The sequence below is a fragment of the Cupressus sempervirens genome, chromosome 10 (genome assembly GCF_028749045.1).
Source record: "Cupressus sempervirens isolate cs-2001-9-10 chromosome 10, ASM2874904v1, whole genome shotgun sequence".
Lineage (NCBI taxonomy): Eukaryota > Viridiplantae > Streptophyta > Pinopsida > Cupressales > Cupressaceae > Cupressus > Cupressus sempervirens.
Genome location: NC_143127.1, coordinates 383,674,492 through 383,796,387, shown reverse-complemented (window position 1 = coordinate 383,796,387; position 121,896 = coordinate 383,674,492). Strand labels below are relative to the sequence as shown.

General features: G+C 36.4%; 2 protein-coding genes across 6 annotated transcripts; both read left to right on the top strand.

Moving 5' to 3' along the window:
- Positions 1-19,201: 19,201 nt before the first annotated feature.
- On the top strand, positions 19,202-101,301 carry LOC149534273 (uncharacterized). 5 transcript variants are annotated; one of them, XM_089803161.1, is made up of 7 exons: positions 19,208-19,775; positions 19,905-20,036; positions 20,379-20,496; positions 55,898-55,998; positions 56,251-56,786; positions 100,236-100,682; positions 100,980-101,301. In XM_089803161.1, the coding sequence occupies exons 4-7, from the start codon at positions 55,945-55,947 to the stop codon at positions 101,131-101,133; spliced, it is 1,191 nt and encodes a 396-aa protein (XP_089659287.1). In that variant the 5' UTR covers positions 19,208-19,775; positions 19,905-20,036; positions 20,379-20,496; positions 55,898-55,944; the 3' UTR covers positions 101,134-101,301. The 5 variants fall into 5 exon arrangements, with proteins under 5 accessions (XP_089659288.1, XP_089659287.1, XP_089659286.1 ...); XM_089803160.1 differs by having other exon boundaries at positions 20,379-20,509; XM_089803162.1 differs by lacking the exon at positions 20,379-20,496 and having other exon boundaries at positions 19,202-19,775; positions 100,236-100,711; positions 100,980-101,117.
- On the top strand, positions 64,491-67,505 carry LOC149534274 (uncharacterized). The gene is made up of 5 exons (XM_089803158.1): positions 64,491-65,871; positions 66,000-66,296; positions 66,408-66,532; positions 66,627-66,903; positions 67,011-67,505. Exons 1-5 carry the CDS (start codon positions 64,732-64,734, stop codon positions 67,395-67,397), a joined length of 2,226 nt encoding a protein of 741 aa, XP_089659284.1. The 5' UTR covers positions 64,491-64,731; the 3' UTR covers positions 67,398-67,505.
- Positions 101,302-121,896: the final 20,595 nt, after the last annotated feature.

Sequence of the window (121,896 nt, the reverse complement as noted above, 5' to 3'; positions counted from 1 at the left end):
GGCTAGAGGCTAAGGTGCTGAATTTGGACAATAAGGCTAACAACATTGAGAGCACCCTCAAGAGCATAGCTAATCTGAGCTATAAAATCCTTAAATCCTACAATGAGCATGTTAAAATTTTCATCAACAAGTTGGAGGGAAGTCCAAGGGAGAAGGCCATGTTTACTATCACCGAGGATCAAGGTGTTGCTACTAATAGCAAGGAAGGGATTGGGAGGAGGACCAAATCCATCACGAGGAGATTGGAAGTGGGGGCCTCTTCGGACATTAGGCATATCAAGGAAGTTGCAGAGAAGATGGACCAACTGGAGGAGTAGGCAATGGAGTTGATAAAGAAAATGGGTTAAACCCCATATGGTGTCCTTTCTCTAGTGTTTTAGTGTTTTTTGTTAGTGGTTAGTGGTCGATGTGTTGTCCTTTTGAAGTTGCCCTTTGTTCGGTTGTTTCCTTTGTTCTTTTTTGCTTTGTTTTGTATTTTGGGCTCAATGTTCTATTTATGAAAACTATATGTACAGGATTTCAGGGACCCTTCAAAACTCGTTTTATTAATAAAAAACACTCCTAGTGTTTTAATTTGTACTTTCAAGCCAATATAAAATGGAATTAGATAATATAGAACCTTTCTTTGAATTTCCAAAGTCTCTTTTGAAAGGTGAAATAATAAGGCTCTTTGGATAGCAAATTATAAAAATAAATTAGTATACAAAACAATTGTCTTTTTGTTCTCAAGTTTGGGTGCAATGTTAATCAACATTCACACAATCTAGCAGTTTTTTTAACTTATAATTGTAATGTAGAAAATTAATTATAGAATAAGAAAATGTATCCAATTCTAGCTAAATCAGAGTGGAGAAGATGAATAAGATTTGAATTGGATTAAGGAGAATACACACAAATCATTAAATTGAATAAGATAAAAGTATACAATTTAAATTAAATTAGACTATGGCACACAATTTATAATTATCTTAGTGAACACATCACTCAAATATTTCATAGAATCTTTTATATACTATGCATAATAAAGCACAAGATACTCTTGAACAATAATCTCAACAATCAGTAGGCGTAATTTTATTGTTGGATTTTTAGGCTAAATTATATTTTTAAAAATTAGTAATGAAAAATTGCATTTGATTTATTCAAGAAATATAACCTGATTGATTAAAAAGAAAGACAACTTGAACATAAATTATTTTTTTAATAGAATTTTATTTAATCAAAAAATTTCAAATGGATTTGGTGAGGAAGATTGCATAAGAAGATAGATCAAGAAGATCACCTCAAAATGGCATCCTATAATATGAGATGAGATTCTTTTGGAAGTCCTATTTTATTAAAAAAAAATGTTGAAACAATACAACAATATATGCTGAAATCCAGTTCATTCAAACTCATAGATAATAAATCACATGGCCAAATATGTCACCTTTGTTACCATGAATGTTGATGATATTTCTTTGGGGCAATATCATAGCAATGCTAGATATGATTCAGAGCTTATGTGTTGCATTCATAACATTGTTTTTCATTGATGTCAACATACACCTTATTCTATGAAGAATTTCAAAGTTACATGAAGAATTGTTTGTCACAGTCAACAATCAACAAGCTATGTTGTGTGCACTTGAAGGTAGATTTAGGAGCCTATCTTAATGCTATGTCTATGATCATGAAAATAGATATGTAGTTATGAGATGTTTTTTGAAGGTTTCTTTTAGATAGTTTATGGAAAGTGGTTACTCTTAAATTGATTAAATCTTTTAGCAGAGATGTAGTCTGGTTGGCGAGCTTAGAGAAAGGCATGACACATGTTGAAGATGCTATGTTCCAGATGGTGCAAACAAATGTTCATTATGTGAGGTTTGATGAATATTATTTGGAAGATGTTTCCTATGAGCTAACTACTGCAAAGATCATTGTAAAATGAGTATAATTATAATGTAACCTATAAATCAAATATCTTAAGAATTTAATATATTATTATTATAAATTGAGAAAGCCTCAAGGCTAACTCAATATTCATTTCAGGACTTGGTATAAAGGAAAGATCATTTCCCTATGGTAAACTATCATATGCAGGCATATGCATTGTGAACTGTGTGGCTATGATCAATAGGATCGATGTGTAAACATGAATGAGAATTCAACTAATGTAAGAGCAAAGATTGATGTGGATTGGTGTATTGCAAGCTTCAAAGGAATTGTATTGGCAAAGGAGTTGTTGGTTAGTCAGTTCAAAAATCTTGGATATGCTTATCTAGAAGATTGTCTAGAGAAAACTACTTTTGAGGCTATTTGGACAGTGGCTTAAATTGTTCTCCTTTCTACTCCTAATGGGGTTGGCACAACTCCTAATAGGGTTGAGATCTCCTAACAAGGATTCAAAGTCTCCTAATATGGACTCATATGTACTAATTGTATTTCATTGGCTCCTAACAAAGTCTATCCTTTCACAGTGAACTTTTATATTTGTACATCATTTTGTGGGGAGCATCCCTATAGGGGTTTTCTCTCTAATCAAGGGTTTCTCTAAATAACATATATGATGTTATTGTGCATGGTTATCTTTATGTAGTTATTGTATGTATTGTTTACATGTTTCATAATTAATAAAGATATTGAGAGTTGTTTTAAGCATATACTAATTCACCCCACCCCTCCGCCCTCTCAGTTATCTTGATGGACTTTACTTTCTAACAACCTCAATATGGGAGGTTTGCTTCATATGAGGAAAACCCCACTAAAGAAAAAATTAGTGTCATCTCAATATGTTATACCAAGTGCCATATGCAAGGATGAAGAACACAAATGTCAAAATAGTAAATATAAAAATATATTAAATATGAACATTATGAATGCAAGGCTTAGTCAACTTTTTTCAATGAATACTTGCACATTGATATTTCACAAGTCAATACAAGAGTATTTATACATGATTTTGGATGGAAATTCCAAGGATTAAAAATAATGTTGTGTTTGTCTTTTTCTTTGAATTTCTTTTAAAAATGCTTTATTTTATGCTTTAAGAAATTTTGTTCCTACTTTATGTGATCAATATATTAGTGTATAGTAAGAAAAATTGTCTTATGACTTCAAAAATATGAGCTTTTAATGAAAATTTGTATCTTCCTATGAAATGGTATCTTGAATGCTTTGTGATACATCAATTATCACTTCTATTGCATGATAAGACAACTTGAAGAGTATAATAGTTGAAATGCAGCACATGTTACCAAATTTTTAATTGGTGAAATATCACTATCAACGCTAAATTTTTGTTGTTATTCAACATAAGTAAAAACTAAATATTTAAAGAAGTAAAACTTGTATGAGTAAAATATTTTTTAATTTTTTTGAACATGTTTTCAATTATGGGTAAAATGCATTTTTTGGGGGATACTTTCACAAGTAAAGAGATGCAACATACAACTAGAAAATATTGGAAAAAAGGTAAAAGAGAAATGTTATTATGAAAGAAATAGATTGTCACATGCCAAAAGAAACTGACAATACATATGCAATTGTAATCTGATTGCCAACAAAATAAGAAAGGGAGACCAACTATATCACTCCTAGACAATTTCTAGCACTTTGAGCACCCATTATTTTGGTGTTGGGAGGAAGATACACGTTTATGGTGACCTCTTTTCCTTCTTTAGACAGTCTTTCCCAAAGATTATCCTCTAAATACTCAAATCAATGAGGGAAGTGGGGAGGTGTCCTTTTTTGCTTGAAAGGTGTCTTAATTGAAACATGACTTATTATATATAACTCATTGAGTGTCTCAATATTTATTGTGATCCTTGAAGCCAAATCCTCCCCACCAATGCTAATAGCAGGAATTTTTCCACCAAGTCATGTTGCCTTTCAATAGTGTTGAGAAAAATAAAATCAAAAGCTAGGAGTTTGATAGAAAAATAATATATCCTTTTTCAGTAAAGGGGGAGGCCCTCAACACTATGTTGGTTAATGGTAGCAAGCTCTAGCATAATTTAATTGTAGTAAGGACTATGAACTATAGAAAAATAGCATTAAACCTTCAATCCTAGAGAATAAACCAAGTACATGTCAATGACGATTGAATGAAAGAGAAGTTACATGTTGTAATTTGGAAATCTAGCTCCAAATTGATCCAAAATATTGTCCATTGTCCTCCCTTTGACTATGTGAGTGAATGAGAAGTGTTGGTTTATACATTTTAGGCATGATTTTCTATTTTTGAACTCATTTATCCACTTTTATCTCTTGAGGAATATATTTTTCCATCTAAAATTATATAAACATTTTATAAAATTGATTATGATCTAGAACCCTTCTTGGATGTGACTAGTAATGTTGGAGTTACTTTTCATTTTTTCTTTAAGTTGTCAACTAAACAATTGAGTACCTAAGGATGTTATAAAGAAATGGGATGCACGTTTCTTTGACTTGTTGGTCAACGCCTCCATGGAGACTCATGACATGGATTGATCCTCATAGTATAGGTTAAATAAGGTGTTTGTATTAGGCATTGCCAATTTGAGCTTTCGACACAATGACAAATAATTCCAAGAATTGATATTAGAGCATTGGGTAACATGCTCAAGTCCCCATTAGTGGGTGTTGAAGGCTCAATGGGTGTTGAGGGGAATATTGTCAACACCTATATCATTTCTTAATTTCCTCTATGGATCTAGTTAAATTTGGCATTTGTACTAGCTATTAATAGTTTGATCTTTTGGCACAACAACATTGATTCCAACATGTTTTTCTTGTTTGTTAGTTAAAAGCTTAATATGGACAACCACTTGAGCATGCCTACATAAGATACTTTTCCTTCTATTTTTCATGTGACACTTTGACATGGTGGTCTTCTAGGTCTTGCTAGAAGCATTATAGCACTTCTTGGTTTGTTCATTGACATTTTGACACTTCAATAATTTGTGTACCATTAAGATCACTTTTGTCATGTTTTTGTATATCATTTTGAAAATTGAAGTACATAAGTAAATACTAATATAGTGTAATTTTAATTTCACTTCTAATTTACAATTCAACTAACACTAAAGTGATCTTAAATACCCACCTACCAAAAGATCAAGAGCTATTTTTTCATTCTATTTATTTTGTAAGAATTTCTCTTTAGGTGAAAAAGGCTGCTCATGTATTAATAAATCTAATCTTCATCAATATTTACAAGTGCAAATACATTATTAATTAAGTGGTTTTGATTCAAACTGAAATTGAACCTTCCAATTTTGCAAGTACACACATGGAGGTTACTTTTGAGTTGTCTTGACCTTCTATTATGATATTCTCTTACATTGTCATGCTTTAAATGTTATGTCACTTTTTCCCTAAGAGAAAAATAAAATTATGAAATATCCCTTTAGAATTAAGAGGGAGATAAAAATAAAAGATATTATGATCCTTTAATTAAAAGAGAGACTAAAAATATATATTTTTAACAACCCTTTATGAAAGGACATTAATAATATTTATTAAACAATTATTAGAAATAAATTCTTGAAAAAGTGTGATGGTTTAGAAAGCACTACTTGATTTTTTATATGAATCATTTACGTGAGAATTGAGAAGGAGCATGGAGGTCATGCTTGGGATAAGTAGAATGTGTCTTGGTAGGCTACAAGTACGTGGAGGAGCACCCAATGTGAGTCCTACTTTAGGTACAATGCACACTCAAGAATGACATAGCCAAGCCTATTGTGCATGTTGAGAAAATACAGTAGAGCATGTTTTATGCATGTTGAGTAACCTATGGATCATGGCATACAAATATTGATGTAATACTCATGAGCATCTATTTAATTTTGAATGAGAATTGGTACCTCTTTAATATGTTCTAACTATGTTGAGTAAGCTATGAAACATGTTCTATATATGTTGAGATAATTCTCAAGAGCATCTATATAGTTTTGAACTAGTTATTAAGGCCACTAGAACCTTCACATAATTATATTTCCATTCCAAGTTCTTAAGATTCAAGTATATATTCAAAAATATTGATTGAAAAAGATAACGAAAATATCTTATATATGATTTATTGGTTGAATTATGTAATCATGTTATTCAATTATTGTATTAATCATTTAACTTAGGACTCTTATCCAATTATTACATTTTATAGTTCACATTAATTATTTACATATGTTTTAAAATCATTATAATAAATGATCTCATCTCTAATATTTAATCTCTTAAATATATTATTTATATTTTACTTACAATTGGAGAAAATTAACATTTATATTATTTTAGAGATTTTAAAATATTGCTTGCTAATGTGGCATGCTCAAAATGCTTGATTGTTTGAGTATGACCTACATTAGTGCCTCCTATAGGGGCATTGGGCGTTGGGGCTTCTTAAGGGGAAGACAATCCAATGCTCTCTACAATAATTCCTTTAAATCAAATGGATTTGTTCACCACAACAACTTTGAATGTTCTATGATGATCACAAACTCTCTAGGATATTTTTGTGACTACAATTTTGAGTGTTGCAACTACAATTAATATTCAAGACAATACTGGGGGTATGGATTTGTGGGATCAGTGTCTTATGGGCACCCCTCCTAGATAGATACTATGATTTTAGGTTCTTTTCATTGGTGGGTAGAGTAAAGAGACTTTCATTGTTAGTACTAGAGGGGGAGGGTTTCCCTTTTGTGGGGTTATTAAGGATGGGTTCACCCCCACCTCAAAATAAAACTTAAATTTTTTTAAAAATGTGTTGTTAGTAGATGAATTTGTGCCCATGTTGTTCAATGTGTTGCTACTATTGTTCCAAAAGTGAACCTTGACCCATTGCCTATGTTAAGAACTCCCTTGTTGCGGTGTGTTGTCTAGATATGGTGAAAAATGTGGACGTCTCCTAGATTTGCAATGTTGGATAAGAAGCTCTTGGAAACCCTTAATCTCTGACAACAATAATTTTTCTTTTGTGGAAAGGGGTTATTTATTATTATTTTTTCTCTGTCTAAAGATAGCAATATAGTGTTAAGCAAGTTATGGTTTTACGAGAATCACTCTCTATTGTCCAAACCCTAAATAATCTCCTCCAACCCCCTTACTAACCTTTCAATGTATACCTTGTGTGGGTTAATTGCCCCATTTTAAAATCCATTTTTAAAAAAATTATTTATTTGAGGCCATCAAAAACTCTACTTGGCCTTTTATTGAAAGTGGGCGAGGCTGCAGTGTCCTTCAGATGTTGTATTTTTGCTCCCATTTTGGTTCACATGGATATCTCCACACCGCTTCCAGTGAATATGGTGCTTATGGATGAGGACATGCCTTGAACTAAAACATTAGATTATGAGGGATTCTCCTTTTGGTGTTGGTGATTCTATTATTGTCCTATGTTACAAATATGCTTTTACTTGGTGGAAGGATGCAAATAATGATCATTTGACTATTTGGGCTTCCGCTTCTACCTCTAAGAACTCCTCATAGGCTAGTGACGAGGATAAAGTTGCTACTACAAATTTGGGTAATGCTCATGTTGTAAATTAGGGAGATGGTCTCATTGAAAATATAGGTGATGCCCCTACTATATTTTAGCCATAAGAATACCACTATTACTCCTTGTGTGGATCCCTATGACCATGAGGAACATTCTTTGCCTTCTACCCCTATTCTGCTCCAAGTTGGAATTGACAATGTATAACATGCTCAACAATGTGACCATTGTGTTGAATTCATTATTTTCTCCCATGAGTGGTCGGGAGCTTAAGGACAAAATCACTTGGATAGATGTTTGACAACACTAAAAAAATTATTCCTTAAATTCACATTCTTCTCCACATTGGGTGAATGAGTTTCCCCCCACCTCCCTACTACACTTGAGGAGTGTTATTAGCCTTAATGCCAATGTGCGCTTTATTCATCATATTTTATTTTTGACATTGTCTTATTGTTTATGTATTGTTAATAAACCATTGATGGCCTCTACTTGTAAAGTCAACACCCATTTTTATGTGAAATTGTACCTTTTGACGCCTTCAAGCTTTGATTATGTAAGGGTCAATCCCATTATTAGGAAGTTCATTTCAATAAAGGAATTATTGCAAAAAACTAACATTACATTTGGTATGCGAACCAAATTTTTGTAAGCTTTGTTTATAAATCACTTTTGGCTATTTTCCCATCAAATTGTATTAAGACCCATGATCAACTCCTTATTTGTTTCCCTCCTATCATATAAGTTTAATTGTAAAATTGATTGATAACATTCCTACTAATTATTAAAAAGGTAAAAAGACATTGATAACTATATATTCATTAAAATCTAACAAAATAATTTTATAACTATTTTCAAATTTTTAGTTTATGTATCCTTCTCAATAATCTAACATTTTACAAGTAATTTTTCCATACATTTTTAAGAATCATTTTTTACCCTCATTCTATACTACAACCCACCCTATATATTTCTTTCTCATAAATAACTCTTTCCACATTCATCATCTAAAAATATTCATAACTATTCCTCTTAAATGGGTGTGTTCCTCTTTTTGAAAGATATAAATGATCCATTTGATCTTAAACTTATCTTTAATTAAGATTTTAATGAAAAAAGGCAGCTAATAGGAAGTGCTTTAGAAAGTATATCCCCTTAATAAAAAATGGAAAAGAACATAAGTAATTATATGATTCCCTCAAGAGATGTCCACTTTCTTACTAACCCATATTTATTTATTTATGTTGGTTATTAATTTTTTTAGTATGAAACTAAAACCATACTTTCTCTTCAACTTATGCAATGCTTTATTTCAAGATAGTAAGCTTTTAATGGTCTATTTTGTGAAATGGAAAGCATAGTTAAAGTAAAATAAAAGTTTGCAATATGTGTTTCTATATTCACAGAGTAATGACGACTTAATGAATGGTGTAATTCTGCATATTTGATTTTCAATGGTATGAGATTTGAATTGTTACAATGGAATAATGATTTATCATTAATAAATCTAATTTCTTAAGGGTTTGTTTGGCAATGGGAATACAAGTGGAATAGGCATATGTAAATTTTTAAAATTTTGAATTCTTCATTTGGATGCACCAAATCAGAATTGGAATACAAAGTAAAATAGGAAAATGTATTCCAATTTTGGCCCAAAAATGGGGTTTTGCAATTCCACCCAAATAGGTGTTATTGGAATACGTATTCCTATTCCACTTTTATTTATTTTAGAAAACATAAATTTTGGGGTCCACGAATTCCCCATCAAATATTGGCTGAACCAAACAGAGAATAGGAATACGTAGCCCCATTTTCTATTCCAGAATAAGTATTCTAGACTAGCTATTCCTATTCCTATAGCCAAACGGACCCTAATATTTAAATATATGTTATTACATTCCTTTTGGTATGAGTATTAATATTAACTATTTGATTCAAATTAATTCTCTCTGAACATTTATCAGATTACACTCATATGGAGGATGGTAGCAAATAAATATCATTTATAACCTTCACTTATAGATCAAAGAAGAATTGTTTTTGGTTTAGTCACTAAAAGAACAATATCTGATAGGTATAAACATATCAATATAGATGTATCAATGGGTACTCTGATTGAAACCAAGATTTAATAGATATTATAAACATCTTTTAAAACGTTACATTCTTGGTCTTCTAGAATGAAATTCCACTTATGGGCACATAAGATTGACTGACAAACGCACAAACTTGCTAGACCATTTGATCTTACTTTTTTTCTTTTTCTTATTGTGATTCATGGTAAGGAACACACACAAACTATACTAGACAATATACTCTCTCTCTCTCTCTCTCTCTCTCTCTCTCATGATAGTAGGATAGAATCATGATGGATATCATCCTTTGTAACTCTTTTTCCTTTCCTATGTGATCTTCTATGCTTTTGTAAAAGTCTTCCAAACATGAAATTAGTGGGTAAAACATTCCCTTAGCTAAGGTCTCTTTCACTAGTTGATTTGGATTTTAGTTCTAACCCTTTTTTGAGGCTTTGATTTTGTTGTTTTGCCTTTTTTATTTGCTTTTTATTTGTTTTCATGCTCTTATGCATGTGAATCGAGTTAGGATCCTAGATAGGGCTTATGTCCTTAAGCTTAGCGATGTTCTATATTATTGTGGCTTGTCTCTTCATCTCCTTTTGTTCTTCATTCATCGAGAGTAAATTTTGCCTTATACTCTCACTAAAGTCTAAGTGTATTATCTTATAATGAAAGTACTTCTTTTTGAGATGTTATATCCCTCCTTAGTGTGGTTTTGGTCTGTTTTTCTTCTTCTAATCTTGCTCAATTTTTTAGGTCATCTATTGTTTATATACATGACCCTTTAGGTGTTATTTTATTACCTTTTTTGTCATATCTTCTGACACTTTCAATTTTTCTTGAATCTTTTTGCATTTCCTAAGACTTCAAGGTCCCATTTCCATGGGGCATCCTCACACTATGAATAAACCAGTAATGTAAACCATAAGAAATATCCCAAATAGATATTTATCCAGTTCCTTCTTGAATACAATATTCAGAACTCAAACATAGGCAGATGTATTACAAAACAACAATATAAACCAATAAATTCTCTCTTATATATAAACTCGTCCTTTCTCAAAATAATATTCAAGATTCAAGCATATGAAAATGCATTACAAACCAATAGTATAAAACCACTAAACTCTCATACAACTCCTTAAAACGTGTTATTGCATTAGACAACAACAATACAATAACCAACAATCAGAATTCAATCTTAAACATAGTTTTACATTCAAACTGGAACACTAAGAGAAGAACCTATAAGCGTAAACGAGACACCTGAAGTGACATCTCCATGAACAATGGGTTTGCATCCATTTTTTGCCAGCATTAGGGGCTATGTTCTCACACTAGTTGAAAGTTGAAGCTTTCTTGAATAACTCTCGCAAGAGAGAATTGAAATTTGAATTATAAATCAAGCATGCCAAATGAAAGAGTCTCTTCTCCTTTTATCCTTACAGTTATGACTCTTTGACTCCCCCCCTTGGCTTTTTGTCTTATCTCTCCTTGTCCTTTTTGCTCACTTTATAATATTAAATTGACCTTTTATATTTTGAGTCCATGCTCTCCAAGTCAATTTTAATATTATATAATATCTCTTTAACTTTTCTAATGTCCCAAAAAGGGGACATTACAAGCTCAACTTGCCAAAGTTTGATAACCAATGGCAATGGTTCCTGTTGGGTGGATATTTTGCAACCGACAGTTTTGGGTAAAAATTCAGTCACAAAATAGGATGACCAACCACAACGTGTGAGACAGAGTCTCTCCTACCTTAAAGGGAAGGCTCCCCCTTCTCATTGTTCCTTGGATCAACTCAAGGTAAGCAAGAAATTGAGAGATTTATAAACTGGGTGTTACTATTATCCTTTCTTCTTAACTTTCAAGAAAGGATCCACTTATTCGTAAGGCGAATAATGGGCAAGGTGAATCTCTAATTACACTTCTATCACGAGTTGAAAATAGTGATATTGATAAATTTTAACTAACTCAAAGGCTAGCCAAAACATACCAGTTTGGCTCTAAGTCCTGTTGTACTTCTATGTGGTAAAATGTTTACAATTAGGGCACAAAGACTCTTAAAAGTAATAACAATCTAACTATTTTGTGAATTAAGATGAAAATAAAAGCTACAGACAAAGCTTCTAGCTATGGATTCTCACAGTTGTTCCTGGGCAAAGCTCGGGATTCAATTGTTTCTTAACTCTTTTCTATCAATCACAAGATACAATATCAATGACAAAAAATAGTATGAATCAAAGGTAACTTGAATGAATTATAGACAAAGCTTACAATTCACACAAATAACAATCTCACTTAATCAAAGTTAAGTCTCAAATGCTCCTTTGTATTCACTTTCTCTCAAAATAGTGCTACACAAACAAAGTTCTGCTGGCACAATTTCTCCAGAGCTCTCTTTTATAAAGATAATGATGATTTTACAATGAGGGGGGCACTCCTTTATATAGGCAAAGAAGTTGAGAAAAAGGGGGAGGAAAAAGTGGGAGCAACTCAACCAACTTTGACCAAGTCTAACTATAGAAACTGAAGGCTTACATGCAACTGCACATGCAACTCGCATTACATCTTTTACATACACATGTAACTTGCATTACATGTAATTACATTTTTTTATGTAATGCATCTTCTCCAACTACAAACATGAAAGAAGAAGAAAGAAGACGGAAGAGAAAAGAACAATTCTGAAAGGCCTTGTACTTGATGATGCAATCCTAGATGATAACAAGATTGGGAGTTCTTGTATCTTGTACTGCTGCATTCACGTTGATAAGCATAGTGTTGCATCTTTTGACAACCTCTAGCTCTCTTTGATGAATTGTCCATTATCATGTGGAAACTTTATGTGATCCATCTTTTCTCGCTCAAGTTGTCGTGAATTCTCCTTTGTAGATCAGCACAAACTGGAGTCTTTGACACTTTGAAAACCTTCTTGACTATGTTTGGATGTACACTCAGAACAACAAGCACCTTTAACTCTTTTTTTGTTTTTTGAAGTAAAGTGCTTGGCGCATGGGAATGCGTGTAAATGGAGATTTCCGATTTTCAAAAATGACTTGAATGTTTTCAAAGCTTTATTGAATGAAGCATGCATATATGTAAATGCAATATGTAACAGAAGGTGAAAAAATGAGGCGTAAATGCGAATGTGTATACTTTACATGCATATACGGATGGAGGGTAACATGTAAAATATGTTATGAGGTGGAAACATGTATGAAAACATGTATTTATTCATGTAAGTGCAAATGTGTATATGAAGATGGAAATGAAACAATGGAGGTGAGATAATGAATTATATAGTCACTTTTGGAGGAAGAAAGAAGTCAAAATTCACGGAAAGTGAAAATAACATCTTTTTTGTCTTTTCAAAATATGACTTTTGATCAAAATCGGACCTTTTAGATGCAATTACACGTAAAGCATTTCGTGTAATCGTGTCGTGCGAATGAAAGCGAAAAATGAGATGGATGAAAATGGAAACGGAAAATGGGATTACATGCATGTGCGGATGGCGAATGAAGTGAAAAACATGTAATCGCATTTGTCGAATTAAATGTGAGATGTAATGACATGGAAACAGAATGTGAAATGAAATGATAATGCTTTCGCATCTAGTGAAGGAAAAACAAGTTTTTGGGAAAAAACTTGCGACTTCTCCAAAATGGAGAAAAATCAGCAACAAGCACACAAAAACAAAACAAGAGAAAAACATACCTTTGAAAATAACTCAAACATGCCAAGATGTAATGCATTCCCAAAGATAAAATTTGAATTTGGAACTTGGGGAAGAACCAAAGACATCAAAATGAAGAAAAATTTCATATTTAAAGCAAAAATGCACATTCTAAGGCAAAGATTTTCACAAATGGCATCCATCCAACGATTTCAAGCATCAAATCAGCAAGGATAAGCATGAATTAAAACATAAGAAAGAAGAAGTCCACTTACTTGATGAATATGTGCCAAAAATGAAGGAAAAGATGCTCTTTCTTTAAAATTTTCTTCAAAAATGATGAGAATTTGTCAAATCTCCAAAATTTGAATGATAGAGAGTAGCAAACAAGGAGATTATTATGCAAGATCACAAAACGTGCCCTAAATTAGCTCCTCATTGCCACGTTTTAAAGATTTGAAAGTTCTTGAGCCGTTTTTATCAAAACAAGCAAAAAATGTGATCTTCAAAGTAGAGTTTTTTGATGATTTAACACCAAAATAATGATCCTCACCAATGTAATCACCTAAAAAGGTAAAAACGACTTGATCTCATGTAAAAACGTGATCAAACTTGGCAGATTTATGGATTTTTATGAAAAAACGTGCCCTAGCTTGAAGTTTCAAACATGTTTTTGGGTGCAATAATTTGATTTTTGATGAGGGCAAAATGATCACCTCTCCAAAACATGATGAATGCAATTGATTTCATTCAAATCCATGAAGAGAATCAAAAGTTATGATCAAAATAGGAGGTTTTTGGAGCAAGAACATGTTTTCTTCACATAATAGGACATTTTTGTGTTCATTGCATATTTTAAAACATGTAATAAGGTAAAATAGGACCTTTTTGATGCAATTGCATGCTTTAAACTATGTATTTGGTTATAATCTCACTTTTTGAAGCCCATTACATAATTTAAAATGTGCAAGTCTCCAAAATCTCACTTTTTGGAGTCACTTACATATTTTAAAAACATATCTCACCTTTTTCATGCACAAGCATGAAAACTCAACTTTTCATGTCATTGCATCAAAAAGGTCCACTTTAAGAAGCTTTTGATGTAATGACTTGAAAAAGGTCCACAAAATGAATTTTTATATGCATTAGCATGAAAAGTTTCCACTTTTCATAATTTTTTTTACATGCATATGCATATAAAATGTCCACTTTTAGACTTTTAAGTTATGCATTTCACTTATTTTTATAAAAATGTCAACAATATGGGTCAAAAATAATATTTATGCATTATATTAATCAATATAAGTTATAAACATTAAGTTAAAGTGACATTTATATAAGTATTTGATTTAAAAATAAAAAATTTAAAAAATAACTATATAGTTCTATAGTCACTTTAAGTGAAAAATTAAAAAGTAACTCAACTTAAAATTATAACATAAAGTGCACTATAGTCACTTTAAGTTATAAATTTAAATGAAAAGTAACTTCAAAACATAACAAAAAGCTAGAGGACTATCGTCTGAAACGGCGACCGCGGGATGAGGAAGCATCAGCTGAGGCCTCCGAAGGCACTCTGGCAACGGTACAAGGAGCATTGCCCCAGTGGTTTAACAATTCTTGTAAGTGGGCAACCTCCAGTGCAACTTTATTAGCTTGCGCCTGTATTTGCATAATGACATTGTTACAAATGCATGCCTTAGTGTACATTGCAATGTTAACATCCAAAAAACTGTGAGTGAATAAAACTGCATTCCTATCTTTCCATAGAGAAAATAAAATTTCCATCCTGAAGGTATGCCAAATCTGGGAAAACTTTTGAGGAAATCTGGGGGAATCACCCAGAAGGATCATGTGCCATGAAAAAGGTTTGGGCCTGAAAGGCTTGAAAAAATCATGGATCCAATGCCAATAATTCTGAGCACGTTTGCAAAACCAAAAAATATGCAAAAAGGACTCAGGTTGGCCACAAAAGGGGCATCTGGGATCAGGAACCCCAATGTGCTTGAGCCGAGGCCCCAGGGGAAGACCTTGGAAAGCAAGGCACCAAGCAAAGTGAGCAATTTTAGGTTCTGTAATGGCACTCCAAATGGTGTCGAACCGTTTTCTCCATTGAGAAAGTGAAGACTGCAAATGCCACCATTGATTAAGCGTGTCTACCATTGGAAGGTGGGGCGAAAGCCATCTATATCCCATATTGGGCTTATAATTGGTAAATGGAGTGGCAGGAAACCACTTCCAATCATACCACCAAGGTCGAACAGACTGAATCCCCACTTTATGAAGTAAGTGCACAGGGATGGAAGACAACAAAAGCTCATAAGTCTGACGATCAGCGCGAACAAGGCGGTATTGAACTTGCATATCTTCCCAAGACCTGAAATTCATGGTGACTCTTGAAAAAATATCCTTAGTAGTGCAAATGCCTCGTTTATAGAAACGTAGAGCACTGGCACCTTGAGTCTTGGCAAGAGGAATACCCTGGAAGGCAAACAGGGGAGAAAAATGTTATATTTTCAAAAAGTGAATGTCAAAATGAAAATATAACATCATATTTTTAATTCGTGCTGTTGCACCTAAAATGTCCACTTTTGAGGCACTAAAATGACCATATCTCTTGACTGACAACTTCGATTGACCTCTAGGTTAGACCGAATCGAAGGGAAAAACGAAAGGCATAAGATGAGTGAATTCAAAGGACCAAAAATAAGCAAACACAAACTCAAAAGCAAAGAACGGACTTTGAAGGCTTCAAAAATCAAGCAAAGGCTTGACAAAAAGAAAAACAAAAACGACTTGAAGAAGGCCTTCAGTAAAACAATTTGATATTCGAATTGAAATGGTTCAATCGATCAACATTAAGCAATTGAATATCAAATTCAAGCTTAGAGAGACACGAAACTAGCTTGGAAAAGTTTCGTGCTGTTACCAACATTTTGTGGTGACAAAATGCAGGACAACAATTCCCAGCCCTAAAATATCTTATATCAACTTATAAATCAATAGCAAGCACACACAACATTTATAACAGAAACACATAAAAAATTTCTATGTCTACAAACAAGATTTTAATGCTTCAATTTGTAATGGTGATCCTTAGATGAAATCTAGCTAAGGGGTTTCTTTCCCCATAATTAGTAATCCTGAGATAAATTTCATGCTTGATTTTCTTTAGAAGAATTCAAGGTTAATTCCAACAATGCATGAATACAATTTCACAAGTTCTCTCTTTAAAATGAGCCCTCAACCTCCTTAAATAACTTTTTGGAGAGAAATATTTCATTTAAAAATATAATAATTTTCTCACACAAAAACTTAGTTAAAAGAATAATATTACTTTTCATGAGAAAGAATCGTTAAGTCAAATTGTTCACACTAAATCAAACTCAACTTTTCAAGCACTACATTGCCTTTTTAATATTTCCCTATTAAACTAAGTTGTCTTTTAATGTTTTTTGAAAAGTAGACAACTTAATTGAATTAGTTAAATAATATCTTAATTGATATCCAAGTTGTAAAAAACCCTTAAACTAGTATAGATATCTTAAATAAATCTCTCTAAAGAAATGTTGATAGATATCCACTACAAAATAATTATAATTTAATTTACTACATCTAAAATTATTTATATTTTCTTTATCTCCATGTATTTATTTATTTATACTAATTTAAGCTTTTTATTTTAATTTCTTAGAAAATGGATGATTTATATCTCCAAATATTATAATTTAAACAAATATTTTATGTGGTATTTATTAAATTGTTTTGAAAAGTATATTCTATTTATAATAAGATTTAAACTTTTGACATGTAGATGGTTGTCAAATTTAGCCTAGAAGAATAAAAGCTAACATTAACACACTCACACCATCCCACTCCCCCATTTTGCCATCGTAGAATGCCTGTCAGCATTAATTACATCAAAATTAAGAGACTTTAGGTGATACGAGCCAACTACATGACTTATTAAGATTAAATGATCTCTCCAAAAAAAATGGAGTTTTTATTGGTATCATAACAACTTTTGAAAGTGTTATGACAATCCATAGCATTAACCAAGCTCATAACCAATAACCAGTGTAATAGCTAATCAATCTAGATTATTCTCAAAATTGTGAAGTTCTCCCAACATATATTTTATACTTGTAAACAAAATAAAAACATTTGACCACATACTTGAAAGTAATTATTACTAAAATTAAAGATATTTAAGAATAGTGAAAAAAATTCTAAACTATATAAAATAAGCTTTTCATAAAATTTCAATTAATATTACAACTAATTAATCAATTACGACCATTAATATACTTTTCTCCACTTAACTAAAATAATATGGCCAATAGGGGAAGATACTAGTAGTGGTTATAATTAACTTCACACATTTAACTAAGATACTAAATGATGGTGAAATTTTACAATTTTTTATTGTTGTTTTCATTATGTGACTTAACCGGTTAAAGCTAAAGTTTCAACTCTCCACTAATAACAAAAGAGTCAAATGGTCCAAAAATAGTGTTTACCCATACTTGACCTCCATTGTACCAATAACTATTCATTCAATGATCAATAGTGGTTCACAAAATGTCCCATAGTAATTCACAAATGTCTATTAGTAATTCACATATCTCTAATATATCTCTAATAGTAGTTCATAAATCACTACTAGTGATATACAAATAAGGCAATCATACATTAAAAAGTTAAAAATAAATAAACCACTTACATCCAATTCAATTATGGATATCAACTAAACAAGTGTTACTTAGTGGCTTAGTACTTGCCTTTAATAATATTAGTTAATTCTTTTTTTTGATATGTATGAAATATATTAATGTTTACTTTTATAAAAAAAAATATTTGTAATTAAAATTGAATGGAATAGTACTCAAGGAAGATTTCTAATAAATTATTACCAAAAAAAAAGTATTTTTTAATCTTAATATATTTATTTATAATTAATGATAATGTTTATAATGATTCTAGAAAAGAATGAAAGGTCAAGTTATTTTCTATCTTAAAATCTATATACAATAATTAAAGTCTTAAAATATAATTTTAACTTACTTTGAATAAATAGATAAAAACATGATTTAAAACATAAAACATGTGGGAAAAATTAGGGACAAGAGAAAGGAATTTAAATATTTAATTAAAAATCATCTCATAAACTCATCAATTCTCATATAAGACTCTAACTCATCCATCCAATTAAAAGTTAAAAAATTGATATATATAAATGACATAGTTAAAAAATTGACATATATTTTCAACAAACATAATAGAAAAATATCAAATGAAATAAATTTTAATTAGTAGAATATAATTGATTTAATAGCTGGTTAACGACGGTAATCCAAAAAGCCACTGTTACACCCAATTCAATCATGGATAGCTTTTGTTTGCAGTAAACATCATCCAGATCTCGATAAAGTTCGATTTGATTTTTTACCATTTTATGCTCTGTTCTTATCGTATGATCTTTTATCATTAAACAACATCGTACAAAAATGTAGATTTCAAATCTGATCCGCGATGGACGATGCCAAATTAGCTGCTGAAAATGTGCAGCACTATCAGTACTAAGCCTATCTCAACCAAAGCAGGACCAATTGCCCGCCAAGTTTCACCGTATAAATATCCACTCATTCATAGAGCATTAAAAAAGGGGAAAATACAAATCATAATTGCCCGAACAAGGCATGTAACCCACATTTCCCATTCGTCATTATCTGTAACAACATCCCTCGTTGGGTTATATGCCTCCTGAAATTCCAATAACAGAGCACTTCAGTTAAGATGGCGACATCTGTTAGGGTCTCCATCAACTATAGTCTTGGTGGTCGCTTAGTTGGCTTTTGTATAGTGATGCGTGTCGGCTTAAAGATATTGACATTAATATTTTATCGTTGAATAGGTATTTCTGTTCATAAATTGCTATCCGTTAACTTTTGATTCTACTTTAGTAGCACATTCTAAACAATTAAGGTTTTACTTCGATTAATGTGGATGTGAAGCGAGAAGATAAATATGGATAAGAAACGAGAAGATTAATGATTCGTAAGAAGAGCGGATCCATTGTAAACAATAAACAATATTGTACAAATTGTTTTGTGAATTTACCTCTCTTTCGGTCTCAGAAAGAACCCACAAAGACTCGCGTGCCCCGAACTGGAGAATGAATCCCGACTATTTTTGTCCTTGGGTTCCGTAAACTGCTTGAATGCATGACGCCATTTAACATTGTCATTTCACTTCATTCCATCAATCGGCAATTTCTGCTGTCTTGATGCTACGAGCTTTTGTGTCTGATCATTGAGTTCCACCATTTTTGGTAGGCCAGTGTCTGTTCCGCATACTGGATGCACTACCTAATGTAAAAGATACTGGTTGATGAAAAAAAAACGAAGCATTGTCAAACAGATTTAACTTGTTATCTAAATGTGCATCCTTCAGGAAATTTCAGACATAGATGTCTTAAGTCAATGTGTGTTAAGGCCTCACGCAACAAATACTGGGTCATGACGCTTTGAAGTTGAGTGGGGCAGAAATTTATTCGGTATTGTTCTTTCTCATGTCTTTTTCTGTGATTTCAATGAAGCTGAACTCCGTTTAAAGGGAAGAGACTAGTCGAAACCAGGCTTTAATATCTCGGATGTTGTTAACTGTGATTCTATTGGTTTTGTAGACCAACTAGGTTGGGTGCTTCCTCGGATTGCAGTCCTGATAAGATACTGTTTCTGTGATCTGGGATGATTTTGTGTTGAGTTTGTTGGCTTACACGCGCTGACCCATTCAGAAGAAGAGGTTTCCTTTAAAGGTATTGTACGACATGATTTAAATACCAAACTATCAGTTTTACTGTTGATAACTTGATTGTCAAGCTCCGAACTATGATATCTTTTGAGTCATGAAATCATAAGTTGCGTGGCTTAATAGTTGTGGATATACGTTTTTAATCTAAAATCTAAGTTGGGGCCTCTATGCAGATACTCAAGTTCCTTCTTATTTCCTTACACACTTGCAGCTTTATAGTTGTGGATATGGATCTTTTATCAAAGATAAATTTGGGGTTTTGCCATGGTACTCATTTTCCTTGATATTATCCACATTTACTGGTTCTTAGTTGTTCAAATGTGTACCTACTTTCTCTCTTATTCAGACACTCAGCTTCTTGATTGGGGATATGGGTCCTTAGCTAAAAGCCACACTGCGCTGAGTGGTCTTCAGCAAGTTGTAACCACACATGAACCCGAATGGTTAGCACCAGACAATGACAAGTATGGTACTGAGGTACCCAACTTCCTAGTTGCATATTTTCACACTCGCACTCCTTGATATTTTTTAACACATTCATTCCCACATGCAATTTCCATGTTATTTATTCTCTCACCTACATAAATTTGATAAACTTGCTACAACATTGAGAGAGAAATATTGATGAGAAGGCAACTCAAAGCTTGATATTTTTTACATATGGCTTATTAATGAAAAGACCAAACCAGGGTCTTAGCAAGGTACCTGCTTATTATCGCATCAACGGGATGCAATAGATTTGGTATGATATAGACATACCAAGTATTGTTGTGAATTGAATTCAAATCTTATGGAGATAGGTCTTGATTAAGTAAATAAATCTGAGTCTGAAATTGTTGATCGTGAATCCAACTGGATAAATGCATGGGTTTTCCCTGCATTATATCAAACATTTTTAATTTATTCATCTGCAACATCTGCGTTGGTGGTTCGTTGGAGAGAGGGTTGCTGCAGAGAGTTGCACGGCCTTCACATTTCAGATCAAATATCTCCTAATGCCACTGTTGTGTATATCTTCTCTAGTTGTAACTGTCCATCAGAATTTGAATGTTGTTTATGTTGAGAAACCTTTAATAATTTTTGGTTGGCCTCAGTGTTATTTGTTATTAACTTATTAGTATCGTATAGTAGAACTGTTCTTTAAATTATAAGAGAAAATTCCTTAAGAGCTAGCTAAACCAATTAATCAAACTTACAAGTATGCACACCGTACAAGATTTCATGTTTTTTTTTTTTTTTTGTATTAAATGTAGATATCTAATTGACTATGATTTTGCTTTGGATGGGAGCACTAGATTGTCAACAATCAAAACCTATAGTGGGATAATTGGATGAATGGAAGATATACTAATTCAGGCACAAATGAAGATAACTTCGTACTTGCTCAAACAGAGACTTCTGTTGGCTGCAATATCTTAAGGAAAAACACATATGCATGCTTACTTTTTCCTAAAAAAGAGGCATCTACATCAATAGGAGACAGTTAAGCAAGTAAACATCACATGAGTCTATATAATAAATTGCCAATTTATACACAAAGTTATTACTTAACGGAAAGTAAACATCAAAAGAAAATTTGGCAAAGTTATGAAATTCAAGGAACTTGATTTTAAAATCACAGCCACCACAATACAATAGTTTTACTTGAAACATCAATTAATGTAGCATGAACTTCATATCGACTAACCTTACCAATTATATGCTCAAAGCACTCATGCTCTCAAGAATAACCTTTTAGGGATAAAAAAGTGATTTTATATTCTCCATAAAGTTATGCCCTTTAAGCAACCCTATCCCTATTCCATATTTGCGGTAAAGAGGATATAACAACCACTCTCAAAGCAAATGTAGATAGCTAAAATGTTGACAAACACTCCTCACGTGCCAATTCTGATGGCCAAATACTTGACCTTCAGCCTTAGCGAAAACTTCATTAAGTCTTCCATTTGGGCACCATGATGAACATGCTGATGACTTTGAAAGGCACATTACATGATCATTCCTCAGGGTTTGGATAGAATCTGTAGCACAAACATCTTTTGTCATTGCGCAATAGGATACTAAATACATCAATTATATTCATTTGATGAAAACATCTAATCACCACGACCTCCAAAGACACTTGTAATGCCTATTTTGAAACTGATATAGATGTTGCTTGGAGAAGTAAAAATCCTTGTCATAAAGATTTACACTTTTGACTGGCATATCTGCGACCATAGGTGGAAAATAATCTTATTTGAGCTGCACGGAACACTTTTTAGTGGGCACTCAACAGGACCTATTTGTACTGTTTTTCTCTTTTAAAACTAAAGATAAGTCAAAGGTGCACTGTTATGCCTAAAAATCCCTTCCTTGCTGCTGGAACATTTCTCTTAACTAGCTCCACTCAGTTTGAGTGGAGTTTTCTATAGCAATTTCTAACCGAAAGTGTGCTGCCTTATGTTTTTATTATTTAACTCCCTTCATGCTAGATGCTAGTCACCAACTGGTTTGCTATATTATAGTAGCCTTGTGAGAACATTTCCATGTCAGTCCAACCAAGAAGTGCATCTATTTTGGACTTCTCACAAACTGCTGACAAGTTTTCTGTAATGTGCCCATTTTTGGACCAACACCACTAGAGCACCAAGACACCTTGTGAGCAAGGAGTGGCAATCCTTGATGTCTAATAGTAGATTGGAAATAATAGATTAATATTTCAGGATAGAAGAATAATGGAGGAAACTGTAAAGTATTATAAATAAGATGGTTTCCTAAGTCATTTACCAAGACTAACCCAGTTTAACATAAGAATATAATGAGAGTTATTATTTAATTTGGGTGTCAACATCAATATCCAGAGCAACTATGAGGGTAGTACGGTTGGAGATGAATTACCCGATAGATCAATAAGATTACCTACATGTTATGAGAACTGCAATCAGCATATCGAGTATCATTAAGTCAGCAACAAGTCTCAGATGATGAAGAACAGGGAATCGACAAAAGAGATCACTTGGTTAAGGATAATGATCAAACATTAGTGAAAAGCAAATCATAATGACAAACATCACATAGACCATCATTTATATCAGATAACCATAACTAGTATATCAATGCAACTTATCGGATAGATATCGGCTGTGGAAGAATGGCATATATGGTATACATGATCCTGGCTATAGAAGAATGATGTCAGGGATGATAAAATTTCCATAGGAAGATCAGTGACATTTGGTTTATTCAATCAAGATCACAAGAGATTAAAAAGCGACAGAGGGAATGATAATAAGGTCTATTGCTTACAAGGAAGAGTATCATCATCGAGATAAGAGGCATGGTGAAATTGAGTGACTAGCAACACTAATTATGATTTGAGAATCGGTAGTCATCTGTTATAAGATTGATCAGCTGAAGACCTACAATCATAAGTAAATCAATTATCAAATAATTGATTGAGTAAGAATTCACTTATTAATTCATAAGACCAATTAAGTCTTAATTAAAACTATTAAGTGAAGATGCATGATACAGACAAATGCTGTGGTTAAGACTGAAATGGGGTGGATGAAATGATGCAATTAGTCTTTACAATGAAGAAGTGCAAATTGCTCATGAACGTGACTTTTTGCTCTCAAAACAACACAAATCTTTGATCTTGAGAGATATTTAAGAAGGATCAAATCCAATCGTCAAGTTGAATACCTCTTATATTTAATCCAGCTGGATTTGCTCATGTCAAGCCATTTCCTTCTCAGCATTAATCAATTGCAAGCACATATCATATTAGATACGACACCTTGTGGTTGTGGGAAAGAAAGTATATCAGACACTGCATCCTAATTGTTGCAAGATTCTTAGTCATTATCTGAGACAGCAACTATATCTCTATTAAGCGATATTGATATCAGACATTGCAAGTATTGAAGGATGATCTCTGAGACAGCAATATTGTTGTTGTAAGTGATATATCAGTCATCATTGCATATAGTTAAAAGATCAGAACAAAAAATAACAACTGGATCTCCATAGGCGATATTGTCTTACCAGTCATTGCATACAATCAAGGAATCATTAGAAACAATAATCTGATCATCATAAGCAATTATAGTCTAAGTTCATAATCACATTCTGCATTGATACATCAGACAACACTAATATTCTTGTCTTTAGAAATAAAGATCAGTTTGCGTAATCCTTATTATTATATCAGATATAGCAGTGATCAATATTTATATGTTATGTTGGAATAATAATATCATTTTTCATACTATCGATTGCATCATTTTCACATTCATAGGTAGTAATTCCTAGAAGTAATTAAGGACTTGAAGGAAGAAAGTCTCTAGTGATTTGGATTGCAAGGTAATTGTTCATATTTCCTGACTTAGCCTAAAAGGGGCCATTACATTTTCCTTTTGGCATTGTCACCTTAAAACGGCAGGAATTCTCACTTGAACCTCTCTTAATTCAACATATACTGATCGCTAATCATGTTGCCACTGTTTGGCAAGATCCTTGGACTGGCGGTACACCTAATTTTAGTTTTTTCACATAATTTTAATAGGGCGTGAATCACTTATAGATTTGCCATTTTATGTCTTGTTTTTCTCCACTCACTGCAACCTCTTGAACAGAGCTTAAGCTTGTCTTTGCCAGCATGAAGTGACTTTAAGGCAAAGTTTAAATATGCATTTGCTACTACTTAAGGCAATGTCATGTTTCTGTAATGGCTCTGACACCTATAATTGGCTTATTCCCCTCACTGACTTGCTATCTTTTAACTTAGGCATGGTTTTACGACTAATTTGTCACTTCGTAACTACACTTCCTACAATTATTGCCAAGGCTATCTGCACCATGCATGGTCATTCAAACACTTGCTGCTTTTCTCTTCTCTTGCCATATCAGCTGATTTTTTTCTCCTTTTAAATCATTATTTCCTTCTTTCGACTGCTGGGATCACCATTAGTCATAAACCTTTTCATCTTGCACTAAATCCGTTTGATGTCGGGCAATCTACTTGAATGGTTAGTTAAAAACTGGATCATGACCAGACTACTTTGCAACTTGATGAGGGAAAGAACTCAACAAAGATAATCTGATTAATGACAACAAATCACGCAAAAGAAATACAAGAACCAGGTTTCACACGAGTACAAACTTTATGCTTTTGGGTGTGACCCAAGTTACTATTGCCTTGTCCCTATAGGGCAGTCCATAACTCTGTTGAACATGTACAGAGGTTGCAGGGTTCTTTCTGAAGCCATCCCATAAAAACCGAACTTGTGAATGTGTTAATAGAGTTAATGTATAGGATAAAAAGCACACGGAACAATCTTGTAAACAATAGAGGCATGTTATTCCTATGAAGTAAAAATTAATAATAATCACTGATTGATTGATTGAGTGGTGGATGATGAAGATGATCTTATCAACAATAAGAAGAATGCATATCGCAAGGATGGTATTCTTAATGATAAGAACAACATGAGGATCAGGAACAATATATTCCTATGATGATAACTGGAGTAAAGTGGATCAATAGAGTATTAGTTAATTTTGATCAAAATTGATGAGTGCCTTTGGATAATATGTTGGATGATATGATGGGACTTCATGGATTAGGTTTGATTGCATTTGGATGGATGGCTTCGGGATGTTTGGATTGGAGGGATGGGGGGAGGATAAATGTATCGAATAGGATGAGTTTGCATGGAGAACTAGGGAGAAAGGAATATGGTGGACAAGATGGTTGGGATAGTGGAATGTATGGGAACCAATGACAAGGGAGAACCAAGGCTTAGTACAAGGATGGAAGAATGGAGGGATTGCTTACATAGGAGATAGGGGGGTTGAGTGGATGGATGAGGAGGGTGAGAATTGGAGTTAAATGGTGATAATAGATAGGAGGAAATTTGAGATGGAGGATAAGAGCATATTGGATTATTCTAGGGAGGATATGAGGATGGAGGACTAGAATGAAGGGTTAGGAGGATGTAGCTCTGAGGGCTATACTATAGGGGAATAAGATGCCCAATGCTAGTTTTAAATTAGTTGCAAAGTGAAGATGGTAAATAATTCATGGGATGGATAGATGATGTGAAAGGGGGGTGTGCAATGTTTGTGTTGTCCAAAGCATGCATGGATATTTTACGGTTTACCAATAGTCCTCATCAAGATCAAAAGGTGCAATGGGAGGATGATTTAGATTGCATGGCATAATAGGGTGGATGTAGATGGGAGGAAGGAGATGCGGTGCAGGATATGGGATGAGGGAGATGGGATGGAGTGGATGGAATTTTCCCCCGGGTGTGGAGTGCTTGAGGATGTTTTCACCATGGTACTTTCCAAAGGCAACAAAAGAAGTGGTTTTCTTCATTGGACAGGTTGTTTGTCTTTACTTTTGTGATTTCTCTTTTCATGTACTTTTATTTTTTGGATTTTATGGATGGAGAAGGATGAGGATAAGGATGTGGATAAGTGAGGTTGAAAGATAGGTGATGGCGAGATGAAGGATTCAAACATCTATTTCTATGGATGGTATACCTTGAAGAGTTGTTGTTATAGACCATGGCAATAGGAGGTATGCTTGTAGTGCTAATAGAATGATGGAAAAGAGGATGACATGGGTGGGAAGATGGGAGGAACAAAGGTGTTATGCAAAAGATTGGAGTAAAGGATTTTGTGGAGAGTGGATGTTGGATAAAGGGTTGGGCATTGAAGGACTTTGGGATGATACAATAAGATAATTTTATTACAAAATATGAGTAGATGTGAGTGTTTTCAAGACCAACATTGTTACACACCTAAAGAGGTGATGAATGTAATAACCCTCCTCAAATCTGCTCTCAAAGATGCTGATTGAAGGCTCAGAGAATTTTGTCAAACAATTCACATGCAAGAGACATATGACTGATATACTATTTCAGCTTGCTTTAAATGACTTTTTTCCACTTTGCATCAATGAGAATCTAGTGATAGAGGATTACAATGAACTACACAATGACCTAACATGAGTGTGCTCCTAATTTTGATAATATTCAGTGCATATATTATGATCTAAGCATGAGAAAAGAACACCTACAGCCAATTGGCATTTTTGCAAACAGTTGGTATGCAAACTATCTAGCTGATAAATAATGAGATTGAATTGCTTAAATGACACCAGCAACTATTATCTTTTTTATTGCAATCAAATTTCTAATACAATGCTTATGAAATATGGCCAAGACTTTAGCATTTACATGGATTACCAAAATGACAATGCTGGTATAATGCACACTTACAGCTGAAACTTATAATACCCTAAAAAAAACAATACTAACAAGGGAACCTGGTTGTAGATGGCTGTAATAATTTTCCTTCAATGCTGCCCCTTCTGCTTTACTTTTTCGAATTGCTTTTTCGGTTCCGCTTTTTCCGCTTGCTTTTTCGATTTCGCTTTTTCCCCCTGCTTTTTCAGTTCCGCTTTTTCCGCTTGCTTTTTCGATTCCGCTTTTTCCGTTTGCTTTTTCGGTTCCACTTTTTCGGACGGCTTTTTCGTTTTTGCTTTTTCGGATTGCTACCCTGTTGAATCTCAAGACCATATCTTTTAATGGCGTCAAGATTTTCAACTTGAAGGAATTTTGTCCTTCAAACTATTGAGACATAACATCCAGAAAATTCTCCAATTTCTTTGATATTTCCAACCATGCCTAAAAGAAGCTCTTCCATTTCTTTTATAGTGTTCTCACAAGGGCTCAATCCTTCGTTTTCTCAATGTGGGATAAAACATCACTCCCTTTTATGTAACTTATGTCTCCAATGTGTTATAAATAAAGGGGACTCTTTTAATTTAAATATTTCCCACAAACTATAGTCTATGCATTAATAAAGTTAAATATTTAAATTTAACTTTATAAATAGCTTTATCAATGCAAAACAAATCTTATCAATTATAAACAAGTCTTCTTGCCGATTTTAAACAATTACCATCGACATACCGTTGCCACTGGATGTCCACCCATGCCCAAGATGACTTACTATAAATAGTAAGTATGCCCAAAGTTGCCTCAAAACCCCTCAGAAAGAGCTGCAACTGAAACTATCTAGGCCAAATGGCCTCTAAGCCCCTTTAATGTCCTGGTTAGCCTACGGGACTGTGGGGAAATAGGCTAACGACAACATTATGCTATGAATGCTAAAAAGGGGACATTACAGTCCGCCCTTCCCAAAATTGTTTGTCCCCAAGCAATGGTCGAACAACAACCCAATCAATCCACCTGGATCCCAAATGTAGTCATGAACTATACTGCTGTCAGTCAATATAGGCTCATGCAACAACCTCTGAAAATTAACCAAGAGGAATCCATAATCAAATTGACAATTACAGCTCAACCAAACTCCAAAATCACAATTGCCACAGTCAGAAACCCACAAGACACAAACTCTTAGAACATCAAAACCCAAGTAAAGTGGACAAATCAAGCTGCCAACACAGTAAATACCATCAACGCATCCCACTGGCCTATACAGAATGTATAATCCAACTCTGCAACAATGGTGAACACTCCCGAATGAAACTACACCAAGTATGGAGAATCCACACGCTGCACAACTCCTGCAGTCAACACAACTCTGCAGATCACCGGCCACTGTCTCATAACCATAACTCCCATGCACCGTTGATGGTGAAAAGACATTACAAGATAAACAGCAAGAAATGGAACCCAAACCAAATTTGCCTGCCATCAACTCCTCAACACAAGGATCAAATGCTAACTGATGCACATACCCTACAGTATAATGCTGATAAAAAGAACCAACCTCAGTCAACAGCTCACCATGAACAAGTGATACAACCCACTGTGACTGATCACTAGTTAAGTCAGGAGATGCCATAGCCAAAGGCGTAGAATCAATAACAACAATCGCTGAAGCATCACTCCCAAACTCCTGCTCTAAGTCATGTATTATCAAACTGTCAACTGCAGAACCTATCGCCATGTCATGCCCATCACAACTCTCATCCCGAGGCGTCAAACCGTCCCATAACTGATGACAAGCACTAGGAACCAAAGTACATCTCTGTATCATCATCTCATCAACATGGTCATCAAAGGTAAATTGATGAGTATACCTCACAGTGTAATGCCGATAGAATGCGCCAATCTTAGTCAGTGGCTCAGATTGCAATCGATCATTAACCATGTTGGAACAGACTACTACCTCCGAAGACATCACCATGGGAGTAGTATTACTAGCACGAACCATGCCAACTGCCGGCTCACCAATATCACACATGATCTTTGATACAACATCTCTAGTCTCCATGCCATCAGTACTAGAGGCCACCACCATGTCAGGCATACCACAACAATTTGCTGCAGCACCCAACTCAACTGATCTTGACTCTAGTGGGAACGAACCCGATATGCCAATGTTAGTATCAAGGATGGATGCATTCCCATCTCCACTGTCTTTGATAATCTCGACCATGGACATCCTCGGATCACCAGACACCATAGCTTGTGACTGTACAGAATCTGGTAAAGACTGCAGTCGCTCTAACTCCACGGTCACCTTAGCCAAATGAAATTGTGACTCCTCGAAAGCCAACTGTGTACTCTCAAGAATTTCAGAAGTCACCTCGAGCTGCTGAGTAAGCTCACTCACCTCATTTTCCTTGGCCAATAATGCTTCGTATGCTGTACTCCCCGACTCCATAAGATAATCTCTGTCGGCTACCAACTGCATATAATTCTGTCTCAGAATCCGAATAGCCTCCCATAAAGAGTGGATCTCTGTCAAGGAAAGATAATTGCCTCCTTGCTCATCACTAGTAGGAGAACCCCATCCATAAATTGCTAACAACTGGCGAGCAACATCAAAATGTTCGCACGCAATAGCAATGTCTCGCTTGCCAACTCTCAGCTGACTAGACACATGATTGTGCCGATTGGTTGAACTCCTATACTCTATCCCTGGTACACTGTCCAAAGGAGTAACCTTAGAATAGCTATCATCTGTAATACTTAGATCCTGGGACTCTCCTGTAAACTCTGTCATATCTGATAAATATCAACATGTGACCTGACTGTAAAAGAAAACTGAGTCCCTGCTATATGCGCTAACTCCCGAACTAAGCTCACCTCAAGACAAAGCTCGTCCACATGTCTCTCAGAATCCTGGAGAGCCAACTGAATACACACCAAGGAATTCCGAGTATCCTCCAGCTCATGAGAAAGCTGGTCAACCTCCTCCTCCTCCTCCTTCTTCAATGCATCTAAATTAGATCCCTGCAAGATTAAGGAGATGATCGCGATCTGAAAGTAGGTGTGTGTAACTTACCTTCATTGCCTCCATGCCTTCCTTGATCTGTTGTAAGTTGTCACAAGAAGAACCTGTTGTGACTCCTTTCTGTCTCTCCTGTAGTTGAATCATCCAAATGTGATTCTCAATCAGTCCATGTATCCTGTCATGATGAGATAAAGCCGTGACAATATCCTTGTCCTCTGTCTTCAACTGGCTTGCCAAACCAAGTGAAGAGCTATTAGCCTCTATCTCATGTGAAGAAGCATCCAACTGTGCTTGATACTCATTTTCTACAAAGTCCTGAATGCTCACTTTCTGATCAACTGTACTATCCTCAAACATGACAGTATCCTCAACTGCTGTAACTTCATCTAGCCCAATTGTACTAGAATCACTATTTGTGTCAATCACGCAATCCAGTGTGCCTATGATATCACCTTCTGATGCAACTGGCTCAACCTGCACAACATCTGAAACCCCTTCTGCCTGTGAAGATGATGCAGATAAACCATTACCTGAAGATGTGCTAATGTCTCCCTGTATTGAATCAGCATGTCTGTTAAACTCCTCATACAAGTTTCTGCCTGTCATAGGGAAGGTACAATCCTTAGGCCTATCAAAACATTCAATCAGTCTCTCCGTAAACTCCACATATGAGGTAATGTGTGCATGACCCATAGTGACCATACCATGATGCCACCACTCGTGTGCTAACCCATCTAGGTGAATTGCTGCATACTTAATAGCTTCTTCCTCAGGCATAGGGTTCATTTGAAAGTATGTGTCAAGCTTTTGAACCCAAGCTCTTGCTATAGACTTCCCCGAGCCATCATAATATGGTAACTGAAGTTTCCCTACTTTCTTTTGTAGCTCATAGCTTTGGTTCTTGTCATGTCCACGTGGCATATGCTTCATCCGCACATCTATATACTCCCTAAAGGTGATTGCAGCAATAAAATCTGGACCTCCGGCTTCCCAATCTCTCCTCAGCTGGTCCTGTATATCAGTGATCTGGGGCTCTAGTACGGGCTGCTTTGGAGCTCTAGGAGGAAATATGGGAATCATGGGCCGCAAACTCTGGCCTAGTTTGCTGGGGTGCATGACCGAAATTGTTCCCAACTTGTTCGCCTCCATTATGTGCCCCATCCTGATTATTACCATTCTGATTATTTCCTCCACCCACATTAGCATTCAACCCCATTTGACAAGCCATCATTTGCATCATAAGCTCAAATCTCTGACTCTATTCCTGTGCTCTTTGCTCTGCTGATTGCTGTCCCTGTGCTAAGGTGTCTAATAATTGTAAGAATCTTTCCTTTCCCTAATCTGGATCGGCATTCATTTTGTCAAACATTTTTCTCTCTATCTGGCTATTCCAAATTCCTTATAAGACCTCCACAGAATGGCAGGACTTATAGCTCTGATACCACTGTAATAACCCCAATAGGTTATAACTTCTTCAAACACCAAAAATCTTTATACTTCAGTTGTTTGACATTTCGTCAAACACTTTGCAAGTAAGCTCTGATACCACTGTAATAACCCTCCTCGAATTTGCTCTCAAAGATGCTGATTGAAGGCTCAAAGAATTTTGTCAAACAATTCACATGCAAGAGACATATGACTGATATAGTATTTCAGCTTGCTTTAAATGACTTTTTTCCAATTTGCATCAATGAGAATCTAGTGATAGAAGATTACAATGAACTACACAATGACCTAACATGAGTGCGCTCCTAATTTTGACAATATTCAGTGCATATATTATGATCTAAGCATGAGAAAAGAACACCTACAGCCAACTGGCATTTTTGCAAACAGTTGGTATGCAAACTATCTAGCTGATAAATAATGAGATTGAATTGCTTAAATGACACCAGCAACTATTATCTTTTTGATTGCAATCAAATTTCTAATACAATGCTCATGAAATATGGCCAAGACTTTGGCATTTACATGGATTACCAAAATGATAATGCTGGTATAATGCACACTTACAACTGAAACTTATAATACCCTAAAAAAAACAATACTAACAAGGGAACCTGGTTGTAGATGGCTGTAATAATTTTCCTTCAATGCTGCCCCTTCTGCTTTACTTTTTCGAACTGCTTTTTCGGCCTGCTTTTTCGGTTCCGCTTTTTCCGCTTGCTTTTTCGATTCCGCTTTTTCCCCCTGCTTTTTCAGTTCCGCTTTTTCCGCTTGCTTTTTTGATTCCACTTTTTCCGCCTGCTTTTTCGGTTCCGCTTTTTCGTTTTTGCTTTTTTGGATTGCTACCCTGTTGAATCTCAAGACCATATCTTTCAATGGCGTCAAGATTTTCAGCTTGAAGGGATTTCGTCCTTCAAACTATTGAGACATAACCTTCAGAAAATTCTCCAATTTCTTTGATATTTCCAACCATGCTTAAAAGAAGCTCTTCCATTTCTTTTATAGTGTTCTCACAAGGGCTCAATCCTTCGTTTTCTCAATGTGGGATAAAACATCACTCCCTTTTATGTAACTTATGTCTCCAATGTGTTATAAAATAAAGGGGATTCTTTTAATTTAAATATTTTTCACAAACTATAGTCTATGCATTAATAAAGTTAAATATTTAAATTTAACTTTATAAAATAGCTTTATCAATGCAAAGCAAATCTTATCAATGATAAACAAGTCTTCTTGCTGATTTTAAACAATTACTATCGACATACCGTTGCCACTAGATGTCCACCCATGCCCAAGATGACTTACTATAAATAGTAAGTATGCCCAAAGTTGCCTCAAAACCCCTCAGAAAGAGCTGCAACTGAAACTATCTAGGCCAAATGGCCTCTAAGCCCCTTTAATGTCCTGGTTAGCCTACGGGACTATGGGGAAATAGGCTAACGACAACATCATGCTATGAATGCTAAAAAGGGGACATTACAATGAATTCATGGAGTAAAATTGTATTTTGATTTTTGAGATTTAGATGGAGGCATGGAGTTGGATTTTGGGTGATTAAGGAAGCCAAAGTGTGCAAACGCTTCCAAATGCTAAATCTAATAGGAGAGATGCTGAAATTTATGACAAATCCTAGAGCTATTACAAACTATATAAACATATATAGAAAATAGATTAACCAAATAAATACATAACACTAGATATGCATGGGAAAACCCTTTCAGGAAAAAATCCACCACTCAAAAACCAAACCCAGTTGTATTCTCAGCAACAAAACAACTGCAATACAATCTCTAGAGCCAAAGCTCTCTAAGAGTAATCAGTTGTGATACCCAGAATAATTCCACAGCATAACAACACTCTCTAGAACATTTCTCTCTCTTTGTCACACTTCTCTTCAGCAGCATATTGTATTTATATAGTTTTCATGCAAAAGGAAATAGTTTCTAAAGCGTCTACAATCAATGTATTTACAATTTATTTTAGAAACATCCTTTGTGCACAACTCTTGCATAAAAAACAAATCGATAGAAAATGCCAAAAAGATAAACTTTCTGTTTTTTAACTCCAAGTCTATCCTTGTGGAAGATTTGGTTTCATTTAGCATCTTTCAAAAAATGCATAAATAAAAAAACAATAAAACATGCTAAGGTTGAGTGACCTTATCCCAACAAAGGGCTCAAAATGGATTGCAAAGATGATGGAAGGCTTAAGATAGTGGATTTTAGGACATAAGCTCTTAAAATAGATTTGAAAGATGGAAGCTACTTAGATTGTGGAATTGAGGTCTTAGGAGTGGAGGAAACCTCTTGAGTAGCATATTTGGGTAGTATTTTGGGATGCATTACTTCTTTTGTTTTCTTTGGGATTTAGATGGTTTTTGTTTTTGTTGTTTGCTTCATGTGCCTTTGTAGCCTCTTTGATTTATTTTTCTTTTGGTTCAGATTTTTTTTCTTGTTTTAGCATGTCATTGTGAGGGGACATGGTGATCGTTGGATGTGTGTGGATTATTCGGCTTTAGTCTTTTTTACTCATACATTCAAATTGCTTCCAACAGAAATGTTATGGCTGCATGAAGATGAATGATGTGAATATCTTGTGGATGGGGTGATGAGAGTGAAAATGTTGGAAGAGGTTCAAAGATGTGTGCCTTTGCTGACCTTGATGGGCAATTGCATAGTATATTTTCTTTTAAATATTTTTCTTCTTTATCTATCACCATGGTATTATTAAACTGCAACACACGTAGTGGTATTGTACTCATTGATTTTCAATACTTATGTTTGACTTCATCATGGTTTGTGTGATCCACATGGTACACCTGAGAGAACAAATAATTCCCTTCCATTCTGACATGATGTTGCTAGAGGTAGTCTTGGACTCAAAGGTGCTATTACTATAACAATCAATGTATGTAGATTGCACCTAACCCTCATCAATCCATTGGAGGTTGATTTCAATATTTGTTTTGAGCTTATACAAGTCGTATTTTGTAGCGTCGGCTACATTGCTAGACCAGAATCCTCCTAAGTGATGAGTCAATAAATATCTAAACATTATCAACAACATATGGTTGCTGCCATCTCATATGTGCAAGGGTCATAGTTGTAATATTTCCATTGAGCATCGATTGTGTAGTAAGAATTCTTAGTTGATTCTTGAAATATTATCATTTTGTATTTTGTTATTGTTTAGAAGGAAAATGGAAGAGATGGATTTGTTAATATAAACGAGATAAGATGGGTTCATTAGTTAAACATCTTCACCCTAAGCCATTCAATACAGAGAACTAGGAGCCTCCAAACATAACTCTTATAATTTGAGTTAGATTAGCAAAATCCAAACAGGCTGGAAGGATGCCAATACTAAACCAAATTATATTAAGGAAGTATGCAAACAAGTCTTCTTTTATGCAATGTTTATTAACCTTAGATTTGAAATGTGATTAAAGTGAATTGATTATCTTGCCTAAGATTGAATGGTTCAAATGCAAGAAACACATCTACAACCCTAATAAAGGAAGAAAACAGATCTAAGATACAAGGGGAAGAGAGAGAAACTGACACACCTCAAAGAGTAGAACAAAACACCTTTTTGCTTAGAAAACTGCTGACTGGAGACTGCGACACTAAAATTGACTGCAGATCTAGAATCAAGACAGAAAACCCAAACAACCTTAAAAAGTGCAGGTTGTTAGAATTCCAGTCTCATTCGGATTGAAGTTTCAGATTATTACTACAGTTATAATCTATTACTGCAGTCACCCAATACAATACATCACCATTAATCACATATTCTGATCTGAACATTAAACATTACAGGTTGACTGTCATAACTATAGATATACAATCATTCGAGAATGAGATAAAAGTGCAGTGATCTTTCTCTATAAAGATCCAATTTCCTTTAACATGGTATTAGAGCCTCATTAGAGGAAAATAATTGGAAACAAATCGATATAAGATTTTATCATATCAGTCAGAATAAAATAAAGCTAAGATGGTGAATGGGATCAAGGTTGAAGATAGATTAAAAGGGGCTGGAAACTTCTCTTCATGGAAAATACGGATTACAGACTTACTTGAAGAACTTGAGTTAGAGTCCTTCATAGAAAAAAGATCTGAAGATGCCTGAAGAAGAACCTGAAAGGACATCTTGGAACAAATGAAATGGAAAAGCCAAGAAAATCATAATTGATGCTGTTAGAGATCATATTCTCCCTTCAATAGCAAGATTGGAAACAACTTAAGAAGTATTTAAAACTATAAAAGATATATTTAAAATAAACAATGCAAGCAGAATACTTACATTAAAGCAACAACTCATGAACATAAAAATAAACAAAGGAGAGGCGATAATGACTTATTTCTTAAGAATTTCTGAAATAAAGGATCAACTTGCCACAATTGGAAACACTGTAGATGACTCAGAACTTTCACTAATTGCCCCAAGAGAACTATCGATATCATGGGAATCCTTCATTCAATGTGTAAGTCGCCCTTCTCTTCCAAAATTTGATCAACTAAAGAATGAATGTACTCAAGAGGAGCCACGGCTAATATCAAGAGGAATATGCACAAACAAGGAAGAAGAGATATAAGCACTACATACAAACTCTAGAAACAAAGGAAAGAAGAGGAAGTTCAAACCAAAAAGAGGAAATAACTCTCAAAATCACAAGGAAAGAGATCTATCCAAAGTACGGTGCTATTGATGTGATAAGTTTAGTCACATTCAAAGATTTTGTCCAGGAAGGATGGAAAATCAAGCTACCCTAGCTGAGTCTCATGAAGTGAAAAATCCTCTATTCTACTTAGCCTTGTCAAGTGAATTAAATACAAGTAATAATACTTGGATAATAGATAGTGGAGCTTCAAGACATATAATTGGGTTTTGAAATTAGTTTGAAACATTCAGAGAGTATTGCACAGAAGAAGTCATGAGTGGAGATAATTCTACTTATCCAGTAGAAGGAATTGGGACTTGCTCCTTACAAATAAAAATGGGAGAAACTCTTCAATTAAAAGATGTGCTATTTGTACCAAGGATAAAAACAAACCTAATCTCCATTTTAGGTCTAGCCAATCAAGGATATCATGTCACCTTCAATGAGGATAAAGTGTTACTATAGCCTAAAAACTCTAACAAAAAACACAATTAGTATAGGATCAAGAGATGGAAGCCTATACAAATTAAGCATTAAGGCAAAACAACAAGCACCAAATCATGAAGTCCATAAATCAAATGAACTTTGGCATAGAAGATTAGGGCACCTTGGCTTTAGTGCCCTTCCTACCATAGGGAAAATCACTACAGGCATACCTAATCTCAAATTTGATCACATTAGTATTTGTAAAGGGTGTGCCGTGGGATAAATTAAAAAGGGATATTTTCCTTTAAGTAAACACAAGTCTAGAATTGTACTAGAACTTGTTAACACCGATTTGTGTGGACCCATGTCAACACCTTCACTAGGGGGATTGTTATAGTATGTGACTTTCATTGATGATTACTCTAGAAAAACATGGATATACTTTCTTAAACTTAAAGAATATAATGAAGTTTTACAAAAATTCAAAGGATTTAAAGCCGTAGTGGAAAATCACATTGGAAAGAAAATAAAAACATTAAGGTCAAATAATGGAGGTGAGTACACATCTGACATCTTCAAAGAATTTTATATTTTTGGTGGGATTAAGAGGGAGACTACAGTACCTTATAATCCTCAACAAAATGGGGTTGTAGAAAGAAAAAATGGAACTATCATAGAAGCAACAAAAGCTATGATTCATGATCAAAATCTTCGTATGTCTTTTTGGGCTAAAACAACAAGTACAACAATATACATTCAAAATAGAAGCCCTCATGTAACATTAGAAAATGTAACTCCCGAAGAAGCCTTCACAAGGAAAAAACTAGATCCTAGTCATCTGAGAATTTTCAGTTGCCTAGTCTACATTCACATTTCAAAAGAGAAAAGGTCTAAATTAGAACCTTTTAGAAGGAAAGGCATATTCATTGGCTACAGCGAAACAACTAAAGGATACAGAGTATATATTCTAGGACACAAGTCTTTTGAAATCAGTAGGGATATTAAGTTTGATGAAGATATCGTTTTCAAAACATCTGTAAACAAAGAAGATGAGGTAATTGAGAATCAGAGGAAGTTCATCATAGAAGATGATCATAATACTGAAAATTAGAGGGAGAACACTATAGAAGATAATTCAACTGGAAATCTAAGAGAGTTTTTCCAAAGAGCGAGACACATCTGCATCTAATATTGAGAATGATGAAGTTTTAAATCACAAGAAAAGACCACTATGGGCCAGAAAAATGATTGAAGAGAACAATGTAGAACCAGATGAGATTTCTAGAGAAAATAAGAAAACAAGAAATAAAAAATGCTATGTTGCCTTAATAATAGAACTCACAAAAACAAAACCTACTAGTGTTGAGGAGGCTTTAAAATGTCAAGCATGGAAAGATGCAATGGTAGAGGAATATCAATCCATTCTAAAAAATGATGTCTGTAATATTGTCCCTAGACCTAAAGACAAATTAGTTGTATCTTCAAAATGGCTATTTAAAATCAAGTGTGCACTTGACAGAAGCATTGAAAAACACAAAGCCAGATTTGTTGCAAGGGGTTTTTATCAAAAGGCCGAAATTGATTATGAAGAAGTATTTTCTCTAGTTGTACATTACACCTCTGTAAGAATGATAATTGCCATTGTTGCATCCAAAGGATGGAAAATACATCAGATGGATGTAAAGACAACTTTCTTGAACGGTATCATTGAAGAGGAAGTATATATAGAACAACTTAAAGGGTTCACCACACATGACAGGAAGCTTTACGTATGCAAACTAAAGAAAGCTCTCTATGGCCTTAAGCAAGCTCTCAGGGCTTGGTATGAGAGGATAGACAACTATCTCTCCAAGTGAGGATATTCTAAAAATGAAGTTGATCCTAACATATATTTCAAAATATCTAATGACGACATGTTAATTCTTGTTCTTTATGTTGATGACTTATTGATAACAAGTGCATACCACCTTATAGCTAAATGCAAACAAAACCTCATAGCTGAATTTGATATGAAGGATCTTGGACTCCTACATTATTTCCTAGGTCTAGAAGTGTGGCAGAAAGAGAACTATATTTTCCTAAATCAAGGAAAATACCCTACTGATATATTGACCAGATTCGAGATGATAGACTGTAAGCCTCTTTCAACTCCAATGGAAAGTAACCTTTATAAGCTTAAAAGTGAAGCTGCAAATTCAGAGCTTGTAGACCCTACTCTACCATCAAATTGTTGGATCTCTTATGTACCTAGTAAATACAAGACCAGATATCTGCTATGCTACGAATGTGTTAAGTCATTTCACGTGTGAACCCAAGAAGATTCACCTAATGGTTGCTAAACATATTTTAAGATATCTACAAGGAACAATTGGACTTGGACTGAAGTATACGAATACAAAGTTACAACTTCAAGGGTACTCTGATTCAAACTGGGCAGGCTATTCTAATGATTGTAAGAGTACTACAGGTTGTTGTTTTAGTCTTGGATCAGCCATGATATCCTAGTTCAGTAAAAAACAGTCAGCAGTTGCTTAGAGCTCCACTCAAGCTGAATATATGGTTGCTTCAATGGGAGTACGTGAAGTAGTATGGCGAAGCAAACTTCTATATGGACTATTTGGAAAATCACTAAAGCCCACCATAATCCATTGTGACAATCAAAGCTGTATTAAATTATCAGTTAATCCAGTTTTCCATAATAGGTCCAAACACATAGAAATTCCTTACCACTATATAAGGGACATGGTTGACAGAGATGTTATCAAGTTGATTTACATTAGCACTGAAGAACAAAATGCAGACATTTTTACTAAGCCTCTTGCAAAGTTGAAAATTGAATACTTCAGGAACAAACTTGGTATGAATAAACTATAACTTGATCTCGTATTATGTAATTTATTCATGAATATTTATATAAAATCAATATTGCAATATTGTGGATGTGTTGTAGCATGAAGGATGATGATCTTTTATGCAGATATGGTCACTGTTGTAAGGTGACGATCTTATCAATAGCTTGACCAATTATCATGTGTCACTGGATTGGATGAAACACTTGATGACAGATGTATCAAGATTGACTACATTAAGTTGAAGTCCTAGATTGTATTGGATATCTTGATATTACTGTTATCACTGGATCTAGCTCCAAACTAGTCTAAAATTGTGATAACGATTGTATCATAATTGTGGTGGATTGAAGACTTCATTATCTTCATCATCTAAAATTGATTTTGGTTCATTCCTAAGTTGAATGATTTCAATCCTCTTTCTTCTAAGAGGGAGTGTTAGAATTATAGTCTCATTCAAATCGAAGTTTCAGATCATTACTACAGATATATATGAAATTGAGAAATAATAATATATATATATATTATTCACTAAACATGCATATATATGGATGAGTTAATTCTGATGGAATCGCATTATTTTGAATGTGTAGACTAATCGGTAGTTATAGATCGGCGCCTTAAATAATACAAAGTCAAGCACATGGAGGGCCATGACTCTCCGTATACAAGTTGACCTATAGGTCCTCAGGTTCAAGTTGACCTATATCGATATATGTTCTAACGAACGTCCATGTTCCTCGAGGGTTAAAACATAGTCGACTTGACAACTCCTAGAATCTTTTGACCATAGGTTTTTGAAGCCGAATTGACAATTCTAATAACCTGTTCTTACACAAAGAAAATGATTTTTGTTGGTGGGGAGGGGCCCTTCTTGGTGAAGCCCCTGTTTAGGAATTAATCTTATCGTGTAAAAAAGTAAGACAAATGCAACAATTCACCTTACTTGATGAAACCTTTGTTAGTAAGAGTTTTGTTATGCTTGATGTTGTTTATGTTGAATCTTCAATAGGGATGTAAAAAATCTCCACAAATGCAATAGATCTAATCAATACCAAATCTTGGAGCCATGGATGTAGATATGCACAAAGGAAGAAGAAGATGAATGCCACATAGCTTCAAAGACATCAATGCTATCAATTTTTTAATATTCTGAAAGTAATCTTCAAAACTTCAATTGTCTCACTCTTGAACCATCTCACTCTTTTCTCCAAGGGTCTAATTAATACTCTTAAATGTATCTCCCTCTTAGTCTATGCTTCTCCTTTCAACTAGGAGGTGTATGAATTGCAATTGCACTTGCAATGATTTCCTCTTCTCTTTTAGTTATCTTCTTTCTCCAAACTTTTGAAGTTCTCCCCTTTTGATTATTTTGCCTTGAAGTCCATAAGGATTCCTTATTTTCTTTGTTTTTGTCAAGTTTCTTTCTCCATACAAACATAGGTCCTTTTTGTTTGATATTTATATAATTTCTTTTGTATCTTTAGTATGTTTCATGTACCCATATCTGTCATGTTTCTCTAAGTGTCCATAATGATTTTTCATTCTCCATCCATGAAAGCTTTCATATTGGGTTCTGCATTCTCTTTCTTTCTGACCAAAATATTTGCATGAGTGACAAAATCCATTGAACTTGTGCCGAAATTCAGATGTATGCACGAGTCTTGGAGGAGAAGGTTTTCTGATACTTTTCTTCTTATCTTTTGAAGATGTGTTTCACTTTTGATCCTTCATTCCATCTTTATCTTTGATAGGGTTTATCAACACTTAAAAATATCTTTCAAGTTCTTCCTCTTCCTTAGATGAATCTTCCATACTACTATGTTCTTTGATGAAGCCTTTGAATTTACAATCATGACTCTTCGAACCTCTTTCAAATTCTACCCCTATCTTGCTGGAAGATGGTCTTTGATTGATATTAGTTATAATTTCAGAACTCTTTTCAAACTTGAGAGTAGTATTTAGTTTGACAGTGATTTTCTCTAAATCACTTTTCAACACGATGACATCTTCCTCTAGTTTGGCATATTCCGCTTCTTTTGCATTTAACTTCCTCATCATCTAATCCTGAAATTGTTTGGCTTCTTTTAATTGTTCTTTCAAAGTCTCGATTACTTTGCTTGAATCCTTTTGGGCTTCATATAATTCTTGAATTTGTGTTTTGTGTTTTCCATTTTTCTTCTTAAGCTTTCTATTTTGTTTGTAAGCATAATGAAGTTCTTCCATGATATCAACATCCTCTTCCTCACTGGTAGGCCTCTTCTTCATCTTCTGTAGATGTAGTGGATCCTTTCTTGAGTTTCCTATCATCTGGGACTTCTTTAGTATCTTAGTCATCATATTCTTCTATCATCTCTTTTCCATCATTCACAAGATTATCTTGATTTTCCGCATCATCATTTTCTATTGTCATGTGTATTCCAAGTGCCACCTCATCACATATACTTGCCTCAATATTATTAGAAGTATTTGATTCTATAATATCAATACAATCGTCACTACATATAGAGTCAACTCCTTTTCAAAGAATTCATTATCGATCACTTCATCTTTATTAGTTGGTGCATTGTTATCAATACTCTTCTTTGAATTTCCTTTTCTCTTATTTCCTTTCCTTTTTCCTATGTGTGCTCAATAGATTTACCTTCAAGCTGTTAGGCTTTATAAAAGGAACCTACTTTGACATTGCTTATTGAAATCATCGCTGCCGTTACACCCAAAGCTCGAGCTTTCAATGAACGTCACAACAGCCAAAGACAAAGATCCATAGGAGGCGGTCAAGCACGTGTCGCAAATTCATCAGCCTATGCTGAACGCTACCTTCACCTAGAGGGGACAGAGGCACCAATTGCTCAATAGTATGGCCAGCCCAAAAACCAAGAACAATGAGCAATATCGTGTTCAATCAGTAAATTGGAAATAGCTTCATAAATCTACTTCTAGAAGGCTGAAAAAGATGATCATACTAACACCGTTGATGCACAAATGTGACTCCTATATGAAATTACAAAGTTATTCTCTAGATTATATCTCTCAATAAGTTGAGAATGTTGCTTGCAAGGGTTTTTGCCCTTAGAAACTAAACAAGAGCAGTCTTCCTCCGTTAGAAATAACAATAACCATTATGAAACTTAGCATGAGTGAATGAACTTCGAAAATGTCTTATATAGACTTCCTCTAGAGGTTTGAATCATTTCTCCACACAGACTTTATTTAACAAAAACCACTCTTTTAATTCTTCAATGCCCCATTAATATAAAAGAATCATATATTTAAAATGTCATATTTCACTTTATAGCTGTCCCCTTACAGTCATTTATTAAATAATTTAAGATAATGATAAATTGCAGTCTTTAATTTAATTTTTTAAATTAAATTACTTTATCATTATTTTTTAAAAACCCTTGGACCATATAAAATGCTAAGATATTCATCAAAATTGAAGCCACCGACAATACTTAAAAAAAATCTTGCCAATTGGCCCTATCAGTGCTCAAAATTGACTTACAAAAAATAGAAACTATTGGAAGACCAACCCAAAATCACTTGAGAAAAGGGCATTTTGCTCATAAACAAGGTGAGAGCTCAATTAAGCATCAAATACTATCTGATTGCTGGATAAAATGCTCCCAAGGTTTCCTAACCCTAACTCATTACCCTAGGGGAACCAATTGAATAGGCTAAAGATCCTCCAACTCAATTGACTAGGAAGGGACATTGCACCCTATCATCCGGATACACCACTTGGTCTCCATCACATACACTAGTATATTCCATTTCTCCCACTAGCTCATCAACCCTACAGATCTTTGACTAGGATCAAAATAGGTTGTTACTTGGGTGGGTAATTTCTACTTTGAAAAGGATAGGAGTGCAAATAGGCTAGCTAAACTCAGAATAGTTTCTCAATGCACAACCCTAAGACCTCAGTTGCTGAATCGTGGAACTTATCCGGGCATTTCCAGGTACCAAACATACTGAAATCTGATTCTAAAACAAACCTCCCGTGGATACACATCTGGGATTTGTGCTTTTAAATGCTGAAATGTTTAGTGGTTCTAGTTTGATCTTTTTGATATTTTTAAGACCTAGACTGCTGATTAGCAAACTCTGAACTTATTATCATGAGATTCTGGCTGGAACTTTTTGATACAGAAAGCTGAATTTGAATTAGTATGATATGTTTCAAAATTTGAAATTTGTAATGGTTTTGTTTAGCATATGTATAGTTATATGACATTCTACACTCAATTCTATTTTTAAGCTACACATAGACATGCATATACATATACATATATACATACAGACATACACACACATATACATATATACCTGTTGACAGTCTGGATTCGGTAACTTAGCCTAAGATAATCGACACATGCTGCCAAGTGCTCATATCAGGCTGGGAGCTTTTCCTTCTGCTTGTATACCAATTAAAATTCCTTTCAAAGGGCCACTACTTCATCCCAAGGATTCCTAGCCTTGCTTGCCTTGTTGTCCTCTTGGAAAGAAAGACTCTCCATCTCTAACAAAACCTTTGAACTAATAGAGGAGGAATCCAATAACTATTTAAGAATGTAATTCCACACTTTAAAGTTCGCCTCTCTTGCCTACAACTTAAAGAAAAAATATTTTCCAATGGAGGCAGTCTAAGATTCTCATGCGTTGGCTTGTGCATATTGCCTAAGACGTTTTTAATAACTTTGAGTGAGGGGAAATCTAGAATGAATAAAGTATTCTCCAACTTTCTTATTTTTCACTCAACCTACAACAATTATTTTCATTAGTATTTCAAAATATACCTTGATTTCAGCATGGCTTGCATCTTTCAAGTGAATTTTCTTTCTAGGGAAGGTTTTTTTTCTCCTATACAAATCAGAATTCTAGACATTGGTGTGGGATGCCTAGAGTTTTGAGGCAATTGTAAATATCTGTTCTTATTATTTGAGGCAGCTTGATTTGGTGTTATAATTCTTTCTATATTTTATGACTTTGAAAAAATAGATGCTGTAGTTTTCAAGGTATTCAAAATCTCCATTACAGGTATTCTTTTTAATTTGAAGCAGCTTGATTTGGTGTTATAATTCTTTCTATATACTATTACTATTTGAAAAAATAGATGCTAGAGTTTTCAAGGTATTCAAAATCACCATTATAGCTACTGTTTGGTGCAAAGTTAATAGAAAATAAAATGTTTTTAGGTTTCAAGCATCCAAGAAGATTGTTTACTGTATAGGGTAAACGGATATTTATCGCATTAAGAGACTAGAATGTAACACAAAATAAGATACTTTACTCATATAAGCAAATCTGCAATCACGATTATAATGATGCTTCATAATTCCATTCAATCAATGTACATATACTTCCCAAAGGGGTGACTCAACCGTCACGCAACCTTTCGGATACTAACTAATCTCGTCGGCTATAACATAGTTTTTACTGACAACATTATCCTGCCCAAAAGGAAAGTCGTCCCTGAATGTCAAAATAGAGACAACTAAACTACTAAGTACATCAAATCCACCTTGGCTTGCATCTGAAGCTCTAATGCTCTCTTCATCATCTTAGCAATGTTCTGGAGCTCTACCCCTTTTCATCTGACTCCCTCTTCGCGTCCCCCAACTGAGATACAAATGTTTCCTTCTCCGATTCCCTCTCAGCAATGAGTGTTTCTCGCTCCTCCCAAGTTGCCTGCTGTGTGGCCAAACTGGCTTCTACTGTGGCTAATCTGGTAGTTTTCTCCTCCTGAGGCCTCGCTATGCTACCTGATCCACCTCACTCCTGCGTAGAGCATAGTCCACCTCCCAATATACTTGTACTATCTCTCGCATTAGATGCTCAACTCTGCTCTCCACTACAGGCTCCTTAGTAGTCCACTCCCGCTGCATCTTTGGGGTCTCTATGTTTGGCCATCCCTATGCCTCGAAACACACTGAGAAGGCCACTGGAAAACCAACCCGCATTAATGACAAAACCTGCTCTAACTCCCACACCATTGCCTCCAAAGCATGTCTTTGTGCTGAAACTACTACTCGGTGACCTCGAGTCACCACGTCCGCTAAGTTCGTCTTGACATCCTCCTCCCTTATAGCTGTTGAGGGGTCAGATGGTGTGGAGTGCTCCACGGCCATCGCTGCCTCTATTCCTTTTAACATCCTCTCCGCAGTACTCCTTGTCAGAGGTGGGGGTGGTGGCTCAACTGCAATAGTAGGATGACTCTCCTCTGGTGGGGCTGGGGGATCCATTGCCTGAGGTACTTTTCTCATAGGTGAGATAGTAGTAGATGTCAGTGTTACTAGTCTAATGTTGAATCTCCTACCTAAGTACCTACTCAAGTCTTGTTCTGTGCCGCAGTTGCCTCACTGGTGGCCAATAATGCATTGTCTATCGTGACCACCGCATCCGATCCCACTACCTTTAGTCTAACCTATGGTGTCTGTGAACTCTGAGGAACCTCCTATGCTGGTAACTCCACCTCCTTTGGAAAGGTTGTCGTCGGTGATGAGTGGGATTCTATCTCAACTATGGCCATAGCCTTCGGAATGGTCAGGGTCACTGTAATTGGCTGAGCCGCTACTGTGACAGGGGTCATCACTATTGGCTGCCTGAGCTGTCCAAATCCTGGAATGTGTGCACTGTGCGTACCCACAGGAACCAAATGTGTTGTCGCTGAAAATATAGGTCGCGGAAATAGCAATGGCGTTGCTGTAATAACTTCCACCTCTTCGTCATCCTCTTCCTCTCTATTGGTCCCACTCTCATCAGAAGATGTCTCCTGTCGACCACTATCCATATCTCCTGCATCCTATTTGGGTCGCTTTTGCTCATCTGTGGCCTTCTGCCCACCAAATGTGTCTAAGTGTTTCCACTACATAATAGGGGGCTCACCTAGCATGAGTGACCCAGGCTTGACCTCCAGCCTGTCAAGAGGAATCATCCGCATTGTTGCCTTCATGAATAACCCAATCGCGTAGTGAGGCATGTAGAATGTCTTATGCTGAAGTGTCATGAATTCATACATGCTTTCTGCTAGTAGTGCGGCCCAATTGTACACTCTCCCTTTCAGGATCCCGTTCATCGATACTACCTGTGGAAATGCGATATTAGAGGCGTGACTTGATCCTGTGAGCTGACTCTTCACCAAGTTCAATGAGGTAATGCCAATGCCCTTCCTGGATGTTGGACTTCTTTAGTACTCTGCCCTTTGAAGTTTCCATCAAAGCTTTTTTTTTTCTTGCTTGTGACAGGTCACGATATACCAGTTGTATCAGCTACACCTTCACTTCTCGATTTAACTTCTTTGGTTTGTTATCAATTTTCTTGCCTCCTTGTGCATGACTAGGTATTCCAAACACCTGCATGAAATCCAATGCCCTGAATGAGATTACCAAGTCATGCTTGAGATAGGTAAACAAACTGGTTCTGCAGAACCGATTCTAGGTCTCTATCATTGTACACAGAAAGCCTTCGTAATCCCGAATGCAAAACACTAACATTTGTATCGCTCATTCCACTTGCACCTTTTGGATGCTATTCTTCACTAGATGGTCCTCATGTGTGTCTTGCCGCCATTTCCTACATTCGCCTCCATTCAGGCCTTCGAAAGAAATATTCTATGGTGTGAGGTGCATTGGTGCAGCCGTTGGCTATGCTGTTTGTTTGCCCTTTTTTTATTTGTGCTTGTACTTGTGCCTCCTGCAACATGAACACGTGAGGGCAAAGTCTTCACACTTTTGTTCATGTTCGTGTTGGTTACTGAATCTTCGTCTAACTTCTTTCAAGCTCTCTTCCTTGCTAACTGCATAACGGTCAGCTCTTTTGTCTTTTTGTGTGGAGAAAAAAACGGTTAGAGTAGTCACTTGCACTTCTTTGTACAACTTATTCTGAAAGGCTCTTGCTACTATCCATTCAACATCCATACGACTCCTGAGAGATAGCCCAGCCCCACTGAGGTTTATTGCTATTGCACTGTGTCTATTGCCTCTCCAAGTCTGTATCTTCTCCCTTCAATGCTTTTCTACAACTACAATTAGGTGTGTTCATGCTCCCTCTGGCTGTACGGAGTTTTGGTTTTATCTCCTTACACTAATGGTGCTCGGTGATGTCTTCTCCTTCCCACTGTACAATGTTACCTTATAATCCCGTCAAGAGAAGTAAATTTTTTTTAAATGAAGTGGGAATTTGTATGGTCCGTACGGTGTTTGGAAACAACTTCCACTTTCCCTTAACTCATGGTTGTACGGTCTTCACTCGTGGTCGTATAGTATACCACCTTTTGTTGGCTGTATTATCCTCTCCTTGGTTGTATAGTTGTACGATGCCCATCTTGTATGTCCTCTGTATGGTATGCTGTGGTATAGTGGTCTGTTCACATTTTCCTCTCTTTGGAAGATAGGCCATATGGTCTTGTTCTTTTCCCTTCGGTGGCAAGTCTATACGTTATCAATCTTCTACTTTTCTTTATGGATTTGTAGTTGTACGATATCTCCCTATCTTCTTAGCTTGGCCATATGGTGATAGTGTTCTCTCTGTCTATGTTGTCACACTCTTATGTATACCATACAGTATGTCTAAATGGTTTTGTTCTCCCTGTCCATCCATACGGTAGTTTGTGTATCCTTTTTTGGTGGCTGTGGCCTTACAGTTGCACTTCTTTTCTCCTGTTAAGGCCTTGGACGGTACGGTTACAAGCCTTCCCTCTGCCCAGACCGTACGGCTTACTCTGTCCCTTTAGATTTTGTCTTCAAAGTCCGTACGATGTACAACACAAAGCAAATGGCCACAATGCCTTTCCTCTAGTTCATACGATAGTTTTTCTCCTGCTCCACTTTCTCAAATAGTCGTATGGTGCTCCTTTTTTGTATGCCAAGTTCGTATGGTGGCTGTACCTTATTTTGTGATGAGTCGTATGACTGTATAGTAGGTGTAATTTACTAGCTGGTTGTCTCTTCGCCTATTTTCCCTTCTAAGGGCCATATGGTTCAATTCATTGTATTTTTTTTTACTTAAAGAAGTTCATTTAATTGATTATAATGCACTTTTGCAAAATCCTTCCCTCGACTAATGTTAACATCGCATGAACTCAGTCATTGTCAATTACATACTATTAAATATATATTATTGTTATTTACATTCTTTTTGAATGATTCGTTCAGTTGCCATTATCTTCCCAGACTTCATTTCGCTGGTGATAGATTTTTAACTTCAATCATTTATTGCATCGACCACCTCTTTCCCATCCAACATCCATGATCTAATTGCTCTATTATCACCCACTTCACGAATTTTGTATGGCCCGACCCACTTCACCTTAAATTTGTCGGGTCTGATTTCATTACACCCATTATACTCTAATAATAATTGACTTGGTTGGAACCTGTTTAGTTATAAGTGTTTGTCGTGCCACATGTTACATCTGCACTATGAAACTTTGGTGGCCCATTGTGCTTGTAGTCGCCGCTCGTCGAGTTTATTTAGGTTATACAACCTTTCCCTAAGACTTTCCATGTCTTCTAATTTATTTTCAATCGCTATTCGTAAAATCGGTACCACAGCCTCTTGACCATACATTAACTGGAACAGAGTGTGTCCCATGGTAACTTTGTAAGAGGTACGGTGTGCTGATAACGTAGATGGCAACTTTTCCTCCCAATCTTCACCTTCAACTGCACAAGACTTGTAAATTACTGCGACCAAGATTTTATTCATTGATTCTATTTGTTTGTTTTCTCTCGAGTAGTACGGGCTCGACAGGAAATGGTAGATTTTGAATTCCATGGTAAGTAGTTAGATGACATGGTTGACAAAATGTCCTCCACAGTCACTTGTTAATTCTATCGGGATTCCGTACCTTGTAGTGATTTGTTCGTAGATAAATCTCACCATGCTCAGTGCAAAGTTGTCTTGTAAGGCCCGTGCCTCTACTCACTTTGTAAGGTACTTGATTGCTACAATAATATCTCTGCATCTCCAAGCTTTGCTCACCTTCAATGGCCCGATAAAGTCTAGCCCCCATCGTTTGAATAGTTATTGTTCATGTGAGGGGTTCAGAGGCATAAAATCCCTCTTTAGTGGCTTCTCGACTCTCTAGCATGTATCACATGCAACGACCCACGCCTGGGTGTCGTGCATGGTTGGCCACCACAATTCTGCGAGGAGTATCTTACGCGTAGTTGTGTCTGGCCCCATATGTCCTCTTGTGAGCCCTTCGTGTGCTTCCTTAAATACTTTTGGTATTTCTTCCTCTAGAACACATCGTTGTAGAATCTAGTCGGGTCCCATCTTGTATAGAAACTCGTTGATCAATTGGAACGTTCAACTTCTCAGTACTAGTTCCCTCGTCTTGCTTGGCAACATTTCCCTCGGAAATTGCCCTTTTGAAAGATATTCCCTAATACTCGCATACAGGGATGGTAGTACAATGATCTTAAATAGTTGTGCATTGGGAAAGTTATTGTTGATTTCCTCTGGATGTTCTTCTGATTTCATCCTGGATAGATGATCTGCACTCACGTGGCTTTTCCCAGGGCCCTACCACAATTTTAAATGTAAATTCCTGCAAGAGGAGTAGCCATCTGCTTATCCGTCCTTGAATGGTCGGTTTGTTCATGATATAGTAATGCTTGATGGTCTACATAGAACACGAATGGAGTCATCACTATGTAGTGTCTAAACTTTTGTATGACGTACACCATTCCGAGAGCCTCCCACTCTATTGTGCTATATTTCTTTTTTGCCTTAGACAATAGTCTACTTGCGAAGTATACCGGGTGATCCAATTCGTGGTCACATGTTTGTGCCAGCGTTGCTTCTATTGCGTAGTTTGACGCATCGACATGTACATGGAACTCCTTGTCCCTATTTGTGTAAGCCAAGATAGGTGTTGTGGCTAGTCGCATTTTAAATCCCTAAAAGGCTTCATCCTGCTTTGATTCCCATTTGTAAGGTTCTCCCTTGCAAGTTAGCTTGTCGAGAGGGTAAGACATTTTGGAAAAGTTCTTAATAAGCCCCCGATAATACCCTATGTGTCACAGGAATAACTTTACTTCAATCACATCTGCTGAAGGTGGCATTTCGAGAGTCACTCGGACTTTGTCAGGATCTGTCTTTAATCCTGCTTTCATATGATGTGTCCCAACAATTTTCCTTGAGGAACCATAAATCTACATTTCTTAGGGTTTAGTGCTAATTGTGCTCATTTGCATCTTTCCATATGTTCCTTGAGTGTGGTCAAATGCTTGTCCTCCGCACTGAAAATTGACCAATCATCCAAGAATGCTTTGAAGTTTCCAACTGACATCTTCTTGAAGATGTGCAGGATGATTCTTTGAAATGTTGCCAAAGCGTTGCATAGATTGAATGACATTCTGTTGTAGGCGCACACTCCATCTTCTACCACGAAGGTTGTTTTGAGCTTATCTTCTTATATGATGCATATCTGTTTGTACTCGGAAAATCCATCCATGAATGAATATATTTCATGCCCTGCAACTTCCTCCAAAATATTGTCAATAAATAGTATCGGGAATGGATCTTTAATTGTTACTACATTCAGACAGCGAAAGTCTACGCATATCCTTATTTGAGTGGTATTCTTTTTTAGTGATATCACAATTGAGGATACCCACTCGCTCGTCTGTACTCGAAAAATAATGCTTGCCTCAAGCATCTGGTTAATCTCGTCTATGACTCGTGCGGCATAGTTTTTGTTCATGTGGTATGGTCTGTCCTGTACAAGTACTGCTCCTTGTATTAGTGGGATGCAGCGGACACACAATTCTGGCAGTACCCCTTTCAGGTCTTTGTATGTCCACGCGAAAACATCCTTATACTCCATAAACATCTTAAATGTTGCTGCTTTCAAGATTGGATTCCACTCCTCTTCGAAAAATATGTTTTTTGGATTAGCCTTGTCTCCTAAGCTCATTGTCTTCACCGTGGGTTCTTCGTATTTAATAGGCTTCTCGTCACTGAATGTATGTGCAAGTGTTTCATCTATTTGTGCCTCTCCTCCTTTCACTTCTCTGTATTCTATTGGAAATTCGTTCTTTTCCTCTCCCTTCCTTCCTCAACCCCTACCATGTGATAGCTCAGAAAGAGCTCATAATCCTCCATTTGCCAATGGAGTAGGCCATTCACCGAGTCCAAGTCGTCATCGTCAGATCCTCCTTCCAGTCTCAAGATTCCTTCTTCGTTGGGTTCCTTTCATTTCTTCCCTTTGTCATCTTCTTCTTCGCCTTCGGAGTTTGATGCCGCTGCCTCCTCTCCCAATATCTGGGTGTGTAGGTCAATTACGAACCTACGATCTCCTCTTTCCATGGACAAAGTGTTCCTTTTCCAGTCATATTTCACCTTTGCTTGCACTAGCCTACCCCTTCTAAGGATGGCGTCGTACCCTTTCCTTTTCAACGGAATGGCCACGAAGTCTAGTAAGAAGGGTTGTGTCCCGATCGTTATGGGTTGTGCCATTAGAATCCTGAGGGGTTTGATTCCGTGTTGATCGATGGTGAGCAGTTGGAATGTAGGTGGCCATAGAGTAGGTTGTCCCAACTTCTTCCATGTTTCTTCAGGCAATATGTTTACGCCCAACCCTCTATCTACGATGGTGTCTGTGAGGATAGTTCTGAGAATACCCATCTCAACTACTATAGGGTGTCTTTTTGTGTTCAACGCAAGTAGCACTGGGTCTACCATGGTCGTTCCACTTCTACCTTGTGTATCCTTTCCTGGCTCTTCCACCGCCTTTGGGGATTGTGTCATGTTTAGGATTGCAGTCCGTAACTGAGGCATTGCAAGAAGGTTGTTCAGTTTCATGGGAACCTCAGCTTGCATTACCTATTGTATTATGCTTTGTTCTGCCTGGTTCCTCCTTGAGGTGTCGACAGTGTCCTTTGTTTGCAATTGTTTAGCCTTTATCTCTTTTTCTATTTCTGTTGTTGCTTGCTACATCCTTTTTTTTTCTCTTCTGGATATGTTGTCTTCTTTGCTTGTGCCCAAGTGATTGCTAATGTTTCCTTGTCACATCTTTCTATGCTCAACAAGTTCACCTTGGGTTTAGGGCATTTTGAGTCATCATGGTCTCCAGGACCACACCATTTGCATAGTAGTTGCGGTGTTCCCTTCGTAGTACAGTCTTTGGCGAAGTGGCCCCAGAGGTTGCACGCACGACATTGTATCATTAGTCATCTAGTTAGATGGTATAGAATCTGGCTATGGCCCCTGTTATTGTTGTTACTGCCTTATCCATGTCGGTTGTTTCGATACCCTCCCGAGGTTGCCGCGTCATTGTTTGTATTTGTTCCTGCTCTCGAGGTGGACACTTGCGTTAGTAATACTTGTTGGTGTCCCTTTGTTTTCATATTGAACGGGCATTCCTTGGTGGAATGTCTTGAAATCTAGCAGATATCGCAAAATTGGTTCTTAGGGCCTCCTCCTTGTAATCCGTACACCATAGTTCCCCTTCTTTGGTTTGGCTAGGATTCTTTTTCATGTTTTAAAACTCTTTCATCATATGTAGCATATCCTTCTATAGTGCCCAGACCTTTTTACTCGATTCCTCATCACTGCTGCTTTTGGAGGATAAGTCTTCAAAATCCGAAGCTCTGTCTTTCTTCTTTTTGCCAATTTTCTATTCACTCTCTAAGTCCATCGCACGATTATATGCATCAATGTATGATGTTGGAGGTACAATTTTCATCTTTTTCCGCAGTGTTGGTTGTAGCTCTTCGACGAACCACCTTTTCTTGAACCCGTCTGCTGGTTGGCTTTCCATTTTTCCTACTAGCTCCTTTGGTCTCCTTGCGTATACGCGGACTGTTTCATTCTTCCCTTGTTTTGTACTGTAAATTTCTGCTACTATCTCATTACCATCCCTGATTAGTCAGAACTCTGCTATAAATTCTTTCTTGGCGTCTACCCATGTAGTTAGCTTTTTTGGATTGGTGTCTGAAAACCAATTGATTGCTACACCTCGTAGGGTAGCTGGAAACTACCGGACCCAGTCATCTTGGTCCATTATACCATTTGCAGTCCATATTGTTTTGCACATTTTACAATGTTGAACTAGATCAATAGTCCCATTGCCATTAAACTTTGGTAGTTTTTCCTTTGGCCCTGCCATTGTTAACTTCTTCTGTATTTGTCATACTTGTTGCGCACCCGCGCTGCTCTGTGTACCCACGTTGTTCTGCACAACCACACTACTTCGAACAACCACGTTACTCTGTGGTGTGAAGGGGTCTTCTACAATCGAAGTTGTTCAATTCTCAACTTGTATTCATTCGTCAGGTGTATCGGGAACGAAGAGTTCACCCCATGCCCGTGCCCCTTTGACACCTCAAGCTGTGCAGATTCCTTCTCTTTTGTCTGGATTCTCTACCCTCGGTGTATACAAGTTTAGGAACTCCTCCCTTGTCTCTTCCACTAAATTCAATCTTTGTCGCATCTCATCAAGCAAGTCCTCGGCACTCCTTGATCTGCTAGGTGAATGCACTCCCTCGGTCTATGCTCCACCACATCAGTAACCATCAACGAGCTATATCATATTGTTGGTTCAGTTCGCTCTTAAGGATTTGTTCCCAATTATCCTATTAGCTTGTAGAATCTTGTTCAATTGTATGGATGAGGTAAATTGAATTGTTTTTTAGCATTGCAGATTTTGTACTGTGTTATTTAAAGAAGTCCAATAATTGTGGCTTTGTATGTATTGATTTCCTTTCAATTGTCAAGTCTGTGTCCTTGTATTTGGACCTATTCAATCATTATGTGTACTTGTACTGTTCGTTCTTTCCTTTTAGCTGAACAATGTAAGTGCATAGTAACCATAGTTTTTCTTGTTCAAAAAACATAACTTTTTTTGGCTCGAGTTAAAAAGCGTGAAACTTTTTTCCTAGGTGAATCCTAGAAGACACACCTTAGTTTTACTCAACATGATTGTGAACCATTTGAGGAAAACACTATGTAGATTGTAAATAGCAAGTGCATATTGCATAATATTAGAATGATTTGGCTAACAAGGAGCTCACCCTTATAATTAGAGGAGCAGTTCTATTGCAAATCATTTTTTGTTTTATGCCACATTATAAGGTACAAATAAAAAATGCTAACAGAGGTTGGATAATTTGTCTGATAAAAATAACATTCCCTCATTTAATATTTCGTGTCATTATGTTCACTCTAGCAACAAGTCATATAAACTTATAGGAAGTTTTGTTTAGTGTTATTTACAAGATTTTATGGTTTTTGTGGAAAGAAAGGACAATGATTTCTTTCAGGTTAAAAAGAGGTTTCTTGCTGACCTATGCCATTAAGTCGTTCTCTGCTCTGTTGAGTTGTATGTGTCTCTCTTGATGCAATTTCACAGAAAATGACTTACATAATCTTCCAAAATACTGTTACCTCACCTTTCACATAGAAAATTCAGAACAAGTTGAGTGGTGGCCAGATGTGAGTTTAAGCAGCCCGTCCCCTGAAGACCAATAGGATATCAGGTTGTAGGAAATACCGTTGCTTAGAAGTGTAGAGTAGTGGGTGAGTGATGAATGTGGTCCTCCTTCAAACAATTCAGATAAATGGATGAAAGATAATAAGCCTCCGTGACAAAATGGGGGAAATTGATTCATGATGCATTTGTGGATCCAAAGAATGACCTTGGCAGACTATGATTTTGAAGTGGACGATCCTTAGCAGGAAAGGAGTATAGCGGCTTTATACATGTGAACTCCGTAAGAAGCCACTGAGTGCAATGCTTTATGTTATTTCAAATGTGACCTATTACTACCCTAACTGAATTTGGGATTGTAGAATTGCGGTTTTTTAAAGTTCTCTTTGTTTAATTTCTGGGTTGGCAATCCTTATGATGACAGTTTTATGATGGTCTGCTCACTAGGCATGTCTATATTGTGATAAAAACAAAATGTTGCATTTTAACCAATTTGACTAGAACTGAGAATATTATTTTCTTAAGTGATTCTTACTAACTCCAATGATTCAGTTCAAATTGTCTGTGGTATCATACTGATATATTTTTTGGGAGGGAAAAATTGCATCAAAATTCAAACATCTGATTTTCATGGAAGACTTACTCAAATTTCTAATACAGTCTGGTACCCTTGGCATTATTTTACACAATTTCTTTATAAATATATTAAATGTTTGTTGAATTATTGTATTATAAGAAATTAAAAAATAATCCTTATTTTATTGTGCATGGCTCAGATGAATCTTGAGGTGAGAAATTGACGTGAACGTAAAAATCATTGAATATGCCTTGGTTTCCAGAAATCGCAAGCTCAGCATTTTGTGAAACAGTGCAACTGGTATGCTTTCCTTTAAGCTATGAATTACAAATGTTGCAACAAGTTCAATTATGTAACAACCAATTTTGTATTTCTTAAATGCTGTAACTTTAATTCAACATATTTTTTTCATGGATAAAATGTGGGTCAATGTATAAGCCTTGTAGGTTTAAACTAGTGGTTAAAATGATTCTAGCAATGGCCACCATACATTTTATTAAGGATAAGAAACTGATCATTTATTTTGATTGTAAAATGTAATGTTTCTGGCAGCGTAGGAGAATAATAGAACGGCAGCAATTACCTAGGTCAGGTTGGCTAGAGGTGTTAGAGCCATCCAATGCAGAATTTATTGCAGCTCTAGCAGCTGGTAATAACTCTCACCATATTCTGCAGATTGGCTGTGGGATTTCAACTATTGCTTTAGCAGCTGCTGCGAGGGCTACTGGCTCATATCTGCTATCAATTCACACTGAAAAAGAAAAACAGGATATAATGGACAAATATTTACAATATCTCGGTTTAGCAGAATATGTAAAATTTATCACAGATGAACCAAGAAATGTGATACCTCAATATGATGGGGTCGATTTTGCTTTTTTCTTAGATCCAGGGTGTTGTGTTGAATTATTTGATCTTTTGAGGCTGAAACCTGAAGCGATTGTTGTAGCGGATAATGCATTTGAAGAAACAATGGATGAGTATATAAAGCATGTACGCAGACAACCTGGAATACATTCTTCAACCTTACCAATTGGAAGAGGCTTTGAAGTTACAAAAATATTGTCATGGAATGAATTCAACTCAGGGTATGTTACATGCATATTTTCAAGTTTCAAGCTTAAGAATTTGCAATAGACAGTAATTACTTAAGCCTCTTGATGTTAATAATTCAGAGTTAAGATATTTCCTGACAAACCATTTGGAACCTTATAGTGTAACATTGAATTTCACAGTCTTGAAGTTCAGGCCAAAGAATCTAAAATTACTTGTTATATCAATTGTAGTACTTATGCAGCCCTGTTCAAAAATTAAACTAGTTATACTTTTGAATGGCCTTGCAGGAATAGTTTAGTTACACATCCATAGCTCTAGCATTTACCACTACAAAGAGAAGTGTGAATATGTACCACTGAAACTTGCAGTATTGAAAACAGTCTGAACTACTCGAAAATCTTTTCCATCTGATTAAATGGTATAATAATATACTGCACACGCAAAATCCATGTACTTGGAAACTTAGGTACTAAGCTTTTCTTTCTGATGAGACGTAGTCACAAGGGCTAGTGCATTTAATTAAATTTAGTCACATGGGCTATTGTATTTGATTAAATATAACCATGGGAACTACTATATTTAATCAAACAAAATTAGTCACAAGACTAGTGCATTCTAATATAGCCACATGGGCTAGTGTACCTTCTTCAATAGTGTACACATTCTTTATTGTGTATCATGTGTATACAGTATAGTTGTCCCTATTTCATTTGTGTTTTTTCTTGGTTGCAGTTGTTCTCATATCAATTGATATCTGAGCCTAGCAACTGTGGTTTCTAGATCTAGTGCTCTCAAGCTTTCCATCTTTTACCCTTGTCTAGCATCCTTGTTATTCTTTATATCAAGTTGAACACTATTTAAAGAATAGTAGCATTAATCGTTTGGGGAATAAAGTGGGAAATGGAAAGTATAAGACTTGTTAGTGAACAGATTGTCCTTTGAGAAAATGTATGCAATTCTGACCCCGAATGCCCAAATGAAAGGACAAACTAGCACCAACAATTGGACAGGTTATCGCTAGGTTGATAACCTTCCTCTGAATTTTATCGGGTACAGCTCCCCGTATGAAATATTCAATGAATTTAAATCTTTTGCACTTTTACCTGAAAGTACGAAAGGTTCTCTCACAGATTCTCAGATCGTGAGGTATAGATTATTTCTAATAACCAAAAGACATTTAACTAATCTACAAGAATGGATGACACCGTGAATTTGCAGAAAGGACAGTAACCAAATATCTCGAACTGATAAACCAGGATTCACAAAGTAATACTGATTAATCATGCCTGAACACAAAGTTTCTAAACTGTATTCAAGATAATACATATACAGATATTAAAATTCTGTATGCACAAAGTCATGCAAAAACTAAAATACCTATATCATATCTACCAATTACTGTTATTACAATATCTACCTGTCTAAAACTCTAACCATTCTACCCTCCCCTTTGCAGCAGCATAAAATCTCCTGTAAGGAAAAAGCAGAACTCTCAGCTTCAAACTCTCCTGTACTGCAGCACCAAAGTCTCCCCTACAGAAAAGAAGTGGAACCCCTTTTCTCTATCTCCTGCTTTACAATAAATAACCTTCTAAATTTGGTTTTTGTTGTGGTAACCGTTTCTTGGAACTCCATCCCATCCATCAAAATCTTAATCGGTTACTAGGACTGCCTCTTGAATCCACACATTACTTTTAAACTTCTCAAAAGTTTACTTTTCAAAATCTCATTTGAAAATTCCGCATACCCTTATAATCTTTGTAATAATTAAAACATTATAAAGGGGCATTTGATAAAAATTATTTCACAAAACATCTGACCTTGTTGGCATCAAAGCCTCCTATCTGAAAGCCGTGGATTTGAATTTCTTGAACATTATATTTCTCCGAATTAATCCTCAAATAGCATTCTCAAATGTATAAGAATTGGAGTCTTGCATTTTATATACACCATTACTTGTTTCTGATGAAGCTTGCCACCCAGATCCAACCCGAAACTTACAAACTAGGCAAGTTGTCTACTGTTATAGCCATGGTTCAACGCATGAGGCATGGACCTGATGTAAACCAGGTAAACTCCGAATCAACCCTCCTTTATTAACCTGCTTCAAGAAAACAGTGCAAGTCAATTCTTCTTTTTGTGTGGTGAGGCTGGATTTTGTCGTTGTGAAGATGTGCCTTCTCCATGCTGATCACCAACAGGAGACTGGGCTTTGTATTTATGAACTGGCAATGTATTGGTTTCCACATTACTCATTGAATGAATTCTAGGTGGATTGTTCGAATCTAGTGCTCCCATTGCATCATAATCTAGGTCATCGAATCCCCAATCAAGTAGTGCAAGTTGAAGAAAAAGATCTTGCAGCCGGCCTCTTGTTGCAAAAGCTATGGAAGGTGGCATGTGTAATCACAATTTAGCATGACCTATTAAACCTCCAGTTGTAGCAGTAACTGCTGTAGCATGAGCCTGTGCCTCATCATCGTTCTCTTGCCTATACCCAATTATCTTTGACTTGAAGGTCTTCTTTCCTATCGGCACCTCATCCAACTATTCCCGCATATTGTCGATGTTCAAATGATGGAGATCGATTGAAACTCAACTATTGCTTTTGTATGCCGATTACTTACAATCAGTTGTGAGCTTTATCATACTTTCATTGGGAGAGGAAAGTGGTAGACACTCTTTTATATTATAACAGTCCCAATTGCGCAAACTACACTTTCATTAATGTCCCTTGGGCCGTGGCTTCTTATTGAGTGTCAGATGTTTAAAACTGCATTGATACTTATCCTAGGCTCAGGTTCGGTTCCTACCATGCTGACAACCACAAATTTCCTTACATGCGTATCTAGCCAATTTATATCCCACTCGAGCATGATATGCATTTGGATTTTGGCCCTCTTCTTCTTTCTGCAAGCCGTATTTTGAGATAAAGCCATCAATCCAATGATGAATAATGAGTCAAGTCATTGCATAACCCGTCAGAGTTGGCTTCAGACCAGGGACTCTGACATTTCCCAATGTCGTGTCAATATAGCAGCACCTTTGAAATAGTTTTAAAGTCCTTCTCGATTCATGGGTATTATAAGGGATTGAGAATGTGATGGCGGCATGAGATGGGCATTTAATTGAACAGCTGATCAATCTCCTCCATAGGTCATGCAAAATATGCATTCTTAACTGTATGAATGGGTTCGCAAATATTTAGATTTATCTGATCCTCCTTCGTCACTTTAGCTACCTCGGTACCCTAAAATAAACTCCAGCAATCGACTGTGAGTCCTTTCTTGCATGGGTGAACCATCATGAAAGTAAAGCAACAAATAAGCTTGCAAGTCCTCAATGCCCTCAATGAAATTTATATTTGCTTGATGAGTAGGGTGTTGAATCTGAATCCTGTCTCTAAATCTACATTTCGAGCCCAGAATCTGAACTTCACTTGTTTTGAACCTGCAGGACGGGTCAATTGAACCATCGAACCACTTTGAACTACTTCGAACTTCAGTTCGAAGTGGTTCAAAAACTCTGAACTTGAAGTTTTAAAACTGTGATCATATCAAGTGCTAACAGGGGCTCTAACTGCGGGACTGATTTTGATGCAAAATCAGAGAACTCCAGCAATCTCTGGGAAAGAACAGTACCTTATCCATTGGGCAAATAGAGTCAGCAAGAGAAGACCGAGAGCTGCTTGCAGAGAGGGCGGAGGGGAGTAGGGAAAAACCAGCAAACTCAAACCAACAACACACACCTAAACTACCAACAAGCACAAGGCTTGCACATTATTCAAACTACCACTACGCACAACAAAAACTTATTTACAAAATATATACAAAGGTAGGAAAAGAACCTACCACAAGAACCGCAAGAAAGAAGAATTCACGTAAATCCATTTACCGGTTGGGAGAAGTAGGAGCCTTTTCGAATCAGCAAACCATGCCTTAACAAAGCAGCTCCAAACCACTGTCCTCTAGCAATCTCTTCAATGCTGAAAATCAAGCTCACAGTATACAAAATTTTGACACCCTGACATTCCATACCAAACAACCAAAGCCTATTGTAGCATTCTTCATCTTCAGCTAGCTTTTTTATATCATCTCTCTCATAGAATGTATGAGGCTTGGCTTCTAACTCATCAATCAGCACATTATGACCATCTTTAAGATCAAAAAAGTAGATATCTACATCATTAGTTGTAGAAATCAAAGGTACCAAGCTGAAACTATGTTTTACCTCAGTCACACTTGTATGATTTTCATCATGTATCTCTGCAGTCTCTTGGAAATCATTAACCATTCCTTGTTCAGTTCCTTTAAATAACCAAGAATCATTTATAGGAGAAGACTTTGAAGGGCTGTCATTCTTTGAACATAGTTCCTCGCTGAAATCTTCCACAATTTCCACAGGTGAGCATAATATACTCCCACTTTTTTCTTGGATATCAAAAGATGAATAATTTTCATGGCATGAAGTCACTGACATAGGAGTCTCCATAGTCATAGAAGCCAATTGAAAAGAGACATCCTCCTCCTTCTGATTACACTTAAAATTTTCATGAGACGAAAATAATGATGGGAAATCTAAAGTCTTTACCTCAACTTCAGGACTTACTAGAGATGATGTGGAGGCACGAATCAAGTGTGGCTGAAAGGCGTCTAGATATTCATCATCTTCTTGGCTTCTAGCTCTTTCTTCTTCAAGATCCTTCTCTTGCTTGTATTCCTCTTCAATTGTTTCTTCATTTTCATATGCATGTCCTTCTTTTTCTAGATCTTGCACTTGAGGTTTCTTCTGGATAAGAATTGCACCGTAAAAAGACTTTAACCAGCCCACTTGTTTTGCAAGTTCTTCACTAACCTCTCTGATAGGATCGTTTTGGAATGGTGGGATGAAGATAAAGATTTTTGAGTTATCTTCGTCTCTTGCTGGAACCCATTCCTTCAGGATTTCTTGATTTGTAAGGAAGACTTTCCGGCATTCTTCCTCAATATAGCCGCCAACCTCCATCCTCGGGGAGGTACCTTCAGATTTTTGAGAAAAGAAAACACTCCAACTGCGATTCTTTCCCCAGCAGAGTCGCCAAAAATCAGTGGAGGGAGACTTGAGAGTTAATTGTTTGTCAAAACTTTGAGTTTGAGCAATCTACTTTCCACTAATTGTGATCTTTGTGTCACTTTAGTTTTCTTTGAAATATGCTGTTATATCTCCATATCTTCATTTCTGCACTTTCTCAAGAAGATGGATAATGTGTTTCTTGACTCCGTCTTTTGTAGCATGTCAGGGTGAATGGACTTTGTGTCATTTACCATTTAATGTCTTGTAGTTGTGTAGTTTTTCCCGCATCTACACTGTATTTATAGGTAGATGTTTGTTATCCTTTTATGCTTTCTAGTAAAAGCATTCACATTTGATTCATTGAATTTTTCACACGAGGAGCTGTACCCGATAAAAATTCAGAGGAAGGTTATCAATCCATGATAACCTATCCAACTGTTGGTGTTAGTTTGTCCTTTCACTTGGGCATTCAGGGTCAGATTTGCATGTATTTTCTCAAAGGACAATCTGTTCACTAACATATTTTTGGCGACTCTGTTGGGGAAAGAATCGCAGTTTCAGTGTTTTCTATTCTCAGAAATCTGAAGGTACCTCCCCGAAGATGGAGGTTGGCGGCTCTATTGAGGAAGAATGCTAAGAAGTCTTCCTTGCATATCAAGAAATCTTGAAGGATTGGGTTCCAGCAAAAGAAGAAGATACATCAGATATCTTTATCTTCATCCCACCATTCCAAAACAATCCTATTAGAGAGGTTACCGAAGAACTTGCAAAACAAGTGGGCCGGTTAAAATCTTTCTATGGTGCTATTCTCATCAAGAAGAAACCCCATGTGCAAGAATCAGCAAGTGGAAATGAGCAAAGCAGTAATGAAGAGCTTGTAGACTCAAATGAGAAGGCATTACTACATTCTTTCTTTAGCCCGGAGGTAGAATCTCACAAATCCATAGTACCACAGCAACAAGAAAGATTAGTTATCAAAAAAGATGACCTCGCTGTAAAAAATTCAGATTGTGGTATTGAGGTTGAGCACCATGAAGATTTGATAAATGAAGAAGCGGATGAGATGCTTGGTGTGCACAGCAATGATGCTTTACTTCCATCAAGTGAAGCTGAAAGTAATACGTTCGATTGTGAAAATGGTGGTCAGCCCATTGAAGAACCTTGTCACTCTAAAAATGGAAGTGATGTTTGTGATGAGATAAAGATGCCTTGGGCTGAAGCTTCTCATGATGAAATTCTTTTAGAAAAACTTGATGACTCAACCGAAATGCTGAAAAATACCTTTCTCAATGAGGAAGAAGATATTATGCAGAAATTTCTATTATCACTCAAGCCAAATCTTTCCTCTCAGGCTGATTCAAGTATTCATCAAATCAAGTTGAAAATGAAACATTGGTAAATGAATCTATTTTTCAGTCTTCTATGCATGGTTTCTCTAATCTGGATTGTAGAAGCAATTCTGACGACACCTTTGAAAAGAAAGAAGACAACATACATTGCATGCTTGATGACAGTTTGTTTCTTGGAAGAAGTGGAGATGTCATACATTCGGGACTTTATCTCACATTAGAGGAGGCATCTTTCTGCCTAGAAATTGATCATGATATTAAGAGCCACATGCAAAAGGTGAGTATTAAAGACAACATTTCTAGATATCATGCATCTTTTCTTGAAGAAACTTCAACAATCTTTCCTTTTCAATTTGAAATGAAATCCTATCTGACGAGTGTGGAAGATCAATTCTCAAGTCAAAAGGAATGCTATGATGAATTGTGGTTGTTTGGGAAGGAATGTTTGGCTAGCACATTTATATGTGCTTTCAGCTTGCATTTTGGCATTGAAGATGTTGCCTGTACGTACTGGTATGGTGCTGCTCAAATGAGACATGACTTGCTGCTCCGAAAAGGATGCTACTTCTCCCAGCCGGTAAATGGATTTGCATAGCTTTTTCTTTCTTTTGGTTCTCTTGGTAGGTTTTCTTCCTACCTTTGTAAATATTGTAAATAAGTTTTTGTTGTGCGTAGCAGTAGTTGGAATAATGTGCAAGCCTCGTGCTTGCTGGTAGTTTAGGTGTTTGTTGTTGGTTTTGGTTTGCTGGTTTTTCCCTGCTCCTCTCCACCCTCTCTGCAAGCAGAACCGATCTTCTTCTTGACTCTATTTGCCCAATGGTCAAGGCACTGTTATTTTCTTAGAGATTGCTGGAGTTCTCTGCTTTTGCATCAAAATCAGTCCTGCAGTTAGAGCCCCTGTTAGTACCCATATGATCACAGTTTTAAAACTTCAAGTTCAGAGTTTTTGAACCACTTCGAACTAAAGTTTGAAGTAGTTCAAAGAGGTTTGATGGTTCAAATGCTTAGTTACCGGATTCGCCTGGAAAAGGCCGGATCCGGGCTCGGGTCCGATTCGGATCCGGATCCACGTATGGATCCATGAGATCCGGGCAGGATTCGTAATCCTGCCTGTGGATCCGTAAGGATCCGCGGCCCGCAGATCCTTACGGATCCATAGGCAGGATTACGAATCCTGCCCGGATCCTCGAGGATCCACGCGCGGATCCGCATGAATCCGCAGCAATGAAGGAGGAGAATGCAAAAACGTGGGCCCATTATCATTTTTTAATGTTTTTTTTTTGCCCTAAAGGCCCTAAACTCTAAAAACGACCCTCTAAATCACAATGCAAGTTCATTTGCTCTCTATTTTGCTCTCTCATACTTGCTAGTTTGAAGTGAAGTGCTTGGATTCGAAGGAGATCGGTTGTGGAGCTTCAAATACCTTGCAAGAAGTGTTTAAGGTATGCATTTCAACCATATTCTTGAATTCTTTCATAGATTATTGATTTATTTTTAGTTTTCCAAATTTTCAAGTTTTTGTGCAAGTGTGAAGTATGGTTTTCTTTCACTTTTTCTAGATTGCAAGAATAGAACAATGAGTAGTCAAGGCTCAGTGGGTGGGGGTGGGGCTGCATCACCAAGCTTCAAAATTGATAAGGGGTCTCCTTTATGGAGACACACAACAAGAGTTGCACAATGTCCTGGGGGTGGGGCATACATATGGAAATGTAATTTTTGCAACATACAACATAGAAGCTCCTATTCCCGAGTGAAACTACATTTTTTGGGCCCTGCGGGTGAAGGAATTCACATGTGTCAAGGTAGTGATAAGAAGGGATTACCAGCTGCACAAATAGCAGCATTAGCAAAAGAGCAAGATGATGCTGATAGAGCAGTTGCAAAAGCAAAACGTGGTGCTTCCCAAAAAACAAATATACCAACACCATCATTTGATCAAACAAACACAAGAACACATCCTTTTTTGCCTATGCCAACTACAAATGATGAAGATGAAGACCCATCTCCACTCACCCGCAAGAGAGGCCCACTAGATAGGGCATTCCAAATTGAAAAGAGAGACATTGCTGATCACAAAATTGGACGTTGTTTAATTGCAAATGGTGTTTCATTTAATTTTGCTAGATCACCTTATTTTAGGGAGATGGTGGAAGCAATAAATGATGCACCCCATGGTTACAAACCGCCTGGTTATGAGAAGTTGCGCACTACCATATTACATGATGAGAGGAAAAATGTAGAGGCTCAACTTCAACCAATAAGAGATTTTTGGGTTCAATCGGGTGTGTCTATTATTTCGGATGGTTGGAAAGATTGTAGAAACCATCCATTGATCAATGTTATTGCTGTATGCCCTAAGGGGGCAATGTTCTTGAAGGCAGTTGATTGTGAAGGGCAAGTGAAAGATGCAGAATTTATTTCACGCATTCTCATTGATGCCATAGAGTCAGTGGGTCCTGATAATGTTGTTCAAGTGGTCACGGACAATGCAAAAGTTTGCAGGGCTGCAGGGATAATTGTAGAGTCTAGATATGATCATATCTTTTGGACACCATGCACCGTCCACTCTCTCAATTTAGTGATGAAAGCAATTGGCACCGAAATAGATTGGGTGAAAAGGATATATGAGGAAGCTGAAGAGATTCAAATGTTTGTGACAAATCACCACATGTCACAAGCAATTTTTAGGAGTTTCTCGGACTTGGAGTTATTGAAGGTAAATTTTTATATTTAATATATAATTGAATATTATTGGATTCCACAATTATTAATTTTTGTTGTTGTTTACATTAACATGTTTTAATTTTTAAATGTTTTACTAACTTGAGTTTAACATGTTCTTAGGTTGCTGAAACCCGCTTTGCCTCTCACACAATCGTCTTGAGACGACTTGTGAAGGTAAAAGAAGCATTGAAGCATATGGTCATTAGCCCCCAATGGGGCATTTGGAAGAATTCCAATACAGCAAGGGCTTTAAATGTGAGAAGAATGATACTAGATGAGGATTGGTGGGGTCTTGTGAGTTATGTGTTGGAAATCACCGATCCAATAATGGCAATGCTTCGCTTCGCAGATAGTGATGAGCCATGCCTTGGGGATATTTATGATTCCATGGATAGTATGCTGGAAAAAATTAAAATGGTAAGTTTTACGCTCTTTTACAACAATTTTTTATTTGAGAGATATCTAGATTCTAAAGTTTAAATTGACATATTCACTAATTATAATTATTATTCATATTTCATATCTTAGGTCATACAGAGGAGGGAGAATGATCCTGAGGACACCCTTTACAAGAAGGTGGAAAAAATTGTTCATCATCGATGGAACAAGATGACCACACCTTTGCACCTCCTTGCATATGCTCTATCCCCGAGGTACTGTAGTTCTTATCAAATGTTTGTGCTTATTTTATCCAATGTTTGTGCTATTGATATTTGATAGTGTTCAATTGTCTTTTGTTATCCCCAGGTACTATAGTGCAGATGTACTTCGCCTTCCAGGTAGAGTGCCACCATTTAGAGATGCAGAGGTTGCAGATGGGTATAAGAGGGCACTAGCTAAGATATTCCAAGATCCAGAGATTGGGGCAATTGTGAAGAGTGAATTTGCTGCTTTCAACTCAGGTGAGGATTTCGACCCTATTGCCATAGCAGACCAAAGCAGGATGGGTGCCATCAAATGGTGGTACCTTCATGGGCAAGCCTTCACGTACCTCCAACCTCTTGCCATAAAGGTCCTATCCCAAGTAAGTTTGTAAAATTAAGCTTAAGGTTAACATTCTCAATTCCTTGAATTTATTATTTAATTTATTTATCTTGATTGTTGTATTGATAATTTTTAATTTCTCTTTAGGTTGCCAGCTCTTCTGCCGCTGAGCGGAATTGGAGTACTTACTCCTTTATCCACTCAATCAAACGCAACCGGTTGGCTCCAAAAAAATCAGAAGACCTTGTGTTCATTCACAACAATTTGCGCTTGTTGTCATGGAAGGATCCTAAGTACAAGAAGGGGCCCGAAAAGCTTTGGGATGTAGCACCCGAGACTCCTGATTTAGATATGACCATCCGAGATCTTGCTAGATCCACTTTGATTGATGTGGATGATGAGGAGGAGGATTATGAGTTAACAATCCCCTCTACTACTAGTGGTTTGGGTTCCTCTACTAATACAGATGCAGCACTTGCAGCTCACCAGTACCCCTCTGATGCGGATTTTCTTGAAAATCCATTTGATGATTAAATAAAAAACTTTAGTGTTGACTCTTGACTCTTTTATGAGTAAATCATGTTATAAACTTTAAGTTTAATGATCTATATTTTGAATGTTACAAGCTTTCACTTTCAGTAATTCAATGTGAATGTGTTGATTTCCTTTATAATCGTGAAAATAGATTAATTATCAATGTCATTGATCAAGTATACTAGATTCATACTATGAAATGATTTAGTTTTAGAATTATGTATATTTCTCTTTTTTTTAGTATATATATATATATATGCACGAATCCTCCATGAATCATAATTGGGAAAAAAAAAAAATCCCGAATCCACGGATCCGATTCACGTGCCCGAATTGGATTCGTGTCACGAATCGGCAACTAAGTTCAAATGGGTTCAAAAATGCAGATTGGTTAGGAAAGTTTAGAATTCTGTCTCAATGCATTCGCCAGGTTCAATTTGTTAATCCCATGACTTCAAGAAAGTGCAGAGGTGTAGATTAAGATGAAGATTAGGTGCAGTGGTTCAAAGAGTTCAGAGGCACAAGCTGGTTCACTGGTTCAACTTGCAGATTCATAATCTAAGTTCAAATTCTGTCAGTTCAGCAGTTTCAAGGGTTCATTCGCATTTCAAGTAAAGTCAGTGGTTCTATGTAACACCACAGGTATGTCTAGAAGATGATGCCCAGAATGTGCAAGACTATGGTGGGAACCTCAGGTTCAGATTCTGTCAGTTCATTAGTTTTGAGAAAGTGCAAAGTACAGGTCAAGATGGGGGCTTTAGATTTCAGTAGAGATGTTGATGTTATCGAATGGGTGGAAAAGACCATAGCACGATGCACTCTGATAGTATTGATGTTTTTCATTCCCAGTATTGTTGTTGGATTCTATGAGTCACTAGCAAAATTTTGGCTCATGATTGTTTTTGCTGGCTCAAGTGATTTTACTCTTGGACTTCACTCATACATAGAATGATGCTTGGGTTGCGAAGAATGAACAGTTCTAGTATATAGCATCATGTGTTGTCTCTCTTGCCTGTTACATTGCAACATTATCAATATCAAGATTACTCTTTCATTGGTTTAAACCTTCAAACTATGATTGAAGCCCGAATACATTCTTCATTGTTGTTACATTGGCTCTCGCATTTATGTTTGTCATAGTTGCACTTCATGCTAAGGTGAATGAAAATCTCTTGCTAGCTTCAATAATTTCACCGTACTGCCCATACCGATGCTACAGTGGGCTTTCGAGTGAACATAGGGATTATGAGTGCAACAGTCTTCATAGTCATGTAAAGTTGTTTCAACAGGCATTCTCATACTTGGAATACTTACAACAGTTTTATCAGCGGCACATTCTGCTGTTCATGCTGGTTTATCTCAGAATAATTGTGGGCTTTATAGAGATGATTGCAACCTGGTATCTTATCACAATGATGATAGCACCCTACAGCCATACACCATCACCTTCTGCTAGTAGAATCTGCCGATCAAAGGATTCAAAGATGTAAAGGATGGAGCCGCGGTATTCAAAATGTTTATTGGTAATAGAGTAAGGATGAGCCAGATGTTAATGAAAGCATATGATCAGTCTAACCGGGAAAAGGCGACAAAGAAGAAAGTTATTTCTAATGCAATCCCAATGTAACGACAAGTCATAGCTCTCGGAGGTGACAGGTATCAATGATAGGGTCGTCATCTGCAGTTCCTCACGACCTCGTTGTCATCTAGCAGGGAGGTGAAGGGAATAAAGGAAGTTTGGTTACAAATAACCTCACAACAGAGACCCACAACCAGCAATAATCCATCATTCAATGAGGTTGTTCAAAGAGAGAGATGAACAAATACATACGTATTCTTGGTGACTGCAGTAGTGACAGAGCTCGAGCATGTGAACCTTTGTGGGTGCGAGCAATTAAAAGTGTTGCCCTAAAATATCACAAATCAGGTGTCCCTCTCACATCTTGACTTACGTGGTTGTAGTAGATTATGGGAAAACACGTGAGCTAGAGCATTTTGATGATAATTGTCAATCCATTATTGGAGATTCTTAAAGTTGCAAGCTACACAGAACTTGGACAACATATCATTTGAGCTTCAAGATGAATGTATGTGGAGTATTCAACAAAGAACATTGGAGTAAGCACATATCGAGTCATAGGGACTCGCCTATGAATGAAGACATTATGGAGAAATAGTGTTAGAACTCGCAAGGACAATTCCATGAAGGTCTTGATCTCAGTTTGAGATCATGAGGCTAAAGTGAATTAAAGGAATGGTAAGAGAATATGCTCGATGTCAAAACATCTTGAAATACAAGGAGTGAGTTATGGTCATCCATAAGTTGACACCTTGACGATATATCGTGCCCAAACACTTGAAGTCCACGGCACGAAAAATATATATGGGATTGCCTGCGGAGGAAAAGCGTGTAAAGATCTTTTCTGTGCACACTTCCAAGAAACACTTAACTAAGGATGTAGGTTTTCAAAAGCTTACATTCCATACACCAGGTTTTTCTGGAGCAAATGTTCAAAATCTCATCAATGAGTCTGCTATTATAGCTATAAGGAAGGGTCACAAGGAAATATGCCATAGATAGATCAACTCCTCTTCATGACAATAGATATAGGGCTTTATTTTAAAATCATGTGAGGACGGGCAAATGGAATGAATTGATTGGTAAAATGCACCTCTATCAACATGGGTGATGTTCTGATTTCTTGACACGAAGAAGAGGAATTAAAGCCTATGCATGTGGAAACATGGGTAAAAGACACAAAGTTCTTCTCGAAGGTATTATTAAAATTTTACAAATCCAGTTCATATTAATGATGACTCGTCACTATCATAACGTACTTTAATAGAGTAAAGATGGATGTATGTAGTAATGCGGGGAATATAAGTCAGTTTTAATAACTGAGAAATTACGAAGAAGGTGAAAGGATGTAGATAAAAAGGCCTCCAAGAATCAGTAATGAAACTGAAAGGTCACGGGAAGAAGAAAGATTAAATAAGCCAGCGGCAAAGTAAACAGGGTTCCAGTTTTTTGAATTTTGGCTAGGAGACTTTGAGCTACAGCAGAACAAAGGTTGTGAATACAGTGATAAGGGGGTGACACAGATCTTTCTCTGTGGAACTGTAGACTTTGTGCTTCAGCAAAGGGGGAAAACTTTTCTAGATTTTTCAAGCATTAGCTCATTTTCTTGTGCAGGTCGTGGGAAGCACAGCTAGGGTTTTCTTTCTTTTCTTTCTGAACTGTGTGTCAAGAGAGTTGTATTTTGTTTAAAATGCAAAGAAAACCTCATGATTTTATTAATGGTGATTGTAATAGTGATGCATTTTATGCTTTCAGAGGAGGGAGACTTGAGAATTAATTGTTTGTCAAAACTTTGAGTTTGAGCAATCTACTTTCCACTAATTGTGATCTTTGTGTCACTTTAGTTTTCTTTGAAATATGCTGTTATATCTCCATATCTTCATTTCTGCACTTTCTCAAGAAGATGGATAATGTGTTTCTTGACTCCGTCTTTTGTAGCATGTCAGGGTGGATGGACTTTGTGTCATTTACCGTTTAATTTCTTGTAGTTGTGTAGTTTTTCCCGCATCTACACTGTATTTATAGGTAGATGTTTGTTATCCTTTTATGCTTTCTGGTAAAAGCATTCACATTTGATTCATTGAATATTTCACACGAGGAGCTGTACCCGATAAAAATTCAGAGGAAGGTTATCAATCCATGATAACCTATCCAACTGTTGGTGTTAGTTTGTCCTTTCACTTGGGCATTCAGGGTCAGATTTGCATGTATTTTCCCAAAGGACAATCTGTTCACTAACAAGACTTTATTTAAAAATTGACAAAAAATTGAATATACATAAACATGTAAAACATTGAAGGAAATCAGTCAAAAAAAACTTTTATTAAAAAACAATTATGGACATTTGCATAGCATTGATATATTGAGAGCAAATAAAAAATAGAGTTCAAACTTCAACCCTTAAATTGTAGAAAATAGATTTTCTTGTTTATATCCATATCACTGATTACATTCCATAAACCATAACACAATTTATATATACTATATATGGTTATATTTAGTAGAATATAACCTAAATTATCAATATTTATTCTATAAATTGGGTGTTTTTTTACAAAATTTATAAACATTTAAAATTTTAATAACTTTCATATAAATTTTTGTAAATGAAATTTCTTAAATGTGAAAGTCTTAAAATAGAAGTAGAAATTTCTATAAATAATAAAGAAATGATATAAATGATTAATTTGGCTGTTGAAGATGGGTGGAACTAGTGTCTCGAGCAGGCCAAAACTGGCAATCTCACTCTCCAAACTACATCCTTTGATAAACTGAATTTTTAGTCCAGCAACTCCTTTTGATTAATTACATCTACAAAATTCCTGCATTCTATAAAAAACTCTCTGTTGACTTGGCGGTCAGCACCTCCGTGGGAACTCATGAGATGGCTTAATTGCCTTCTATGGGTTGGGTTAATCTGACGTTTATATCGGTTGTTGACAGTTTGAGCTTTTGGTGCGACAAAAGCTGATTCCACCAATTGATATTAGAGCATTAGCTCACAGGTTCGAGTTTCCTTTCAGTGGGTACTGAAGGCTAAGTCTGTGCTAAGGGGGAAATTGTTGACTTGGTGGTCAACACCTCTTTGGGAACTCATGAAATGGCTTAACCACTTCCTATGGGTCGGGTTAAATCTAATGTTTGTATTAAGTGTTGATAGCTTGGGCTTTTGGTGCAACGACAAATGATTCCAACACTCCAAATCATTGCCTCTAATGTCAGTATTATACTTCAATGGTTCAACCTATGTCACAAGGTTTGACTTCGAGTTTGTATTCGGCAACAATAAACTTGTATGAAGTTTGACATGGGAAAAATTTGAGATTAAAAAAAGAAAACACAAATGAAAATAACAAAAAAGAAGACAAAAAAGAACTCCATTAAAAAAATAAATAAACATAAATAAAAATGGTCTGATTTTTTAAGGTGTGCAATTTTCCATCAAGCACTATTGTTATTGACCTGTGGAATGAGCTGCCCCACAAGCTTGTATGTTATGACTTAGCTTGCAATAACCAAGCACAATTTCTAACAAATTGCCTTTTGTTTCTTTTAATTTTTGTGCCGTTTAGGGTTTTGTCAGGTGTTTTTTTGCACTGCGTCTTTATGGCATTTTTATGCCAATTAAAAAACTAATTTATTGCAAAAAATTGTGGACTAGGGTTGACCAATTAGATCTCATTTTTGGGGGGAAAATCAACAACCTTCCAAATCACTGATCATGATTTTTTGCAGACGTCTTCTTCTTTGATTTAAAGAACCCTACAATTTCCGAGAACATTATTGTTGACCAACTACAATCTATTCTTACTCATCTTCAGCTCTCTTCTGTCCTGATGATGGATCACAGAGTGTGATCCGAAACATTGACACAAAAACTCTAACACAATCTCTTCTAGAAATTGCTGCTATACCTAGGGCTGACAAACTATTAATACATAGTTGGATATACTATATAATTAAAACATAATAGTAGGCATTGAACACTTGCTACACAACACATTTATAAGTGTTTATATTCTACCATTCATGAAAGCAACTTTGACCTTTTCCGATAAAAAATCTTCGAAGAGCTGTTGTCTCTAAGTGTCATTTGTTTTTCATCATTTTTGCTATACTGTAAGTACCACTGTATGTGATGTCATATGAATCAATTAACTTGTTATCATCACCAACTGCAGTAGCTGCCACAAAAACATCATTGCTATATCCATCAGTATCAAAGTGAAGACCACATGCTAATATTGCGAGTGGTTGGGAGGAGCGGAGTATTAGGACAATCTTTAACAGTTATTTGAAATATACAAGTACAACTATAAAAACATTAATAAAACAACACATGCAAGAACACAAAACTATGTGGAAAACTCCCAAGGGAAAAAACCATGGCAAAATAGGGTCTTACAAAGTGTAGGCAACAACCCACATAAGCTACCGATCTTAAAAATGTGAGCCCTAACACACTAGGAACACCAACTCCCTCTTTAGCACCGACTAAGAATAAGGCACCAACCTCCAATAAACTCTGCTTGAAAAAAGCTTCTTTGTACTCTGCTCGAAAAAAAAAAACTTATCTGCACACTGCTCAATCTTTATAAATCTATTCTTCCTTCTTTCATCGCCCTCTTATCTCTAATTTTAAACCACTAAAAAAATTCATCTTCTTAAATTGCACTTTCCTTTTTTATTTCATTAATATCCATATATCTCATCTAGAATAAACCTACTGAAAATGATGCCATCGTTTGGATTCTCAAAATGGAAGATTTCTAGAATATCTTGGGCCGAAATCTAATCATAAAACCTTATCAAATCTGCATTAAATATTTATTTTTGTCATATCAAATCTTTCTTTTTACAACTCATTAAATCTTTCTTTTTATCACTTAATTAGTGTTATCCTATAATATCTGAAATCTGTATAAAATCTTTCTGTTAATGACATAAATCAGATTTGATTTATCCTACCATACCCTCAACATTCATTTCTTGTTTCCTTCTAAAAGTGGCAGCATCTTTATGTGATTTGCTTTCATTTCTTCGCAGCTGTAACATTGATTTTGTTTTATCTAAATCTTCTCTACCTTCGTGCTCAACACTAAACTTATCTGATTTGATTTTCATAGATATCTTCCCATTCTAATACAGCAGCATATTCTTTCTAAATGCAAGTTCTTATATCTTTTTGCATGTATCAAGCTTTGACATCAGTGAAAATTATCTAACACAGTAATTATCAGAGAAATCATCCTTCTTCTTGGATTTATGTTCCTTTCTGCAACCCTTCTTACCACAATTTCAACATATAACTTAGAATTTCTTGGAGATAAGATTTGTTATTTCTCATAGAACTTCATCTACAGTCTTTTTCTTACCTTTCTTCTGATTTGACTTGCCTCTAACCACAAGGGCATTTTAAGATTTATCATCTATGGACCTTTTCCTAATTACTTCACTTAACAAATGCCAGTTACTTTTTACAATTCAAAGTGCTGTCTCATTATTTCTTATATTTCCTGACATCAAAAGGCTATTTGATAAATCTAATAAGAAACAAAGTAAAAAAATGTATCTATCTTCCCCATCCATGTTAATTACTATTGATGCAATGACTTGCTATCATAATAAGTCTATTTACATGATTTCTTGCACACCACCTTCCTTCATTTTCAAAAAATACTAATTCTTTAAAACAAGTTTATCTACCAGGCTTCTACACTTATACAATGTATCTAATGTCTTCCACGATGATTTTCCCATCTGCTTTTGAGACACATTGATTAACATAGGATTTGAAAGACAATAGAATTGTACTTATTGTTTTCTTATCCAGTTTGAACAAGTCCTCATCAGATATATCTGTGATAATCATAGAAGAATATGTTCCAGACCACATATCTCTTGTTACATCCTGATTTTTTTGGCTCAATTTAAAAATGTTCATATAGCCGTTGATGGTTCATGTGAAGTCAGTTGACAGGTCAAATTAGTTATGATCATGTGAAATGGTAAGATGGTTAATCGTTATAATTTCATATGAAGATTGTTAAGAATATTAGCTTAATGAAATTGAAGCAAAATTATAATTATGTGTTTCATATGTCTGATGATAAATCAGTATATTAAATCTAATTATAATGCACGTGCGCGCGCGCACACACACATATGTATGTACAGATTTATATATTTTATTTACTTATACTCTTATATATATATATATATAATCCTTATCACTGTTCAGAATACCAATCAAGTTTATTATGGTCTGACTATCGTCAAGGTTAATAGTGATCTAATATTCATTACATGTAATAAGACTATAACATGAACCGATGCATGATCGGACACTTCCCTTAAATAAGGTTTAGTTTGTGATAAATGTTATTGCACTTGATCGGTGCTTCTTAATAATGTTCAATTATGTGTTGATGTATGGTTACGTAAACATACCTCAACTCATATATATATGATATGCATTTTATGAGTTCTGATATACAATCAATAACAAGGCATTACTATCTCAGTAAAACTCAGGTCTGCATATTATATTATATATATACAGAAATCTTCACGTAAGATTTATTATTTTTCAGTTCAAGTCTCCACCAATAAATGATCCTAAAACTTTACATGGCATCAAAGCCAAATTGGTAGAGAGACTTTCAAATTCAAAATCTTGAATCAAAATAACAATATGTCAAACAATGTGAGAGTAGAGGACAGACTTGAAGGAGCAGCAAAATACGAATTATTACAAATCTTGAAGAATTAGAACTAGAATCATTCATTGAATCAGATATCTAAATACCTGAAGATGAGGCAGAAAAAGCCACTTGGAAAAGACGAAATAACAAAGCCAGAAAAATCATTGTTGATTCAGTAAAAGATCATATTCTTCCATCCATCTCAAATCTCAAAAAGACATTTGAAGTATTCAAAACAATTAAGGATGCATTTGAAATTAATAACTCAAGTAGCTTGATTACTTTAAAAAATCAACTGATGAATGCAAAAATGAATAAAGGAGAATCTATTTCATCCTAATTTGGAAAAAAATTCAAAATATAAAATCATCTATCTTCTATTGGAAGCAAAGTAGAAGACCAGGAACTATCCATAATAACACTTACAGGATTACCTATATCTTGGGAAGCATTCATCCAAGTTGTTAGCAGACCTTCAATACTAGCTTTTGTTCAACTAAAAAATGATTGCACATCAGAAGAATCGAGACTAATTTCTAGGGGGATCATTTCAAATCAAGAGGGAGAAAAATCAAGCTCTCTTCTCAGTCTCTAGCAACAGAGGGAAAAAAAGGAAATTCAAAGGAAAGAATATGACAAAAAGAAAGGGAATAATAATTACCAAAGAAATGACTTCTCCAAAGTTCAATGTTATAAGTGCGAGAAATTCAAACATACTTTCAAAAATCGTCTAGAAAGGAAAAAATTCCTAGCTTCCTTAGCCGAAACAAAAAAGGATGAATTTTTTTTATTCTATTATCCTTAATCAAGTGAGATGAAATCCAACAAAAATGTGTGGATAATAGATAGTGGTGCTTCCAGACACATACCAGGATTTAGAGATAAGTTTGAAACTTTTGGAAATTATCTCGCTGAAGTAGTCACCATTGGAGACAATTCCACATATCTAGTAAAAGGAATTGGGAATTGTTATATACAATTAAGAACTAGGGTTACACTAAAATTGAAAGATGTTCTTTTTGTACGAAGCATAAAAAGAAATCTAGTATCAATCTCTGGACTTGCTGATGAAGGGTTCGAAATCACCTTCAATGAAGACAAAGTATTGTACTGGCCTAAAAACACTAATCTCAAGAATGCTACACCATAGGGACTAGAGACGTGACCCTATATAAACCATGCAACATCCAAAAACAAGCTCTAAGTCATGAAGTGACAAATTCTAATGAAGTATGACATAGAAGACTTGGACATATTGGATTTAGTTCACTTCCAAATATAGGAAAAATCACCACTAGAACTCCTAGCTTAAATTTAAATCATATAGGCACGTGTAAAGAATGTGCTCTAGGAAAGAATATAAAAAAATCTTTTCCTCCCAGTGAACACAAGTCTAAATCAGTTCTCGAACTAGTTCACTCTGATTTATGTGGACCTATGCCAACACTTTCTTTAAGAGGATTCTCTTTTTACATAATATTCATTGATGATTTCTCCAAGAAAACCTGGATCTATTTTTTAAAGGTCAAAGAATCAAATGGGGTATTATCAAAATTTAAAGAGTTCAAAGAAATAGTGGAAATCAAATGTCAAAAAGAATTAAAACGTTAAGATCAGACAATGGAGGAGAATATACCTTTGAAAACTTCAAAGCTTTTTGTACCTCTATTGTGATTAAGAGGGAGTATACAGTACCTTATAATCCTCAACAGAATGGGGTAGCAAAAAGAAAAATAGAACCATTGTTGAAGTAGCAAAAGCTATTCTTCATGATCAAAATTTACATTTCTCATTTTGAGCAGAGGCCACCAATACAACCGTATGTGTTATCATTGTTCTTCGGGCTGGATTTTGTTGGACACCGTAATTTGGTTAAACCACATTCAAAGTGGTGCATAATGTTGTATTATATTTTCCTTCAATTCCCTCATTGCTAAAGAGGGTAATGAAATTGAAGTAAAATTATAATTATGTATTTCATCTATCTGATGATAAATCAGTATATTAAATCTGATTATAATGCACAGTCGCATATATATGTCTGTACAGATTTATATATTGTTATTTACTTATATATATATATATAGCTTATCACTGTTTAGAATGCCGATCAAGTTTATTATGGCCTGACTATCGTCAAGGTAAATAGCAATCTAATATTCATTACATGTAATAAGAGTATAACATGAACCGATGCATGATCGGACACTTGCCTTAAATAAGGTTTAGTTTGTGATAAATGTTGTTGCACTTGATCGGTGCTTCTTAGTAATGTTTAGTTATGTGTTGATGTATGGTTGCATAGGGTCATACCCCTACGTAAACATACCTCAACTCATATATATATGATATGCATTTTATGAGTTCTGATATACAATCAATAACAAGGCATTACTATCTCAGTAAAACTCAGATCTGCATATTATATTATATACATACTAGAAGATTTCAGAACATAGATATTAAAGAAGATCAGAAATCTTCACATAAGATTCATTATTTTTCAGTTCAAGTCTTCACCAATAAACGATTCATTATGACATGTTAGTTAATAGTTAAATTCATGCAAAGATGACATGTTAATTAATCATTATGATGTTATTATTTTATTTTCTTGAAACCTTGGAAAGTTGGTTATTCATCATAAATTCATGGAAGTGAAATGGTGGTTAGTCATTATGATGGTTTATGAATAATAATTTGTTATAGTAATTGTGATTATATTGAGGAATATGATATGATCCTGGAGAATTTCTTTCCTTGCAAGAGCACATTGAAGAGGGGGACACATTGCCAGAAAGGAATTGGGCACAGGGGCACCACCTATCATTAGGTGAATAGGTACAAGCTCTAAACCACCATGGCTAAGAGTACAGCTAGGCAAGCAAGAGTATACTTTGGACGACCATGAGCTAACCGGATAAATTATATACCACTTAAATTGCTAAGAATAAATTGAACTACGAACAAGTTGGTACCTTTGTAATTGTTTTATTTGGTTGGAGCCTCTTGGTGTATAAGCAATGTCCTAACATATCAACACCATGATACCTAAATATCTACACATGTACTTGCATGTTAATGTGTATATACGTAAACCAAAGTAACAAGAATTGGAATTGGATCAGAATTGGTAGGACTGAATCGAATCGCGAATCAACCATGAATCGGAATCAAATCGGTCATGAATCAGCAAATTAAAAAAAAAACCCTTGAAATGTAAAGATTTTAACAATTTAAAACTTATTACATGCACCCTTTATTGAATATAACTTAAACACACTATAGCATCATCAAATAGAAGATAACATACATAAACATGGAACATAAATGATAAATCCATCACATACGTAACTACGTTACACATAAAATGTAAATTGTAGTTGAAGTAAATAGAAATCATAGGATCATAATGAGTCAAATGATAGAATGGATGCAAGATGAAGATCCATAAGACATAAAATCATAAATGTATGTAAGATGAAGAATCATGATCCATGAAACATATGTCTATCAGTACTTGTAAATGTGTGCCTATTAGTATCTGTAAATGTATCATTTTTTGGTGCTCTTCCTTCTTGCTGGTTGCAAACTTGTGGTTTTTCTTTTCTCTTCTTCTCTTTCACTTTTCCTTTCTTCTACTCATGCTAAACAATTAGAAGGCCCTTTAGGGTTAAAACAAAGAGGAAAGGCAAAAAAAATTTTAAAAGATGTGTTTTATTAAAATTTGACTTGGCTTTTTCCCTACCTACATGGCTGATTTTTCGCGATTCATAGAGGTGATTCATATGATTTTTTGCATGAATCGGTAATTCATGCCATGAAATTGTTGAACTGATTCACCAGTTCCAAAAAAAATCGGGAACCATGAATCAAATTGCCAAACTGGCGATTCAGGCGATTTCATGGCGATTATCATTACTATGATGTAAACCAATTAAATATACATATAAGAACGTATACGAATACTTGGTATTTGACATATACATAAGAAATATATGGTTGGGGCTGACACATGTACATGTATATGTGTACATACATATATACATATCTATAAATACCATGATTTTATATATTAAGACAATATTATTATTTCTTTCATCCTTGGTCAAAGTCTTATTTATTTGCCTTGAGTGGCCACCTTGATAATTATTTCATCGACCCTTATGTCACTTCAGTGACCTTTTTAGTATTAAATATGTGTCACGTGTATCACTAATTCTTTGTGTTCTTTGTTACTCCTCCGCCGCCACCTTTCTTGTCCTTTTTTTAAACTGATTTTATAACAGAATATTGTTTTCATATCAAAATAATGATTTCATATCAGAACTTGGTTTTAAGGAGAATTCATTTCAGTATACGCTTATATAGAGGCATTTTCCAGATGTCTCTGAGATAAGGGACCACACTCTCAAGAACCAGTAAATAATGTACAAAGCAATTTGAATCTTTTGATAAGCCGTAGGCCAAGGTCGAGCATAATGCATAGGCTGTGAATATAAAATGTTTCAGTACTCTTATGAAAGTCAAATATTATGAATCTTTTGGTGAAGCCATAGACCCAAGTTGGGCAGTATGCATGGCTGTGAGTCGACTATATAATAACCCAAACATTCATCTAGGAAGACCAGTATGGTTGAGACGAAGGGTGTGTATTGATATTCATTAAACCACGGGAACATCCCTGCATGATAAGGGAAAGAACAATCAATAACACATAAGAAAGTAATAAAAAGAGTTTAAATTGAGTCAGCTCATGATAGTCCAATGTTTAGATCTTGTTGTCTAGTTGAGCGGTGGGTTGATACTCTAACACCAGATTTCTTAGTGGTTGGATAGTGGTGCTCCTAAGCCTAAATCTCAGGTAGGGAGGGTCTTTATTCGGCTGCGATTGTGTGGGGATACTTAAGGGTCCGTAGTTGGTGTTTATCGTACAAAGTAAAAGGATACTTAATGCATGTAGTATAGTAAGATATAACACAGAATAGATACTTTATTCATATATGCAATATGCTTATTACAATAACTCCAATGATGTTGATTACAATGATGATCCAAATTCCATTCTGTACGGTGTACATATACCTTCCCAAAGGGGTGTCTCAACCATCATGCGCCCTTTTGGATACTATTCTACTTGTCAACTACAATATAGAATTTACTGATAACATCATACCTCCAAAAGAAAAGTCATCTCCGGACGACAATTACAAAACATCCGAGAGAAATTAACAAAATAGAATACACTAACTATGACTAACTATAACGGGATAGATCTTTTTCTGTCACACCACCTTCACATTCGTCCTGTGCCTGCACCAAACTGGTCTCCAAAACACGTTGCATCTGTAGCCTTTACTAACACAATACTATCTCCTTAGCCAAGTTGACCTTGATAGCCACCTGTGTCGCCTTCTCAGCTTCCAACTCCTAGGTACACTGAGCCAAGTGTCACTCTACTGCCTTCAACTGGATGATCAGCTCCTCTCGAGCTCTCTATGCATCCACCAAGACAGTCTCACGTCCAACATCTACTCCGAGTGCCTCAAAGCGTAGCACTCCTCTCGAAAGACTTGCTCCAGTGCTCTCTCCACCTTTGGCAGATAGACACTCTATGCCTGCAGCAACTCCAAGTCTCATCAACTGGTCACACTTCCCTCGACTGTTAACTAAACTGACTAGGGGTCTAGGGACATCGCCCCTAGCAGGGTCGAGGGGCAGCATCCCCGCCGCCAAGACCAAATTAGCACTCTCAATGTAATGGCCCCAACCTCCTGGTGTGGCATTAGGAACAATTCGAACAGTGTAATGGAATGCGAATGTGCTTGCCTTTGAAAAAACTGTGGGAATTTTGACCCTATTCGAAGATTGTTCAGTCCGTATGGTAGTAGGGCTGGAGGAGTTGTACGCCTACAAGAATGGAGTACAGAGTTCTTGTGAGATTTGATGTAAGGCGGAAGGCAAATTGGGGATCCGTACGGTGATCACCTTGGACGATCGTACGGTGCAATCTAGCTGGCCATACAGTAGGACAAAGATACCATACAAGCAAATATGAATGCCGTACGGTGAAAATTTCTAGCCGTACGGTGAATGGACTTGTCGTATGGGAAGGGTGGAAGAGGAGGCGTACGGGGGTTGCAGTGGAGGGGTCTGTATGGAGATTTTGGGTGCAACAGAGAAGCCGTACAGATTGTAAATCAGAGTCGTACAGAGAGGGATGGATGGAAGTCAATAAAGATTGCAGAGGTTGATCACCATGTGCATGAACACACAAATACTAAATATTATTAATTCAATGATAAACACAGGAACACCAAATAATATCCGTACAAGCATGTAGAGATATTCACCAATTGAGAATTTGCAAATAATGAGAGCACTCCAAATTGTCGGATACAAAACAGATGAACATCGATGGAATAGGGTGAGAGTTTATTCCCACCGAAACCGAACAAGCCAAATAGGGAAGGTCTTTCACTTCCGAAATGGCGAGCAATGCCGAACTCCAGCAGGAATCCACAGTACAAAAAATATAATTCCAAAAGCATACCTATCAACTACTATGAGCCGTGCTTAAATACCCATCGAGAAAAACTTTCCGAGGGTGTACAGAGTTAGCCGACAGCGGCACAAACTACTAAGACAAAAATAAATTTGGGTCCGAGTTAAATTAAACAATCGGCCCGTTACACAAAAATAATTAAATACATTTATTTCTGTTCGGGAACATTACAGTCCTCCCGTCCCAAAATTTGCTTGTCCTCAAGCAAATGCAGTGCCAGATGCTGAAGGATGTGTTGGCCTTCCCATGTTACATCGTCCAGCGATAGATGTCGCCAACGTACCAGGTATTCTCTCACCGTTCGGTTATGTAAGACTTTTTCACGTATTTCGAGAATCTCAGCAGGTTCCAAGATGAGTTTCCCCTCCTCATTGAGTGGTGGAAGATTTGTAGTGACGGAGATGTTTTGCCCAATAGCCTTCTTCAGACAAGAAATGTGGAAGACATTATGAATGCGACTACCTTCGGGAAGCTCCAGTTCGTATGCTACCTTACCAATGCGACAAATCATGCGGTAGGGACCATAAAACTGGGGTTTTAGTTTCTCCTTCCTTGTTCCCTTTAGTGAGGACTATCGATAAGGCTGTAGTCGGAGATAGACCAAATCCCCCACTTCAAAACTCCTCTCTAATCGATGTCTATCAGCATATACCTTTTGTCGGTTTTGTGCCTGTTGCAGGTTTTCTTTCAAGCTCTTCAGAATGTCTTGTCCTTCCTGAAGCCAATCCTTCGCCTTTGGAGCGCGACTGTCGCTCAACACTGTATTGAGGAAGGAGAGTGGTTCGTGCTCGTACAAAGCCTTGAACGGTGTCATTCCGATCGACATGTGATAAGTGGTATTGTAGCAGTATTCTCCGAGGTGGATTTATTTCATCCACGCGCATTGTTGTGTTGAGACGTAGTTTCGTAGATAACCTTCGAGCCATTTGTTCACAATTTCAATTTGGCCATCTGTCTGTGGGTGGTAACTTCTGCTCAGTGATAGTTCAGTTCCTGCCATCCGAAACAGTTCTGTCTAGAAGATACTGATGAAACGTCTATCCCGGTTGTTGACGATGTTTCGAGGTAACCCGTGTAGGCGGAAGACTTCTCTGAAAAAACAGATTGGCGATCTATGCAGCCTGAAGGTCCGAAGGGATGGCGAAGAAGTGAGTGTACTTTGTCAATTGGTCAACTACCACGAAGATGCAATCCCTTCCGTTCACCTTGGGAAGACCTGTTATGAAATCCATTGATATACTTTCTCACTTATGTTCGGGAATCAACAGAGGCTGTAGCAGTTCAGCAGGAAGTGTGTTCAAATTTGTTCTGTTGGCAAATAGTACATGCTCTGACATGCTGCAATACATCCCCTTTCAATCCCTTCCATGAGAACCTCTCTCGCATACTTCTGTAAGTTTTTAGGAAGCCGAGATGACTAGCCAGAGGGGAGTCGTGCACGTGCTTTAGGATCTTTTTCTTCAACTTTGATTCAGGCACTAGGTAGATCCGATCCTTATAATAAATGATATCACTCACCACCTTATAATGATCATTGTGGATGTGACCATCCATTAGCTCACAGGCGAAAGTATTATCAGAATATTCCACCAGCAATTGTGCCTTCCAGTCGACTGAGATCTGCTCTAGTGAGCAGATGGTGGGTCTTCAGGACAAGGCATCTGCAACAACATTGTTTTTCCCCTTTATTTTTGTTGCCGTTCGTTCAAATCCCGCTGCTCCAAGAAATATTTCAGATTTTTGTGATCCGTACGGACAACAAACTTGGCACCAACCAGGTACTGCCGAAACTTGGTCAGTGCATGAACAATGCCAACATTTCCTTATCATAGATGGAATATAGGCACTCGGCTGGTGTAAGCTTCCTGCTCTCATAGGCGATGGGGTGTCTGTCCTGCATCAAAACTGCTCCAATGCCTTCCCCTGACACGTCGCATTCCAAAATGAATGGTCGGGTGAAGTCAGGCAATGCCAAGACCGGACAAGTGCTCATGGCCTCTTTTAACCTATCAAATGTGAGTTGCGCTTCTTCGTTCCACTGGAAAGCTCCTTTCTTCGTCAGGACTGTTAAAGGCGCGCTGAGTTGAGAAAAACCTTTGACAAAGCTTCTGTAGTAGCTGCACAATCCGAAAAACCCTCGCAGGTCCGTGAGTGATTTCGGGGGAGGCCAATCGAGGATAGCCTGGATCTTCTCCTAATGCACTTGAACCCTGTATTGACTGATGACATGCCCCAAGTACAATATCTCTGTCATTCCGAACTCACACTTGGACTGTTTAGCGAACAGGGACTATTCTTACATGATACTTAGAACCTCGTTCAAATGTTTCAGGTGCTCCTCCCACGTCCTACTATAAATGAGAAGATCATCAAAGAACGCCAACAAATAATTATGCAACTGCTTGTTGAATATGCGGTTCACGCACGATTGGAATGTAGCAGGTGCGTTGGTTAGACCAAACGGCATAACTAGGAACTCATAGTGTCCGTAATGGCAACGAAAGGCAGTTTTCTCCACATCCTCTTCCCTCATTTGGATTTGATGGTATCTAGAACGGAGATCTATTTTTGAGAAATAGACCGCACCATATAATTCATCCAACAGCTCATCTATCCTCGAAATGGGGTACCTGTTCTTTATTGTCCTCTTGTTCAGAGCGCGATAGTCCACACACATACGCAACGTTCCGTCCTTCTTCTTGACCAACACCACTGATGACACAAACGGGCTAGAACTAGGACGGATCCATCCCTTATCAAGCAACTCCTGGATCGTCCATTCGATCTCATTTTTGAACTTTTTCGGGTGGCGGTACAGTGTGGTTATAACAAGTTTCGCTCCTAGTTCTAACTCTATTGTATGTTCAAATCCTCGATGCAGAGGTATGCCAGGAGGAATATCCATGAAAACCCTTTCATGCTTGCTTAAAACATCCTGAAGCTCTTTATCCTGTGGAGGTGTTCGGTGCCCCTTAATAGGTTCCGCCGAGATGAAACATTGCGCAGCCCACGCAACATCATCGTCCCGTAGGATTGCCTCCATCCGATGTGCAGACACTTCCTTCGGTCCTTCATTTGCCATCCCTCAGAGGACCACCTTCTTCCCGTCAGCCACGAAAGTGAAGTCCATTCGCTTGAAACTCTGAGTGTATTCATCAAGCGTCTTCATCCATTGTATGTCGAGGATGACCTCCATGTCGGCCAGATCCACTATGAAAAAGTCCTCTGTCACTGTGTGATTTTCCATCGTGATGCTCAGCTGAGGAACTAGGTGTGTGCAGGGCAGGAAAGTCCCTCCGACAACTTTGACCTGAAAGCCCACGTGTGCTTCCGTCGGAAGATTTCTTTGCTGTACTAAAGATGAATTTATGAAATTCAATGTAGCTCCGCTATCCAGCATCATTGTGATCCTTTGTCCCTGAAGGGTACCTCGCATACGGAAAACTATGCACCTTGGATTGCCAGCCAAGGCAATGAATCCTCTGCGTTTTATTAAAGCGGCAATCCTCTCCGTATGGTTGAAGTTGGCCATGTTAATGACACCGCTAGGTTGGATGTCTTCCACTGGCATTTCCTCTCGATCTTGCTCATCTTCTTCATCAGACATCACTTTGATGTAATGAATTTTCCCTTTCCCGAGGCATCGGTGGCTAGGTTCCCAAGGCCCCTTGCAATTAAAACATAACTTCTTTCTTCGGAGTTCTTGTCGGGATGCTTCATCCAGTGATGGCTTCTTGGGCGGAGGTTTGTCCGTCAGGAATGTCAGCAATTTCAGATGTGAATGAATCCGAGAGGATGAGGATGATGTTGACGACGATGCCATGCTTCGTGCCTTACTGATCGCTTTTGTCAAGGTTGATGGGTTGAATCCTTTCACCCAACCTTTCAGTGGTTCTGCCAGTCCATCCATAAAGAGAATGACTCGCCTTCGTTCAGAGATGTCTGTCACCAACACAGAAAGTCTCTGAAACTCCGCAATTAACTAATATACTGATCGCGTTTGCCTCAGTTGTGCCAGATCTTTGAAATTGAGCTCGAGGTCTTTTCCATCAAATCGTTCAATTAGTCTCTTCGTGAACTCAGCATAAGTCTTTATTTGATCATGCCCAAGAGTGATAGTGTCGTGGTGCCACCATTCGTGCACAACGCCCTCCAAGTGTAATGCGGTGAACTTGATCGCTTCTTCTTCGGGCATAAGATTTAGCTGGAAGTAGGTGTCGGCTTTCATTACCCATGCCTACGCTGAAATGGAGCCTGAATCGTCAAATGGAGACAGGTTCACCTTACTCAATTTTCTCCTTAGGTCATCGTTAAAAAATCCTCCTCTGTTTCCACCTCCTGCGTATCTCATTCTTAGATCTACGTAATCCTTATAGGAGATGTCTTCTTCAAGATTTGCATTCCGCCAATCCTCCCGTATTTCCTCGAAGGTTGGAAGTCTCTCTCCGTGATGTGTCTCAGTCCGTGGTGGGAAAGTCGGCATGGTTGGTCGAGAGTGTGTAGTGTGAGAGTGTGATCTGCCTGCCACCGAATCTACACTATGTCCATTCGGTTCTCCAGAAATTTTGTTTTCCACCAACTTTTTGAGAGTTTCTTCCATAAGCCGCTGAGTATCAGTGATCTGTGCCTGGTTCCGCACAAGATCCCCCAGAAGTGCAATGAGTTCGGCACTTGTCGGTTCTCGTTCTCGTTCCTGTTCTTCAACCATTGATCAATGGAATATGTCCTTCTCTTCCGACTATAAACTCGCATTCACTAATCACAGACTGGCAAGATCGATTGCTCTGATACCATTGTAATGGCCCCAACCTCTTGGTGTGGCATTAGGAACAATTCGAATAGTGTAATGGAATGCGAACGTGCTTGCCTTTGAAAAAACTGTGGGAATTTTGACCCTATTCAGAGATTGTTCAGTCCATACGATGGTAGGGCTGGAGTTGCTGTACGGCTACAAGAATGGAGTACAGAGTTCTTGTGAGATTTGATGTAAGGCGGAAGCCAAATTGGGGATCCGTATGGTGATCACCTTGGAAGGCCGTACGATGCAATCTAGTTGGCCGTACGGTAGAACAAAGATACCATACAGGCAGATATGAATGTTGTACGGTGAAGATTTCTAGCCGTACGGTGAATGGACTTGCCGTATGGGAAGGGTGGAAGAGGAGGCATACGGGGGTTGTAGTGGAGGGGTCTGTATGGAGATTTTGGGTGCAACAGAGAAATCATACAGATGGTAAATCGGAGTCGTACAGAGAGGGATGGATGGAAGTCAATAAAGATTGCAGAGGTTGATCACCATGTGCATGAACACACAAATACTAAATATTATTAATTCAATGGTAAACACAGGAACACCAAATAATATCCGTACAAGCATGTAGAGATATTCACCAATTGAGAATTTGCAAATAACGAGAGCACTCCAAATTGCCAGATACAAAACAGATGAACATCGACGGAATAGGGTGAGGGTTTATTCCCACCAAAACCGAATGAGCCAAATAGGGAAGGTCTTTCACTTCCGAAATGGTGAGCAATGCCGAACTCTAGCAGGAATCCACAGTACAGAAAATATAATTCCAAAAGCATACCTATCGACTACTATGAGCCGTGCTTAAATACCCATCGGGAAAAACTTTTCGAGGGTGTACAGAGTTAGCCGACGGCAACACAAACTACTAAGACAAAAATAAATTTGGGTCCAAGTTAAATTAAACAATCGGCCTGTTACACAAAAATAATTAAATACATTTATTTCTGTTCAGGAACATTACAGTCAAACCCACCTAAAAGTCCATGGAACACACCATTTTGTGATTTTCTTCCGATCCCATACTCTTCCTGCCAATTGCTTATGTTTTACTACATGTTCGTCTTTCCCTTCCCTTCGGTATCTGTCATGACCCCTCCAAAAAGGAAATCCTACAATTATAACTAAATAAAATTATATAGTATTAGTTCATTATATGATTAAAATACACTATTTTGACAAACTATATAGAGAAATATTTATAGTCCATTTATTATTACTAATTATAAATTTATATTTTCCATAATAATATATATTTTATATTATTTATATTAATTGAAAATTTATCCCTAAATCTATAAGGATCACAAAGTAATATTACTTATAATTAATGTTAATTATAAATATAATAGGTAATATTAAATATGAATATTGTTCATATTACTTATAATGCATAGACAATTAATCCCCAAATCTAATAAACAAAATATCATTGCATAAAATCAAGTATAACATATTTGAGGGGACACAATAAAATGACACGATCGATCAAAGACTCGAGGATCAGTATTTGTACAGAGCCATCATCCTCGGTTAGAAAAAAAAGGCATGGAATCACATTCACCAAACAATGTAAACGAAGGCAGATTAAGGAACGACGTCGAATTCATCAATACAATGTGTGGAATAAGGATAATACTCGCAATAAGGAAGGGAGCGAATCGCATTAAAAAGGAAGCAAATATATGCACTGGGGAGATCACATTAAAACCCATTACATAACGTGGAGCGCACGACGTGCAAGAGGATCTCAGTCGAACAAGGTACGACTGCATGTGTGACAGGGCCGATGCCGAGATGGTACAAATACTTTAATTAAACATCCACATCAGGTTTTGAGAAATGTCAGCACTCATATGCAAAAGGATTGGTACATGATAATACCGACATTAAAGTATATGCATTTGCAAAATTCAAGGAATAAATAAAGATTAGGAAGGGGTTAAGGTAGCAATAAGGAAAGAATCTGAAAGTCGATTTATTAAAGGAGATAAAATTATTAATAAGAGAGATGATATACAATTAGGGGAGATCCTTAATTATAAATATATTTTATTTCACATACAAGTTATCAATATATATATATATATTTCAAGAGTGAATCAGAAGGGAAAATTCAATATATTTCCAACTATAGAACAATATTAAGAGTGATTGGAGATAGATCCTAAAATGGGACATTACAGTATCATATGTTATTTATTATGGACTATTTTGATTTGTCGTCTTTTTTTTTTTTACGGCTCCTACTTCCTAAAGAGTACGGCTCCTTCCTCTTGAATGCTCTAGTACGGCCTCCAAAGGGTAACTTTATTACTATACCTCTGTCAATGTGGCTTCTTTTATCCCTTTCATTATATCACAACTTAACTCCATACAATATTGTTTTGAAATCCCTCTCCTACCTTGGCGTCTATACGGCTCTTGTTCCCCTATCAAGTATGGTCCTTACTTCCTACAGCTCCTATCCGATTGATATAGCTCATCCTTCCACCAACTGTACTTGTTCGTACGATTGTACTTTCACATCTTACTACTACCTCTATGCCTCCATGTCATACATTGTTTTAGAAAGCCATACGGTTTCCAGTTTCCTCTTTATGAAGGTCGTACGAACTTCACTTGTTATCACTGGCCGTACGGACTTCACATATTATTACTGCCGTTTGTGCTGGCCATATGGTATCGGATCTGTCTGTTGGCAACTGCACTTCCTTTTGTCGTACGGTATCGGCTCTAGCCATACGGTATTGGCTCTGTCCATATGAGTTCCTTCATGGCGTATGGTCAAGGTTCTCCAACGTCCATACAGGTTTCTTCCTGGCCGTATGGTCAAGGTACCCCAATGTCCGTACGGGTTCTGCTATGTGACTGTATGGTGCTTGCCTCTTTGCAACTGAACGTAATCAATGCTCCTTCTAGTGCTTCCATACGGGCCCTACAACATTCTTCCTAGGCTTGGAGTGAGTTTCGTTATCCATACAACAATGCTTGAATTGGATTTCACTTGAGCAATACGGTCGTACGGGGCACCTTGCTTTTCTTCTAGTTGCTCCTTGTAGTTTCTCCTTTTGCTTGCCTTCTTGTCGTACAAAGGGTCGTACGTTATCATGATATCTTTTGCAATGTACTTCAGTGTGTCTTCTCTTGTCGTCCACTATGCTCCAAGTGTTGTACAGTGTTGTTCTCCTGTCCACGTTCACAGCTGGCCCTACAATACCTCTTCACAATCTTAATTGTCCATACAGTGAGCTTATATCCCTTTTGTGCTTTAAATATTCTGAAGACCGTACGCTTTGAGTCCATATTTCCTCATTATGCATTTAATATTTATCTCTTTTCTTCAACTTACTTCTAAAAAAATTAATATTCTATTTTACACTTTATTTTACATATATACACCAATATTTATTATTTTTAGACTATTTCTTAGTTGCATGTCCACGGAGGTGCGTTATTTCTTTCATGATAGACTTTCAGCTTTGACCCATTCACTGCATCGGCTACTTCCTTCCCGTTGAGCGTCCATAATTTTATTGCTCTATTATCACCCATTTCGCGGATTTTATATGGCCTGACCCACTTTATTTTAAATTTGCCTAGTCTGATCTCGTTGCGCCCATTATACTTCAGCACTAGTTGTCCCAATTGAAATCTGTTCAACTTCAAGTACTTGTCATGCCGTGCCTTATGCCTATTCTGTGTAACCTTCGTGGCCCGTTGTGCCTGCAATCATCACTCATCAATTTTATTTAAATTTCTCCCTCAAACTATCCATATCACCCAATTTGTTTTCGAAACTTAGTACCATGAATTTCGTCGGTTGCCACTCCTTGCCGTCAATAACTATATTCTTGATTTTAGAACCTTCACTCTGTATTGCTGAAGTTTTTATTAAGCCTTTCCTTTTTGTTTCCGGTGTAGACCATTCGATATGTTTTCTTTGTTGTTGGTAGCTTTCTACAAAATCTGTGGTGCGGCGTAACATTTTCTTTTTGCGCGGTGCATTCACCGTGTACCGTACGGTGGAATCTTTCCTTTTGTTGGGTTCGTACAGTATGTTCTTCTCTTCAGCTTCAGCCGTAACCTCCTTTCCTTCTTCCGCTTCTCTATATTCCTTCGGACATTCATTTTCTTCTCCTTTCTCACCTTCGTTGACCCTTAACATATTACAGCTTGGAAAGAGCTCGTAATCCTCCATTTGCCAGTGGAATAGGCTGTTCACAGAGTCTAAGTCATCATCATTTGACCCTCCTAATCTCAATACTCCTTTTCATCTAGTTCCATTCTCTTCTTTCCTTCATCGTCATTCTCGCCTTCACCTTCTGAATCTGACAACACTTCCTCTTCCCCTACCATTTGTGTGTGTAAGTCAATTATGAATCTTCTGCCTCTGCCTTCCATGGATAGGGTGTTTCGTTTCCAATCATGTTTCACATTTGCTTGCACCAACCAACCCCGTCCAAGGATAGCATCATACCCTCCTCTTTTTGGCGGAATGACCACAAAATCTAATAAAAATGGTTTCGTTCCAATAGTTACCGACAGTGCCATCAAGGTTCCCAACGTTTTGATTCCATGTTGATCCGCCGTGAGTAACTAGAATGTAGGTGGCCACAACATAGGTTGTCCTAACTTTCTCCATATATCTTCTAGTAACAAGTTTACGCTTGACCCTTCGTCCACAAATGTGTTTGTAAGTACAGTTCCCAGAATGCCCATCTCGACCACTACCAGATGCCTTCCTGTCGTGAGTGCTAGTAGCATTGGGTCTGCTCCCATCATTCCACTACCGTCCCTGTTTCCTCCATCGCTTTCAGAATCGCTGTCATATTCAGAATGGCTGTCTGTAACTGTGGCATTGTGAGAAGGTCATTTAATTTAATAGAAACTTATGTTTGCATTACCTGCCTTATCATGTTTTGTTCAGCTAAGTTCCTCTTCAAGGTATCAACAGTGTCTTTTACTTGTAACTTCCCTATTCTCATCTTTTTTTCCAGCTCTATTCATGCTTGTTGTAACCTTTTTTTTTCTTCTGCATCAGGGTACTTTGCCTTCTTAGCTTGCTCACGTGTAATGGCTAGTACCTTCTGATCGCATGCTTTGATACTTAGCAAATTTACCCCCTACTTCGGGATTTTGAATCTTCGTGGTCTCCTGGACCACATGGTCTACATAATAGCTGCGACATCTCCTTCGTGGTACAATCTCTGGCGAAGTGCCCCCAGAGGTTGCATGCACGGCATTGTATCATTGGTCTTCCACTCGCATCGTATTGAATCCGACTCCGACCTCCATTTTTATTATTGTTATTATTGCCACCCCTTCCGCGTCGATTATTGTTGCGATATCCTCCCGAAGTTGCATTGTTGTTTGTGCTTGTTCCCGCGGATGCTTCCTTTGTCAGTAATACTTGCTGATGTCCTTTTGAATTCATGTTAAACGAGTAGTCCTTTATGGAATGTCCTACAACTTGGTAGATATCACAGAACTATTTCTTTGGGCATGAGCCCTTTGTGTGGCCATCCTATTTACAGTTCGTGCACCACAATTCTCCCTTCACTGAGTCTGGATTCTTTTTCAAATTCTTGAATCCTTTCATCATTCTTAGCATATCTTTTTGTAATGCTCGAACTTTCTTGTTTGATTCTTCGTCACTACTGCTACTTTCGGATGATGAATCGTCTAAATCCAATGATTAATGCTTCTTCTTCTTACTTGTTTTCTGTTCTCTTTCCAGGTCCATTGCGCGATCATATGCATCGGCGTACGATGCTGGTGGTACAATCTTCATCTTCTTTTTCAGAGTCAGCCGTAGCCCCTCAACAAACCATCTTTTCTTCAATCTGTCAGCTGATTGACTGTCCATCTTCCCAACCAGCTCCTTCAACCATTTTGCATAGGCACAAATTGTTTTGTTCTTTCCTTGCTTTGTGTTGTATATCTCTTAACAGTTGGACCTCTACTATGAACTCCTTTCTAACTTATGCCCTTGTAGTTAGCTTCTGAGGATTCGCGTCTACAAACCAATCAATTGCTACGCCCCGTAGGGTTGCTGGAAACTACTGGACCCAATCATCTTCATCTGTTACATCGTTTGCCATCCATATTGTTTCACATGTCTTGCAGTGTCTAATTGTATCCGTCGTCCCGTCTCCATTAAACTTTGGCAATTTCTCCTTTGGTCCTGCCATTGTTAGTTTCTTTTGATTTTGAGGTAACTGCTGAGTACCCACACTGTTCTGAGCACCCGCGCTATTCTGCACACCCATGCTGTTCTATATAACCGCGTTGTTCTACACACCCACGCTGCTTCGGACAACCATCCTACTTCCAACAACTGTGTTACTTGATGAAAGAAGATATTCCTCAAGTGAAATTGTTTGATTCTCCACCTGGATCCATTCGTCGAGTGTATCGAGAACGAAGAGTTCACTCCACACTCGTGCTCCCTCGACACTTCAAGCCGTGCGAGTTGCTTCCCTTCCGTTCGGATGCTCTACCCTCAGCATATACAGGTTAAGGAACTCCTCCCTTGTTTCTTCCACCAAATTCAATCGTTGTCGAGTCTCCTCTAGCAATTCCTCGGCACTCCTCAACCTACTAGGTGAGTGCACTCCCTCCGTCTGTGCCCCTTCACCCCCTCAATGTCCGTCGGCAATCTGCTGAAGCTTCTATCTGCGCTTTGCCTGCTGTGCTAAAATTAAAACTTCTTGTGTTGTACATATTTCATCCTTGTCTTTTATCTTATTTCTATCTTTGTTAAGCAAATTTGGCATTAATCGTCATCACACTTCCTCTGTTCCAAGTTCGACTGGCAATGGCGCCAAATGTTTACCGTACAGGATAAAAGGATACTTAACGCATGTAGTATAGTAAGATATAACGCAGAACATATACTTTATTCATATGTGCAATATGCTTATTACAATAACTGCAATGATGTTGATTACAATGATGATCCAAAGTCCATTCCGGACGGTGTACATATACCTTCCCAAAGGGGTGACTCAATCGTCATGCACCCTTTCAGATACTATTCTACCCGTTAGCTACAATATAGAATTTAATGACAACAGTTGGGAGGTCAAGCCCCTGACAATACTAGACGCCAAGACTGGCACAAGTTACAGTTAAGATCTACATCCAATATCTCCTAGTAATGGGTATTTTACTTTTATGAATTTGAAATTTCAATTGAAGATATGTTAGATGGTTAATGTTGTTTAATCAATTATTCCCTTCAATGCTTAGAAATCAGTTTCTTTTTCAATGTATTAGGAAATCAGTTAAATCAGTTTATCTTTCAATTGAACATGAGATGTAACTACATGCATGAGATAGGCTTACTTGATGGTTGTCCTTCATTCATGTGAATATGAATACAAACACATCTTTTATTTACATTTAATTGTCATAATTAGTGATGTGAGAATAGCTTGTTGCAGTTGGGTAAGATTTTCCAATTATTCGGTTATAACCATTAATCTCTTCCATGGACTAGGATTCAGTTATTCTGTTATAGCCATTGATCCCTTTCACCTGAATTCGAAAAGTAGTTATTATAACTGTTTTCATCTGACTATCTAAAGTGGCTGTGTTCAATAATATGATAGCTGTTAGCTAAGGCTGAGAAAAATGGGATGTTACATCTCTCCCGATCAAAAGATCCTTCATCTTCAACTTCCATGGTTTGAAGTTTTAACCATTGGATTTCTGAAGTTTAAACCTCAGTGTACTTTTCATTAATTTTAATGTTACATATTTTCAGAAAATCATTCAAAGATGTCATCTGATTCTAGGTATACACCTATCTTAGCCTTTTAATTGTTGCAGGGTCACTCTACTACATATGTTTGGCTTTGCACTCTATGAAAGTATATGTCATCCAAGCAACCATGCTTTGCTACCCAATGTTGGGGATTTTCTTCCTCGTTACAGAGGACTGACGGACTAGAACAGTGGATTCTTAAGACTGTGTTCAGATAACAATCGACATCATATATCAAATTGAAATACAACATGCATGGAAGTAATGGTAACAGTGTGAACTTGAAGTGATAGGATTATACAAGACAAAGTGTTTAACATGGGTAACCCTTATAGGAAAAAACACACCACCAAAAGGTGTTCACAATTGTTTACTCATAATTGACTCTAATTCTTCCTTGTTACAAAGGATTGACAGACTGGAATAGTGAATTCTTAAGATATGTGTTCAGATAACAGTCAACATCCTATATCAAATTGAAATACAACATGCATGGAAGTAATGGAACAGTATGAAGTGATAGGATTATACAAGACATGAAGTGTTTAACATGGGTAACCCTTATAGGAGAAAACACACCCCAAAAGATGTTCACAATTGTATTATTCATAATTGACACCAATTCAATACAATAAGGTCTTTTGAAAACCTTTGAGAAGTCACAATCTACAACATATCCTTTTAAATTTGTCATGTGTTTACATACTAACAATATATCAACGCATTTAGTCGCTGTTATAATTTATTTGTAACATTGGCTTATTCACAAATTGCCATTTATAGATGTATTTTTGGGAATACGAACTGCTGAACTGTATAACTAATCGATAGAATAGCAAGAGTCATATAACCATATTCGGTACATATTGAAATTAGATTACTGCTCTTGCTAGAAAGTCAAATATCTTCACGTTGACAAGCTCCTTGTTAATATTGTCACTAGTGCAAACTTTGAAAAAAAAAAACCACATCCCTTAATTGATAATTTTCCTGTATAACCATCATTAATACCTTGTGTACATTACTTGTGGTACCATGTATTATCATCCAAGACATCATCTAGTCCTTAAGTCATGTTCACATTTTTACCAGTGTTGTTACAAGTGCACCTACATAACCAGTCATACTTCCAAGAACTATTAAGTAACTATGCACTGGTGAGTTCTTCTTCTAGATTTCTTTTAGTGGCTATCGTTGTATCTCCATATGTAGGCAAGTCATGTATGGTGCACCACAATTAGTAATGCCCCCTCCTTAGACATGACAACAACTGATGGGGATTGGCCTATCATTTGGTTCCCGTAGGCCAGCAGATTGTGTAGGAAACCCTTCCAAGGGGCTATGATGACATTTTTGGCATCAAGAGCCAGTTTGATAAGATTCTGGCAGTCTCTTCGATTTTAGGAGGAATTCATATTTTTTAAGGATGCAGTGGGAGTTGGCAGTGATACACTAGAGGACCTCCACGATCATCCTAGATGTTTGTGTCAATTTCCTATTTTTTAGGAAGGTTCCTAAATTTTAGGGTGGAACTGCCAAATAGCTTACAGTAGCCGGACAGCGACAGTAGACAGCCATCTTTAGACATTACTCAATTTGGAGGCCAGATTAGTGAGATATGGATTTTTGAGGAATAATTTAATAATTATTTTTGTGGATTAGTAAGATATTAATAAAGTCCTATTATAAGCACTTATAAAATTAAAAAGTGGCCACCTTTGGCACTTTTCCCTATGAGACACTAAGTATAAGAAATAACTTTAAAATGGCCCCTTTTAATGATAAATTAGACCCTCATTTCCTGAAACTGTTGAACATATTTCCTTTGAGTGTCAGTTTGCTTCCCTTGTTTGGTCTATTTTCTTTGGTTTTCCTCTATGTTGGAACTCTCGGCCTGGGTTGTCTTTCATTGAAATCTTAGCTGGATATGTTGATTCTTTTGATGCCAAGTTAAACAAGTTCTGGCTGTCTTATCTGCTGAGGTTCTTCAGTTTTTGTGGAAATAGAGGAATGCAAAAGTTTCCCAGGACAAAAGGAGTCTTAATGAGTTTAGTCATAAACTCACCCATAAGTTAATCATGTTGCAGGTTTCGGCAGTGTTGGAAATCCCAAAGAGCAGTTTCATGATTCTTGTACAAGAGGGAGCTCTCATAATCTATCAGTCTGATATAAGATCAGTACATTTCTTCATTTCTTCAACACCTATAAGGACAGTTTGGATCAGAAAGAACTTGAAGCCCTCAACCAGTTCACTAAAGATAAAGGCATTTCCAAAGATGAGATTGACAAAAACAATATTACTCCTAAAGGACCCGAGGCACCAAGATGAGAGGCTGCTGCTAAGATACCTGCTGTCATTGACCCTTCTTTGGGGAGATTTGATACTGATGCTGCAGAATGTAGTAATAATGTGATTGGGTCATGGAGCTCATGATGACCTGTGATAGTCTTGTTTGCTTCTTTTTGGCATAAAAAACTCTCATAGATATAGGTTACTTTATATTCTAAACTGTCTTAGTTGCTAGAAATGATATAGTCTTTTGTATAAGTTATTGAACTCAGCGACATATGGTTTGATCAGCTGAACAGTATGCTGGTATAGCTTCAATTGTATTATCTTTTTTGAACTATCTTTAACATAAATCAACCCCTCATATGAATCGACCCTAGAGAGGAAGGTTTATAAATAAAATAAGCATATTGTATATTATTAAATAATGGGGGAAACCCTAAATGGGGTTCAACTTGCATAATGGAGGAAAAGTCTGTTTAAAAGAGAGGAGAGGAATGAATTGTGGTTCATTCAAGAACATTTTCTTGTTAGCAGCAGTGGTGGGAAGCCTTGTTGCAGAGGGTTTCAGGTCAGGTCAGTCTAATTGGGATCGAAAACTTCTATTTGGATGCTTGCCTATAGTTGTGAAAGATTCTCTTAGGAAAGGATATAAAAGAGAACTCCAAACAGAGCCATTTTGAGGAAGATAACTGATTTTTCACCGTTGCACAGGGTTAAAGTTCTAATTTGCAGAGTGAAGAGAGATTACAAATTGCAGATCCGATTGTCTGAGGATAATTGGATGTTGTACAACCTAGCTTGAGGACAGAACTCTGAAAAAAATCATTGGGTGTGGTTATAGATGAGAGTCCAGGCAGCTTCCTAGTGAAGTTTCCAGTAGAAACACAACAGATTGAACAGGGAAATGGGACTACAGTAAAATCTACAACCCCAAAACACAGTTTACAGCACATTGTCAGGGTGTACATCCCCCAGGCAACCAGATCGCACTTTAAGCAGGGTCGTGGGCGAACATAGTCAGCAGTTGAACAATTTGCAGCCAATCTTTCAGACGTCTACAGAAGGTTTTGAGAATTCTGGGCATGAACAAGTAATTTTGGGCCAAACAAATAAGTCTGATGTATTCCCTGGTACGCCATGTATAAATCATCAACACTCAGGAATTTCCAGAATTATTTAAATATTCAGATTTTAGTTGCAAGCCTTTTGTTTCTTTAGAATTAGTGATTTCTTAGAGCTAGAGTTTGCAGCATTCTACTTTTAATCGTTGCAATCACTTTTTCGAACAGAAAACCAAAAAATTTGAAAAAAATCCTTCCAAGAAACCAAAAAAAAGCAAAAACACAAAATACACAAAAAAAAAAAAACTGAAATCATCTGTCAAAGATAAACTCAGTACAAACACAAAACGGATGATATATTACACAGCCACTGTCACATCATTACCAAATGGCAATCAACATAAAATGCTATACTCCAATACTAGAAACTGACTGTATTTCACTGCATTCAACCATAAAGAAGACTCTAATTAAACTCTTGGCGTAGGCCTAGGTGAATATCACCTAAATTCCAAGAAGGATCTAAACCGTTAGGGCACTTGGTTCAGTCATTTGGGTATTGCACTATGTTAGGTCTGAGTATGGTCGCATTGATATTAGATTATGATACTTCATATCTTTATGTATTGTATTCCTTCTGTTAGATTTTCTAGGTGGATTAGGAGGTAATACAAGAAGACTGCTGCAGTTTGGGAATATTGAAATTCTATGTGGCTTGAACTGTAACTAAATGAAAATTGATATTCCCATGATTTTCAGTTTGCACGTTATTTTTAACCTTTCCCATTGTTGATAAGGACACAAGCTACACATGCTTGATTTGAATGGAGGATAATTTTATGGCTACACTGAGTGAGGTTGCACTACCTTTAGCCCTTGCAGAAGTTATTTTCTACCACTGCTAATTAAAGGTATTCTTTGGAAATGATTTCAAGGAATGTCATATTTTTTGAAGTTGTCCAAAAAGTTCTAGTCTTATCATATATATAACTTAAAGGATTGTATAGCAAACATTCTTGGCTCTTTTCATTCATAACAAGTCTTTAATCATTTAAGAGTCTCCTGAATTTTCTTATAAATTCTGAAAAATTACCAATTAATCATGTACAACATTATTCTTTTTTTTGGATGTTAATGGATCTTCTTTATAAATAGAGACTTGATCTTAACACAGTACTCAGAAAATTAGATTAATAGCAAATTTTAGTAATGGTGGTTCCATCATTGATGAGTATCACTTCTGCGTATTCATCTTGTCATATTTGATTGAACTAGCAATTTTTTTGGACGTCACAAACAAATATATATTATTACTTGAATCCGTTATGTCACATAAATCAGATTCTTCCATAAAGGATGGTCTCCTTCATTTATCTTTTCATTCCCCTACAAGAATGTTCAAGGATTCATTCACCCAAGAAATCTTGCAATGGAAAAAGCATTAGAATATTTTCTTTGGGCTTTATAAAGACAAAAGTGTAATCTTTAGTCTTTCCTAAGCTGTCTAGATAACAATTTCTGCCCTTCCCTTTGAAGAATAATCTTCTAGTACATTTTCCACAAATTAATAGGGCAAGCCGCGATACTAATAAATAAATACTATATGTTAGCATCATAAGGGATAGTCATGAAAGAAAAAGTTTAATTTGTTTTTGGAATCCTACTCCACTAAAAGATTTGGCATAAAAGCTAGTTATTTAATCTGAACAGACTTCCTAACAAATATAATACCCTATGTTTGCATCATAGGGAATACTTGTGAAAATGTATCTGGAACAGAATTTTGTTTTTGTGATCCTACTTTACTAAATTCTTTACCATAAAAGCTAGTTACCGAATCTGATTAATGTTCTAATGAATATCTACTGGTTTATTTCAGACATGATAGATTCTTCATGTATCTGTCAACGCGCATCTATGTTATACTTGTGGACCCTATTCTTAGCAGCCTTCATAATTCATTATCGAAAAATATATGCATGCTGCGAATATATTGCATACTTGAGGCATTTCATTTGTCAGAAACCTTATCTGTCTGTGTACACATATGTGCAGGCGAATCTTCTATTGTGAATTTGGACAAGAAAATGATGAAGCCGATGGTTTCCGTAGCTCTGAGAAGGCAGTCTTGTCAGATAGATCATTTTCTTCTATTTCTCATATCAAGTTAAACTATTCTCCGGATGACACTCTAGTGCAAAATTCAGTGAATTGTGAGGACTGTGATGTCTCTAAAGAGGCTTTTCTTTCAGTGTCCCCTTTTCAAAATAGCGATGATCTCAATGATGCAAGACATTGCCAAAATTCTTCCAACAACTATGCTGAAGATCCAATACTTAATTTATCCAAACCTGAAGTAGAGACAGAAGAAAGTCGCAGCACAAATGGTTTTACACTTCATTTCAAAAATGAAACTTTATATACTGAAATTACAATTGAGGGGCCTGATCAGGACATGCTTCTGTCTGACATTACAACAACATTTAATGAAATGGGGATAAGGTTTGTATTGCGGATTGCAGCAATAAGATGTATAAACTTTAAACCATATAATCTATGCATTAGATATCCAAATCTAAATTGTTAGGTTTTGTTAGGTCATTTGAGTGTGGCAGGATAGTTAATATTGCAATAAATCTTGTTAAACAAATAAATATGAATTTATGTTTGAAATATTATTATCAATTTATGCCTCCAGAAAAGAACAGTCTTGAATTAGGACTGGTGCTTTCTGCAGTTGTTTTCATCTAGTTGAGATACATGACCTTGCAAGCTAATCAACCTCCATGTTTTATGTAGTGTGAAGCATGCAAGGATTTCGACAGAACAAAAATCTATTGAAGATGTTTTCTGTGTCGTTGATTTGGAGAGTTATGCTCCATTGAATCCTTATGTATGGGATACAGTGAGGGAAAGGATGTTGGAGAAAATCACAGCACACAGAAAAAAATGAAGCAGACGGAGTAAGTGGTAAACATGTTAATCTACGCATGCTTGTATAATTTGATGAATCCCGGCAGTTTGAAAGCACAGGGTTATAAATGTGCAGATCAACCTGCAATGTATTCATGTATAATATTTCTACCATGCAGTTTTTAGTATGAATGCAACTTTTAGTGTATACTGTAATGATTACAAGTATGTCCATATGCAAGCTGCACAGAAGGATTCACCTCACTTTAAAGTTTTAGTATCCTTAAGGGTCCATTTGGCTGCAGGAATATAAAAATAGGAATAGGAATACTTTTCTCGAATAGAAAAAGGGGTTACATATTCCTATTCTTGTTTGTTCACCCAGAATCTCATACAGAATTAATGGACTCAAAAAATTTATGTTATCTAAAATTTTAAAAAATTGGAATAGGAATACGTATTCCAATTCCACCTATTTAGGTGGAATAGCAAATGCTCATTTTTGGCCCAAAATTGGAATACATATTCCAATTTTATTCCTATTCTATTTCTGATTTGATGCATCCAAACAGAGAATTCAAAATGTTAAGAATATACATATGCCTATTCCACTTGTATTCCCGTTGCCAAATGGGCCCTAAATGTTTTTTAAGATTGTTAGGATTTTGATATTCCTAGAGAAATACACTAAATTAACAAGGTAACACTCTTAAACGATTCGATCAATATAACTTACTTACTCGTATTATAAAGAAACAAACATGATAACAGATAATAATGACATGTATATGCATAATCTACCTCAAGGATTTTGTGAATTCCAAGGGCCTTATGTAGATAGCAATATCATGATAAGATCAAAGATATATTGAATGTTTAATTAAGAGAGCATGAGAATGAAGCAATTTTCTTTTCAGAGGACATGACTTTTTAGTTGGTTATTGGTGGAACTTATAGAGCAAGGATCTTTTGTAGGAATAACTTGGCAAACTAATCAAGTGTTTCAATCATAGTTACAACTATGCTACAAGACTTGCACAAAACTTAGACTTGGCAAGCTAATCTATGTCATAGACATGGATTCAATGTTCAAACTTGCCCAAGATTTGGCAAATTGGGAAAAACAAAAAATAACAGAGATTACTAAGGATTGAAACTAAACCCTTCAATAAATAAATTATAATGTGTCTTAGGTGCACACAACTCATGAATTGCAATATTCATGCATAAAAAATAGAAGTGATAATATGGTGTCATGAATAATGGTAAAAAGAGCTTGTGTCCCTCAACCCAACATTTCTAGATCAATGTGGGCTTTAGTGTCATGTACTTGTAACTAAGAGAAGTTTACAATTATTGTTTGTAATGTACCCTTTGTAGGTGATAAGTGATGAGTAGAGGGTGCACCTATCACTCGAATTCCCGTAGGTCAATAGTAGGATTAAGGAGACTCATTTTGAGGGGCATAGAGCCTAGAAGGGGCTTTGTGAGCCATATTGAGCTTTTAGATGATACTTCCTACATTTTAGGGAGATCTCCTATTTTTAAGGAGAACTAATAGTTGATTGGATGACCTCTCAGGATCGTAGAGCAATAGACTAACCTCTTGAGTAGTTTCTAGTGTTTGGTTTGAGGTTCCTATTTTTTAGGGAGAGTTCCTATTTTCTAGGAGGAAGTGTGTGTTAGCCTATAGGGTTCAGTCATCATCACATATCAAAGTTCTTTAGAAATAATTTAGATATGTGCTTGGAATCACATTCTATGAATTAATAAGGAAATATTAAAGCGATATTAAAATCATTTTATAATAAAATAAGTTATCACAAAATGTCCCTTTTTCCTTGATGTATGAGCATAAATGTTGTAATAAAGGGGCAAACATTATAATAAAAAAATATAGTGCCTTAGGTTCTCTGATAATTCAATGGTGACCTTATACAATTAAACTTTTCAATTTGGTTAATCTAAGAACGATCTTGGTCAAGAAGTATTGTTTGCAAGATAACCATAAAAATATATACCAAAGTTACAAAGGCCATTATCAAATCAAGAATGCAATTTGGAAACTCTTAATGATGCAAATAGAGGGATGCCCCTAAGCTATTCATGAACTATGTAAATGGTTTAAGAACTTCATGACTAATAAAAAAAAACCATGTAATTAATTAATTAAAGGTGTTGGCTTAGACCTTTTACTGATAAAAATAATATAGTGCCTTAGGGGTTTTTTTAAAAGATTGACTTATATATTTTATAATTTAATGGTGACCTTATACAATTAAATTTTTCAATCTGGTTAATCTAACAACGATCTTGGTCATGAAGTATTGTTTGCAGGCCATTTTACGAATATAAGCAAGGTAATATGCAACAACAAAGAGAAGCCATAACCATAAAAAAACATATAACAAAGTTACAAAGGCCATTATCAAATCAAGAATGCAATTTGGAAACTCTTAATGATGCAAATAGGGGAATGCCCCTAAGTTATTCATGAACTATGTAAATGGATTAAGAACTTCATGATTAATTAGAAGAACCATGTAATTAATTAATTAAAGGTTTTGACGTCAACCATTTATCGATAAAAAAATATAGTGCCTTAGGGTTTTTTTTTAGATTGACTTATATTTTATAAAAAAATAATAAGGTATTTTATAAAATAATAATAAGGTGAAATCATGAAAACCCTAAAAGTGACAACCTAGGGTTTTGAGCCTTTTAAAAAAGGCATTAGGACATCATTTTACACATTTAGATTTCATAATTTTCATCTATAGCATTTGAAGAGATCTCTAAATAGGAATTTCAATAGATTAGATGCCCAAGAGTGAAAACCCTTGGATTTTATCAAGTTTGGACGACACCCCAACCTACAAGAAAGGAGGAACCCATTGTCTATTCAGCTTAGTGAAGTAGTTGGTGCTTAAATTGTTTACTCAGTGTTGAGTTGTTCCATGGAGATCCTTGCAATTCACAAACTTTGATGGTACCTTGTGTTGGTGTTGATCCAGGATTCTGATACGAGTCCCAACACTTGATCTTGGACGAGAGCACTTAGACTAGTGTTGATTGCAATGAGCACATGGTTGTGTGGTCACATTTGACAAATGAACATGATGATCATTACAAATTAGCCTTGGATAGGGATGTGTTTATCAATATGGCCCAGGAGTACATAAAGAGAGAAGACAATGTTGATGGGTTTTCCTTGACTCGTTCTCTCTTCATGCAATTGGGACTTAATCACATTGTCGTGATGATTTCTTCAATGCCTTTAGTAACTCTACCAAAACAAAAGCTTAGTATGATGATGACACTTGGGTAGAGTATATCCAGTATGGAGCTAATGAGCCTAGTATGTTGATTGTTCTTGTTGGAGTGAATTTTTCACACAATAATTTGCTCTTGGGATAAAGAGAATTATTTTATCCTAGTGCTGATTCAAGATTCCCAAAGGAGTTTGTTAGTGCATCACATTAATGTTAAATTGTGCAGGATGTATTTTTTTTCTATTCAACCCATTTATAAAGGACTTTCTGTTCTAGATGATGCACATGCGTGGGATGGATGCTTGATTTGGTATGTTTGCATTCATGGGGGAGGAAGTCATGTTCTACAGGGTTGCTAATTTTCTTCTCCAATCTGGTCACCAATTCAAGATATAGGTTAGAGAAGCGATCTTGTGGTAGTTTGATATTCCATCTATGATTAGTCTAGAGCAACATGATATTATAGATAGTTGGAAAGATTGATGGCCTTTTTGTTTGTGGGATCCACATGGAACATTCCCATGAATAATTAAGCTTCAAAAAACTAGTTGGAGGAGTTGGAGAGATTTGTATCATCTTTCCCTAAAAGTAGTTGAGATAATATTGAGCTCCCACCATCATTTGACATTAGAGGTACATGTGGCCTTGGCTAGAGTGAGGTTCTCAATGAGATTGAGGATATTCCCATTCATGATAACAACACATGGTTGGTTGGTTTGATTGATTATGCAAGCGGGGAGAATTTGGGATCATGAAATCTACATGATTGGTGCACTATTTTTTATGGACTATGATGAGGTACTTCACAAGTTCTAGCACGATGTTTACATCAAAGCAATGCAATGGATTACAAGAGCAATGTTCTAGAGATTGATAGAGGATCCACTAGGCATTTGGTTTCAATGCACAAGTGTGCCTTGTTGGTGGGTAAGGAATCTTCAAGAAGGGATGACATTAATGCCCCCTTTCTAGGTGACATGAGATGAGAATAGGGTTGACCTATCACTTGAGTTCCCCTACGATAATGATAGGATCAGGGGACTCATTCTAAGGGCCACAGAGCCTTTTGTGAACCATTTTGAGCTTTCAAATGAAAACTCCTACATTTCACAAAGGTCTCATGTTTTCTAGGGAGATTTGATAATTTACTACATAACTTTTGAGGGGATAATAGAGAAGTACATGAACCTTTTGAGCAATTTTTGGTGTTTGGAGTGAGGTTCCTATTTTTAGAGAAAGTTCCTATTTTCTAGCAGAAATTGGCAGTTAGCCTTCATGATTCATTCATCATCTGAGATCACAACACTTTAGGTGGAATCTAGATCTAAGCTCAAAATTGTGTTTTCTAAATTAATAAAGAAATACTTTAATATCTCCCAAGTTGTGGATATAAACAAATAAATAAATATTAAAGTGATGTTATAATTACTCTATAATAAAATAAGTTATAATAAAATATGCCACTTTTTCCTAGGCGTATGAGCATAAAATATTATAATAATAGGGGAAAACATTATAATAATAAAATAGAGTGCCTTGGGTAATTTCTAAAGGACTTATATTTAATAAAAAACAATGAGTGAAATCATAAAAAGCCTAAGAGTGGAAGCCTAGGGTTTTGGGCCTTTTTGAAAAAGGCATTGGGAGGTCATTTACATGTCTAGATTCTACAAGTCTATTGTTTAGCAAGCAGACCAAAGTTGGACTTGTAGAATCTTGTCTATAATTATTTCTTTCCATAATTTCCTAGTATGATTTCATGTATGATGCATTTGATGTTAATAAAAAGAGCAGATTGGTTTCAATTTGGTTCATAATTAATTCCTAAATATTAGCTTCGAATTAGCCCAATCCATTGCATTTCATATTGATAAAATTCCACATAATTAGAAAGCTCTCAAAAATCATAAAAAAATAGAAGAAGAGAATAAAAAATCACTTTATGCTAGTTAAAGTCAATTTCCAAAAAAATCATTTTTATGGTATTTAGAACCCCAATCCTACCAACCTATGGGATTTGTTAGAGTATGAAAAAGAAATTAGTTTACTTCAGTGACATGCACATTAATGATCAAAATTAAAATGGTAGATTATTACCTATTTTCCTTCTAGCTTCACTATCGAAAGAAAGAGTGCCCAAATGGGAGTAAATAAGAAATAATCCTACAAAGTTAAGAGTAACACAACATGCCAATTGGAAATTGCATTCTTTCGATGATGTACATCCAAGGAAAGCTAGGCATTCTAAGGTTTCATCTTCATCAACAATTACAAATAAGAGGCCTCATGCCAAGGACGTAATTAATGATGCAATTATGAGCATCTATAACTAGTATTGTACTCTTTCCAAAGGACATAAATGACTTCCTTTCCATTACACAATTTATGGCCATACCTAAAGAAGGTTATTAGTGTTTTTGGCACTTTATCTATAGAGTTGGGCATGAAAGATGACTTTTAGAGTGTTGAAACATTTAATTCAGATGACATCATGGATGAGGACAATTGTGATGGTCATGTTTTCCAATATCGGTGTGAGGATTCAAAGTGTGAGTTGGTTTTTTATAGAAGCCCAAGACCTCTCACAATATGGAAAATTAGTTAAAAGTCAATGAAGACCAGTTTTCAACCTTGTTGATTCATTTTGATGAGATTCACAAGCAGATTGAAAATCAACTATAGCATGAATAGCTTGAAAGAAGACAAACATGTAAAGAAGAATCTTGCCATGCACACATCTAGGTAATTAAATAAGCTTTGGTTACTATGGAATCGAAATATATCTAACTACTTTTTGATCAAGATGATCTCCTTGATCTTACTGAATTTTATTAAGGTGCATTTAGTGGGAAGGATGACTAAGTGAACGAGCTAATTTATGAGCTTGAGGTTTCATGGGATATGCTAGAGAGTCTCTTCAAGTATCAAAACATCACATTGAAGAACTTTTTTTGGAGTTGAGCTTGGCACAAGCTTCATCATCCATGGTAGAGGTACAAATTTCTTTAGCAACCTCAGTTCAGGTGGGTGGTGGCTCATTTAGTTCTTCAAATTTGAACACTCAAAGTTCAAAGTCTAGAGCCTCTTGTGATTGTTAAATATGAGGTACATTCAAAGTTGCATGATTATGAGGAGAGATTTGACTTAGAGTTTTTTGGTGATTCACATTTTCTTCTTAATGTAGACCATGAGTCATCTCTCTTTGAGAGCCCTTTAGAGGCTCAAGTTGGGGATAAGTTGTTGTGTTGAGATCCCTATAATTCAAAATTTTTGATGGTTTCTTTCCTTGGTTTTAATCCAAGAGAAGATCAAGACTCCCAACTCTTGATCTTTGAGGGTAGAGCTCCTCAAACTAGTGCTAATTGCAACTAGGAGGTGGTTTCTCGGTCAACTTTAACAAATGGGCATGATGTTGATTACAAATCAGCCTTGGATAGAGACTCAACTATCAAAATGGCCAAGGAGTAGATAAGGAGAAAAGACAGTCTTGATGGGGGCTCATTCTCCTTTTCATGTAGTTGGGACCCAACCACATTATCGCAACCATTTCTTCAATGCCTTTCCTAGCTATATCATCAAGAAAATTGAGTAGGATGATGACACTCAAGTAGATTATATTCAGTATGGTTTTGATGAGCTTGGTATTCTAATTATGCTTGTTGGGTTGGATTTTTCGCCCAACGATTTGAATTGTGTAACTCCATGTATAGAGAGACAATTATAGAATCCTAGTGCTGATTCAAGACTCCCAAAAGATCCAGAGGTGCATCACATTATGGTTACATGATGTGGGATACATTTTGTTTTTCATCCATTCCACCTATAGAGGATTTTCTATTCTATATGATGTATAAGTATGGGATGGATTATTAGTTTTGTATGTTTCCCTTCATGCAGGAGGAAGCCATGTCCTAAAGTGTTGCCAATGTGCTTCTTTAGTATGGTCACCAATTTTGGGAGTAGTTTAGAGAGATAGTGTGGCAGCGGTTGGCAATTCCATCTATAATTAGTTTGGACTAACATGATATTATAGATAGTTGGAAATGTGGATGGTCTTTTTTATTGTCGGATCTAGGTGGAGCATTCCTATGGATAATTATGTTTCAGAGAGTTGGTTGGAGGAGGATGGATTTGTATCATCTTTTTTCTGAAAGTGGATGGCGTAATGTTGAGCTCTTAACATTAGTTGACATAAAGGTACATGTGGCTTCAGTTGGAGTGAAGTTCTTAGTTTTATTAAGGATGTTCCAATTCATGAGAGGACATTGCATGTTGATTTAGTTGATTATACACATGGGGTGGCTTAGGATCCTAGAATCCACATGATTGTTGCATTATTTTGTATTGACCGTGATGAGTTGCTTCACAACTTTGAGCATGGTGATGTTTACATTATAGAAACACAAAGGATTACTAGAGCAATGTTCCAAAGGTGTGAATGGGATTTGAGCATTTGGTTTCAAGGTGCAGGTGCATATTGCTTGTAGGCAAGAAATCTTTAGGAATGGAGGACTATAATGTCCCCTTTTTAGCAATAAAAGATGAGGAAAATGTTAAATTGTCACTTGAGTTCTTGTAGCTCAATGGTAGGATCAGGGAACCCGGTCTAAGGGTTACAAAGGCTTGTAGGTGCTCTATAAGCCATTTTGAGCTTTGACGTGATAATTCCTACTTTTTAAGGAGGTCTCCTATTTTTAAAGGAGAATTAAAAGTTGACTAAACAACCTCCTTGGGGACTACAAAAGTAGTATATGGATAATTATTTTTCAGAGAGTTGGTTGGACGAGGATGGATTTGTATCATCCCTTTTTCTGAAAGTGGATGGCATAACGTTGAGCTCTAAACATCAGTTGACATTAAAGGTACACGTGGCTTCAGTTGGAGTGAAGTTCTTAGTTTTATTAAGGATGTTCCAATTCATGATAGAAGGACATTGCATGTTGATTCGGTCAATTATACACATGGGGTGGTTTAGGATCCTAGAATCTACATGATTGTTGCATTATTTTGTATTGACTGTGATAAGTTGCTTCACAACTTTAAGCATGGTGATGTTTACATTAGAGAAACACAAAGGGTTACTAGAGAAATGTTCCAAAGGTGTGTATGAGATTTGAGCATTTGGTTTCAAGGTACAATAGCGTATTGCTTGTAGGCAAGAAATCGTTAGGAATGGAGGATTATAATGTCCCCTTTTTAGCAACAAAAGATAAGGAAAATGTTAAATTGTCACTTGAGTTCTTGTAGCTCAATGGTAGGATCAGGGAACCCGGTTTGAGGGTTACAAAGTCTTGCAGGTGCTCTATAAGCCATTTTGAGCTTTGACATGATAATTCCTACTTTTTAAGGAGGTCTCCTATTTTTAAAGGAGAATTAAAAGTTGACTAAACAACCTCCTTGGGGACTGCAAAAGTAGTATAGGAAACTCTTGAGAAATTTCTAGTGTTTAGAGTTTTTAGTGTGAGTTCCTATTTGTTAGATAACTAAGAGGGGGGGGGGTGAAATAATTAGGCCATTTTGGCTTTTCACCACACTTATAACAACTTATACTTATCAGATAACTAGCTCAATAAGAATAGATAACTTAATCTTTCATATGCACCAAATAGATTTCCCTAGCAATCTTGAATATCAACAACTTCAACTGACTTACAAAAATAGTTGCAGTTTTAACATGCAAAACATCCATAAAATGTTGACATCATGATTTTTAACATGGAAACCCTATTAAGGGAAAAACCACATGCGACCCATAACCCAAAATATTATCACTCTTCCAAAATGAGCTTGGTTAAGACCCAACACCTGTTAAAATTTACAAAACACATTGTTATGTGTGACCCTATTAGGGGATTTTCATCAAAGATCATCTAGACCTTATCACCCTTCAATGAGTGACATGTCTAAAGGACATACAAACATTCAATGGAATGTTGCCATACAAATGGATTTACAAATTAAGAATCTTAAATCCACTTGCTTAAGAGATTTTTTGTCACAATGGTTAGAGTGTAATAGTCAAATGATTTGATAAAAATGCAACTCACTTTGGTTGTTCAAATCTCCATTTCGTTCAACATATCTATTTAGTGAATGGCCACTATACTCAATTCTTCACTTCACTCCAAATCACACTTTTGATCTTCTCGGTAGGATCTCCTTCAACTCGTTTGTATCTAGTTTCCTTCAATAGCTGGGCAGGTCTAAGCCCCCCATTGGTTCTCTACTTGTCAACTGTTGGAATGGCAATGGCTCCCTGTGGTCTTTGTCGGGCTTACTTCACGATGTAGTTGGGTTTGCTGATTTGTTGATTGTTATCGAGACTCATGAGAGTCTTGCATGGCCCCTTCTAGGTTACACAAGGTATTAGTGGCTTTCAGTTTGTGGAGAGGAGATCTATGCTTTCGATAGTGTGCTTGGTTCGGGTGGGGTTGCATGTTTGATTAGAGATTATTTGTTTAGTACTACCACATTGGTTCTTTCTGCACTTATGCCACATTTATGTGGATCTGTGTTAGAGGCACCAGTCACTGTCAGAGGGATATCTTCATTGTTGTTTGCTGCTTTTGGCCAACTTCCTCACCTTACGTCATGCATAGTGTTGAGGACGGGAACCCTTTTATAGACCTATACGAGAGCATCTCCAAGTTTGGGGCTATGGGGACATCATCATCTTAGGAGATTTTAATGCACGGACTAGAGATCTCTAGACCCCCCAGTATGATTGTAGGTCTGACTTGATTTGTAATACAAAGAGGGATCCTACTAGTATGGGGCTTCAACGATTGTTTGAGGATCACAGTGGGCCTCTCTCTTGCTATAGTCGCCACCTTCTCCAGCTCTGTGAGTCCTTCGACCTGGTGACTCTGAATGCCCTCTTGCTTTCTAGGTTCTGAGCTTTTTACGTGTTGGCCTCATAGTGGGGGTGCGAGCATGGTTAATTATATCCTCATTGTTGCTTCTTTCCTCCCTTCATCCACAACTTTACTATATCTCATCTTTTTTTAGTTGATCATGCCCTCCTTAGCCTTTCAGTTTATGTTTCTTCCCACACTCTACCACCCATCTCTAGTCACCCTACTCAGATCCACCCCCATACCCGTTTTTGTTTCAATGAAAGTGATCAAGACCTCTTCATCTTTCATCTAAGAAGATTCCTCTATCCCACTAGCTTCATAGATCACAGTCAGGTGTCCATGTTTCACTCACTGACCATCATGATTTGGGAGTCGTCTCTCCTCTCTATCCCCCATTGCTCCATTCCCAGCACCCCCAAATTTGTTGGATGGAATACTTGCCCCATGAACCAGTGGTTTGATGATACCTATAAAACTTTCCACCGCTCCTTGCGCTTGGCTTTTGATACTCATTCTCCCACTTTCACCAACATACAACTCTCTTACAAATGTTTTCTTCGCCATAAGAAATAGTTATTTATTGCTACACAAGGCAAATCTCTCCGTGTCACACTTATTCAGTGCCCCAAGATGTTTTCGTGCATCATGTTCCCCTGACGTTGCAAACCCCTGCCTCCCATGTCTCCATGTTGTATGACATCCTAGGTTAGTTCGCTCCCCTTCCCATCCCACCCCCCCATTGTCACTTGTTCTCCACCTCCAACATTTACGAGGCCATTAGACTTATGAGATGCAATGACGCAGCTGATAAGGATAGTTTTTAGGCTAAGCTCTTCAAGCTCAGTACCACAATCCTAGGCCCTTATCTCTCTACACTCTTCAATAGAGTGGTTTGTTTTGGTATTTTGGACTCATGGTCGAGACACATTATTCACCCGATCTATAGTTCTAGGCTAGCTTCCGATCCCAGAAACTATAGGACCATCATGATTGGGCATACATTTGCCAAACTTTATGCCACAATGTTGAATACTATTTTATCTAGTGAGCTTGACAGGAGAAATTGTAGGGCTAAGGGCCAAGCAGGATTCATGGAAGACCATGGATCATATCTTGACACTACGGGCTATTATCGAGGAGGCTCGATACCACTCGAAAAAAGTCTACTATTGTTTTGTGGATTTTCGTAAGGCTTTTGAGTCCATCCCTAGAGTGGCCCTTTTTCAGAGGCTTAGAGATATTGGTATTTCTGAGATCTTACTAACGACTATCATGAGGTTATATGAGATAGTGGTTAGTAGACTCAGGACCATCGAGGGCCTCTCTGACCCTATCCAAAGCACCATTGGGGTGAAGCAGGGTTACCCTCTCTCGCCCACCTTGTTCTGGATCTACATTGATGAGTTCGAGGCCTTTCTTAGTGACTCCTTGCTTTCAGGTGATGGTTGTCATCTACACCAATTATTGATCTCCATCCTTCTCTTTGCTGATGATGTGGTTCTTCTTGATTCTTCTCCTGAGGGTCTTGAGAGGCTTCTGGATAGACTTGCATCCTTTTGTGACATGAGATAGTTGTTTGTGAACCTTGAGAAGACTCGTGGTATGGTCTTCAATAGTCAGAAGACCTCACATCTTCATTTTCACTTCTAGGGTTGGGAAGTTGAGATTACATCATCTTATACATACCTTGGGGTTAAAGTTTTCTAGATCTTGTTTCAGCTTGAGATCTATCATTCAGCCTCAGATCAGTAAAGGGTTGGGTTCCCTTGCCATGCTGAAGAGACAGTGCTTCAGACACCACTTTCAATACACATCGTCTAAGTTATCCCTCCTAGATTCCTTAGTAAGACCCACAATGCTCTATGGTTTGGTGATATGGGGTCCTTCCCTTTTGGACTCAGATTGGACCATGATTGAGCGCACCCCGCCTCTGTTCCTTTGTTGAATTATCAAATTTGTCATAGATCTACTCCCCACAGTGTTATTTTGGCTAAGTTTGGAGCTCACACATTCAGGTTTGTAGCCATTTTTGACCTGCTCTGGTTTCTCCACCATCTTCGTGGCTTTGTAGACTAGGCTGAAGGCCAACACATATACCCTTACTTAGCCTACTACTCTTTAGTTGCTATTGCAAACTCTGATCTAGCCACTAGAGCTCATTGTTGGTATGCTTGGGCTACTATCCTATTGAGATTAATTGGGATCAACATCGACCATCTCCCTCCCTACTAGTTCTCATTGGGTGCTCCTACTCATCTCCTCCCCTCTAGACAGGAGTTGAATGAGCATGTAAGACTTGATATCTACAGACAGTATATTATACGGACCTAAGTTGATCCTCTAGGGGGACTACATCCAAGGATGGCATTCTACGTTGAGCACTTAGATATTCGAGATGAGATTATTGTATGCCCTAACTACTTACACAAATATTGGACACACACCCTACATATCTCCCTTGGTTTCTTCAAGGTGGGCTCTCACCGACTTCGAATCCAGGTCGATCAACATATTGCTAGAGAGGATTGGGTTTGTAGACTTTGTACCTTAGTAGAGGCAGAATATGAGATCCATTTCCTTTTCAAATGCCCCATATACTACGAGATTAGAGGGAGATTTTATTGTCTATTTAGAGCTTGCATATCCCTCTCAGATTTTTTCAGGTACATAGATCAGTGTTGCATTGCACTCTATCTTCGTGAATCCTTACAACTTTATGACCATACTTTACAGATATCATTTCCCATGAGTCAGACCCAAGCACAACTTATTATGACCTTCTTCTTGCCCTTAGCTCTAGCTCGAGGTGTGAAGCAACCATGCAATTTCCCTAACACGGGTCATTCTAGATCTGTGAGACCCCGTAGTGGACCTCTTTGCCAACGACACTCCTCTCTTAGTACTCAGCCACACCACAAGGCTTCGGGTAGCCGCCAACCATATCAATCATTGTTGGACTTTTTCCCTTTGAAGACAACTACCTAATCTTTTCCGCGATTTCTTATCCTTTCTTTTTCAGTTATCGTGCTTCTTCTTTTGTGGACACTATTTGGTGCTCCGTTTGTTTGCTAACTTCTTTCTTGTAAGCTTCCAGTCCCATAGACCCAAGTCATAGTCTTTTGTTGGACATTAATAAATTTATCTATCTTATCTTATCTTATCTTCACTTGACCAAAAAAAATTACATCCTTGTCTATTCCTTATATAGACAAATGTTTGTTGCTTCATCTCATGAATTAGGGTTACTATGAATTAATCTCCTCCACACACTCTTCGGTTCATTTTATTTGCGCTAGGTTAGGAATCTTGCCAACTATATTTTCTTCTTGAAACCTAAACCTTTTCTTGGATCTCAAAACCCTTCTCAAATCTTTACCTTCAAATCTTCTTTGAATTTCTCCAGTCGTAGATCTCTCTAACAAACTTCATCCTTATCTTGGAATTTTCTAGAATAGTCTCAATCTTCACATTTTTTCATCCCTTAATAATTTTCTCACAAATTGTTCTTCATTTACCGAATAGTGTTCTTCTTTTGTCAACCTTCTTCATACTCGGTTAACACTAAATCTACTCAATCAATACTATCTTCCCTTATTTCACCTCTCATCCTCTTCATTTACTGGCCACTATCTATATCTTGGTATATCTTATTAATTTACTTATCAATTTCATTCCTTCTCTTACTGACCAAACTAACATGATCTTAACACTCCATAAAATAATGTAAAACAATCAAATCAACATTACACTTAGGTTTTCATACTTGGCATCACTTCTCCATTCTCATTTTCATACATTGTCCTCAACTCCTTATCCAACATCACATCCTTCAGTTGACTGCAACTTCCATGAATCAATAATATGTCTTGCCTGATTGACTATACTAATTTATATCCTTCATTCTACTAGGCTTGACATCAATGACAATATAACAATCAATATGACACTTTCACACACACTTTGCAACTTAGTTTTGATCTTCATCTTCATCAACATCTGTTGTGTCCAACAATCTCCGCCTTTGACATTGATGGCAATGCATGTTATAAAACATACCATCTAACACCAAACATCAACATCTTCAGCAGTTCATTAGTTTTGTCCAACTTAATCTTCTATCTTCAACTTTGTCTTCATTAGGTTCTCTTCTTAGTCTGTAACTTATAACTCTATACATCATATTTCATATGTTCCCCCTTAGGATATATTGCATTCATTGTTGAACATCTTCATTTGCATCATCTCTTCAAGTAACTCTTTCTTTGACTTCATCACACATATTCTTCCCATTGGGTGCACACAAAATCTTTCCTCCATTGCCAACATTTATCATCTTCACTTATCATCTCTTTTGTTTTCAATACATCATCTCCTTCTTACTCAGTCTCTCCATTTGTTTCATGTACAACATGTTTCATATGCATATCTCCTCCCTTGACAACAATGTCAAAAAGGTAACTATAAGATTCAATTAGAAACTTAGAAATAATTATACCTTGTACCTTGCATGTATTACCTTGCATGTATTGATCACTTCTTTTTCATCACATCCTTTCACAACTTTAGGATGTCCTAAAGAGTGAACTCCTTCATCAACTCCAAATAGGTATTCTGATAAACCATGAATTAATGCAATCCTGCATCTTCACTTAGAGAACATTGCATAGGGGAAGTACCCCTAGTTTACCTCTTAGATACTCAAATACATCCTTAGGTAGCTGATTAGTGAATATATCCACAATATATTCTTTAGACTTTGCATACTCCAGTCTGACTTGTTTTTCTTCAACTTGCTCTCTCAAATAGTGATACTTGATAGATATGTTCTTTTTCTTGGCATGTGTCACCGAATTCTTTGATATGTTTATTGCACTTGTTTTATCATAGTAGATTGTCATTGGTTCAATCACTTCCTCTTGCATTCCTTCCAATAACTATTTAATTTGCACAATATTAGAGTAGTTAATAGCAACAACTGCATATTCAGCTTTAATAGTGGAGTCTAAGATACAACTTTGTTGCTTACTTATCCATGTCAAAATCCTTTCTCCTAAAATGAAAGCTCTACCACTGGTACTCTTTATGTCATCAATATTTACAGCCCAATCAACATCAACTTGCAGCTCAAAGTCTCCTCTTTTGTACCATAAACCATACTCCTCTGTTCTTTTTAGATATCTAAATATTTTCTTCACAACAAGCATGTGTGTCTCCTTAGGATTAGAAGAAAATTTAGCAACAATTCCTACAACATCAGCAATATCTTATCTACTATGAACAACTTATTGTAGTTTGTCAATCATGGATCTATACAATGTTTGATTTACCTCTTCATTGTCATCTTCCTTTGACAATTCACACCATGTGATCATTGGTGTGCCAATTGGTATAAAGTCTTCCATGCCAAATGTCTTCAAGATCTCCATGATATACTTGGACTGATGTATATGTCATCCTTCACTTGTTGAACTTGCATTCCAATGTATAATTTAATCTCTCTAAACATTGACATCTCAAACACCTACCTCATTTCATCAGCAAATGTTTTGCACACCAATTTATGTCCCCCAAAGATAATGACATTGACAAATATTTCAACAATTAGGACCTTAGCATCATATTCACTTTTCAAGTACAGATTACTGTTCTTAATTGATCTAACAAAACCAATCTTCATCACCTATGAATATAACCTTTCATACCATGCTCAAGGTTCCTATTTCAATCCATATAGTGTCTAGTGTAGCTTACATGTCATGTTCCTCTTCTTCGGATCAACAAAGCCTTTTTTTTCTTAATGTAAACTTTATCTTTTAGTATTTCATTTAGAAATGAAGACTCGACATTCGTTTGACAAAGTTTGAAACCTTTGAAAGTAGCATATGCAAGTAATATCCTTACACCTTCTAGTATAGCAACATGGACAAATGTTTCTCCATAACCAATACCTCCTCTTGTGCATAACCCTTGCAAACTAGTCTAGTCTTGTTCCTTGGAACTTCTCCATTTTCATTCAACTTAATTCTGAATATCCACTTAGTTCCAACCACATTCTTGTCTTTGGGTCTCAGTACCAATGTCCATGTATTGTTTTTCTCTGTTTGCTCAACCTCCTCGTTCATAGCATAATCTAATCATCATTCTTTAATGCATCTTTAACTGTTCTAGGTTCAAATTAACAAATCAAGCATGTGTTGTCTCTTAACTTACTTCTTGTCATTACTGCAACATTTTTATCTCCAATGATTTGGTTTAGTGAATTATTCCTTCTAACATATTTTTTAAGTACATGCTTGGTTCTTTGTGGTTCTACTGCATGCTCAACATGTTGCTCAATTTTAGGTTGTTGTTGCTCAATGACTCCAAGTTGATGCTTGGGTAGTGTACTCGATAAAGTAGTGGGAACACCTTCTTGCAGATAGACAAACCTATTGTTATCTTCAAGTTCCTTTTTTCTTTCCTCATCATTCAGTTCTACAAACTCATCAATTCTCACATTTGCACTTTCAATCATTTTGTTAGTTTCCTTGTTCAAACATCTATATGCCTTGCTTCGAGTGGAATAATCTAGGAATATGCCTTCATCACTCTTTGAATCAAAATTTTCATTTTCATAATCTTTCAGAAGATAACACCTACTTCCAAATATTTTGAAATAACTTGCATTGTGTGTATGTCCATACCAGAGTTCATAAGGTGTATTATTTGTGCCTTTCTTCAATAATACTTGAGTCATTGTATAGATTGGAGTACTGATAGCTTTTCTCCAATACATTTGTGCAATGTCCTTCTCAATCAACAGTGTTCTATCACAATCAGCAATAGATCTATTTCTTCTTTTAAGAATCCCATCTTGTTGTGGTGTCCTCGGTGCTGACAATTTTCTCTTTATTCCATTCTCATTACAAAAGACAATAAATTCATCAAACATAAATTCACCTCCTCTATTAGACCTCAAAAATTATAGTTGCTTACCAATTTCCTTCTCAACTCTTGCCTCATACCATTTGAACATTTGAAAAACATCAGATTTTTCTTTTACAAACATGACTAACATCATCCTTGAGAAACATCAACAAATAGTATAAAGTATCTATCACCATAGTGGCTTTGAACTTTCATAGGACCACATAGAGCAATATGAATCAATTCCAATACATCACTAGATGAGTAAGACTTACTTTTAAAACTTGACTTAATCATTTTTTCAATTGGACATTTCTTATACATCACTTTGTATGGTTTAGATAAGCTCAACAATCCTCTAACTTTTCTCTTTCTACTAACATTGACTGTGCTATAAAAATTAAAATGACATAACTTCTCATGTCATAGCCAAACATCTTCAAAACTTGCAATAAAATATGTGTTCTTAATAGGATCCAAGTAGAATAAGTTACCTTTTTAATTTTTCACCTTTACTGATCAGATTGCCAACATCACTATATATCTTTACTCTTCAATTTTGAAACTTTAGTCATTGGCTTGTATTTCTCAATTGTGCCACACTCAACATATTATAGTTTAGTCCTTGTACCCAATATGCACGATCATATTTGATATTCTCACTCAACATACTAGAACCTTTTCCTTTCACAAGACATGGAGCATCATTACCAACTTTAACAAATCTACCATCATAATGTTCAAGATTCTCAAATTTACCAATATCACCCATCATATGATGAGTGCAACCACTATCAATAATCCAAGTGTCATTTTTACTAACTTGAGAAATAAGAACCTTTCCTTTTACATACCTTTCTTCTCCTTCATAATCTTCCTTCATTGTAACATATACAACTTCTTCACCTTCCTCTTGATCAACACTATCATAGTTGGTGTCTTCCTCATCGACTAGGCAGTAAGCCTCCTTTCCTTTGTCTTTGTAATTTGGTTTCTTCAATATTTGTTCTCTCTCTTATCATTCATACCTATGTTAGGACATCTAATAGTAATGTGACTGACCTTCTTATATTTAAAACAAATCAGGGGTAGTTTACCTTTATACTTTCCTTTGCCTCTTGTTAGCCTCTTAGCAAGCAATACTTCAAGCTCTTCTAGGTCATCACCATTAGACTCATAATCATTGTCTTTCTTGATTTGATGTGTACTCTTTTCTTTCCTTGAACTTCCATTGGTTAGGGATGACTTGTAAGCAAATTCAACTGTAGGTATCACACAATTGTCAAAGTTATTCAACTCAAAAGAAGTTAGTCTGCCAATCTGACCATCAAGATTGATATCATTTTCAAGGATAGATCCCAACCCTTAAATAATAGAAACTCTAAAAACATAAATAGGTAAAAGTGTTTTTGGAAATTTTCTTACCACAATGTCATCACTTATGACTCCATTGGCTCCTTTGATAGCATTAACAACTTCCTTGATTTCATTGCAGTATTGCACAATGTTCTCACTTTCTTTCATCTTCGTGTCATCAAACTTGCCTCTTAAGCTTTCAACTTTTTCTCTCAGCACATTCTGATCTCCTCCATGAACTAGTATCATCTTGTCCCACATCTCCTTAGTAGTAGCACAATATTTGATACCATCAAATTCAACATCTTCTAGGGAAGAAATAATCTCTATCATCAATGAGTTGTGTTCTTTCTTTTCTCTCATCTGCACAACAGTAATAGGACCTAGGGGTGGTGGTGTGTACTGGTTGTCCAAGTAATACAATGCAATGTCTCCAATACCAAATAAGTACAAACTCATTCTACTTTTCCATGATGGAAAGTTCTTGTTCAGCATTGGTACCTCTCTCTTATACATCTTCAAATATTTAGCTTAATTCTTTGAAACATGTTCCTCTAAGCATTGAGATTTGATACCAATTGTTAGATAATTGAGAGGGGGTAGGGGAGGGGAGGGGAGGGAGGGGGTTGAATCAGTTACCCTCAGACCTTTTTATCTTTTGACCACACTTATAACAACTTATACTTATCAGATAACCAACTCAATAATCACATTAAACTTATTCTTTCATATGTATCAAACAAATTTCACTAACAATACCAAATATTAGTAACTTTAACTGATTTACAGAAATAGTAACACTTTTAACATGAAAAATTATATAACATGTAAAAAATCCATACACATGTTGACATCATGAGTTTTAACATGGAAACCCTATTTAGGGAAAAAACACTTGGGGTTGGAACACAAAATATTTTTACTCTTCCGAAGTGAGATAGGTTAAGCACCAATTCTTTTATAGGTTACAAAACACATTATTAGGTGTGACCCTGTTAGGGAATTTTCACCAAAGATCATCTTAGACCTTATCACCCTTCAATGAGTGGCTTGTCTACATGACTTACAAATATTCAATGAAATGTCACTATACAAATGAATTTACACATTAAGACTGTTAAGTCCACTCGGTCAAGATTTTTTTGTTACAATGGTTAGAGAGTAACAATCAAATGATCTGATCTTTGTTTGTTCAAACTTCCATTTCGCTCAACATATTTGCTCACTGACTAACCAACATACTCAACTCTTCACTTCACTCCAACTTGCACTTTTGATCTTCTTAGTAGGATCTCCTTCACTCCTTTGTATCCACTTTCCTCTTCCCCGAACCAACAATGTTTCCATCCTTGTCTCTTCCTTATATAGACAATTTTTTGCTACTTCATCTCATGAATTGGGGTTCCCATGAATTAATCTCCTCCACATTATCTTAGATTCATTTTATCTGTGCTAGGTTATGAATCTTGCGAACTATATCTTCTTCTTGAGGCTTGTACATTTTCTTGGATGTCAAAACCCTTCTCAAATATTTACCATTAGATCTTCTTTGAATTTCTCCAGTCATGGATCTCTTTAACAAACTTTCTCCTTATCTTGCAATCTTCTAGAATAGTCTCAATATTCACATTTTATCTTCCCTTAATCATTTTCTCACAAATTGTTCTTCTTTTACCAAACGATGTTCTTCTCTCGACAACCTTCTTCATGCTTAGTTAGTATTGTCCTCGGTTAACACTAGATATGCTTGGTCAATACTATATTCCTTTATTTTACCTTTCATCCTCTTCATTTAGTGACTACTATCTCTAGTTTGATACACCTTATTAATTTACCTTTGAATTTCATTCCTTCTTTTATTGCCCAAACTAACATGATCTTAACACTTCATGAAATCATGTAAAACAATCAAACCAACATTACACTGTCATAGATTGATTTATCAATTGCCCTTTTAAACTCACATACTTGACATCACTTCTTCATTCTCATCTTCATACTTTGTCAACTCCTTTATCCAACATCACATCCTTCATATGCTTGCAACTTACATGAACTGATAATATGTCTTGCATGATTGACTATACTAATTCATATCCTTTATTCTGCTAGGCTTGACATCAATGAAAATATAGCAACTGATATGACTCTTTCACACATACTTTGCATCTTTGTTTGAATCTTCACATTTATCAACATCAGTTGTGTCCAACACTATTTTCTAGGGGTAACTACCAATCAAGGTTCAATCATCATTAGAGATCACAATACTTCAGACAAAATTTAGTTTTAAGCTCAAATTTGTATTATATGAAATAATAAGGAAATATTTTAATATTTCCTATGTTATTAATGTGTGTATGTGTATATATATTAAGCTGATATTATAATCACTTTATAATAAGTTATAAT

Excerpts from the sequence above, each read along its gene's own strand:
- LOC149534273 (XM_089803161.1), top strand. The coding sequence starts at position 55,945 with ATGCCTTGGTTTCCAGAAATCGCAAGCTCAGCATTTTGTGAAACAGTG. Across the intron at positions 55,999-56,250 it reads TTTGTGAAACAGTGCAACTG|CGTAGGAGAATAATAGAACG; the intron begins GTATGCTTTCCT and ends TGTTTCTGGCAG. Across the intron at positions 56,787-100,235 it reads TGGAATGAATTCAACTCAGG|GCGAATCTTCTATTGTGAAT; the intron begins GTATGTTACATG and ends ACATATGTGCAG.
- LOC149534274 (XM_089803158.1), top strand. The coding sequence starts at position 64,732 with ATGAGTAGTCAAGGCTCAGTGGGTGGGGGTGGGGCTGCATCACCAAGC. Across the intron at positions 65,872-65,999 it reads CGGACTTGGAGTTATTGAAG|GTTGCTGAAACCCGCTTTGC; the intron begins GTAAATTTTTAT and ends ACATGTTCTTAG. Across the intron at positions 66,533-66,626 it reads GCATATGCTCTATCCCCGAG|GTACTATAGTGCAGATGTAC; the intron begins GTACTGTAGTTC and ends TGTTATCCCCAG.